General features: G+C 41.6%; 2 protein-coding genes across 4 annotated transcripts; one reads left to right on the forward strand and one right to left on the reverse strand.

Annotated features, from left to right (window-relative positions):
- Window positions 1-303: 303 nt before the first annotated feature.
- On the forward strand, window positions 304-61,601 carry JHY (junctional cadherin complex regulator). Of its 3 annotated transcripts, XM_007196703.2 has the most exons (8): window positions 304-617; window positions 15,214-15,733; window positions 32,689-32,802; window positions 47,982-48,643; window positions 52,785-53,079; window positions 58,426-58,506; window positions 59,288-59,416; window positions 61,404-61,601. In XM_007196703.2, exons 1-8 carry the CDS (start codon window positions 304-306, stop codon window positions 61,599-61,601), a joined length of 2,313 nt encoding a protein of 770 aa, XP_007196765.2. The 3 variants fall into 3 exon arrangements, with proteins under 3 accessions (XP_007196765.2, XP_028018287.2, XP_028018288.2); XM_028162486.2 differs by lacking the exon at window positions 58,426-58,506; XM_028162487.2 differs by lacking the exon at window positions 32,689-32,802.
- Window positions 61,602-78,490: 16,889 nt separating this feature from the next.
- BSX (brain specific homeobox) lies at window positions 78,491-82,263 on the reverse strand. The gene is made up of 3 exons (XM_007196704.2): window positions 82,002-82,263; window positions 79,792-79,988; window positions 78,491-78,730 (listed from the first exon to the last, which is right to left on the reverse strand). Exons 1-3 carry the CDS (start codon window positions 82,261-82,263, stop codon window positions 78,491-78,493), a joined length of 699 nt encoding a protein of 232 aa, XP_007196766.2.
- Window positions 82,264-144,179: the final 61,916 nt, after the last annotated feature.

Genomic DNA, 144,179 nt, shown 5'->3' on the forward strand with positions numbered 1-144,179 from the left:
GATTACTCAGACTGTTTATGAGCTCTACATCAGATGTGTTTCTGTAGAGAGAAAAACATAATAGTTTTTCCAATAGACCTTTCTCATACACACAGAAGGGGGCATACAAAAGCCTGCAGGTAATAACAAGTCTCTCTTATTTAATTTTTTGATTAACATTGGAATTAAAGAGATTTCAGTAGTCACAGAGTAACATAAATATAATTTTTTTAGGCAAATTCTTTTGCGAGCCACGACTTTAAATATTCAGCCAGCTGCTGCCATCCACAAGAGTATCCCTGTTCATTTTTGTATTTTCTCAAGATGATTCATAGTAAATTAATTCCCAAGCTCTCTATTCAGTCTCCTGTTCATCACACCAACTTCAAGGTCCAGTCCACAGAGCCACCTTTTAAGAAAGAAGACTTACATTTGATTTCAAAAGACTCCTTGGAATCTGATTCAGAAAGCCTTACTCAAGAGACCAAGTCCCAGTCTAAACCTGAAGACCGAATTCAGGACAACGACATGGACCCTGACAGCTTAGAGGAGGAGGACTTGAGTGAGACGGAAGAGGAAGCAAGCAGAAAAGCAGCTCAGACAAACCTCCATACCCAAGATGCTGGTGCGAATAACAGGTAAGGAATTGGCTTGTGTAAGAAAACAGTGGGTTCCGAAATGCATTGTTACATAATTACTGGTACTGTCCCAAGTGAAAGTAAGGACAGGCTCTTGGTTTTCGTTTTTTTGGTTTTTGTTTTTAATTTTTATTTTATATTGAAGTATAGTTGATTTACAATGTTGTGTTAGTTTCAGGTGTACAACAAAGTGATTCAGTTATACATATACATATATCTGTTCTTTTTCAGATTCTTTTCTCATATAGGTTATTACAGAATATTGAGTAGCGTTCCCTGTACAGTAGGTCCTTGTTGATTATCTGTTTTATACATAGTACTGTGTACATGTTAATCCCAAACTCCTAATTTATCCCTCTCCCCAACCTTTCCCCTTTGATAACCATAAGTTTATTTTCTAAGTCTGTGAGTCTGTTTCTGGACAGGCTGTTGTAATGAGCACCTTTGTAGTGTGTGTGAGACAGGTCTCCAAGCAGCTAAGGACAGCTTGGAGCCAAGATTTTTGTCACATTCATTTCTATTTTTTAAAAACAAGCATGGACTTCCCTGGTGGTGCAGTGGTTAAGAATCCGCCTGCCAATGCAGGAGACACGGGTTCAAGCCCTGGTCTGGGAAGATCCCACATGCCACGGAGCAACTAAGCCCGTGCACCACAACCACTGAAGCCCACGTGCCTAGAGCCCATGCTCCGCAACAAGAGAAGCCACCACAATGAGAAGCCTGCCACTACAACGAAGAGTAGCCAGGCTCGCCGCAACTAGAGAAAACCCGCGTGCAGCAACAAAGATCCAACACAGCCAAAAATAAATCAATAAATAAATTTTTTAAAAAAAAGCATAAGAAGAGAATAGTTATTAATAATAAGGGCATTTGCATTTCTTATGCTCCTTATTTCCTGTCCATATTCCAAGTGTCTCCACTGCTATGACCTCACCTTGGAGAAATCCCAGAAAGCCTGGTCTAGCAGAATGCCATGACTTGGAGTCAGGTGGTCTTGAGTTGGTCCAGGCACTGCCGTTTGGTGTATAATTTGAAATAAGTCCCTTCAGTCTTTTGAGGCTCACTCTTTCTCATCTGTCAAATGAGCCAGCCTGCTTCTCTCACAGGATTGCCGTCACTGCCTGTAAAGGACATTCTGGGGGTAGAAGCCTACCTGAGCTAGGAGAGGTCTACCTTCCTGGGCATATATAATCACATAAAGATTTAATTTCTAATAATCAGTACTTATGGGGTATTAAGTTTAGGCTACAAGTCACCAAAACATCTAAGAGGGTTTAAATGAGTACAATAGTACTCAGTTTTAATGAAAATATAAATGATACGCTAGAGTACTGAAGTTAAAAGCTATTGATTAGACAGGGGTCTTGGGATGGTGGTAAAGTACAGAGCATCTGAAGCAGACCATGTGGGTTCAGACTGTGCCACTGACCAGCTGTGTGACCTTGGCCAAGCCCGATTGAACCCTCTCTGCCTCAGTTCCTCCTCAGTAAAAATGGGATAGTAATAATAGTTACCGTGAGGCTAAAATAAGTCTATGTATATATATTAAAAAAGTGCTTCGAACAGTGACTGTAAGTTCTGTATGTGTTAGATGTTTTTTTAATTAGGGTTAAAGTAAATTGAGGAAAGTTTATTGGAAGGCCTAGAACTTGGGCAGGCAGGGTTTTGGAGACTAGGTAAGATTTGGGGAAAAAAGAATAGAATTAGAATGAATGTGTGTGGCGCGAGCCCACGTGATGGCAGAGGATTTGTTCTGAGTGTAGGGAAAGTAGACAGAGGAGGGGCCTGCTGACAGGGACTGTCGTGGAGTGCCCCCAGCCCACGCCGCGGGTAGGACGTGGGACACAGAACTCAAATGACGTGTCCCAAGAATGCAGTCACAGCGAAGACTCGTGCGGGAGCCAGAATGAGAGACCAGCCCTGAGTCTTTTTCTTCCTTTCGTCTTTCCCTCTTTCTCTCTTTCACTGGAAATGTCAAGTTGAATCGAGCTCATTTGCTTCTTAGGGGATCTCACAGTACAGTACAGTAAGTCCCCGACCTACGAACCTTCAAGTTGCAAACTTTCAAGGATGCGAATGTATTATAACCCTATTACAGTACAGTACTCTACAGCCGATTGTGTTAGTTGGGCACCTAGGCTAACTTTGTTGGACTTACGAACAAATTGGACTTAACGAACTCGCTCTTTGTATGTCCACTGTACAAGTGATAAATGCTATAACTGAGGTGCAGCCATAGAGCTGGGGGGCGAAAGAGGGGCTTAGGATGGCTTTAACCAGCCAGTCGCCCCTGACTGGACTGGGTTGGGCACACCCGGAGGAGAAAATGCAGGTTCTTGGGGGAGGGCAGTGAGATGAAGCAGTGTTCAAGGAAGATTATTCTGCAAGCTGGTGCATTATGAATTAGAGGGTAAAAACACAATGGACAAAGAGACTACCAGATGGTAATAATTACAATGACAACAATAACAGTAATGACATCTCTTTTGAGAGACCATCTCTTTTGAAGAATTTCACTCAATTCTTCATTGTAATCCTGCAAGAAAGTGCTGCTATTCCCATTTTACAGATTAGGAAGATGAAGCTGGCAGAGATGAAGTCACCCAACATCAGAGTGCTTTGTTATTGATGTTGAGGTGTTTTTTTAAATGCTTTATTTATTTTAGTTATGTATTTCAGCTGCGCTGTGCGGCTTGCAGGATCTTAGTTCCCCAACCAGGGATTGAACCCGAGCCACAGCAGTGAAAGCATGAAAGCGCCAAGTCCTAAGCACTGGACCGCCAGGAAATTCCCTGAGTTTTATAATCAAGAAAAAATTCTAACCTACAGAAAAGTACAGAGAAAAATACCATCTCACCCTTATTGCCATGTTTGTTTCAGATATATTTTTTTTAAAAAAATGCTACAGATAGTTTCCTGGTTCCCCTTCTCAAATCCGTCCCCGTCTTCCTCTGAGAGGTAACCAATGCATCAATACATACATCAATACATACATCAATACATACATCAATACATACATCAATACATACATCAATACATACATCAATACATACATCAATACATACATCAATACATACTCTTTTCTTTTTTTTTTTTGGCTGCGCCATACGTTATGGGGGATCTTAGTTCCCTGACCAGGGATCAAACCCTCGCCCCCTGCAGTGGAAGCACAGAGTCTTAACCACTGGACCACCAGGGAAGTCCCAACCTACACATACTCTTATATGAGTGTATATCCTTCGTAGCAATCTTTTATTCATTTCCTTCATAGGTAATTTATCATTAGTGGAGACATATGTGTATAAAGAAATGATAGGACTTGGTGACAGTTTAGAACTGGGGTTGGAAGGAACAAGAAAAGGCACAGATTACTTTAAGGTTCTAACAACAATAGCATTTATGGAATGCTTGTCCCGAGCCCATCCCTGTGCCAAACGCTTTACATGTATCATCTCATTTAATCCTTATGGCAGCCTCAACAGGTGGACACTATAATGATCCCATCTTGAAGATTGCAAATGAGGCTTAAAGAAACTGGTTATGTTATACCCATTTATTTCACTGGGTGAGTGGTGGAACAGAAAACTCCTGCAGTCTGACTCTCTGCTTTAAACCACGGGTCCCCAAGCCCCGGGCCGCACAGCAGGAGGTGAGCGGCGGGCCAGCGAATGAAGCTTCATCTGCTGCCCCCCATCGCTCCCCATCACTCGCGTTACCACCTGAACCATCCCCCCCTCCCCAACCCCTACCCCCGTCCATGGAAAAATTGTCTTCCATAAAACCGGTCCCTGGTGCCAAAAAGGCTGGGGACCTTTAAACCATGTTTGTATTGTAGCTCTAATCTAAGAGAGTCATAGTCTCCTAGGTAATAAATGGTACTTTTATTTACTACGGGGGTGGGAGGGGCATCGGAAAAGAAATATCTTTTGTGGTGCATAGGTATTCTTGTCTGTACTTTTACGATGAAGAAACCAAGGCAGGGATCCATTACGTGACCTCATTTCCCCAATGTTGAGTTTTTCCTCTTTGAATGGGGCTCAGAGACCTGACTTTAACCTTGCTTTTTACCCAAGGACAATGTAAATACCACTCAATATATTTCAAAATAAAAAACCATACTTACAAAGTCAAAAGCATCGTTAGGGCCTTGGTGTTCTGATTCAGAGATCCTTAAATAATGGTATTTTCCTTGGACGGATTTGCCTTGGAAATCCTTAATGATAGACTATAATCCCCAGGGTTAGAATGGGTTACAGCCCTAGTAACTGTTTGGCTGTACAGTGCTTCATACATTGGACGTTTACAGGACCAGTTCTGTACTACAAAGGAAAGCTGAACTGAAGCATTTAGCCAAGTAATGCCTCAAAAATATCCTTCAGGTGAGTGTTTTGTTACTGGCCCCTTTCTCTGCCTCACTTTAGTCTTGGAAACCTTTCTTAGGTGTATTGTTACTTGCATCTGAGTAGTTTACTAGCCATGAAATAGACAAATTGATCTCAGGCTCTCAGTATGAAATTCAAGAAGACTTTCATTTCTGTCAGGTAGATGGCATTCTGGGAATTGTAGTTCAAAATAATCAGTCAATGCCTTGCCTTAAGACGGAAGAAAATCTCTTTCTTCATGCTTTTATGGGCAACCGTTTTAAAAGCTGCCTGACAAAATCACTTGAGCCCTACTCTCGTGTTTTGATGTTACTAGAACCCCCTCAAAGCAATTACTCCCTTGCTCCTCAGCAAAGTCAAGCCACAGTTCGATGGATATGGATTAGAGAAAACCTTTTACTTAATGGAAATTGGAGCAGCATTGACTGCAGTGAATGAATCAAGAGTGGAAAGAGGATCTTCATATGATAATCCTTAAACCCCACTCCAGAACTAGCCCCATGACACTCGGCACTCAGAAGAAAGAGATCAATGTAATTCCTAGAGCATTAGAAATAACCTCTTCAGCTCTGGGGCCTTCTGAAACCTCATATGTTAAAAAAAAAAAAAATCAGAAAGCAGCAGTACAGTAACTAGTATATGTGTTTGATAAGGTCTTATTTACAAAAATACTTCAATATAATTAGCTACCATTTGTAGGACTATTTGCTTGATATATATACTATCTCATTTATCCTTACAAGAGACTCTTAGATATCGGCATTATTATCCCCATTTTGCAGATAAGGAACCAAGGCTCTGAAAGTTGTGTAGGTGTACGTAGCTACTAAGTGGCAGAGCCAGAAATTTAACTGAATGAACTCTCTTTTAACATCAAAGTCTGAGCCTCTAATTATAAGTATCTAGATAGGTGATCAAGGGCTGATCTGGTAAAGGATTCAGTTTTGCTCTCTAGCAAAAAATTAAAGGTATAACAACTTCAATATGGACTAAACTGAGGCCAGATTAAATATGCATGTAAAATTATAAATTTTAGTAAAGTAATACAAATTTATAAAGGATCCTGTGCCCTCAGAATACTATAAATATTAATGGCATTTTACCTTGGGCAGTAAGGTCATAGAGCCTATATTCCTCAGCAGCTCTCCTGGGAAACGGAATGTTTTCATTCATTGAAATCTCTCTCATCACCTGGGAAGTGTAGCCTTCACAAAAGATCCCACGTTCTGTCTCATAAACCACCGTGTGCCGGAAATTACTGGGTGGGAGATAGGCACAGTAAAGTATTCTTAGTTGAAGTGAATTTCAGAATTGTCTGAAGGTAAGAAAAGGACTCAGGAATAATAATCTGCATTTTTATGGTGGTATATAATTTTTCCTCTCAAACACTTTCATATATAGTTGACTCTTGAACAAAATGGATTTGAACTGAGCGGGTTCATTCATATAAGGATTTTTTTCAATAAATAGTACTGCAGTCGTACAAAATCCACAATTGGTTGAATTAGCAGATGTGGAACCGTGGATACAGAGGGCCGGCTCTGGGACTTGAGCATCTGTGGAATTTGGTATCCCCTGTGTGTCCAGGACCCAATCGCTCGCAGATACCAAGGGACCACTGTATGTTGTTTCCAATTAATAATACAAGAATCAGGTGAAATATTGAATGATGATTTCTAGGACTTCAGTAGCAGTATGGGATAAGCAAAACAGAAAGTAGGTAAAGGGAGACTTAGTAAAAACTAAAACTCAGTATTTTAATTTCCCCCTCCAATTTCCCAGACTGTTTTGTAGGACACATTGGATATATTTAAGCTGAGGGGAGATTACTTCCTCTTATAAGTGTTGTAGAGTTTTGTTTTTTTGGTTTTTTTTTTTTGCTCTGGTTGGGAGAGTAAATGTGACACTTGAGGCTAGATCTAATATTCTAGTATAACCAAGAACATTCTGAGAGCTTCCAGGAGTCGACTCTCATTCCTGTTAGTTTCTAGCAGCATTCATCCATGTTGATTTATATTGTCTTGATTAGGTAGATTTTCAATTTAAGGCCATTGGCTGGCCAACCTCTTTCAAATACATTCTACTATATACTGAATTCTAGGGGTTTCACACAGTATTTGGGGATAGCTACTAGCGTTTTGGTTATTTATTTCTGATCACATGGGTATAGTCATAGCAGAGAAGTGACTTGTCGTAGGCATTATCATTGCTGTTTTTTTAATATAAATTTATTTATTTATTTATTTTTGGCTGCATTGGGTCTTCATTGCTGCACGCGGGCTTTCTCTAGTTGCGGCGAGCGGGGGCTACTCTTCGTTGCGGTGCTCAGGCTTCTCACTGCGGTGGCTTCAGTAGTTGTGGCACACGGGCTCAGTAGTTGTGGCACGCAGGCTCGGTAGCTGTGGCATGGGCTCTAGGTGCGCAGGCTCAGTAGTTGTGGCACACAGGCTTCAGTAGTTGTGGCTCACGGGCTCTAGAGCGCAGGCTCAGTAGTTGTGGCGCACGGGCTTAGTTGCTCCGCAGCATGTGGGATCTTCCCAGACCAGGGCTCGAGCCCTTGTCCCCTGCATTGGCAGGCGGATTCTTAACCACTGCGCCACCAGGGAAGTCCCATCATTGCTGTTTTATGCTCACTTGCTCACAAACTGTGCAGCAGTCAAACCCTGATGCGCTCCTCAGAGCAGGCACCGTGCCATCGTGACAGACAAGCAGAGGAGGGAGTAAGGCGTGTGCCTGGGCATGAATTGGGTCTATCAGAGGCACAGTCCCCGCCAGAAACGCTAAAGCCACTGTGACTCCTGGGATTTTATTGCCCTTGGAGACGACCACGAGTTCCTTTCTAGCTTATTTCCAAATGGGGATGCATTACTGTGTTAAAATAAGTAAATAAATAGTGAGTTTGAAACCTCCCAAAGTGTAATTTAAATTTACATCACCTGCAATCTTGCAAGTTTATCAAGAGGATTAGGAAGGTTGTAACCAATGGATTGAATTTAAAATAAATGTTTTTTTTCCCAATGCTTATATACATCGCTGAGTTTCTCATGATAGGCCCAATTCAATTTAAAAATTAGTGAATTCTGAGAGCTGTTAGGACTCTTAAAGGTCAGTCTATTCCTTACTGTAAAAGGAGAAACCTGAGGCCTGGAGTGCATAACAAATTCACCCAAGTTCACACAGCTGCTCAGTGGCAAAATCTGGACCAGGACCCAGGTGTCAAGACCTGTCTAGTGCTTTTTCCCATGAAGTCACAGCTACCTGGCAATTCTGTTGCTGTAAATATCTGGCATTTAAAATACAAGAGACTCTATCTAAAGAAAGTGTATGCACCTGGAAATGTTGTAAATCTGGGTCCCTGGCTTTTAGCCATTGTTTCTGGAGAATGAAAAGAATATCCAAGCCTTCCACAGAAAATGTCTGGCTTGAGCACTGTAAACTCTCACTGAACGAGAGGAATTATATTTCTAAATATGTTCTGTGTCATACAGCATTTCCCTTGTGAAGATGCAGCCTTTGTTTCACATAAGATAATCTTAATTAGAAATGAGGTACGAGAATTTTACATTGCAATTACTAACACGCCCTCTTAAGATAATTTATTTTCATTTAACACTCAGATTGTCCTTGAATCAAGACTGGTACTAATAAGAACTTGGGGCAAATATCTGGTTATTTTGCAGCCATAAACCTGTTGTCAAAAAGAAAAAGAAAAGGACTTCAGCTGGAATTATCTAAACTATAATTGCAGTAAATAAAATTCACTAGATAACAATCCAGTCCCTTCACTTGAGTGTGTTTCTAAAGACAGTCTTTGGCCTTCGGTTCATTAAACTACCTTTCTTCTATTAAGATGTTTAATATTTTTAGCAGAATAAATGCCTGCATTAAATGAAATTTTCTGGGTTGTAAATAGCCTCCCCAAAGCATTTCAGTATACTTGTGGAACCATTTTATTTCATACTTGCAAAAGTGATTTTTTAATCCTTTGGATTTATTTCATTTTATTTACTTAAAAGCTGTTGATAAAAAGATTAAGATGAGCACAGAACTCAGAAATCCTTGGAAGCAATTGTCAGTTTTATAGCTCCTTAAAGAAGCATTAAAAACTTTACACTTAAACAGAAATTGAATTTGCTGTTCATATGCATAAAAGATTTAATGGCATATAAATTGGGAATAATTGTTCTGTTTAAAAGGATTAAATTAAACCTAAATCAATAATAACATGTGCAGTTTCAATTTAACTGCCTACTTAAAATAAAGTGGCAAATAAATAACTGCTAAATGATTAACAGCAATGCTTTTATTCACCTCCTCGACAGGCAAAATGACCAGTTATTGAATATTTTACTATGAGTGCAAAGGATGTTCATTGTACTAGAAACATGCTCTAATTTTAGTAATTTTTTGATTGAATACTAAACTGAATATGAGGCTCTTCGTCAAATGGAGATTTGATTTTATTTGGACTGAAGTTGTCACAGTCATGTTCAAATATGGTCCATTAGAGCCAGCAGATAGGATGGCATATGCACATGAGACCACCCTCCCCTTCCTCTCTGCATCCGTTTCTAACCTGGGCATCTGAAGGCCAGACCTGGCATCTGTTGTCTGAACAGCAACAAAAGCATTGTGTACTCATCGTCTGTGTAACCTTCCTATCAAATGGGGAGGGAATGAGGTGTTTTGTGTGCACACGATTACTGATGAAGGAGCACTTCACACTCATTTTGTTCCAGTGTGTTGACCTGGACCACACAACACAATTGAGCTTCTCCGCACACAAGCTCAGAACAATGGGGTTCTTTAGTATCATGTTCTATTTCAACCATTAGATTTGTTTCTGTGAAGTATTACAGCTTTCCATGCTCGATAGTTTGCAAAACATAAACTCCCATTTGTCTCAACATATGGTTTCCATCAAAAGGGGAAGAAAGGGGCATGTTTTAAGATAATCATTGCAGGTGTACACGGTACAGTGTAATTAAAGCTCTTAGAAGAGCCACATTTTCCGATTCTCATCTTGTAAATACACATTATTAGAGTGTCTCTTCAAACGATTGGTTCAAAAACATCTTTCACAGCCAGAGCAACTCATTATGTCTGATTTGTTTCAAACCCTTCTGTATTTTCTAGGTTTCACTTAAAATATCAGTCTTTTTCAGGGCATGTGAGATTGCTTCCGTGGGCATCTAAGAATGGCAATTTGTTGAGGCTAGAAATTACAGCTCTTTCTGAAGGTCTAAAGTAATTGAATTCTCCCAGTTTTATCTTCCTCATCATCTTTCAGCAGTTCTTAAAATATCTCATCATGTGGAAACACTGACATTTCTTAATCCCATTTCCTAAATTACAGTTCAAACAGATTCTCCGTGCTGCCTAGGTTGTGGTAAAAAAAAAATTGGATTTTTAAAGATAAGTGTTCATTCTTTCAGGCCACTAAGGTGCCACTTAGTGCATCATGAGCCAACTTCGTGTCCTGGAAATAACTTAAGCCCTAGGGAGAGAAGAATCCCATGAGATCCATCAGGAGGAAGCCATAGTACACACCAATGTTGTGTCATGGTGACAGAACACAACACACAGCAAGCAAAGACCAGTGATGGAGCTTGTTGGCATGTGCTTTTATAACCGGCCCTTCCTGGGACCTTCCTTACTCCATGCCAAGAACATAGTTCTAAGCATATATACGTATATAAATGTGCTTAATACTCTCAACGACTATGAGGTAGGTACTATTATTTATTTTTTTTAGGTAGGTACTATTATTATCCTCATTTTATTGATGAGGAAGCTGAAGCACAGAGAAGTACAATAACTTGCCCACACTCCCACGGTAACTGGTGGCATCAGGGATTGAGCGCAGGCAGTCCAATTCTAGGACCCTTGTCCTTTGACTTTCTATGGTACCATTTCTCAGAACCAAAATACTCCATACCATTTATTCCATGAGACTGAGGGGTGTCTATAGCCCTGACCATGGACATCATGCCATCATCAGCTAATGCTAGTTAAGTCTGGTGACCAGTCTGAGTGCCAGTTTTCTTAGTATAACTGCAGAGATGGAAGTCAGGGACTCCATTTCCTTCAATCATCAAAGACTACCTATTTGTTAAAAAGATTGGGCATTCCTCGCTTATTGACTCTTGTGAGTTCATCATAGGATCACAGAACAAGAGAGTTGGAATGGACTTTGAGATATCATCTAGCAATTGGATCTGGAAATAAGAGGTCAACATATTTTCATTGATAAACAAGGTCTGTCCTCCTAGTTTAAATGCCCATATCATTCTGTACTTCTTTCTGCATCTAGTTTATTACTTGATTATTACTGTTGGTGCATGAGATCCGTCTGCCTGTCTTCCTCACTCAGCAGCCAGTTCCATCCGCCTGCTTCTGTTTCGCTCACCGCTCACCTCCAGTGCCTAGTACGTGGGGAGCCACTCAGCACATATTTGTTGACTGGCCAACTGACTGACCGACCGATTCACTAACTCCCCTAAGGCAGGCCCTGCAACAACACCTGCTTCACCACCACCTCTGGGATTGGCTGTGTGATACAGGGTGAGTTACTGGACAGGAGCCAGATCCCAGGGCCAACTGCCAGGGTCTATATCCCAGCTCCACCACGTATGAGCTCTGAGACCTTGGAAAAGTGACACTCCAAGCCTGTTTCTTCATCTATTAAATGGGCATAATAATAGCACCTCCCCATAGGGTTGCCATAAGGAGAAAACTAGAGATTCACTGTAAGCTTTCCCTAGATCAGCACGTAGTAGTGTGTGCTATCTTCCCAAAGCCAGCACTCTACAACTCACCCAGAAAAGCAGCAAGACAGTGGGCTCCAATAACGTGTGTTACTTTTAAAGGTTGCCAACCCCTACTCTAAAGAGTGCAGAGGACAGGGCTACCTGTTCTAAAACTTTGCCCCAAGAAACCATATGGCCTCTGTACATAATCCTTTCCAAAAACTCATCACTTTGCCTATCCAGAAGTATTTGTCTTACTATAACATCTTTGCTCTCTAATTAAATGATTTTTGCTTAATTAAATAAATCCAAACTCTCAAGTTAATGTAGTTAAGCCAAACCCTTCAGACTTTGTAAACAGAGTTTACAAAGCCCTTCAAGATTTCACCTCTGCTTAAGCCTGAGTTCTAATCCTCCCACCCTCCATTTTATCCACGTAGAATTTGTTCTTTGAAAGCCCCATGTTCTCTCTCCCCTCCATTCCTTTTTACGTGTTGTTTCCTCAGCCTGGCTTACACTTCCTGCGCTTCTTAGCCTTCGGTCTCAGCTAAGCCATCACTTCCTTCAGAAAGCTTCCCTTTCTCCCAAGATGGGATTGGATGTCCCTCCTGAGCCCTGATGGCCCCATGCTCCTCATCAGGGCACTCATCACTCTAATCACAAATAGCTCATTTCCTGATCTGTATCCCCCACTAGGCTGTGGGCTCAACACTGTATCCCCCTAACTTAGTATGTGCTCAATAAATATAGAATCAGTGAATGAGCAAATGCATGAGGAAAGTTAAATTCTGTCGAATCAAGTGAATGAATGAACGAGGAGAGTTAGACTCACTTTTTCCTTTCAATATATCATAGATACGGGAAATGGCATGTTTCTTCATTTCAAAAAATCTTTATATCTTTATTTACTTGAAGATGTACTTTCATCTTTTCTTCCCCATCTAAACAACCACTGCTGAACCTTATACTTAATGCAGCACAAGATAAGCCCTAAAATCATTCACTGATTTGGTCCAATGCAGGAAGTTTTTCTGCATGTTTAGATTCTAATTTACTGCTGTTGGGTTTTTTAAAAATAAATATCTAATGCTCAGTTACTGATTGAAGCATCACTTGTTGCTTCTTCTGCCCATAGCACAGGGTAGAGGTTAGGGAAGGAAGGATAACCCTCTGTCCCTGCTGCCCAGGACCTTAACCAGGTGAGGAGATACGGTTGCCATAGTGAAAAGTGAAATAAGCACAAATACAGAACATGAAGTAAGCTATACTGTCTCATTTTGATTTTATGCAACCTTGAGAAATAAACAGAATAAATATAATTGATCCCCTACTTACAGATGAGAGAAACCAGCTCGGAGGTGACATGATTTGCCAGCTGATGCACAGATAGGTAGTGGCAAACCCAGAATTTAAGCCCAGGTCTGTCCAGTCCCAAATCTAGATTATGCCCTGCTGGCCCCCTCCCTGCCCCTGGGACACTACATGCCCAGTGACCCTTGGAGCCAAGTGAAAGGCAGGGCCAAAAACTCCTGTAAGTTCACGTGAGGGGACATCACATGGAGAAACCTTCTCAAAGCCTCAGAGGCAGGTAGCCCTGTGGAGTTTCGGCAGTGGCAAGTTGCACAGTTTGATGTCGATTTCCTGAGAAATGTGGACCATCTCCATTCAGGCACTTTGCTGGAGGAGAATATCATTTTTCTTCCCTTGGTGGAAAAGGAAGAGCAGCCTATCCCAAGAAGTTTTCCATCTTAATATGTGAACTAAAAGTTCAAAGTGACAAGGGGAATTCCCTGGCAGTCCAGCGGTTAGGACTCAGCACTTTCACTGCCATGGCCCGGGTTCAATCCCCGGTCGGGGAAATAAGATCCCATCCCGCAAGCCTCGCACCACAGCCAAAAAAAAAAAAAAAAAAAAAAAGACACTAAAAATTCAAAGTGACAATTAAGCAAGACATAGGAGTTGGGGCTTTCTGCTCTAGTTTTTGCTTTACATCAAATCAAAGAACTCTAGGTCCACATTAAGAAGACTAAATTAACATTAGGGGCACCATTAGTTTGTTTACCCAGCATAAAATTATGTCCTCTATAAACGGGAATATCAAATAGCATAAAAAGCCCAGATGATTTACATTTTCTTTTTGATTAGAGGATTGCATCTACTGTACCAAGGAAGGAAAATCTCTCCCATTTAGCTTTTGAAGATCAAAGCAGCCATTAAATATGGCATATTACCAGCATTTTTTTTTCTTTTTTGGTTAAGACTAGGAGGTACTTTACAAATTGAGATCGTCCTGGAGAAAAGGGAGGACTTTATTTGGGGTCATGTGTACTGATTACAGACCAGTTCACTCCCCTCGGGCTGGACCCTGTGCTTAACCTTTTATTCAGATAGGGCTGTCTACAGCTTAAAGCTCACACTGACCTGTCTACTGATTTTGTGTACATAGACTTGACCAAGAGAGTACAAACTGAGAGCTTTCAGAGGTACCATCTGATTCCAAAAGTTAGGGATCTTTCTGTAGCACATTTGATAAAATCTACAAAGACGAAATGAAGTCACAAGTAAAAATCACTGATACAGGAGGATGAACCTATGTAGGTATTCAGTTGGGATAAGTCTTGCTTTCCTCCCACGAAAGGCTCAGACTGAGTCGTTGTTCAGGCAACAGTCGAATTTCCCTTGCCAGATAAACAGCTAAATGTGTAGCTCACTAGCTAAGTGTGAAATCCATTTTATCTTCAGCAGCTTGTTACTTATTCAACTTATGGTGTGTCTTAAGTAATAGCATTCCTTGCATCAAGGCCATTTACTGGTTTAACATTATAGACATTTGTTTTCCAGCATATAGAAATTAACCATCCCCCATTTTTTTTTAAATCACTGAATTGTACACTTTATTTTTAAAAATTTTTTTAAATATATTTATTTATTTTTGGCTGTGTTGGATCCTCGTTGCTGTGCACAGGCTTTGTCTAGTTGCAGCCAGTGGGGGTTACTCTTCATTGGGGTGCGCGGGCTTCTCATTGCGGTGGCTTCTCTTGTTGCGGAGCACGGGCTTTAGGCGTGCGGGCTCAGTAGTCATGGCTCGCGGGCTCTAGAGCGCAGGCTCAGTAGTTGTGGCGCACGGGCTTAGTTGCTCCGCAGCATGTGGGATCTTCCCGGACCAGAACTCGAACCCGTGTTCCCTGCATTGGCAGGCAGATTCATAACCACTGCGCCACCAGGGAAGTCCCCATCCCCCATTTTTATTTCATATTTCAATGAACTTAGATAATTACGACTTTTTGCCCTTATGTGTAGTGTGTAGGTCTAATCTGAGCCCGGGATGTGTCTTTCCCATGTAGACAGTAAAAGGAAAATTGTAGGAGAAAGATGGAGATTGATTTCGAATAAGATGATCAGCTAAAGAGAACGAGTAAATCTGTTTGGATAAAGGACTTGACATTTCTTTTCTGCTTTGGGCAGTCAACAACCCATAGAAGACAAATACTCAGACCTGCGATATGACCCAAATTGGAAGAGGAAAAAAGAGGAGGGGAAGTTGTTGGCCGTGGAAGCATTGCCAGAGTCTGTGAACGGCTCTGCAGAAAATCTGACTTTGAATCCACTTTACCCTTCCAAGGAGACTTCGATGGAACTCTCAGGGGGGAAAGGTGAACAGAAGAAGAGCCCACAGAGCACAGCCGCCTTACTTGGGAGTGAATTTTTAAGTCCAAACTACGAGCATGGTGCCCATTGCAGCGGGCCGTTTTCAGCGCTGAGCAGCAGTGACCTGGAGGAGAAATCCAGCAACCTCTCTCAGTACTTGAAGAGTTCAAGTTCACATAGTGAGGTATTCCTGCCAGGATCACGCGGCCCTCGGCGAAGGAAGTCCAAACAATATTTTGTGGAAAAAAACAAGCTGACTTTGGGATTACCCACTCCGAAAACGAACTCTTATCTTCAACTTCACAATAAAAAAAGGCGGGAAACTCACCCAGAACAGGTATGTAGCAGCTACTTAAAAATCCCTTCTGAGCACTAGACTGGAATTTGCCTTTGTTTGAAATGGCTAGGTATCACTTCCTTTGGGATGGTGACATCATTGTAACCACCTGGCTGAGTAAAATGAACTCCATGTACCTTGCCCCTCTTTGAAGAATCAGGGGAATTATTCCACAAATTCTTGAGAGCAAAATAAAAGCCATCAGTGGCTTACAGTGCTGTAATTCAATTATTATATTCAAAATGTTTCTATTCAAGGAACCGTAGATTTTTTTTTTTAACTGTATGCTCCATTAGATAAAATACAGGGCCGAGAGTTTGATTCCCTATGTTGGTTGCCTTTGTTCCCACTAAGGCACTGGTTTTCAACCCTATTAAATTCGTCCAGTACATTGGAGGTGCAATGACACACTCATATCAATAACAGCAGCTCACAGAAGTGATTCTCAACTTAGATTCTGTATACATATTGGGTGGTAGTGCAAGGAGGACAGGATACAACATGAGTATTTTTTTAAATTATCTAGTTGATGCTATTATCTTTCTATTATCTTTCCAACTTCCACTGATAATCACTGTACTGTCTTTTATCCTGTGCAAATGATGTGATACCATTATGAACTTTAGTCTCCCCATCTATAAAACTGGAATAATAATAAGTGCCGTCCCTTTCTCATCTGATCGTTTTTGAGGGTAAATTCTATCCCAGGTGATGGATTCAAAACCTGTTGGAGGACTTCCCTGGCGGTCCAGTGGTTAAGACACCACGCTTCCACTGCAGGGGGCACAGGTTCGATCCCTGGTCGGGGAACCAAGATCCCGCATGCTGTGCGGCACGGCCAAAAAATAGAAAAAAAAAAAGCCTGTTGGAGCCAGTAAACTTAGTCCTATTTCATGGGTGCACATAAAGATCCCATCAGCCCACTTCCTAGTTGATACGTTCGTGAACATGGAAAACAGTGGCTGGGTCAATGCATCCACCACCCTTAATGAGGAGACAACTCGAAATTCATCACCCACTAATGTGGGATCATTTTCAAATATGAAGGAGAGGTTATTACATTAAATAGGCATGCCCTTAGACCTCTCCCAAATTCAAACTGGTATTGTGTAGAGTACTCTCACCTGTTCTAACCTGTAAGTATTTCCTGATGGAACAAGAGGGATGAGGTGGGTGAATATTTGTGATTTTTTCTTCTTAATTGAGAAACTCCTTATATGGTCTTAAATGATTATGTCACACCCTTGCCTTTGTAACTAATAATAAAACAAAGGAACGGGTGTGTATATTTAGTTGATTATCAAAATGAATACTTAGCTGACTTCAAACAGAATTTTTAACATTTTTGACTCAGTTTTAGTTGTTAATGTACTTTTCCATAAAACTTATGTGAAATTTTGAATTTTGCTTGGTTGCTCATTTTAAAATATAAATTCTGTGAAAAATGTTTATAGCCAATAATTTCTCCTAGACTAGGACAATATTTTTCCTTTATTTTTAAATGTATTCTCAAAAGAGAAGAGGCAAATAGGGAGGCCAAAAAAATTACTTATATTTCTAATAATAAAAGTGAAAAAAGATTTATTATAAACTGTTTAATTGATTTTGTAATTGCTAATTTTTCTTAATAGTTATAACTTAAGTTTGCAAACAATATCATGGTGTGTTCCCAGTGATTCCATAGCATAATTTTCTTCTCATCATGCCAAGGAGGAAACTTTAAAGCATTTTAGGCTTGCCCAGTCTGTAAGCTTGTGAATTATTCTTTGAAGTGGCCATTGACTTTGTCCCCCACTTTCTCCAGGTTCAAATGTTTAAGGGCTGATTGCTAATTATATTCAAAATTGTTGCCTCACCATTTTCCAACCTATATTTCCTTCATTTTACTCCTATTCTTTTAAAAAAGGATACAAATTAGTTCGACCTAACAATGATAGAATGATAGGTGTAACTTGTTTATTGAATTATACTCAGTAGCACGGAATGTGTTCCTTTCAAATCATTATTTATAGATGCAGTATGTGCAGGTTTTTCTACCAGTGCAGATTATATGTCCCCTAATGGGCAGGAACTATGCTTTGCATTTATTTTTAACCTTCATGGTAATTAGCCTAACACACTGTAAGGGCTCAGTAAGTATATGGGAAATGAAACGTGTCTGTCTTCCATCACCTCCAAACTATTCGCCACCTCCTTCTCTTTACTGTGATTTGAAGTTTATGTGGGAGAAACGGTATTTCTAGAGCAGTGGTTTGAAATTCTGGCTGGATATTAGATTCGTCTGAGAAAAAAACCCAACGTGATTCTCAGCTCTACCCAGACCAGTTTACATATCTGGGTGAGACCCCGAGCATCAGTATTTTTTTTTTAAAGATCCTCACGTGGTTCTAATATGAAGCCAGGTTTGAGAAGCACTGTTCCAGACTAGAGCAGTGGCTTTTGTCCTTGGCTTCACATTGGAATCACCTGGAAAATGAAGAGAACACTGGTTACTTGGCCTGCAGCCCTGAAACTCTAATTTAAGTCATCTGGGGTACACTGTAAGCATGGGGAGCTTTCAGAGCTCCCCAGGTGTTCCTAGTGTTTCATTAAGACTGATCTAGAGGGCTTCCCTAGTGGCACAGTGGTTGAGAATCTGCCTGCCGATGCAGGGGACATGGGTTTGAGCCCTGGTCTGGGAAGATCCCACATGCCGCGGAGCAACTAGGCCCATGAGCCACAATTACTGAGCCTGAGCGTCTGGAGCCTGTGCTCCGCAACAGGAGAGGCCGCGACAGTGAGAGGCCCACGCACCGCGATGAAGAGTGGCCCCCGCTTGCCGCAACTGGAGAAAGCCTTCGCACAGTAAACGAAGACCCAACACAGCCAAAAATAAATAAATAAATAAATTTTTTTAAAAAAGCAAGGAACATGACTTTAAAAAAAAAAAGACTGATCTAGAGCAGTGATTCTCAAACATTAGATGCATCAGAATCATCTGGAGAGCTTGTTTCTGGACCTAACCCAAGGATTTCTGATTCAGTAGGGGTAGGGTAGGGCCCAGGGATTTGAATTTTCTACATGGTTCCAGGGGAACGCCACTTCTGCTACCAGGCCAACACTTTAAGAACCACTGATCCTTTTTTCCCTCAAACTTTAAGATACTTATGAACGCCCTGAGGATCTCATTAAAATACAGATTTTGATCCAGTAAATCTGGGGTGAGACTCAAGAGTCTGCATTTCTATCAAGCTCCCAGGTGATGGCAAGGCTGTTGGTGCTTGGACCACACAGAAAGAACATAAAAGGTTTTTCAGAAACCTACAGTAACAGTTGTGCAATCAGTACCCACTGACCCTTGATGTTTGCAATGGCTGATCGGGTTATTTTGTTGATTTGGGGGTGGGAGGTAAGAAGCTGGGGTGGCAGGTTTGGAGGCTGTTTCATATTCAGCAGCATCCATCTGGAAGGTTTCATATTTGAAAGTCTGTTTTCCCCTACTCATTTCTTTGAAAGAGATGACAAATATCTTAAAACTAGAAATATTGAAAGGATAAATGACCTCTGTTGTTCAATGAATGAGTAAATGTCAATGACCATTACACGGCCAAGAAAACCCAGCTTTTAATACATCATTTTGTTGCAAGCCTCCATGCCCAGTTGAATCAGACAGGGTCTTAAGCAGTGTATTGTATTTGGGAAGATTTGGAAGTAAGTCTAAGAAGTTCACAACATCCCAGTAAAAAATGTGAACCTTTTTTTTAAAAAAATAAAACTTGAAAAGTTCACACTAAAAAAAAAACAGGCAATAATAGTAAAGCAGGGATTTCCCTGGTGGCGCAGTGGTTAAGAATCTGCCTGCCAATGCAGGGAACACGGGTTCGAGCCCTGGTCCGGGAAGATCCCACATGCTGCGGAGCAACTAAGCCCGTGCGCCACAACTACTGAGCCTGTGCTCTAGAGCCTGCAAGCCACAACTACTAAGCCTGCAGGCTACAACTACTGAGCCCACATGCCACAACTACTGAAGCCTGCTTGCCTAGGGCCCGTGCTCCACAACAAGAGAAACCACTGCAATGAGAAACCCGCACACCACAAGGAAGAGTAACCCCCGCTCGCCGCAACTAGAGAAAGCCCGCGTGCAGCAATGAAGACCCAATGCAGCCAAAAATAAATAAAATAAAATAAACTGTAAAAAAAAAAAAAGATAAAGCAAGCTCTGCAAATTAAGAGTCATAAGAGAATCTAGCCCCACTAGATAACAGAGTATATTTTAAGCCTCAATAATGAAATAGTAGGGTAATATTTAATGCATATACAGACAGAAAAATAAAAGAACAGAATAGAAAGTCTAGAAATAGAACCAAATTAGTGTGAGAATATATGATCTGATATTATGATTTGATAAAGGCAGGACCCAATTTGAGGTCCAAAATCTACAAAAGACTGATAGATTTGACTACAGTTGACCCTTGGACAACATGGGTTTGATCTGTACAGGTCCACTTATTTGTGGATTATTTAAAAAATACATACTACAGTACTACACGATCTTTAGCTGGTTGAATTCACAGATACAGAACTACAGATATGGAGGGCTGACTGTAAAGTTATACATAGATTTTCAACTGTGTGGAGGGTCAGTGCCTTTAACCCCCACTTTGTTTGAGGGTCAACTGTACATAAATATCAAAAGCTTCTGGGGCTTCCCTGGTGGCGCAGTGGTTGAGAATCTGCCTGCTAGTGCAGGGGACACGGGTTCGAGCCCTGGTCTGGGAAGATCCCACATGCCGCGGAGCAACTGGGCCCGTGAGCCACAAATACTGAGCCTGCGCATCTGGAGCCTGTGCTCCACAACAAGAGAGGCCGCGACAGTGAGAGGCCCGCACACCACGATGAAGAGTGGCCCCCGCTTGCCACAACTGGGGAAAGCCCTCACACAGAAATGTAGACCCAACACAGCCAAAAATAAATAAATAAATTTAAAAACAAAAAAGCTTCTGCAAGAAAAAAGGCATAAGAAAGCCAAAATATAAAGAACTAGAAAAAATATTTCTAATTCATATCACAGCCAAAACACTAATAGCTCTAATATATAAAGAGCTCCTAGAAATCAATAAGAAAAAGACTAATATCCCAATATAAAAATTCACAAAAGATATGAATAGATAATTCACAGAAAAGTTAATACATAAGGCTATTAAACATACAAAAAGATATCCAACTTTGGTCATTATAAGAGAAATCCAAATTAATACTACATTGGGATTCCATTTTTCATCTATAATTAAACCAACAAAATTCCCAGTTTTTGCCCAGTTTACCTCTGGGCAAAAAAGTATAGTCAAGCTGGTGAGAGAATAAATTGGATTAACTAGTATGGGGGACAATTTGTTAATATCTACTTAAAATACAAATACTACATACACTCCTTGAGAAAGCAAAGCATAATGGCCAAGAGTATAGGCTTTCGAGCCAGGTTGGTTGACACTGACACCTGCTGGCCATCTGACCTTGGGCAGGTTGCTTAACCTCTCTGTGCCTCAGTAACCTCATCTTTAAAATGGAGATGATACTAGTACCTTCCTCAAAGGGTTATTAAGAAGATTAAATGAGTTAATATATGGAGAGTGCTTAAATCAATGCCTGGCTTATAGCGACCGCTGTATACATGTTAGTAATTATTATTTTATAAATTGACCCAACATCTTCCACTCCCAGGAATGTATCCTAGTTATATGTGTGCAGTTTTGAAATAACCCTTGAACAAAATCATTCATTTCATCCTCATTTCTAATAGCAAAAGATTAGAAAGTACCCAGATGTCTATCATTTGGGGAATGTGTAATAAATTATAGTACATTCATATAACAGAGTACACTGTAGCTATTAAAAAAAAAATGAGATGTTCCTAATGAACCATTATGGATGGACAACCTATCAGGATTTATTATTACTAAGAGAGAAGCTAAAGTTGTATAGAAGTATATACAGTACAAAAAAGTGGGGAGGAATAAAAATATACATATCATATTTTCTTGGTATGCTTTAAAAAAGTGAGAAAAGATACATAGGTGGTTAATTGTAGAGGGTGGAGGGGGAGTAGGGTGGGAGCAAAACTTTTCACTTTATACCTTTCCATATCTCTTATTTTTGAACCATGCCTATGTGTTTACAATATACAGTGTTTTGTAGGAACCCTGGTAACTTTACACCCCCCTGATTGCTCAGGGTCACCTAAATTGCACTTTTGCTTGAAAATAATGGCTCAGAGTAGAACCACTAATTTTTAAATTCAATTTCTCCACAATCATTTCACCATTTTTCATAGATCTGTTAATCTCACATTAAAATGCACTGGAAAAATCACCTTTGAATACATTGCAAGATCTTAGTCACATGATGTGTGAGGCAAGGAACTGATGTAAAAACCAACACACGCTAGAAGGCACCTAAGTATCACAGTCAGCCAATAACTTTGCTGGTGAATATTCAGTACTTACTTTTATTTATGATTTGTTTCATAACCATAAGTGTTTGTCTGAAACTCACTAGAATTTGAGTCAATTTATGATCTACCATTAAAGGAAATTGTCTCTTGAACAACGAGCTACCTTTTTTTTTTTTTTTTTGGCTGCGTTTGGGTCTTCGTTGCTGCGTGCGGGCTTTCTCTAGTTGTGGTGAGCGGGGGCTACTCTTCGTTGTGGTGCGCGGGCTTCTCATTGAGGTGGCTTCTTTCGTAGCGGAGCACGGGCTCTAGGCGTGTGGGCTTCAGTAGTTGCGGCACGTGGTCTCAGTAGTTGTGGCTCACGGACTCTAGAGCACAGGCTCAGTAGCTGTGGCACACGGGCTTAGTTGCTCCGCTGCATGTGGGATCTTCCCGGACCAGGGCTCGAACCTGTGTCCCCTGCATTGGCAGGCAGATTCTTATCCACTGCGCCACCAGGGAAGTCCTGAGCTACCTTTCTATCTTGATTCTAATGTGACTTTGAAGGCTGATGAAGGCGAAATTTAGTAGGGGCTCAGGAAGGAGCAGTAAGTGCTTTATACATGTTATTCTGTTTTTTCCTTGAAATGTCTTAAAGAAATTACAGATACTTTGCAATGTGCATTATAGAAAGGTTATTCAATTACCTCTGGCCTTCAAAACAATATAAAGTCCTATATAGACTCCACTACCCATTCTGAGCATCAACACGTCTTTGAGACTGTTGCTGAGGCAGCAGGTAACTCAGCCAACAAGGATTTACTGAGCAACAGTGTGTGCTAGGTACTCTTCTTAGTGCTAGGGATGTAACAGAAAATAAGACATGCAGAGCCCGGCCTTCAAGGGACTTACATCCAGTCAGGTGACAGGAAACATGTAACAAAATAATTTCACATAGGGATAAACATCTCAAAGGACACTGCATCAACTTTCTTTAATAAAGTAATGAGCAGGGTGTAACTGGGATATTTAGCGAGGTACTTGGGGAAGGGCCCTCTGAGGAGATACCATTCGAGTTGAGACGTGAATGGATGAGAAAGAAAAGACTATGTAAGCTCTGGGGCCCCAGCCTTGGAAGCAGCATTCTCTCCTAGGGGGCAACACAATATAGTGGGAGAAGAGATGAAACTGAAACAGAACACTGGTTTGGGAGTCTGACTATCATGGGTTAAATGCTGGCTTTTCCGTGTACTGGGTGGTACCACTAACTAGATATTTGAGCAAGTGACTCTTCAAACCTTATCTTCTTCATCTATTGTATGGGGTCCAATTCTGCCTTGGAGGGCTATTGGAAGAGTTTATACAAAGCTCCTGACACGTGGCAGACACTCAGTGAAGGGAAGCTGTTATTACCACTGGTCATTCCTTAAGCCACGAGAAAGGAATCCACCCTGGGAATAGGTTCTCCTAAACAGCTTTTTTTTTTTTTTCAGGCTACAGTGTCTCAAAATGAAAGGGACGTGAATACAGGTAGAATAAGAACAAAGTGTTGTCAATAGAATAACATCTGTAGGCTCTAGCAGCCCATTCTATGATGTGACTCCCAAAAGACTGCACACAACGGGGGTGGACACACCTCACACTCTCCATGCCGTCTCCTGAGGGTCCCCAGTCAATCAAACACTGCCCCATGGATTACAGGACCCTACAGTCTTGTACCCAACTTGTTGGCAATATCTCTCTAATAGTTGCCTTTGGTCTCAGTTATATTTCAAATATTTACACTTGGTGATAAGGAACATACGATTATTTGACACTTCGGTTTTGAAGTACAATTTCATATCACAACTCTTTCAAATCTATCTTCTCCACTGCCTTCACAAGTGTTCTTCTTAGATACAAATCTGATCATATCAATCTCCTGCTTAATGAGAGTCCCTGTTGATTTCAAGATAAAATTCTTAACTCTCAGAGTGGTACTCGAGGCCCTTTGTGACCTGGCTCCTTCCTGCCATTTCAGCCTCATCCTTTGTCACTCCTCCCTTGCATCCTATGCTCCAGTCATACTCTGGGAACTCACAGCTCCCAGAACCCAGCGTTTCCCCTGGGCCTCTGTCCAGGCTGATGGATTCCTTTTCCCTGTCTTGTTTGCTTGGGAAAATCTCAGCCTGCTTTTGAGATTCAGCTCAAAGTCCCCTACCTTTATGAAGACTCTCTGAGTTCCTCCCTCATCCTTGAACATCCACCTTAGAATCCATAACACCACACTGCACTATTTAGTGTATGTGTCTGTATGTCTTTACGTGACTCTGAGCTCCTAAAGGCCTAGGCTGGCTCATCTCTGAACTCCAAGAGCCTGGCATACAGTAAGCACTTTCTACATCTTTTATGAAGGAATGTGATCTTTAAATAGGTTTGGGGGGGTGTTCATTATTTTACCATTTTCAAAATGAAAAAATAAAAACGACTAAGGAGCTTGTGCTCTTGACTTAAATAATGGATTTGGCCTTGAAAGACCAGATTTGAGCCCCATTATTATTAGAGCCAATTATTCCCTTTGGTAAATAAAAAAAAAATCTTGCTGAGCTTTGTTTTTCCCCATCAGAGTGAGGTTACAAATGTTCGCCTTCTTCTACAGACCCAGGATTATTTAGATGACCAAATAAGATGCTGTATGTGAACACTTTGCATAATCATATAGCCCTGTATAAATATGTTATATTTATTATTGAACATTTGATTTGAATTTAGCCTGCTATTGGATAAGATTAATATCTAAGTGATATAACACTCTCCTTTTCCATGGTTTTAAATTTCATGGTTTGTGAAACTTTTGGGTGCCTATAAAATTAAACTTTAGCTTTATTTAAATTATGATCATCTTTTTCTAATTATGTTTGGTTAGAAAGACAGAATTATTTTTTATAGAATTCTTCCAGTTTGGTGGTGTTTTTGAGTCCCATGTCTCATATTATACTCATTAAAAATATTCTTCTACAGAGTAGGTACTCTGTGTATGTTCATTGATTGATCTTTTTTTTTTTTTATTTTGCCCTGTGCAACCACAACAAGAGCACTTACTTATGACAGCATAATTTAAATTGAACTTTATGGTTTTTCAATACAAGAAGTTTCTTAAGGCATCTTTCTTGTATGCACTATTCAGCACTTATTTATCCGATCTGTAGAGTGACACTTCATTAATTCAACATTACTGAGGAGGGATCCATGGAAAGAAAACTTTCCCCATAACTGAAGCACGCCCTTTCGAAAACCAGAACTTTAAGAGAATCAATCATGTCTAAGGATAGTTGTCAAAAATGTGCCTGGAGAACCTGATAACTCTGTGCTCTCCTACCCAGGCTATAGTGCACTGTTGTGCAGTAAAGTCGAGAGCTATGGTGATGGGAACCATCCTTTGCCTCTTTACCGAATGCCCCCAAATGCTACGATTCTGTGGTCATTTTATACACTGCTGTCAGTGTATATGCTCTTCAGGTGCTTCCGGCCAAGTGGGAAGCAGACATGTAAACAGTCGGGACCAAGTGACAACTGCTGTCCTGGAGACATGTCTGGTCCCAAAGGAACCCAGAAGAAGAAGTACCCAAGTCTGTCGGGGGAAGTCAGAGAGGGCTTCACGGAAGAGGCAGTCATTGAACTGATTCTTTAGGGAGAAGTAGAAAGTAACAGGTGGAGGTGGACAGCAAAGTCACCACAGGCAGAGAGAGCATATGGGGTGGCATGAGGGCGAGAAAGGACACTGTTTAAGTAGAGACCTGTGGGTACAGGAGGAACCACTTTGGTGCTGGTCACGAACTGGCAGTTGGTCAGTTAATCAAGTAAAGTGGTTAAAGCAGATATGACAAACGATGACCTTAAGTACTTTACTTTCACTTGAAGTATATAAATACACATTAATTCACCAACCTTCTACTGAGGGGCCGGGCCTTCCTGTCAGTGTATATTCTATGGACAACAGTTTTTTATTGTCTTTCTCACGTCAGTTTGAAAGATCTATGGTGTCCACTTCCGATTTCTTGAAAGCAACGTAAAAACTTAAAAAGTGTTTAGAAACGACCCAAGATCATAATCTTTCTAGATTTTTGTGACTGTTCCCCTAGTCTTTTACAGACCCCCCCCTCCCCAGTTGTTATTTTTCCATTTGATTTATTGGGTCATTCTAAATTATTTAACTTATTTTTCATGGAAACAACAACTCTCTATTCACACTCAGATTTCTCCAGATGATCTAACCTTTAAAAAGAAAGTTCATAATTTTAACAACACGTACAATAATAGGAATAGACAGGTTTGGGAACACTCGTAAAAGACTCTTGGTAAATATATAACTCAACTAGTGGAAATAGACGTACCAAGGCATACCACAGAGTAGCCAACCAGCCATGAGCATTCGGCCCACTGTCTTAAGAAAGGACTGGAGAGTGTTACTTAACCTAGCGAGTTAGTTAAGGAGAATTTCGTGCTGTGCATGACTAGATCATGAGGATGGGAGTGTGCGTATTTAGGCTAGAGAAATGGGCATGGGCCTTTCATGTAGGCCCCTGTGTGTCATTCTAAAGCGGGGGCTCTCAGGATGTGGTCCCCGGCCCAGCAGCATCAGAATTGCCTGGCAACTCATTAGAAATGCAAATTCTCGGGCCCCAGCCCAGATCTCCTGAGTCAGAAACTCTGGGGTGAGGCCTTCACCTCTGTGTTTCAACAAGCCCTCTAACTGATTCTTATACACGCTCAAGTCTTAGAACTACTGTGCTGGAGAGTTAGGCCTTTCCTCTACATGACATGGAATGATTGAAGGATTTTAGTAATGGAGCAGTTTGAATCCTGTGACCATCCAGAGGTCACACTTACAATATTCTGAGTTGTGTTATGGGGAGTTCAGGTCGCTAGCTAATCAACCTTCACAGACGTTTCACGACACATTCCTAAAAATCTCTTTTGCGTTCTTGAAAATGGTTGATTGCTTCGTTCATTTGCATATAATTATTAAGAGCTTATTATACAAGCCCTGGTCTGGGATGATCCCACATGCCGCGGAGCAACTAGGCCCGTGAGCCACAACTACTGAGCCTGCGCATCTGGAGCCTGTGCTCCGCAACAAGAGAGGCCACGATAGTGAGAGGCCCGCGCACCGCGATGAAGAGTGGCCCCCGCTCGCCACAACTAGAGAAAGCCCTCGCACAGAAACGAAGACCCAACACAGCCATAAATAAATAAATAATTTTTTTTAAAAAAGAGCTTATTATGTGTCAGGCATTGTCCTAAGTACTTGGAATACATCCATGAACAAAGCAGGCAAAAATCCCAGGCTTCGTGGGGCTAACCTTCTATTAGGAGGAGACAGACAACAGACAAAACAGATAATCAGTGTATTAGTAGGTGATGTAATGGTGAGGAGAGAAATGAAGCAGAGCAGAGGGAGAGGGGATGCTGGGAGTGGGGTTACAACTGTAAACAGATCACAGAGGAGGTGGGAGAGAGCACCATGCAAATATTTGAGGAAAGGGCTTCCTTGGAAAAGGGAACAGCAAATGCCAAGGGCTGAAGTGCTGAAGGGCCATTGGGCCTGGGGCCGAACCAAAGAGGGAAAGAACAGAGATGGGATCCTAGCTTCCACCTTGTTTTGCTGACAGCCTCCAGGCTTTACTATAAACCACAGATCTAGCCAGATAAATGATACATTAGATGTGTTCTGATGTAAACGGAGCGTCCAGTGAGCAATGTAGATTGATCTTCTCACTCAGTAATATTTATTGAGCACATGTGCGCCAGGTACATCCAGAACCACCACGTAGCTCATGGGAATAGCGCCTCTGGAGCTGAACAGTCCGGCACGGAGTCCCTACTTTTCCTGCCCTCATGGGACTTAACATCTAGAGGCGAGACAAACATAATGACCAGCGTGAAACTCGTCACACAAGGGAAAGGACAGGGCACTAAGGCCGTGAGCTCAGGTGCATCTGGTATAACCTCCTCCAGGGCATCAGGGAAGGCTAACTATATTTCAGCCAAGGCTAGAACAGTGAATGGGATTGGTCAGAATAAGTGAGGTAAAGGGGAGTTTCCAGGCAAAGAATGGCCCCGTGCGTGGACCCAGAGCATGTGGCCCAAGAGCAGACCTGAAAAAGTACAGTCTAAAGAGAGCAGGGAGGGGAGGCTGAAGAGTAGAGGAGGGAGGGCCTTATAAACCTTTAAAGGTAAGGGCGATGGAACAGCATCAAAGGATTTTAAAGTAGGTGACTGGCATAATTAGTTTGGGGTTGTTAAAAGCTCAAGTATCTTATCTGGAAAATGAATGTAAAAGTAATATACCCAGAGGTGTCAGTGTCATCAATTTCTTCCTGAGCACGTATGTGCTAAATACTGATACATTACGAAGTGTTCTACAGGATGGAGGAAGTGGCCAGGCAGAGCCAAAACATTTCAGGTTTCAGGTGTTTTGTCTCTAAATAGCTGAATAATTAATACAAATCCCCAGATAATTCAAACAGCTGTACTAAATCCCCGTGTTGGAGCCTGACCGCGGCGGGCTCTCTGTGTTGCCATGCCTCCACCTCTTCTGCTGGCCGTGTGTCAATACAGGGGGCAGTAGCATTGATCTTAGCAGGTGCAAACCGACACAGAGCAAAGTGTATTAGAAATAGGACAGAGTTAAAACTGCAGATCGCTCTTTAGCCAAGTTAACAAAGAAACATCAACTGAGTCCGCTGATTATGCCCCAAAGAGAGGGATTCAATAACAGCTGTGTTGGAATGATGGCAAGCAAATACCACATTTAGAAAAATAGGATTCTCTGGCCTATTTTAACTGGGATATATGCTCGTTGTTAACACCATCAAGGAATGAGAATAACAAGGAACCTAATAAATTAATGCGAGAGTCCCCACGACATCTAAACACAAGGTTATTAACAGAAAGCAATAGAAAGAGGAAAAAAGGACCCGAACCTCCTGCGACTGCAGGACCACACGGTGATATTCTATTTAAACATGTTTCAGTGTGTGTCTCTGCGGATACACAGTGATTCACATACAGCTCTTGGAAAAGCATCAACTTTTTTTGTGGCGCTGATTCTCTAAGAACCTGATGAGTTTCTTTGAGAGAGAAGTAGCAGCCCAATCTAGCTCAGCTGTACTCAATCTGAGTTGCTCTCCTACATATAAACCCTCACTTCAAAGCCAGGAACATAATGTACAATTTTTTAATGGCTCTAGACCCAGGCACTCAGGCGCTCTGCTCTGCGCCTTACCTCAGTGTAAACACCTAATCAAGATTGCCTGCGCTCCAACAATAGCAGCCAAATGCAATTCGAGAACCACAAGCCTTTGAAGTCCTCCCAGCAAAGGCCGGTTTTCTAGTCTGGGATAATGACATGCCATGATTGCTGTCTTTGTTGTATCTTTTCAGTGGAGAAGCAATTATGGCCCCAATTTAACAGAATAGACATTACACAGCTTATGATGCTCAAAATGCAATTTCATTTGATCATTTTCTCGATTTGATTGGTATTAATAGAATGGTTCACCAAGGAAAAAAAAGAAATAGCTAGCAGAGGTTGTGTCCCATTCCACTTTCAAAGAGATAATGTAGAAGTATGTTTTACTCACCCAGAGACTCAGTGGAGTGATTCAGACACCAAGTTCTACCAAAACAGCCTGTGGATGGAAATATTATACATCCTATGTTCTCTGGGGAAGGAAGCGTAGGACAATGTATTTTTCATTTGTAAACTTTTTATCAGAGCTCCATAAGGGATCCCATCGTTGTTAATCAAACAATTAATATCACCAGTGAAAAACCAAATTAACTAAGTCCCCTTTACAAAAGCCAGGAATCAAACCCCCTAGTGGCAGATCTAGGAATAAACCCAACTTCTCCAAGGCTCCAGCTTGTCCAAGACATTGCGTGTTTGAGGTTTAAAAAAGGATTATTTCCTTGCCTGCTTAGGCAGCCTATTTAGATTTTTATTTTTCCTGCCACGACCTTCATTTCTCCTCCAGGATGGAGTTGATTTTTCTTTTAAATGAGTTGTGTATCTGTTTAATGTCATGGCAGTAAGGGACTGAAGCCTTTGAGAAAATGATGACAGAAGCTGTAAAATCTAATACTTTTATTGTCATCCCATGTTTCTGGAACCAGTGAGGGACTGAGAGATGGAAACGTGAGAAGTGGTTCCTGACCTTGAGCATTTATAGCATTTATAACTCCAAACTTTCCATCTCAGCACAAGTTAAACCGTTCCATGGTATCGTGAAGTTTTCCATTTGCAGAGTAGGTAATCACTCAAAACCTGTTGATTACTTCCATTTGTAATTTAAAAATTGCCATGATCCAATAGTACATTTTGTTCCTTGTATTAGCGGTGAGAATTCAAACATGGAAAAAGTTATATTTTCATTTTTTCCCATTTTCAGATCAACCCTTAAGTACTGAAACTTTCACACTATTTCCCTTATTTGTATATATTAGTAGGGCAATTGTGATAGGGAGGCATTCAGGTAGAGAGGGGGTTACACCCAAAACAAGAGGAACAAATTGTCTTTCTTGTGCCAGAGAAGCCACCTTGAGTGGTAAGGAATGAGGTTATCTTCACTGTCAAATGCCTGCTTACTAGTTAATATTTAACAAGTATTTTTGCCTCTTTCTGCATTAAATACTAGTCTGCATAAGTATGAAGTAAAAGTCAGCAGCAGAGGGAGAATTTAAACGCAGCCATGACAGATTCTAAACCCCACGCTCTTTCCAGCGTTCCACCTTGCTGCTTCTCACACCGCACAGCCCACCAGGGGAAATTTAACAAAACAAGTATCAAATCCTGAATCTAAATTTCTAAATTAAGGACGTCAGTTTAGAAATGGGGAGACCAGCATCTTGCAGGTGACAAAGCAGGGTGGCCACAGGACCTCATATGAATAATCTTTCCCAGGAGGAATGACAAAGACGTCTTGAGAAGTCCTCTATATAAGAGAAGGCTTGGGGAAGGCATCTTAGGTTCTACCAGTTTAGGGCTGTTTTCCAAAAGAGGGATTGACTTATTCTACGTTATTTCAAAGGGCAGAGGGATAGAAATTACAGACAGACCTATCACTGCTCTTATAAGGAAGAACTTTATAGCATTTAGGATGGAAAATGATGTTCATTACTGATAAAACAGAGATTCGAAGGTCTAACATTTTCCTCCAGGGAGTGTTTGAAAGGACCAGGTCTCCCACAGAAAGGAACTGTTCACAAGCCACCTTGTTCCTTCTTTCTCCGTCAAGATCTTTAAACCTATACGAATAGTGACAAGCAGGTAACTCCTGCCTGGAGAAGGGGCAAGTGATTAGGCAGTGAGGGGAGGAACGTCTACCAGGGATGGTACAGAAGCACTAGAGAGTGTACTGGATAATTACCGCCAGAATCTTTGCCAACGTTACTATCGCAGAACTTTAAGTTTGCTTTCTGAAATGCTACCTGGTGGCTAGAATTCCATATAGCACAGAAGACAATCTAATTCCTTGACTTAAAACAGGTAGCTAATGAGAGCCTCCATAATTTGGGAACCTAAATCCATCAATAATTTGGGGACCTAAATCCCACGTCACTGCCTTCATCACTGGCTCCCAAACCTGTCTTCAGGTTAGACCCACCTGGGGAGCTTTTAAAGTACGAGACTCATATCTGGGGCCACCCCCAGAGCTTCTGATTTAATTGATCTGGGATGGGACCAGAACATTAATTTTTAAAAGCTTCCTAGGTTATCCTAATATCTATCTAAAGTTGAGCACCACTAACCTACATCATTCCAATTTATGGGGTGTCAAAACTACAAAGTCTGCAAGTCAAAGATGATATTTCTAATAAGTGAGTTAATTTAGCAAAATCGCTAAATGTACAGTCTCTGGAGTTAGACTGCCTGGCTCCTCTGCTTACTAGCTGTTGATTCTGGGCAAGTTACTTAACCTCTCTGTTCCTCAGTTATCTCATTTGCAAAAAGGGGATAATAAAAGGTACATACCTGGTAAGATTGTTGTGAGAATTAACTAACGTATACGAAGTGCTTAGGACAGCTATCATGAGCATTCAATGTATATTAGTTATTTTTATTGTTCTTATCATGGTCTTGGAGTATAGTGTTATTTCATTATTTGTTTGGCATACTTAAACATTAGTTGCAGCGTCCGGCTCAGATAACTGTTCTAAAATCAGGTCCCCTGAGTATGTATTGAGCATTTAAAGTATTGGGTTGGCCAAAAAATTCATTCAGGTTTTTTTCCATAATCTTACGGAACGAATTTTTTGGCCAACCCAATAATTAGTAGTTTGACCTCAAAACACCAATTCTCACGTCATCCCTGCAAGAGAAAACATTGTTTATTCCCATTTTCCTTGGGAATAATCCAGATGCCTAAGGACTGAGATGAATCCTTGAAATGAACTATAAATAAAATGTAACGCTGCAGGACCTCTTTCTAGAGTACAGACTCGAGCCCCATGGCCATAAGACTAAAATGAATCCAGTTAACGTGCTGTATATGTTTTACCCCCTTAGATCTCCTACCCCGTCAGAGTAACTGACAAGCCGTCTATTCAGAACACCAGAGAGGTTGGAAATGTCACTATCGACCCTGAAGACAAATGGCATCAAAGAGCCCAACAGCTAAAGGTCACCTGCTAGATTGAATTTTAAGTGTGTTTCAAGGGTTACTGCTGGATCTAAGTGATGTTTGTGACTGACATCTTATCACTTAAGGGTTTATTCTTATGCCACCTTCTGATGGGTAAGACTGCCTTCTGCCCGGATGGGTCATTACTTGCTCAGCTAGCCAACCCTACCCACTTTCCCAACGTTCTATTTCCTAGAGAAAAATCATCATATCACTCTTCAAACATTCAGAGGAATGGCATGGAGAAAGTACAGGCAGGAAAAAAAATCACAGTTCCAAAATATTGTCCAATACTCTTCTGCTCCCAAGTCTGTTTCCTTTTGGAGTTATCAGTCATATAGTATCCCTAGGTGATGGGGGATATGCTCCCTAAAAATGGGTGGGAATCCTCAGAGCCTCACTGAGCCCTCGTTTGCAGAACATAAACACCTACTACCTAGTAATTTAGCGTGATGACATCCCTTTTTTGGCCATGGGTTTACTACTTTGAAATCACAATGCGGTTTCAGGGAAGATTTTTATGAAACCGTCCCCACTGATTGTTTTTCTAGAAGAATCAAGAAAAGCTCTAGCAGCTGATGTCTTCTTAATCCAGTGTATAGTATTACGTGGGGCAGTTGCTCTTGGACTGCGTTTTATACCTGCTTCAGAAGGGATAAAGCCCTTTGAAATCACCCAGCCTATAGGGCCTGTTGACATCATTAGTTAAAACTATGTACAGTGGAAAAGTAAGAAGAAGAAGAATAAAATTCATTCCAGTTTCAGAAAAGTTAGAAAAGGGGGACGGCTCAAATCATCTTTTGGCCTCTGCAGTAGCCTCCAGGCTACTCTTAGAGTTGCCAAAAAAAAAAAAAAGAAAGAAAGAAAGAAAAGAAAACAGCCATTCACCTGAAGCTTCCTGAAAGCTGATGCCAGGGAGGCCACACCCAGAAGTTGGGAGGATGGGGACAAATGTCTCCTAGAAGTGGACCTAGAGGACAGGGTCTCCTACCAGACCTGATGGAGAGCCTAGGCAGCTCGGCCAACAGGATCGAGGGGACAAAGGAAACACCTTAAGGCTTGTTATGTGTTGTGGGTAAAGGACTGGGTCAGAAGACAGGGAGTTCTGGGCCCTGACCTGCCATTTACTTGATGCATGACTTGGGCAAATCTCAGCTTCCCCCGAGCCTTAAGTTTCTTTTTTCTTAAACGAAACATTGGCCGAAATGAACTGCAAGGTCCATCCCAGCTGCAAAATGCTATAAATCTATGATCCTTTATCTCTAGTTACTTAAATTACTATAGGAAACACAGTTGAAGCATGTAAGATTCTTGCAAACTCTAGCTTTCACACTTGTCACTATGGAAAATCGTAGGAGTCTCGGCCAGTGATAAAATAATCAAGGTAAAATCACAGTGCTTAATGCATGGCATGGCCCTAGGCAGAGACGGTAAAAAACTTCGTACAGAGGAAAATCAGAAGAAAGCAAAAAGGATACTGTTTCATCTCTGAGGGTACAAGGCTCATTTGTTTCTAACCCACTCCTGAGTAAAGACAATACGGAGCAAAACATCTTAAGATTGTTGCATCTAAAATGACAGCAAGACAGAGCGGCCCAAGGAATGTTTCCCTTTCTTTATTCAGAAAGGATTTGTTAGGTGTTCGCTGCATCCTGCATGCTGGCGGGGCACTCAGCATACAAACCTCCAGGCTGACTTTTTTTCTCCTCTTCAACTACCCACCTCCGATGGCTTCTCTGTGGTCACCCTCCTGCCTCTCCCACCCCTGTCCTGTTGTGCCTGTGGCTGGGACCACTCCTCCAGGGTTTAATCCTATTCGGCCACTGTCTCATTAGCTGTTGCCTGTGTTTCTTTTGTACCAACTACACGATAAGCTCCTTGAACCTTAGCATTGTATTCCTCTCTACCTCCTAGCACATTGCTTTACCCAAAGCTGATCTCAATATTTAATGGTTGACTAAAAAACCATTTAAAGGTCATTTAGTGAATCTCAAGTGAAAATGGGCCTCATTTGAAATCTTTTTCTTGAAAGATGATTTTCAAAGAATCTGCATATCCCTCAGTAAACTTACTCTAACAATGAGTAACTCACTACTAAGAGATACCTTTATGTGAAATCAAAATAATTCAGACAACAAATATTTATTGAGTACCTACTATATTCCAACCAATAGCTTTTAGGTGACTAGCCCAAAAGACATGGTTTTTTTTAAAAAAAACTCCTCAGAAAAGTAAATAAAACTTGACAAAAGATCCTTTTAAAAAAAAAAAAATGATTCCTACCCTCAAGGAGCTTAAAACTTTTGGTAGTGGGAAGACAGTTATGTAATCATTATAATGCAGTGATATAAAAGTAGGTATAATTTAATTCTTTCTTTTAGTGTAACTAAAAGAGCACCTAATTCTGCCCTAAAAAGACAGGAAAAGCTTCCCGAAAAGAGATAGCACCTGAGCTGACCCTAGAAGGATGAGTCAAAATATGCCAAACAGACAAATGGAAGCAGAGGTGTAAAAATGCAGGGCAATCTAGTCTGTCCTGAGTATTACCTGGAGTTCAGTAGCTAAAGGGCAAAGTATGAGGGACACAGGGCTGGGCAGGTCAGCTAGGGGCCATGAAAGGCTTTTTATGCCGATCAAAAGATTTTCAGTTTTATCCTACGGAGAGCAGGAAGCCATTGGCAATTTGTAAGCAGGTTAATGACATCATCGGGCTTGCATGTTAACAAACTGGGAAGGTCTGAAGAATAGATTGGAAGAGAATAATAAGATTGCAGAGACAGCGAAACCAGTCAGGCAACTTCTGCTGTAATTTCTGCAAGAGATGATGAGAGAACTGGAAAAGTGGCAGCATTTGCTCTGTTTGCTCCACACTCCACATGTCATCAGTTCACTTTGCAGGACGGTGGGTATATCCTCTTCCACCAGCTGGATTGAACTCCTGGCAGGTTAGGACAGCATCTGATCCCCCTCAGCCCCTGCCTTGAGGTGGTCAGGAAGTGGAATGAACAAACTTAGCAATTGCTTAAATACAAGGTGAACGTGGGAGAGAGAAAGAGAATAGTTTCTGAGTGTCTGATTAGTGGCACCAACACCACTGAGGAAGAAAAGGAGGGCTTTGGTGCTGGGAATGAAAGGGGGGTGTGTGAGGCCAGCAGTGGGCCTGACGTTGAGTTTGGAGGTGCCTGTAGGGAGGAGGACCTAGAACTCAGAAGAGACATCTGAGTTAGCCTATGTGCATTTGCATCATAAGAATTCCCTGGTGGGTTGCAGCCATGGGAATTGCTGAGCTGCCCCAAGAATTGGAGGTAGTGGGAGAAGAAAGGAAGGTCAAGAACAGGGCCCTGGAGAAATTGGTAAGAATATTTTAAGGGAGAGCAGAGGTAGAGAAGGTAAAAGATTACAAAGGGATTGCCAGAGAGGCAGAAAGCTGACCAGGATAAAACAGTGTCACGGAACCTGAGACACGAAGACTTCAAGGAAGGGAAATCAGTGAACAGGGTTCAACTCTGCAGAGAAGACAAGTGAAAAGGTGCCATGAAAAGGGAGTGATGTACGCAACTCATATATGCAAGTTTCAAATGATTCAGACAAACTAAGTAATGATGATACAAACAATAATACTATAAATGATAGAATGTAGATTTGTTTGTCTACAAATGGAGAGTGGGAGATCTACAGAAAGAGAGAGAATGAAGAAATGTGGCTAAATGTTAAAAAGTGGTGAATCAGTGAGGATATTTGGGGGTTCTCTGTGCTATTCTTGCCATTTTTCTGTAAGTTTGAAATAATTGTGTAAGTTTGAAAAAATAGAAAGTTAAAGAAAATGGTACCATAGGATTTAGCACTAAAAGGTCATTGGTGGCCTGAGCAAAGCAGTTTCAGTGAGAATAAGGGCTCTCCTGCAGGGTACAGAGGTCAGGATGAGAGCTGGGGGAATGAAGACCAGCCTACATTTTAAGATGCCTGGCTGTGGATTAAGAGATGAGGTTTAACCAGAGAATGAGATCAAGTAAGGGATTGTTTCATTTTTTTTTTTTTAATAGAAGAGGTTTAAACACATTTATATGCTGAAAGGATCAGAAACTGGAGATAGAGGACAAGAGAAGAGAGGGTGATATGCTGGAAACAAGGTCCCTGGACCATTTAAGCCTGTGTGTTTTCACTTTAAAAATACTGAGAATTCAGAGCTCCCACTGCAGGAGCTTCGGCCCGACCCTGGGTTCATGGACCAAGATCCCATGAGCCGCCTGGGGCAGCCAAAAAAAATAAAATAAAATAAATAACAAAGTAAAAAATAAAATTAGACTAGGAAACTAACCTATGTCAGGAAGAATATAAAAATAAAAATAAAGATGAATCAACAACCGGAAGGTACAACAATACCACAATAGTAAAAAAGAAGAAGAGGAAAAAAGAAAAGGGTGGGGGGGAAGGCCTTGGCTGTGGAGGGCAGGGCCTAAGAAAGGGTGAGTTTTGGGCAGTGGGCGGGGCCAATGCTCAGGACCCACAGGGCTGAAAAAGGCCCTGCGGGCTGTGGGGGGTGGGGCTTAGGCTCAAGGAACAGAAGGGGCGCAGGTTGCTCCTCATCCCTGGTCTCAGAGGGCGGGGGGCCTCACCTGGGAGCCCAGAAGGCTTCCTGGGCTTGAGTGGGCAGGGCAAACGCCCTCCTCTCCTCTCCTGCTCCTCCGTCTGGGAGGGCCCCTCCTGCCTGCCTCTCCTGATCTCCCTGTCCTCCCTCCTATGCCCCCAAGGAGCTATGCAGCCTGGAGAGGGCTTTGGAGGGCAGGAGATCGGCCTGGGAGCTCAGCAGGCTCCCTGGGCCCGAGTGGGCGAGGCAATTGCCCTCTGCTTCTCTCCAGCTCAGCTCCTCCTGGAGGGCCCCTCCCGCCTGCCTCTTCTGATCTTCCCGGCCTCCCTCTTATGAACCACTGAACTAACAGAGAACCTGAGACCCCAGGGAATATTCATCGGAGTGAGGTCTCAGGGAGTTCCTCATCTCAGCACCAAGACTCAGCTCTACCCAATAGCCTACAAACCCCAGTGTTGGAAGCCTCAAGCCAAACAACCAGTAAGACAGGAACACAATCACACTCATAAAATAAAAAAAAAATGAGATGGCAAAAAAATATGTCACCGATGAAGGAGCAAGATAATCTACAAAACCAAATAAATGAAGAGGAAATAGGCAATCTACCTGAAAAAGAATTCAGAGTAATGATAGTAAAGATGATCCAGAATCTCGGAAATAGAATGGAGGCACGGATTGAGAAAATACAAGAAATGTTTAACAAAGATCTAGAAGAATTAAAGAACAAACAAACAGAGATGAACAACATAATAACTGAAATGAAAAATACACTAGAAGGAATCAATAACAGAATAACTGAGGCAGAAGAACGAATAAGTGAGCTGGAAGACAAAATGGTGGAAATAACTGCCGAGGAGCAAAATAAAGAAAAAAGAATGAAAAGAACTGAAGACAATCTCAGAGACCTCTGGGACAACACTAAATGCACCAACATTCAAAGTATAGGGGTCCCAGAAGAAGAAGAGAAAAAGAAAGGGTCTGAGAAAATATTTGAAAAGATTATAGTTGAATACTTCCCTAACATGGGAAAGGAAATATTCACCCAAGTCTAGGAAGCATAGAGAGTCCCATATAGGATAAACCCTAGGAAAAACACACCAAGACACATATTAATCAAACTAACAAAAATTAAATTCAAAGAAAAAATATTAAAAGCAGCAAGGGAAAAACAAAAAATAACATACAAAGGAATCCCCATAAGGTTATCGGCTGATTTTTCAGTGGAAACTCTGCAGGCCAGAAGGGAGTGGCAGGATATACTTAAAGCGATGAAAGAAAAAAACCTACAACCAAAATTACTCTACCAAGCAAGGATCTCATTCAGATTCAATGGAGAAGTCAAAACCTTTTCAGACAAAGCAAAAGCTAAGAGAATTCAGCACCACAAAACCAGCTTTACAACAAATGCTAAAGAAACTTCTCTAAGCGGGAAACACAAGAGAAGAAAAAGACCCACAAAAACAAACCCAAAACAATTAAGAAAATGGTAATAGGAACATACATATCGATAATAACCTTGAATGTAAATGGATTAAATGCCCCAACCAAAAGACACAGACTGGCTGAATGGATACAAAAACAAGACCCATATTATGCTGCTTCAAGAGACCCACTTCAGACCTAGGGACACATACAGACTGAAAGTGAAGGGATGGAAAAAGATATTCCATGCAAATGGAAATCAAAAGAAAGCTGGAGAAGCAATACTCATGGCAGATAAAATAGACTTTAAAATAAAGACTGTTACAAGAGATAAGGAGGGACACTACATAGTGATCAAAGGGTCAATCCAAGAAGATATAACAATTATAAATGTTTATGCACCCAACATAGGAGCACCTCAATACATAAGGCAAATGCTAACAACCATGAAAGGAAAAATCAACAATAACACAATAATAGTAGGGGACTTTAACACCCCACTTACACCAATGGACAGACCATCCAAACAGAAAATATATAAGGAAGCACAAGCTTTAAATGACACAATAGACCAGATAGATCTAATTGATATTTATAGAACATTCCACCCAAAAGTGGCAGAATACACTTTCTTCTCAAGTGCACATGGAACATTCTCCAGGACAGATCACATCTTGGGTCACAAATCAAGCCTCAGAAAATTTAAGAAAATTGAAATTGTATCAAGCATCTTTTCTGACCACAACGCTATGAGACTGGAAATCAATTACCAGAAAAAAAACTGTAAAAAACACAAATACATGGAGGCTAAACAGTGTGCTACTAAATAACCAAGAGATCACTGAAGAAATCAAAGAAGAAATTAAAAAATACATAGAAACAAATGACAATGAAAACACGACGACCCAAAACATATGGGATGCAGCAAAAGCAGTTCTAAGAGGGACGTTTATAGCAATACAATCTCACCTCAAGAAACAAGAAAAATCTCAAATAAACAATCTAACCCTACACTTAAAACAACTAGAGAAAGAAGAACAAAGAAAACCCAAAGTCAGTAGAAGGAAAGAAATCATAAAGATCAGAGCAGAAGTAAATGAAATAGAAACAAAGAAAACAATAGCAAAGATCAATAAAACTAAAAACTGGTTCCTTGGGCTTCCCTGGTGGCACAGTGGTTGAGAATCTGCCTGCCAATGCAGGGGACACGGGTTCGAGCCCTGGTCTGGGAAGATCCCACATGCCGTGGAGCAGCTAGGCCCGTGAGCCACAATTACTGAGCCTGCGCGTCTGGAGCCTGTGCTCCGCAACAAGAGAGGCCGCGATAATGAGAGGCCCGCGCACTGCGATGAAGAGTGGCCCCCACTTGCCACAACTAGAGAAAGCCCTCGCACAGAAATGAAGACCCAACACAGCCATAAATAAATAAATAAATAAAAATTAAACTTTAAAAAAAAAAAAAAAAAAAGAATATCACCAAACATTCCGAGAAGCAACTGGCCCTGAATCTGATCAGGGACCACTTCTAATCTCTTTAAAAAAACAAAAAACAAAAAACTGGTTCTTTGAGAAGATAAACAAAATTGATAAACCCTTAGCCAGACTCATCACGAAAAAAAGGGAGAGGACACAAATCAATAAAATTAGAAATGAAAAAGGAGAAATCACAACTGACACTGCAGAAATACAAAGGATTATAAGAGACTACTGCAAACAACTATATGCCAATAAAATGGAGAACCACGAAGAAATGGAAAAATTCTTGGAAGAGTACAATTTTCCAAGACTGAACTAGGAAGAATTAGAAAATATAAACCGACCTATCACAAGTGATGAAATTGAAACTGTTATTAAAAGTCTTCCAACAGGGCTTCCCTGGTGGCGCAGTGGTTGAGAATCTGCCTGCTAATGCAGGGGACACGGGTTCGAGCCCTGGTCTGGGAAGATCCCACATGCCACGGAGCAGCTGGGCCCGTGAGCCACAATTGCTGAGCCTGCGCGTCTGGAGCCTGTGCCCCGTGACGGGAGGGGCCGCGATAGAGAAAGGCCCGCGCACCGTGATGAAGAGCGGTCCCCGCACCGCGATGAAGAGCGGTCCCCGCACCGCGATGAAGAGTGGCCCCCGCTTGCCGCAACTGGAGAAAGCCCTCGCACGAACCGAAGACCCAACACAGCCAAAAATAAATAAATAAATAAATAAATAAATAAGAAAATCCTTTAAAAAAAAAAAAAAAAGTCTTCCAACAAACAGAAGTCCAGGACCAGATGGCTTCACAGGTGAATTCTATCAAACATTTAGAGAAGAGTTAAGATCGATCCTTCTCAAACTCTTCCAAAAAATTGCAGAGGGAGAAACACTCCCGAATTCATTCTACACAGCCACCATCACCCTGATACCAAAACCAGAAAAAGATATCACAAAAAAAGGAAATTACAGACCAATATCACTGATGAACATAGATGCAAAAATCCTGAACAAAATACTAGCAAACAGAATCCAACAGCACATTAAAAGGATCATACACCATGATCAAGTGGGATTTATCCAGGGATGCAAGGCTTCTTCAATATATGCAAATCAATCAATGTGATACACCACATTAACAAATTAAGGAACAAAAACCATCTGATCATCTCAATAGATGCAGAAAAAGCTTTCAACAAAATTCAATACCCATTTATGATAAAAAAAAAAAACCTACAGAAAATGGGCATAGAGGGAAACTACCTCAACATAATAAAGGCCATATATGACAAACCCACAGCAAGCATCATACTCAATGGTGAAAAACTGAAAGCATTTCCACTAAGATCAGGAACAAGACAAGGATGTCCACTCTCACCACTCTTATTCAACATAACATAGTTTTGGAAGTCCTAGCCACGGCAATCAGAGAAGAAAAATAAATAAAAGGAATACCAATTGGAAAAGAAGAAGTAAAACTGTCACTGTTTACCGATGACATGATACTATACATAGAAAATCTTAAAGATGCCACCAGAAAACTACTAGAACTAATCAATGAATTTGGTAAGGTTGCAGGATACATAATTAATGCACAGAAATCTCTGGCATTCCTATACACCAACAACAAAAAATCAGAAAGAGAAATTAAGGAAACACTCCCATTTACCATTGCAACAAAAAGAATAAAATACCTAGGAATAAACCTGCCTAAGGAGGTGAAAGACTTGTTGTACTCAGAAAACTATAAAACACTGATGAAGGAAATCAAAGACGACATAAACAGGTGGAGAAATATACCATGTTCTTGGATTGCAAGAATCAATATCGTGAAGATGACTGTACTACCCAAAGCAATCTATAGATTCAATGCAATCCCTAACAAACTACCAGTGGCATTCTTCACAGAATTAGAACAAAAAATTTTACAATTCGTATGGAAACACAAAGGACCCCGAATAGCCAAAGCAATGTTTTTTTTTGTTTTTTTTTTTTTTAACACATGGGTGTTTCTTTTTTCCCCCTGAATATCAGTACCCAAGGGCTGCCAGAGCAATCTTGAGAAAGAAAAACGGAGCTGGAGGAGTCAGGCTCCCTGACTTCAAACTATACCACAAAGCTGCAGTAATCAAGACAGTATGGTACTGGCACAAAAACAGAAATATAGATCAATGGAACAGGGTAGAAAGCCCAGAGATAAACCGACACACATATGGTCAGCTAATTTACGACAAAGGAGGCAAGAACATACCATGGAGAAAAGACAGACTCTTCAATTACTGGTGCTGGGAAAACTGGACAGCTACATGTAAAAGAATGTAATTAGAACACTACCTAACACCATACACAAAAATAAACTACAAATGGAGGAAAACATAGGAAAAACACTCTTACATAAACCACAGCAAGATATTTTTTGACCCACCTCGTAGGGTAACGGAAATAAAAACAAAAATAAACAAATGGGACTTAATTAAACTTAAAAGCTTTTGCACAGCAAAGGAAACCATAAACGAGACAAAAAGACAACCCTCAGAATGGGAGAAAATATTTGCAAATGAAACAACAGACAAAGGATTAATCTCCAAAAAATACAAACAGCTCATGGAGCTCAATATTAAAAAAACAAACAATCCAGTTAAAAATTGGGCGGAAGACCTAAACAGACATTTCACCAAGGAAGACATACAGATGGCCAAGAGGCACATGAAAAGATGCTCAACATCACTAATTATTAGAGAAATGCAAATCAAAACTACAATGAGATATCATCTCACACTGGTCAGAATGGCCATCATCAAAAAATCTAGAAACAATAAATGCTGGAAAGGGTGTGGTGAAAAGGGAACCCTCCTGCAGTGTTGGTGGGAATGTAAATTGATACAACCACTATGGAAAACAGAATGGAGGTTCCTTAAAAAACTAAAAATAGAACTACCAGATGACCCAGCAATCCCACTACTGGGCATATACCCTGAGAAAACCATAATTCAAAAAGAAACATGCAGGGCTTCCCTGGTGGCGCAGTGGTTGAGAATCTGCCTGCCGATGCAGGGGACACGGGTTCGAGCCCTGGTCTGGGAGGATCCCGCATGCCGCGGAGCTACTGGGCCCGTGAGCCACAACTACTGAGCCTGCGCGTCTGGAGCCTGTGCTCCGCAACGGGAGAGGCCGCGAGAGTGAGAGGCCCGCGCACCGCGATGAAGAGTGGCCCCCGCTTGCCGCAACTAGAGAAAGCCCTCGCACAGAAACGAAGACCCAGCACAGCCATAAATAAATAAATAAATAGAACTCAATTATTAAAATAAAAAAAAAAAAAAAAAAAAAGAAACATGCACCACAGTGTTCATTGCAGCACTATTTACAATAGCCAGGACATGGAAGCAACCTAAATGCCCATCGACAGATGAATGGATAAAGATGTGGCACATATATACAATGGAATATTACTCAGCCATAAAAAGAAACAAAATTGAGTTATTTGTAGTGAGGTAGATGGACCTAGAGTCTGTCATACAGAGTGAAGTCAGTCAGAAAGAGAAAAACAAATACCGTATGCTAACACATATATATGGAATCTGAAAAAAAAAATGGTACTGATGAACCTAGTTGCAGGGCAGGAATAAAGAGACAGACATAGAAAATGGACTTGATGATGTGGGATGGGCGGGCAAAGCTGGGGCGAAGTGAGAGTAGCATCGACATACATACACTACCAAATGTAAAATAGTTGGCTGGTGGGAAGCAGCAGCATAGCACAGGGAGATTGGCTCAGTGCTCTGCGATGACCTAGAGGGGTGGGATTGGGAGGATGGGGGGGAGACTCAAGAGGGAGGGGATATGGGGACATGTGCATGCATATGGCTGATTCGCTTTGTTGTACAACAGAAACTAACACAGTATTGTGAAGTAATTACACTCCAATAAAGATCTATTTTTAAAAAATACTGAGAATTGATGGTCATCCTCATCATTTTCTATGTAAGTGCCTTACACATGCCTAAGATCCTTACTTCAAGCCAAGCAATCCATCGTCACTTTACCTGTCCACGTAGGTCTTGCTGCCCTGAATCGTTTTGTGCTCTCCTGTGAATCTTCACAGATTTTCCAAATCCCATTTCCACTGTGTGCTCAGAACCAGACACAGTACTGAGCTAAGGGTCAGACCCTTGCTGGCCAGTGCAAGAGGGTACACTCCCACCAGCAGAAGATCCTTCCCAGGAAAGGAGCATGCTGTCAGTGGGAAAGAAGAAAGTTCCCCAAATACATGAGTCTTCAAAAGGATGAAACAGGATGTTTCCTTTCTTGCCTCTAAATAAAATAACTCTTGCCTCTCTAGACAAGGAAAATAAATGATAGCGCGAAAGATATGTAGCATCTTTGACTTATTTATGTCAACATCCTTGTGACCACATCCTAAGTGATCTTCCCACCTTTCCAAAGAGCTATTCATTTGGTTTTCCTCCAGCACTATCAACAGAGCTATGCTGCTTTTATTCACCTGAGCATAGAGTCCTTCTATACTAGCACTGAAAATTAGAGCTACTGTGTTCTCTAAATTTTATTAATATTATTGAATGGAATGTATAACCCAGACTCAGAGAATGTGTGTTTTGTTGTTAGTAAACACAAAAGAAACTTCAGAGCTAATCTTGGAGCCCAGGCACAACCCTCAGGACTCCAGGGTCGATCAGGGTGACTAAGAACAAGAACGGCTTTTGTTTTAAAGCAGATTAACATTTTGGCTGACATCAAAGCATGCATTCTCCCCTCTGCTTATGTCATGTAAACGGGAAAAGTCATGAAAGAGAAATAGCCAGATGCTGCCTTTCTCAGGGTTGGGGGCAGACTTCCCTTGGATGGCGCAGTAGGAAGGAGCATTAATAACTGAGCACAGATCTTACTGAGAAATTATCATCCCAGCATTAGGCATCGGGAGACCCCGGTGCTAACGCTCCAGCCAAAGGACTGTGCTTTGTGTGTGCTGGGAAAACCTACTGCCATTAAGCAGTTATTCTGAGTGCATGTAGTCCGGACTGATGGTGAGTGTTGGTAACAAAAGAACCCCAGTGAGAGGGGGATGAAATAGAGGATTTCGGTGCTGATGGAGATTAAATAGCCTGAGAATGGCTTTGTATATTAACTTCAGGGAACTAGGGTCTTGCCACCTAAAGAGTGACACCTGATGCCTCAATTGTAGGTAATAAATCTTTAGTAAACCTCAGATCTCAAGTAGGCTGCTCGGAAGGTGAGAGAAATCACACCGAGCCCATAAACGTCTTTCTTTCTGGAGACTGAAATGCCGTCTCTGGGCACTTACATTTACATGAACGGTGGATTTAACACTCGAGGCAATTGAAGTTTCTCCTGAAATGATGAGTCCTTGGCCTTGTTGACAAAGCACCCTGTGAAGAGCACTACTGTCATCTGAATTGTCAGCTGCAAAAGGTATAACATGATTAAGACCAAGTGGTAACCCAAGATTTGGGGTCTGGTACCCCAGGAAAAAAAATTCTTGATAGGTTTTTTTGGTGGAAATGAGAGAGAGAGAGCTAGACAAGTACAGTCAGACGCCAGCAGAAAAAGAGTTCCTGGTCACTTATTTTTCTAGCAATTTAAAGGCTGAACAAGCATGGTTGGACTTAGAGATTATCATACTAAGTGAAATAAGTCAGAAAGAGAAAGACAGACACCATATGATATCACTTACATGTGGAATCTAAAATATAACGCAAGTGAACTTATGCACGAAAGAGAAACAGACCCAAAGACATAGAGAACAGACTTGTGGTTGCCAACGGGAAGGAGAAGTGGGGGAGAGATGAACTGGGAGTTTGGGATTAGCAGATGCAAACCATTATAGATAGAATGGATAAATAACAAGGTCCTACTGTATAGCACAGGGAGCTATATTCAAGATCCTGTGATAAACCATAACGGAAAAGAATATAAAAAAAGAATGTATATATGTGTAAAACTGAGTCACTTGGCTGTACAACAGAAATTAACACAACGTTGTAAATCAACTATCCTTCAATTTAAAAGAAGGCTGAGCAAATATTGAAAAGAATGACATTATCAGCATTAATAAGTATCTCTAGGTCATAGCAAAGAGGGATCTTTTTTGAGCTTCAAGAACAGTGATGACAGCCATGAAAAGAGCCGCTGTGTTTCATGAACACACCTACAAGAGTGTAAATAACAATGTTCTTCTGGATGCACTACAAGGAAGGATGCTCTTGGGCTGTCTGTTGGCAGAGCCTCCTTGCCCACATTTCCCCCATGCAGCTCAATATATTGCATGAAAGGAAGGACCCTTCTTAATTGAAATACAGATAGAAAAGGAAGTTTTTTCTTTTTTGGAGCACCGCAGGTAAAAATTTAAAGTTTAGAGGAGCTACTAAGAACCTGGCCAATCCTCCAGAAAGTTCAAATTCTAAAAACTTACTCTAAATTTTGAATTATAAGTCATTCTTACTTGAAAACTGATATAAGAAGTCATATTGTGTATTACTGTTTTAAATTGAATAATCTCAACCTTATCATTATAATGAGATTTCATGAGAAACAGAATACCATTAAATGATATTATACAGGAGTAGGATGAGCCTTAGCAATTATATCAGAAAAGTGAAATAAAAGTTGAACTTATCCTTAAAACAATTTGAGCAAAAACATGATTTATTCAAGTTTTTTTCTCAAATGATCTGGGTAACTTGCATTTTTCGATTAACGTTGCATAGATACAGGCCACAGAGGCTTTTTATATGTGTGTTCAGCAAGGAAGAATTATGTTGCAGTTATATAACACACTGAGGCATATGGTCCTCTGACTGTTTTCAGTAAGCATTTAATCATTCTTTCCAAAGGCCTCTTAACTCAGCTAGTTTTTCACAAAGTAATGAGCGCTTTATTCCTCGGGAAATATGTCTAAATGGCTTAGCACAATATAGTTACATAGTGTATCTATTATACCAGGAGTACATTTTGTTGTTACAAGACTTTGGAAAGCATAAAGACTGCTCTGAAATTGAAATATTTCCCCCAGATGTTTGATTGCCTAAGTACAGGCTATATTAAGGAACAGAAGCAAAACAACCCTTGTGGTTTCACAGATGTCCTATCACCGCGCAGACTCTTTTATAATCCGCTGAATAAAATCTAATTTGTTTCATCTGGTGAAGAGATCATTTCTAGCTTCTGACCTATATGAGTAAGAAGATCTGATAATCTGAATTGTATTTCATATTAAACTTGTACTTGGTGGGTAAAGCAAATTGTTGATGTTCTTTCTGGATAATATTTTTTTAAATATTCATCTTAGTTAAGATAAACTTGCATATTTTGATGTTGATTTGCACTTCCGTTGTATGCAGCTCTTTAGAGGTAAAGCTGCTTTTTTCCCCCATTTGGTAATACTTCATTTTACAACATTTTAAGTCAAAGACTTGCCCTTAATATAATGCCCATTCTAAGCTATTTCTTTCTAGAAAATTCATAATCTGAAACTGCCAGGAGGAACCACTCAGCTAATCACCCTCTCATTGCCCGAAATGAGGAAAGGACCCTCTGTTCTCCTTCTTTATCTCTTTTCAATTCTGTGGTCACCTTCCTAGAAGTCTTAACTACCAGTTTGAGAAACACTAAAATTTGTGAAGAGTGCCAATCTTTTAACTTTATATTAACTAAAAATATCTTTTTAGGATTACCAGGAACACTGGTCTCAATTTGAAAATGCAAAATCAAGCAGTGGACCCAGAGGTCAATCTTCAGAAACAACCTATGGCCAGCAACCTTCCAGAAGACCAGCCAAGCACAAGATTCGAAAACAGCATAAACACCGGCATGGCCCAAAGTCTTTGGTGACTGAAGAGCTGGTTGTCAGTCAAGGAAACCAGAATAACTCTTCCAGACAGCAGCAAACCCCAAATAAGCCTATAGATACTGCAGTGAAACAGGAAACAGTCGTGATGATGGATGCCCCGAACAATGATTTACAATACTCAGGTATACCGAGAAGCCAGGAACCCAAAGTAACCTCCAATAAATTTGCTCCACCACACCAGGCTTCTGACAAGGTATTATATAAAAATTCTACCAGGTATCACTCAATGATGAATGTTAATACAGAAAGAGGACACAAAGACCAAGAAGAGAAAAGATTTTCATATCAGCAGCTACACATTGACACTCTTTCCAATATGGACTTGAACTATCTTCATGAACTTACTAAGAAGCATGCATCCCTTAGCCAGAAAGGCTCTCAGTCTGTTTCTAACATAAATGATAATGGATCAACTGAAAATAAGAAGCAACCCAAAGGGACTTATACAGAAACAAAGTATAAGAACTTAGAAATATTATGGTAAGAATTCCTTGTTCTCAAGTGGTTTTCTAGAGTAATGAGAGGCTGCTAGAGAAAGATAGGAGGGGGAGGATGGGGTGGAGGGGCGGGGGGTGTTCATGGCGATGGTCAGGCAAGAGGAAAAATTCTCCTAACGACGTCCTTGCCTCTGATTTCTGCAGAAAATAGTCCACTTTTGATGTATTTCTTTTCTTCTTCCCTGTCTCCTTTACTTTTTCTACTGTCGTTAAACCAGAGGTTGGAGGGAGAAGGGCAGAGGGACCCAGTCAAAAAAGATCAGTATATTTTAAGGGTCGCAAGTAATGTTCAGAGGGAACAAATTCTCTCCAACTCTGTAATGGTCTATCCTAATAAAATAATCTAAAATACAGAAAAAAAAACACGTGGGTGTAAAAATATCATTTACAACCATATGATATCACTTGTATGTGGAATCTAAAATATGGTACAAATGACCCTCTCTACAAAACAGAAACAGACTCACGGACATAGAGAACAGACTTGTGGTTACCAAGGGAGAGGAGGGGAGGGAGAGGGATGGACTGGGAATTCGGGGTTAGTAGATGCAAACTATTACATTTAGGATGGATAAACAACAGGTCCTACTGTATAGCACAGGGAACTGTATTCAGCATCCTGTGATAAACCACAGCGGAAAAGAATACAAAAAAAGAATGTCTACATGTGTATAACTGAGTCACTTTGCTGTACAGCAGAGATTGTCACAGCATTGTACATCAGCTACACTTCAATAAAATATATATATATATCATTTACAGAAATGACAACAATAATTGAATAAGGAAATGTTTAGATTAATTATAATATTTAATATGTAACCATTAAAAACCATGTTTATGAAGAAATGCTTCTATAAAGAGAAAATAGTACAGTACAAAAATTACACTTAAGGAGTATGAGCTCTATCTACTATGTCAAAATGTGAAGAGAAGATGAAAAACGCACAAAAATGTCAATAGTGGTTATTTCTGGCAAGAGAGATTGGGATTATTTTTAATTTCTTCTTTATATTTTCTGAGTTGTCCAAGTTCCCTACAATGTAGATGCATTACTTCTACAATTAGAAGAAAGAAAAGTTATTTTTAAAATCGGGGTATTTCTTGATATCATTCAGTCAAATGTGTTTATTACATACCTGATATGGCTGAATATAGGACTAAAATGCTATAAAAGATACAAAAGTAGTATGATGCATGGGAACCTTCAAGGAGCTTATTTTCAAAGTAGGGAGACAATTTGACACACATGAATTAATCAGAAGACATTTAAGTGTTCCACTAGGAGGTATGGAATGTACAATTAATAAGATTCGGAATTCGCTTCCTAGAAGAGATAGTGATAGATAGATAGCAGGCATTCTCACCTTTTTTTCCTGACTTTAGAGGGAGTGAGTCTAACATTTTTGCCATTAAAAATATTTAACTTTTAGTCGTTAGGGAGATAAATAGGAAATGACCTCCTATTCCTATTTGTTTCCTGCAAAGAACTTCTATCATAAATAGATGTTTAATGTTATCAAATTCTCTGCATCAATTGAAAAATTTTCTCCTTGAATCCTTTATGTGGCTAAATGTGTTAACAGATTTTCTAACATTCCATCACCCTTTTTTTCCTAGGACTAACCCAACTTGTCATACTATTTTAATATATTGCTTGATTTGATTTGTTAACACTGTTTAGGATTTAACATTCACATGCAGGAAGTGAGACTGGCTTAAAATTCTCCAATCTGTCACTGGCCCCCGTCTGGATGTGTTATCAAGATTATACCAGCCTTAAAATAATTCCCCCGTTTTACATCCTCCGGGAGACTTCATGTACAATTGGAACTGCTTCTTGAAGATTTCATAGAATTTTCCAGTAAAACTATTTAGTTCTCATGTGTTTTTTTGTTTGGCTTTTCTTTTGTTGTTATTTGTGGGCAGATATTAAACTTTAAACTACTTACATTTTTTTGCGATACTCATATATTTCGATTAATTTCTACTATCTTAATTTGTCCTAGCCACCCTACTTTTTCCAATACGTATTGTCTTTATTTTTTTAATATTGTCTGTTGAACTGATAGAACTTTCTGCTACTTTTTCCCTCTACTGATTTGGAAATGCATATTCTCTTTCTATTCTCTTTTTTTTTTTAACTTACATTATTAACTAGTCTAGTGTTAAAATTTCTATTCTTCTGCAGACATATTCAAAATCATCGGATTGTTCTACTCCAGTCACCCTTTGTGTCATACATATTATTTTTATACAGAATCTTATATCTCTAAAACTAATCGTTGTTTTATTATTGTTGTATAGAGTCAGTGCTGTTTTAGATTTAACCAGTTGTTTATTATTGTCTTTGCCTCCCATTCTTTTTTCCATTTTACTCTTTCTTCCTGAAGTAGATCCTTTAGAAGTTCTTTCAGCAAGTACATTTCACTGGTAAATTTACCGGAAATTCCTTTACTTTCCTCTCTATCTTAAATTATGTTTAACTTGATAAAGAATTAACCTCTTTGAAAACACTGTTTTTCTATTTCTTGGCTTCTCTATTTCTTTGAAAAGTCTTTTATCAATGTAATTATCATTCTTTTTGTCTTTGTCTTTTTTTCTCTTCTTGGTTTTGAGGTCTCTGTTTTTGGTGTTCTGAAGCTTCGCTGTGATGTATCTAGGTTTGAAATTTGTAATCCTGATTGTGATTTTTCTGGGATTCCTAAATCTGAGGGTTCATTTCCTTCATAAATTCTGGAAAATTATCACCCATTTTTCCTTTGAATATTATGTCTCCCAAATTTGCTCTAATTTTCCTTCAGGAACACCAAGTAGATGTATATTTGATTCTCTTATTCTAGACTCTGTGTCTTTTTAACTGTTTCTTATTTCCATCTCTTATCCCTCTATGCTTCTTTCTGAGAAATTTCCTCTAAGTTTCTAAGTCTCTTCAGCTCCAATATGCTCTTTAGTGTATCCACTGAGTTGTAAATTTCAGTAATGGTGTTTTTCATGTCTAGGAGTTCTATATGGTTCTGATTAAAACCTTCCTGTTATTTTTTCAGAATATATTTCTCGGGGTTTTGATTTCTTCTTTCATGTCTTTAATCATTATAAACATGCTTCTTTATGAATGCTATCTAATATTCAATTACCTTAAGTTCTTAGAAATCTACTACTGCTTTGTGTGTGTGTGTGTGTGCATGTGTATCTGCTGATTCTCATACTTGGTAGGTTATTTACTCACATGTTCTAGGATTTTGGATTGTGAACTTATGTTTATCCATCTTATCTGTAGACACCTAGGCAGGCTTGGGTGGGAATGTATCCTTCCAGAGAACTTGCTTCTGCCAGATACTACAGAGGTATCCTTCCTCTAGGATCACTTTATGTTAATTTCTTGGTGTTGGATTTCCATGATTATGTGGGGAAGGTAAATTTGAACCCCAAATATTGTCCCATAGCTATTCACAGGGAATTTTTTTCCTACCTCAGAGTCTACACTAAGACAGATAAGCTTGCTTTGTTGTTTCCCAAGGCTGGTGAATGAGTTTTTCACTAATCTGCCTTTTTATTGAGGGTGTAGCTCTTCAAGGGTTACAGCCTTCACGCAGGCATCTTAGTTCTGATTCTCTGCCCGACACAGAGCCAAGATCTCACATATCCCATACCAGTGTTGAATGGTGAAACTCAAGCACTTAGGTCCAAACTCCCTCAAAGAAAGCCATAGCTTCATCTTATCTAAATCTGCTTTAGTTTTAGTTTCTGTTTAGTTTGTGGTCTCTGAAGATTCCCTGTCTCTCTTACAAATCCAACTATCTAATTAAAAGGGCATTTGTTTAATTTAATCCAACCTGTCCAGGTGTTTTGTGGTGGGAATGCCTTTGATTTTTCAGAATGATGTTTTTTCTATTCTGAATGCACTAAATGAAAGTTCTAAGCAAGAGCTAGAATATCCTAAAGAAAAAATAGAGGATATTAAGAAATTAATGTATTTATAAACAGATTAAGCTAAAGACCATTAATTTGACTGGGGGAGTGATAAAGACATCAAATTAATGGTTCATAAAGACTTTTATGCTAAAAGTCTTATGTATCTAGGTTTCATTAACAGATTGGTGCTTTTTTTTTTTTCCTTTAAGGAAGTTCCATTCTTCCTCTGAGAGCCAACCTGGTAGTGCTTCTCCAGACTCACGGCTCACCCGGACGATGGAGCAGCACCAGCAAGCCCTAATGCATCTGACTGAGGTGCATCCCCACGAAGGGGCCTTACCCGGCGTCACGCTTCCACCCATACCGTCAAGGGTGGAAAGTGAATCCCAACTCAGTTCAGAGAGAAGCCAAAGAAACCAAGTGAAACTTAGCCGTAGCAATTCTGAAGGCTATCTGTTTCAACTGGAAAAGGGGAAGAAGCATATGAAAAGAAGCAGCATTAAGGTAATAAAAGCATCTTACTTACTTAACCTTTTATTTTGCTAATACGCAGGGACCTTGATTTTCATTCTCCTTATCACGGGCCTGGAATAGGGATGCTGCTGGTGCTCCTCCCTCCTCCCCCGCCTTCCTCCTCTCTAGTCCCCACCCCTTCTCAGCCTTCATCCCACCTCGGCTCCTGCAGTAAAACACCCAGGACAGCCAGCCAATGACTGAGCTTTCTTCTGAAATGTTTGCTTTACTGAGTTCTGTGTTTACCTAAGATTCACCATGACTAGCACCCTTGTGCACTTAGGTCTCTCCCATCAGGTCTGCTTTGTTAAATAAGGGAAATGGGGGTGGGAGGCAAAGAGGAAGGTTTCCAGGAAGAAATGAAGGAGCGTTGAAGGAGGCTTTTTATGTCCTTTGTGTTTCTCTACTGTTACAAACAATAAAAACCCCTCAGGAAAGACCACTTGTTTCTAGTGTCAAATAGTAAGGAAAAGGCTGGAAAATGCATTCTGCTTTACTGGGCAACAGGGAAATAGTTGCCCAGTTTACTGGCTGGAAGCAATAGTCCTGTGGTGGATTGGCCCTGCCAGGAACAGACTCTGAAATGGAGATTTGTGAGCAAGAGAGTTACCAGGGAACCACCCCTGTCGGGGAGGGAGGGGGCAGGGCCGGGTGAGGGAGAAGGGGCGGCTTTGAGGCTGGTGCAAAGGACGCCTCAGCCAAGCCCATGAGGGTTCTGAAGTTGGGATGGCCCTTCAGAGGCAAGGAACCCAGATGTTCCCCCACATGGATCAGCCATTGGCTATTGACTGTCTCTGGGGGAGGGTTGTAACTTGGGCACAGCCGCTCCATCTGGCTGAGGGCAGTTCTTAGGGAGGGACTCGACTGTGAGCCATAGCAGACAACACTCCCAGCAGCCGGGGGACCAGTGGACGCCAGTGGGGCATCCACTATAAGGCAGATTTAGGGAGCCATCCTTAGTTCAACTCAACATATATGTGTTGAATTCCTACCAGGAACTGTGTCAGGTGCTGGGATGTATAGCAAACGAGCCACGCCCTTTCCCCAGCAGTATCATGTTGAAAGAAAAGAGAGAGAGATGCACAGTGAACACAGAGGAGGACACATCCCCACCTGCGGGTCAAGCAGAGCTTCAGGAGGTGATCGTGAGGCACCTTAGAGGATGATTGAGAGTTAGCAAAAGAAGGAAGACTGAAAGCATTTCAGGCAGAGGGACCAGTGGGAGCGAATGTTCTGAAGCTTGAGAGAACACAAAGCATGCTGGGAACTGATGCATTTCAGGGCTGCTGTCACTCAAAGTGGGAGGCGCTGAGTGTTGAGAGGTGACAGTGGAGAAGGAGGTCGGGGACCGGGTCTTCGAGGATCTTGCTCGTCATTGGAAGAAGGAGGGCTCTAATCCCTCAGCTGGTGGGAGGGGGCGGGTTGGCAGGGGCCATGGAATAATTTTAACCACAGTTAGATTAATGTTTTAGAAAGACTGCTCTGGCTGTGGTGTGCAGGGCAGATGCAGGGCACTCCAGGAATAGGGGATCGTGAAGTCAGTGGACACCCACATGGGAGCCTCAGAAAAAAAGGAAAGGGTGGCCTTGAAGAGAAGAAGGGAAAGCTGGACTAGAATGACAGTGGGTCATATTGCAGAGAAGAAAAGGAGGACCAGCTTGGTGTGTCCTCCTGAGATAGAACCTCAGAGGTTGATGCACATGAAACGCCCCAGCCCACTGCCGCCACCTGAGAGCCTAGGCCTCCAGCTCGCTCACAACCCCCGGGGTCCTTCCCTCCTCCCCTTCGCACACACTGACCTGAGGGCTCCTTGAGCTCCTCATCTGACCCTCCCTCACATCCTCCGTCCTGCCGGGGTACCTAATTCTTGCCTGGGCTGTGGAAACCACTACTGGTTGTTTAGAGCTGGGACGATCCCCAGTTTCACTGTAAATAAGAAGAAATGTGTTCCTGGGTTCATAAGTAACTTATTTTTCCACCAAAACATCATTACTTGACAGTTAATCGTACCTAATCTGAGGTACGATTAGTACTGTTTTCAAGTACTTCATAAATAGAATAGGGTTTGTAGACTGGACTAGGAAGCCAGACACTGTGTGTATTATTATTTCTATAGGGAAATGTATTCAGAGCTTAGGAACCAACACAGTCTCAAGGTGAGGGCGTCCTGTCACTCTGGAATTTACGAGTTACCAGAGCCTAAAAAAGAGCTCAAACTCACTACCTCGGAAGAGAACCTTCTGGGTTAGGGTTCTTGCCAACTGTGGATTATTGTTGAAAACGCAAGCTTTTAACAATTCCTAATGAGCAGGGTTTAGTGGAAGTCACGCACTCAGCCATTTCTAATTTCTCATCACCTAATCTCTCTGTGACTCAGACAAGTTATTAATTCACCTGAGCCCCTATTTCCTCATACACACAATCAGAATTGTTCTTTTTATAGATTTGGTTTGACAGTTAAGTGAAATAATGTATTAAAACCTTAGCTTAGTGCCTAGCAAAGAATAGACATCAACTAAATGTTAGTTTCCTTTCCCTTCCTTCTACTCTTGGTAGCTTGAATCTGTGTTTTACCGAGGGAAGGCAGAGGACAGTACCCAGCGATGGTGTGTATCATGAGACATCTAAGATCAGGGAGGGGAGGGAAGAGGAAGAAAGAGAACTTCCACTTACCACTTCCCAAGCCCTCTTTCCAACTTGGGAAACCCCTGCCTTCCTGCTTTCTCTCAGAGATGTTGCAATCCACACGTATCCATTTTCTCCATCCAAGACTTTCAGCCTACATCCGACAAAGACACAGAAGCACTCTTTGTCCGGGAAGCCATTCCAGAAGCTAAAATGATTTAGAACCGAGCTATTTGTATAGGACAGCAGGTAGCCAGGGCCCCAGGCAGAGGGACTCATTACCCAGGTCATGCCCATTTCCTAGTCAAAGCAAATCTCGTGGTTTCCAAGGGAATCGACTTGAATCACATTAAAAATTGGAGGATTTGTCAAGATAATAGGCCCAAGCACCGTTCCTCTTCTCCTGGCAGTTCTGTTGTGACCAATTTATGAACACCCAGCATTGTCCATGCCACTGAATCCAGACATCAGGCAGCGCGAGATTAACACAGCACAAGTGATGACAAACAGTAATAAAAATATCTACCGCAACCTGCCACAAAATAACCGCTTAAGGAGTTCTCTGACAGCTGTGTTGAGCTGAGCTGCAGTAATTAACTCGTGTGTTTGTTGTCACAGACAAATCCGGGTGTTGCTGCTTGACTGCTTCTAAGACGAGGTTTATTTGGATTAAGTTTAGCAACCGCAGAGCAAACTTCCTTCACTTGCTGTTCCCCAGTATTTGAGGCATTGTTTTCCGTCCCATCTCTGAGTAACTTTCTCACCCTTACACATCTGAGGAATGTTCTGGAGGAAAGCCCCACAGTGTCCCCCACAGCGGGGCACGACCTCTCAGAGTTGAAACAAGTCCTCCCGGGACAGTCAATGTCATTTTCAAGTCAGGCACCTTTTGCCCCACGTTTACAATAAAAGTCACTCTTCTGGCTTGACAAGATGTGTGATTGATGGCCGGCAGAAACCTTCCACCAGGAGATCCTATGCCAGACTCTGCCAAAGCCACGACCAGTGGACACCAGTTCCAAGGGGTAGATCTGGTCTGGTCAGCCATCAGCTAGAGCCAGGGTTGGCTGATGTCACCCTGTGTGCACCTCATGCAAAGACTAGCAGCAAACCCCACCAGGGATTTTTTGAAAACATGCTTTTATTTTCCCCCTGTTTGGAGACCTAATGAGACTATTATTGTTGATTTAATTTTAAAAAATTGGGGGGGGCATAGTGCCATTGTGACCTTTTGGTCTTGTAACAGCCAAAGAGAGGTAAATCAAAGTAAATTCTAGGGATTCTTTGACTATGAAAGCCTTTTGAAGAGACAGAAAGTAGCTTAGTGGTTGCCTAGGGCTGGAGGTGGGGGGAGGGAAGGGACTGCTAATGGGTATGGGGTTTCTTTTTAGGACAATGAAAATGTTCTAAAATTGGATTGTGGTGACTTTCGCACAACTGGATGACTATACTAAAAACCACTGAACTGTACAACTTCAAATGGGTGAATCTGGTAGTGTGTGAATTTTATCTCAATAAAGCTGTTAAAAAGATTTTTGATGGAAAGAGATCAAACAAAATTACAGCACTGAGACCCAATCAAGATTACTTGAAGCTAACAAGTAAATCCAGGAGTTTTCATTGCCAGTCACCCAGAACAAACTCTGTTAGGAGCCATCGCTCTCCCTTGAGAAACATCTCTTCACTGGAAGCTGCTCAGCCTGTCAAGGAGTCAGTGGCGTTTGGAGATGACCCCTTCGGGCCACACTCTTTCCTTTGTGTGAGTCTGCAGTGCTAGACCCTCGGTTCTGTTTTTCTGTGACAGCCACGATGTTTATTCGAGGTGATAGTAAGAACTTCAACGGGGATGCAATAAGCAATTATTCATGCTTTACATTACATCTTTTGTGAGTTGGTGGAATGATTAAAGCTAAGCTGCTTCAGACTGGGTATCTGCTGCAAGTAGCAAGTCAGACTTCATGTCAAAAGTGGGAGTTTGGGGAATATCTTAACCTGTCCTACAGTCAGGAGCGCGTTAGTATTTTTCCTGCCTGTTACTGTGCTCAACTGACATAATTTAATAATTAAATAGCCACAGTCTGTTACTCTGTCCCTTTAAATATGCAAGAGTAATAAGCATTATCATATAAAATTATTTGTACCTTTCAAAATATCCAAAATCACACTGAATAAAATGAGTTTCTCAATGGGTCTTGCTTAGAATCTTAACCCTTAAATGTTTCCTTTCTTTTGAATATTATGACATTAGACAGGGTGCCCTCTCTTCGAAGCAGTGTGCTTACCTGATTCGTTTAGATCGTCTCTTCCAGGGAAATCAGTTGGTTCAGTGAACAGTACAAAACTAGACATACTACTCATAGCAGCAGCAGCAAATTAGTAATGTATCCGTTATGTTAAAAATGTTAATAACAAAGCAGCATTTTACTCACTTGAAATTTTTTATTTATAATTTTCAGGATTTCAATGTTTTTTATTGCAGAAGTGGAAAAGTCCAAACATGTTAGCTCACCAGCTACAAATTACCAAGGAAACGATTATCAATGACGACCATTAAAATGGAAGAATTGTTGGGAAACACACCCACTGTCCCACGGCCCACACAGGCTGCCATTCTTCATTTTGCTTCTTCCCTTTCTTATGTGGTTATGACAACTTGAGGGTGGGGGACATACAAGTCTTTAAAAGAAACTGTCTCTTTGATTGTATTTTTAGAGTTCCAAGCTGAAAGGTTATCAGAACAGAGACGTGAAGCTTGGAGGCCTCGGACCTGACCTTGAGTCCATCAGAGACAAAGTGAGTGTGATGTACATATAGCATTTCCAGGATTGGATTTGCCCTTTGTCTTCCAGCAAAACTGGATAAAGATATCCCCAGAACCAAGTCCTAATTCAAGTGTCTCCCTCTGAATAGAGACCCTTCTGAAATAGCATTGGTAATAAGCCCCGGGCACTCCTTCTACCATAAAATAAAATTACTCAGCCAATGTTGTTTTATGTATCCACCTTTTAGTTAGTTTTGAAGGCCCAAACAGAAAAGTGGGGCACGTGCACATGAAAAGAGATGTGTGTTATATGGTCGTTGGTCTTTCCCAGTAGAGTTATCTTGATAATACTGAAGAGTGGCTGCAGAGAAGACACTCAGGGTAAGAGTTTCCCAAGCCATGAAAAGTGCATCCACTTTATTCTCTTTCCTCTAGTGAAAGGAGATCTTCATTTAATGTGTTTTAACTGCAGTTGCACTCAAGGCATAAAAAGAGAGTAGAGTTCAAAGTTGGAAGCAAAAATGAAAATAAATTGGGTAAACGCAACAAAGAAGAGGCTGAATGTGATTTAGCCACTGTTAAGTGAACACTGGGTGTGCTACTGCAGTGACATTCCCCCCCTCAAGAGAAACTATTTGTAGGAGAAACATTAACTTAACCATTTCACTGCTGTCACCTTACACGCGGTGATCCCATTTCCCCCGTGCGGCTGATACTGTATGCCCAGCTCACTAAAATTAGTGTCAATTTAAATAGAGAACAGAGCGATCTAGCAGGACCTGTGAGTCACCCTCACTTTGTTTCTCTGAACAGATGCAGAAATTAATACAGCAAAAGGAATATGCAAAACAAGTAAAGGAATACAACTTGAAGGCACTATCCATCCCGTCAAAGCCACAAATAGCAAAGACTGAAAATAAATGTGCTGTCCCTCGGCAGAAGGTAAGAAGTTCTCACCAAGGCAATTGTCTTTTTAATTAGAATTAAAGGGAAACCTCTGTGACCTCATGACAATAAATTCCCCACGTTTTTTGAACACAGAGGATGATTTAGCTACTACTGTTCCTGCGGCTCCCCATCATCCACAGATATTGATGTAAAAATGATATACACACATATGATGCTGGAAGGTTAGCCTCTTTTTCTCCCTGAAGTTCACTGTTATCTTTAGTCTTCCACATGTTTTCCTCCAAGTATAGTATTTTGAGTTTCTCACACAAAAATTCAATGGTTAGGTGATTTCGTAGAAAAAAACTAATAATCCTGATTAACCATCAATTTCCTTCTCTACCATTAAATAAGTTTTAAGAAATTAGCATCTTGCCATCTCTGGGCGCTTATTTCAGAGGAAAGTCCTTCACTGGTTTCTCTCAAGTTCATTCTCTATATTTTTCCTAAGGGATGGTACTATATAGGTTTCTCTACTCAATAAAAATGATAAATACAGGATGTTCTCCCTCTCAGAAGTCATCCAACTCTAAGTTGTGATGTGAATGAAATACGTTCTATGGAGAGACCGAGGTTTGCAGTACAAGTCTCTGCCTCAGTCCCAGTAAGGACATGGGACCCTTTGCATGAGGGACAAGTGACCCTTTGGTGCTTTTAGGAATTTGTACTTCGTGTTCTCTTTCACAGACTCTCATATTTTCTATCTATTGCCTTTCTTCCTCAGACCTTGAAGACCTCAATCCACTTGATTGAGTTTCCATGATGCCACTTTTTCTTTTTTTCTCCAGTCCATTATTTGTTCATGAAGAGATTCAAGGCAACAAGTCTATAATTAGAAATTCCAATAGAAGTCACCTACACACACTGAAAAGTCTGGAGTTTTTCTGTTTTGGAGATTTTTCCCCTTCTAGGACCTACATAGACTATCCATTCCCATTTTAGCTCTCAAGAAACTCTTATTAAACTGTAAAACTGGGGGTGGGGAGAGATAAATTAGGAGTTTGGGATTAACATATAACACAACTATATATGAAAGATAAACAACAAGGACCTACTGTATAGCACAGGAAACTATATCCAATATCTTGTAATAACCTATAATGGAAAAGAATCTGAAAAAGTATGTATATATATATATATATATATATATATATATACACATACACACATATATATATGTATATATATACATGTATATATATATATATAACTGAATCACTTTGCTGTACACCTGAAACTAACACAACATTGTAAATTAACTATACTTCAATTTTAAAAAATGGTTAATTTTAAAAAAGTAAAACATATAAAGGCAGATTTAGAAATCATATTCAGTAATCTCATTTTTATTATAATGCCTGTCAGAACTGACATCACTGAAAAAAAGACTGCCTTTTTTTAGTATCCAGGTATCTATAGATACGCTAAGGAAAAGGAAAAAAAATTTTTCAACCTCTAATAAATAATTGCCAGAGTTGTAAGAACCCAGAAACAAGAATAGTTGGTGTAATAATGGAGACTCAGTTTTATCTCAACTACAGTGATGTCTTTGGTCTCAAGCTGTAACAAGTCCTCTTTGGATGGAAAGGTCAGTTAATATCTCCTTAATAGAGGTTTGGTTTTAATAAGACTGCCAGAAGCTAAATAGATCAAACACATAAGAAATCTATTTTCAAGCACTTGAATAAAACTCAGTTTTATAAAGAAAACATCCAGAGTCACAACTGTACATATCATTCTTCAACTCTCTTTTTTTCCACAGCATTTTGTTACGTGGCTAATTTATTTTGTTTAAACTGTGCGTTATATTGCATTATTTGTATTTTCCATTTGGTCTCCATTTCCATCCATCCCTTAGTACATTATTGTAGCAATAGTCTCCAATTATATTATCAATAAACCTTTCCTAAGACTAGATTTAATTTAAGGAATCCAGGGTTCACTTCCCATCTCAAATAAAATTTTATCTTTATGCTTTTAGGCTTTGGAATACGCTAAGACCATCCCCAAACCCAAACCTTCAAATCTGAGTGATCAAGCCTCAAAGGAAAAGAAAAATCCAACCCATGCTGGAAAAGAAGACATTTTACCTGAAATCTCACTGCTGGAAGTACTGCAGAACAGACATGAAAGGGAAAAACAGGCTGTGGCTGCTTTTAAAGCCCTTCACATTGTATAGACAAGATATGACCAGAGATGCCCAGGGAATGGACTTGGAGAAGAGAAGCTCCAACCCACTGCTCTGCACTGAGAGTGATGACCTAGCATCATCTAACCGCAGTCCATGTTTGCTTCGCACAGGATTTAAAATATGGGGCCCTATTACATTACGGCGCCATATTTTACTTTCCAGGAAGAAAAACTATTTTAATTATTTATTTTCAAATCAGTTAATATTAGGGCTGAATAAGAACTAGGGAATAAAGCCTTTTGGTTTTATACTGGATCCTTTGATTTCTTTTTGGTTTTATATTGGCTCTTCTAATTTCTTAAATGATCGCTACCCTTTCTTAGCATAATGAAACTCTTAAAGTTACCCAGAAATAAATGTATCTCCTTGTGTTTCTTTCTCATTTTTCTGATTAAAAACAAACTAGAAACACTTCAGTTTCTATTGAAAAGAACTCAACTTGGACTAAACACCAGTAAATTTTGCGATATCATTTCCAAAATATTTCCAAAATCTCTAAATTTAGCCAAGGGTTTATATGTAAAATTTTTAAAATGAAAGTGCTTCTAGATGTGCTACTCCAGTAAAACAAATCTCAACGTTGTTCTAACAGAGCGTCAAGATATTAATTAGAAATCCACCAAGTCCAAAAGCACTCAACTCGGGCACCTCTGAGAGAGACAGTTTCTCAAAGCTGCTGACTCCAAGTGTATAAATATGCTGAACATCTTGCCATTAAAAATATCTTAAAATATCATCAAATGTGTGCTTCCACACAAAAACATTAGGTAAGACAAAAACATCCCTTAGTTTACTACTGAATGTCAATATTAATAAATATTTTTTCCCTTTTAAAGAATCTTTTGAAACTGCATAAACATTGTGAAATTCCCAGGTCTTAAAATAGTCCCTGGGACTATTTTAAATCCTATTAAATTAGGATTTAAATTTTACTTATTTGCTTGTACGAGATGGGCATTGCATTCTTAGATGGCTACATCCAGAAATAGACACATTTAACAATAATTTAGGGAAAATCTGTTTCTCTATACAGGTGGCATAAGGACTGGCTTTGGAGATTTACTCCTATATTGTACACATTTTACATATACCACAATGTGGTAGAAAAGCTGCCTGTACAAAACTTTTTCTTAATACTGGAAACAGCATTGAAAGTCTGAAAAGATAACAAGTATCTGAAGATAAACAATAAACTGGAGAATCATGTTTCAGTAGTATTTGGAAAATCATAGTACATATGAGGAGTTAGTTCAGGAAAATCACAGCCCAAGCTGCTCCTAAAATGTATCTGTAAAAGAAGAGGACCCTTCAAGGTACATGTTTAAAGACTTTTCTAGAAACATGAGATAGAATGATTTCTTTTCCCTATATTTTTAAACTTCCCTATATTTTAAAACTTGCTCTGGAAGCTAAAAATAATGCATAAGAGACATTTCCATATTTTCATTTTTAAAGGGACAGGGTAAATTTTTTAAACATTCCATTTCTACTAAATTATCTTAAAGGAATTTAGAGCTTGGAAGGGGTTTATCTTGTTCAAGTGCCAATTTTTCAGAAGAGGAAATGGAGATCAAGAAAGGATAAGTGACTCTGAAGTCCTTCAGTCCTACAATGGGAGACTAGCCAGGTCTAAACTCCAATCTTTCAACAGCAAGGACAGCACTATTTGATTATTTGTTTGTGGGAAGAGAGTTCTTGTTTTTCTGTGTGGGCAAGGAGGATGTAATTATATATTTCAATTTGGGACATGAACTTCCATCATTTAAGTTCCATTTTTAGAAATATGCATTACTATCTACCTTGCATTTTTAACACGTACAGTCTGGCAACTTCATTACTACATTGATGAAGTTGTAAGAGACATCTACAATGCAACTCAAATGTTGACCAATAAAAGAGACACTATTTCAATTTTTTTTTCAGAACATTTAAATACCTCTCCCTAACTGTTTCTCTCAGCCTAAGCATTAAATCCTTCAGGCACTTTCACACCTACTATTAAGAACCCACACCCAGCTGAAGCAGGTTCAGTGATCCAGTTGATATCAAACAACATTTCACAGGAACTTTACACTCAAGGCAAAGCTTTACCATCCAGTATATATGGCCCTAGAGCAATCAAAATTCTTTGTACACAAACACTGAAAGTAACAGGTAGCATCTAAAATGAGTTTGACTAAAGAAATAGAACATACTTGCTGAAAGCTTGGGGTTGAAATCAAAGAATAGATCAAAATAGGCTTCATCTGGCCCCAAGTCATCCCACAATGGTAAGATCCAGCAGAATGTCACTAAGGTACCATAATAATAAGACACGGTAGAGATTCTGCAAAAGCAGTAAATGACAAACACTTGTTTGGCTCCTCCTTTAAAGGCAATTGTACTATTAACAATAATATTGATCTTTTATAGACCTGAGTGGATCAGTGATCAATTTTTATCATATTTCTGTCTCAGATATTTAGGAAATAAAAATAATCTGCCTATTAGAAGACAAGGAACCATAAACTTGAGTGACGTAACGATGGAGGGCCTGGATTTGACCAGATGTTATACAAGCCATTGAAAGACATAGTGCCTAACTCCCTAATCTCTATGAACTGGTATAAAGGACCTTTAAATCATGTATTCTCTCTTATCATAGACTCCTTTTATGATGTTTTTCCATCTTGAGTTTCCAACAAGAGCATGCTCCTAGAGGGAGCTTTTGTACAAGTAGCTGAATTTAATGACAGCTGTCTTCATGATATTGCTTTGTAGAGTAAGGAGTCTCTTGGGAGTTATCTAGAAACCAACTCAAGAAAAGACAATATTGAGGAACAAAATAAAAGGTCAGCCTAGCAAAGGCATCGATGTCTAATTGTTCCAATGGGGGCCTTATTATTGGTTAATGAATCATTGTCAAAACATCACAGTAAGCATGAGCATGCACAGTCTAGTCTATAGCGAGAAAATGACTCTTCATCCCAACAGTTATTAGCTGGGAGTTGCTTGAAAACACATCCAGTAATTAGAACAACACTGGAGCTAATTGAGAACTTTGAATTGATAGCAAATGGTCTACAATATCAGACTGGATAAACTCAGGAGGGATTCTTTTTTAATTACTTATTGAAAAATTGCATAAAATGAATTGAATTTGGGTGATAGTCTGCACATACCAGGACAAGTTTAACTAACTCTAACATGTGCTTCAAAACATATATTACCATTATATTAGAAGTTGCACTTGAAAATATAAAGTTCTTAAGGAAAAATTAAGGTTGCTTCCCTAAATATGCCTTTTTAAAGATCATCTTTTTCTATCAGAGTAAGAATAAATCTTGAATAATACACATTTCCTCTAACACTCAAGTATTTTACAGGATGACTATAGGACTTCTCCCTAATGCTAAGTGAGTTTTCATAACTTTTATTCCTAATGGGTAAAAACAGAAAGACAAAAGGACACATGAATGCTGCATTGCCTCTTTAGTTGTTTTCCCAGTGAGACAGGATTTAAACAGCAGCACAAAGTCAGTTTTTCATTATTGTGGATTTTGTTTATCCAGTATCTCATTCCCTCTGTATCCCTCATTATAAGAAATGGTCTATATTGTCAGACAAAATTTCTATATTAGAAAGGCAAAAAAGGAGAATTATGTATTCTAATAAAATTTTATTTAGATATTTATTCCACTTTTTAAAATATACTGAAGTAGGATCTCAGAATAGCTAAAAATCTGATATTCAGAATTGTCCCCGCAACTCACTGCCTCCAGACTAAGTACAGTATTTGTTTCTACTCCCCCTCTCAACTTCATTAAGCAAAGCCACACATCTTTCTCACAGGAGTACTGGGAAAATACAAAATACCTCAATTTCCTAAGCAAACATCCATTCAATGGAAAGCAAAAGGTTTTGGATGGCAGGTTTTTCTTTCATTCATTCACTCGTTCATTCATTCGTTCATTCATTTTATTCTCTCGTCTTAAAGATTCCCATTCTTCATGTTTGGTTACTTAATTTTGGTTCAGTGGAATAACTGAAAAGTTGGGGCTTTCCCAAAAGGTTATGAAAACATCACAGTGCGAGATGCAATAAGATGCAAAATGAACAGATTTTTCAGCTCTCTCTACCACTCAATATAGGGCCTCTTTGGGTAAAATGAAGAGAAGAAAAAAGAATTTGGCGGGCAAGGTTTATCTCCCTTGCTGCCTCTCCACTGCCTTTTCATTGTCCCCTTGCAAACCTGGGCAATATAAGTAATTAATTTTCAATAAGCTGAATAAATGGTCTTCCGCTATTAAACAGCTCTAACAGGTCGAGAGGATTACAATGATATGAGCATTTCAGGCAAATAAATTTAGTGAAACCCTGGAAATATCTGATAAGATTTCACAAATTTTCTTTACTGAGTTGGCAGCTCATAGAGACCAGACCTGATACCGGGGCTGCTAGACTGGCTTTTCAGAGTACCTCTTATTGCTAGAGTCCCAAGCTTTTGCAAGAGATGCTTAAATAGTAGATATCCTTATGGTGCAAATTTGACACTGGGAGAAATAACCTTCAGAAATTTAAAACCCACGAAGTATAATCAGTTATCCTTTGGGAAGCTGTCTATACAGGAGAAGGAAGTAGAGAACAGAATGAATGTCCAGTGCAAAAAACCACTGTAGACCTCTACACCAAACAATTTGGGCCCCAAGTGGAATTTTTCCTCTGTGGCAAATTTGTCTCCTAAATTAATCCTTATGCTTTCTTTTTTGTCATCCGGAGAGTGATCAAAATCACTATCATGAATCCTGGTTGGCCTTACCTTGTATCTGTAACCTGTCACCTGGCAGTGATGTCTTTTCCCATTTCTCCTGCTTCCACACAATGGTGACACTTTGAATCAGTACCAAGGATGCTGTCTCTACTTAAAATTGATAATCTATCATACAAACCTCAAGTATCCATTTTTAATGAAACCTTTAGATGAATATCAAAGAACTATTTGCCGTGTCTAATGTTTTAATTAGATTATATTCTCAATTTAACCCATTAAACCTCCTTTGATGATCCCCATATTTAGTGTTTAGCCTCAGATGCACGAGGTAATGAATACTGGACCTTTTGATTTAATGAGAATTTCGGCTCTTCCAGCCTGCGCCTCTTTGTATACCTTTATTTTGCCAGCTATAGAATTCAGTTAATTGAAGGAGTCTCTTACCCTCACACATTAAGGAGTATAAATTAGCATCCCCATTCTGACTGCAAAATGCAAGCAGACAGTTTTGCTTTGATCTGCAGATTGAGCTGAAGAAGGCAGCAGCCCTCTGAAAACGAGCTGATGGCCTGTTATCAGGGTAAAATGCAGACGCGTCCGTGCGTCACAAAACACTTAATGTCTTAACTGATCACCTTCCAATTCTCCTTGTCCTGTCTGCATCATTCTCTTTATAAGCGCGTGCGTGCATGTGTGTGTGTATGTGTGTATTTCTGTGTGGCTCTGTTTTGCTTTCTCTGTGTATCTTTTCTGATTCTCTACTCAGAGAATTAAGGACCCAGGTTTTAAATCAATCTGAGACCAAGGAAAATGAAATAAGATAAATTCCCTCACCTTGAAATTTCTACGAATATCCTGCAAAACTATTCAGGACCTTTCACAGACAAAGATTCTTAAGGACTAACTAACCTCCAATGCTTTCAGATGGATAGATCCCAAGCCATTGGTAGTACATCACTGAATATGAGGTAAGAAGGGCTATCCTGTGCTTTGGCAATGAAGTCAGCCTTTTAATATGTTCTAATGATAATGCAACTCTCTTGAACTTAACAAATTCAGTTACATAAAAGAAACATCAAGGTAAAAGATCAATACCTCCATCACTCATTGTAAAAGCCAGAATAAAATAATCTTAGATTCAAATTATGAGACATCTGGATAAATATGGTAGATTGAGCACCCACACATACATGCACACGCACGCACACATCTGTTTCACTCCCTTGGCAAGCCCCCACTAAAATCACAGTAACGGGTTATTTTAAAGGCATAAACATATAAGAACAGGGAGGGGACTTCCCTGGTGGCGCAGTGGTTAAGAATTCGCCTGCCAGTGCAGGGGACACGGGTTCAAGCCCTGGTCCGGGAAGATCCCACATGCCGCAGAGCAACTAAGCCCGTGCGCCACAACTACTGAGCCTGCACTCTAGAGCCCGTGAGCCACAACTACTGAGCCCGAGTGCCACAACTACGGAAGCCTGCACGCCTAGAGCCCGTGCTCCGCAACAAGAGAAGCCACCCAATGAGAAGCCCACTAACTGTAACAAAGAGTAGCCTCCGCTCGCCACAACTAGAGAAGAGCCCACGCGCAGCAACAAAGACCCAAGGCAGCCAAAAATAAAAATTAAAAAAAAAAAAAGAACAGGGAGAACAGGAAGAGGGATACCAGTAGCAACTTTTTAAAAACTGGAAAGCAGATGAATAAATTGCAAAATAATAATAATAATAATAATAATTGGAAGCCTCCAAAAATACTAAATTGTAACCAGGCAATGGGGAAATCCAAGAATCAATCTGATATACACTACAGAATGCCCAAAATGCTCAGGAACTGATGGTGTCAATTACTGCTGGAAGTAGTGGGGGGAAGGGGGTGAGGGGGTTAAATGAAGGATGACTCCCCTCCACCACCCTGGTAAAAGGCTGCTCGACCCTCTACAGAGTCTCAGGAGTGAGAAACAACTGGCTGTTAGGAGGCACCATCCTGAGAACAGAGACAACAGTGAGCACAGGGGTTCTAAATACAGAGACCTCTGGTCCTCCTCTGACACGTGGTTCCCAGAATGTTGGGCCTTCATCCTATACGCAGGAATTTGGAAAATTCTTCTCTGGGGAATCTGACCAGCCTAAAAGAAAAGAGCTAAAAATTCTGATTTCAGAGGTTCTCCAACTGAAGAACTCAACCATGTTATCCTATAGGAAAGTTCACAGTCAGCAGGTCGCACTGGGTATTCAGAGCTTCCTATTAGCTTTTTATTTCTCCTACTTAAATATGAGCAGACAATCAAGGATTTCCAAACATCTGAGGATATTATATGGGATACCATTAAAAAGGAGGAGGAGGAAATTAAAGAGATCTTTGGAATTAGAAACATGATAGCTGAAATAAAAAATTCAAAGGTTATAAAATAACATTCAGAATTTTTTCAGAAAGCAGAGCAAAAAGGCAAAAATATAGACAATAGGAGAGAAAGGAATAAATTTAGAGGATAAATCCAGGAGGCTGAAAAAAATCAAAATAATAGGAGTTCCATAAAGAACATAGAAAAAAAGGAACAGAAATCATCAAAGAATTAATTCAAGAAATTTTCCCATAACTGAAAAAAATGAGTTTTCAGACTGAAAGGGCCTATTGAGTATCCAAAAGTGTGGGTGAAAACAGACCTCCAACTCAGGCATATCACTGCAAAATTTCAGTACACTGGCTCCAAAGAGAGTACCCCACAAGCTTCCAAAAAGGAAAACAAATGAATAAGTAAAACAGGATATATAAAGAATCAAGAATCAAAATGGCGTTAGACTTCACAGCAGCAATTGGAAGCTAAAAAGCAATTGAATGATGCCTTCAAAATTATTCAAAAGTATTCAAAATGATTTCCAATTGAGAATTCTATACTTAGCCAAAATACTAATAAAGCATGAAACTAGAATAAAGATGTTTCTATACAAGAATGATCTCAAAACATTGACTTTTCATACACCAATCAGGAAACTACAGGACCGTGTGCTCCACCAATATGAGAGAGTAAACCAAGAAAAAGGAAGATAGAGGAAACAAGAGTAAAATGAAAGGAATGCCCGAGATGAAGAGGAAGGAAGATGCATTGACCCAGAATCCATAGGGGAGCAGACCAGGGGGCTCTGGGAGAAATTTGTTCAGGAAATCAAAATGTTAAGAATACATGCACAGCAAAGGAAACCATAAACAAGACGAAAAGACAACCCTCAGAATGGGAGAAATATTTACAAATGAAGCAACTGACAAAGGATTAACAAAATATACAAGCAGCTCATGCAGCTCAATATCAAAAAAACAAACAACCCAATCCAAAAATGGGCGGGAGACCTAAATAGACATTTCACCAAAGAAGACATGCAGATGGTCAACAAACACATGAAAAAATGCTCAACATCACTAATTATTAGAGAAATGCAAATCAAAACTACAATGAGGTATCACCTCACACCGGTCAGAATGGGCATCATCAAAAAATCTACAAACAACAAATGCTGGAGAGGGTGTGGAGAAAAGGGAACCCTCTTGCACTGTTGGTGGGAATGTAAATTGGTACAGCCACTATGGAGAATAGAATGGAGATTCCTTAAAAAACTAAAAATAGAACTACCATATGACCCAGCAATCCCACTCCTGGGCATATACCCAGAGAAAACCATAATTCAAAAAGACACATGCACCCCAATGTTCACTGCAGCACTATTTACAATAGCCAGGACAAGGAAGCCACCTAAATGTCCATCAACAGAGGAATGGATAAAGATGTGGTACATATATACAATGGAATATTACTCAGCCATAAAAAGGGACAAAATTGGGTCATTTGTAGAGACATGGATGGACCTAGAGACTGTCATACAGAGGGAAGTAAGTCAGAAAGAGAAAAACAAATATCATATATTAATGCATATATGTGGAATCTGAAAAAAAATGGTATAGACGATCTTATTTACAAAGCAGACATAGAGACACAGACGTAGAGAACAAATGTATGGATACCAAGGGAGAAGGGGGCGGTGGGATGAATTAGGATATTGGGATTGACATATATACACTATTGATACCATGCATAAAATAGATAACTAATGAGAATCAACTGTATAGGACAGGGAACTCTACTCAATGCTCTGTGGTGACCTAAATGAGAAGGAAATCCAAAAAAAGAGGGGATGTGTGTATATGTATAGCTGATTCACTTTGCTGTACAGTATAAACTAACACAATATTGTAAAGCAACTCTACTCCAGTAAAAATTTTTTAAAAATACATGAACATTTGGGAGGGAGGTAGAGACAAATGGTGAAGAATTGGAGTTAAATTAGTCACAAGTACACTAAAAATTAAGAATAATAAAATGAGCCTTAATTCCAAGAAAAACAAAAAGCCTTGCAGAAAAAGTAAAGTAATCGCAGCTGATTACCTGGCTTAGCTGAGAATTACACATGCACATCATAATAATGCTCTAAGCAAAATTACAGTTTTGAGAGGAGAGATAGAGAGGGTGCACATATGTGGTGGGAACAAGGGAGAAAGAGAACTACATCTTCATCTTTTATAGCATGAAGTACTAGATAATTCCTGAAATAGAAACACCAAAAAGCAGCAATTCAGTGAAGTCATTTAGAAACATGAAGGTAGATAAGATACCAAAACAATCAGCCCAAAACAGAAACTGGTTGCCTCTGTAGTGAAGAAAATAGGGAAGGGGACAGGGGACTGCTTCCTTTTTAAATAATCCTTGTAGAACTATTTGACTTTTTAAACACTGTGCACAGGTAAATGATAAAGCTCAAATCTTTAAAATTAAAATTAGAGAACTTAGGAACTGGAGAAAAAAACAGATGGGAAAAGAGCAGAGCAAGCATAAAGTATTCATTTTTTTGTTTTTAGCTTGTAAATTATTCCCAACTTAAACTCGGGATAAAGAGCCATCTCCTATCTTTATTCCCATTGCTTTCTATAGTTTGTTTCCCTTCCCAAGTGAAGCACTGAGGAGGAATAAAGATTATTTGGTATATGTATGTATGTATGTACGTAGGTATTGATTGCTGCCCTGCGGCTTGAGGGATCTTAGTTTCCCCAACCAGAGATGGAACGCACGCCCTTGGCGGGTGAAAGCGCGGAGTCCCAACTACTGGATGGCCAGGGAATTCCCTATTTGGCCATTCTTTAACTTCTGGCTAGAATATTGGCAAGCACACATGATTACTCCATTATCTGTAGCCCTGGAGGCTAGGGAGAGCACGGATGTTAGAAATGTTCAGATAATTCCCAGGGATTATATTAGTTAATATTTCGAAACAACTCTTTTATGTATTCTTGTTACAGAGATATATGCAAAAGGTGTGCCTTTTTTAAACTAAAAAAAATTTCTTAAAGGCTTCAGAAGGAAGCTTAAATCCTGGATTTCCCTCGTACATTCTGTATTGGAATCATAGGCAATTCTTTCTAAATTGACTCCTTATATAACATCATGTCCGTGACCAAATGGGATAAGAGAAACCTGGGGCAGAATGGGACTGGGACAAGTAAGGGGGAGGAAAAGGAGCTTTCCAGATAAAGCATCCTCAATGACACTTTCTAACTCCTATTTCATCCAGGGCTGTCTTGTCCTCTCAGGCCACACGGGAGGTCAGTGACAAAGAGAAATTAAGATGAAGTTATAAAAAAAATAAAATTGCGGCTTCCCTGGTGGCGCAGTGGTTGGGAATCCGCCTGCCAATGCAGGGGACACGGGTTCGTGCCCCGGTCTGGGAAGATCCCACATGCCGCGGAGCGACTGGGCCCGTGAGCCACAACTACTGAGCCTGCGCGTCTGGAGCCTGTGCGTCTGGAGCCTGTGCTCCGCAACGGGAGAGGCCACGACAGTGAGAGGCCCGCGCACCGCGATGAAGAGTGGCCCCCGCTCGCCACAACTGGAGAAAGCCCTTGCACAGAAACTAAGACCCAACACAGCCATAAATAAATTAATTAATTAATTTAAAAAATAATAATAATAATAAAATAAAATAAAATTCCTTGGAAAGAGATATAATATCCCCTTTGTAATGATAGTGAAGGCACACAAGACTAATACTCATCTTTTAGGTAACCATATTGCTACAGTTGATGTCCTCTGAAGTTTGGTATCAATGAACAAACTGATATGTTCAGATGTATATTGTAATTCGTCATCTTTCTCTAGCACTTTTCATCCAAGATATCACAGTATATACTTTTATAACTGTTATCTCACATCCCCTCCCCATTCTTAACTGATTTATAGGGTACTCTCCTCATATTTTGCAGGCCAAGTAAGAGAAATCATGTAATCATTAGCTAAAGTAAGATTGGAATTGAAGTCTCTAAGCCGTCTAGCCAGTGGCAATGAGGCCAAAGCAGATGTGTTTCCACAATATTCTAAAGAGAGTAATAAGAGAGAGCTCACAGGATTGTTATAAATGAAATCATGGAGGGACGGTGATCTAGTGTACACGCCAGGAATTCCGAGAGGGAAGGAGAAACGTGTCTTTAGGAGGTGGGATTAAAATCAGAAAATACAACAGAGAGATTCTGACTGAAGAGAAAACATGAGGGTCATTTCAAATTCTCATCTCACTTCTGAATATTTATCGGAATTATCTCTGACCTCTGCATGTATTAATTCTGTAACACCAAATTAATAGCCTGTATGACATTGGGCAAGTCAGTCTCTGACTCTCAGTTGCTTTGTCTGTAATTAAAGGAGGTTAGGCCAAAAATTTTAGAATAGAAAAGTGGGGGGATTGGAAGTAGCTTAGGCATCATCTAGCTCATCCTACAAGAAGATACATGGACCTCTTCTAAAACATCCCAGCGCTATATGTTAAATGTATCCTATGATCATTCACAACATATATTAACATAGTAAAAGTTTGTAGTTAAGAAAAAAAACGTAAGCATAATATAGGGATTGGCATAAATTATAATAGTATAAATTTATTGTATGCCTTATTCAAATAAAACATTATTTTCAATTAAAAAAAAGAAAACATCCCAGCAAGTGGTTATTCAACTGTGGCTTGGATGAAAACAGGGCTAAGGGATTCAGTGCCTTCTAGGAATGTCAATTTAAGTTTCAGATTGCTCTTAATTAGAAGGTTTTCCATAAATTGATTTAAGAATTTGCTAGATAATTTCCAGCTAATTTTTAAAAATTTTACATCCAAAATTGCTATGCAAAATCCTCTCCTCCACATAATACAATGACAATAGCCCCACTGCCACCTTTATCACAATATGAATTAGTGGTAAGCTACGATAATTAAAATTGGCTTCTCGTCTTAATTCTGCCACTGTCTATTTGACATTGGCCAGACATTCATTATATCTAGATCTTAATGTCTTCGTTTATAAAATGAAGGGCTTAGATTTTTGTCAAATGTCTCTTCTAACACTGACAATTCCTTCCTGACTATAACTTTGTCCTTAACTCAGTGGGATATCACCTTGTTTTCATTTACTTTCTAGAATGAGGTTTTGGGACTTCTTTAATGAATAAAGTAATATCCTTTTCTTCTTTTTCTTGTTTCTGTTAACTCTTCTCATTGTGATAGGTCTATTTATTTATTTATTTAAATTTATTTTTGTTGATTTCTAGGTATCTTTTTTTTTTTTGGCCGGGCCACGCGGCATGTGGGATCTTATTTATTTATTTTTGGCTGCGTTGGGTCTTCATTGCTGCACGCAGGCTTTCTCCAGTTGCAGTGAGCAGGGGCTACTCTTCGTTGTGGTGCACAGGCTTCTCACTTCAGTGGCTACTCCTGTGTGGAGCACAGGCTCTAGGCACGCGGGCTTCAGTAGTTGTGGCACGTGGGCTTCAGTAGTTGTGGCTCGCGGGCTTCAGTAGTTGTGGCTCACGGGCTCTAGAGCACAGGCTCAGTAGTTGTGGCGCACAGGCTTAGTTGCTCCACGGCATGTGGGTTCTTCCCAGACCAGGGATCAAACCCATTTTTCCTGCATTGGCAGGCAGATCCTTAACCAGTGCACCACCAGGGAAGTCCTGGTCTATTTATTTAAATTCAAGTGTATGAAGTAAAATCTTATTCTTAGTAAGATGACAAATAATTTTAAATGTTTTGCCTTCCAGCTTCTGATCAAACTTTGCTAGTGAAAAGTGCTTAGTGTTTTGTGGACTTAGCCTGTCCTATTGATGGACAACACAGTACCTGGCCTATAGAAATTGCTCAAATATTGTTCCAAAATCTGCTTGCCTGGAACCATCCACTGGTTCTGGTTCTGCCCTCTCTAGCAGGACAGACTAGACATACCCTCCCAATACGTAATTGCTCTGTAGCCACTGAAATACAAGAAACACAGCCAATCTCCTCTCCCAACCCTCTCTAAAGCCTTGCTTCTCCAAGCTAAAAAGCTCACACTCCTCTGTTTCCTATACCTTTTACTATCTAGGTTCCTGTATTCATTCCTGGATGAATTTTAGTTTGTCAATATCCTCTTTAAAATGATCTGCCAAGAATATAACATAAATATAAAATATTTCACTATTTTTGCACACACACTGAGCCCAATTCAAGAAGACCAGGGAGTCACTGCTTCAACTAAGTATGTTTATTGCATGATTCTCTTAGCAGAAGAAAGCATTCTGCTTGCTCTGTGCCTTCACACCTCTTTATCTCTAGTTATCAAATCCATCGAAAAAAGCCAGTCCTCTGTCTTTTGAAGTGGTGTCATGGATTCCAATTAATCATTTCTTAGTGCCACTATCAGCTAATACTGGGCTGAATGACGTGTTGTCGATTTCTTGTGTTCTTATGTCACGTGAGTAGAAATATTATCGAGTCCCTCTCTGAGAAGCTATGAAATGAAGTCCATCAGAAACAGCATTGAGAACAAATACTGAACAAGTTATTTACTACATTTGGGATTACATGTAGGATGACTTGTCCACCTTGGCTATTTTAAGATGGTTTTGCCCCTTCAGAATCAGACCTATGTATGTCTTTCTTTACTTTAATACATCATAATGAACGTGGTTTTGTCAGATCTTCACCACCAATTGAAACTGAGTTGAGGCAAAAGCCTGGGTAATTCAGACGAAATATCTTTTCAGCCTATGGAGGCTTTGATCAGTACTGAAGGCCAAAACCAAAAAGTGCTATCATGTTACATTAAATTGAGACTAAATTGTGTCTATCCTCTACTATCATCACTAACTCCCTGTGTGTTAAAAAAGAAAGAAAGAAAAAGAAAGAAAGGAAGGAAGGAAGGAAGGAAGAAAGGGAAAAGAAAAGAAAAACTAGGAGAACTTTGCTATTGAATTGTTTGCCGCCAATTTCAGGGGATACTGTCTGATGAGAAAATGGTGCCACCGTCAGTGTGGCTGGTGCTGAACGGCTGAGCTCTTCCCTTCCTAACTAATCTATTCAGGAATAGCCCCAGAGGGAGACAAGGATGAGGCAGAATGAGCATCTTTTTGTGTTTGATGCTCATGAATGAAAGACACAGCCATTCCCTGAGCCCCAGGATTCCTCCTGCCTCTGATCAAGCAGAGCTGTGCCTATGCTAACAGTGTTCCCTCTTTACCTGACTTTTCAAGACAGAGAGTCTTAAAATGTAGCTAATCCGCTACTCTGAGACCCAGAATAAGCCCTGACATCTTCTTGTGAAGACAAGAGAAGAAAGAAAGAAATGCCTGGTGCTTTGGGGTTTGTGTTAACCATCTAATTTAATTGTTTTTATTTCTCCCCAAACATAGTATTTCTACTCACTTCAAAGATTCTCCCCCAAAATCCCTTTTAGTAGTTGTTCTTCCTGGGATTAGAAGTATTTGAGATGTTCCCCTTGCGTAACAGTATCCACTTTCTCTCCCAGGTTACTAGGAACATTCTTATTCACAAATTGCTTTCTTTCTATAACCAAGCCTTTCACAAAGCATTTGCCAAAAACTCCTGCTTTAAAACAGTACTGTCATTATCTGAACAGGGAGAGAGAGGAGAAATCTGAACCTAGACTTGCTTTTGTAGCACATCTACACAATCTAAATAAATACGAGAGGTGTCCTTACAAAGTGTTAGAAGCAAAATGCCAACCATGTTACCAGAAGAAAGCAAAGTGTTTCGGGCAAAGAAGTGATCAAGGAGTCAGAAGAAATATCTTCTGTCCTGCTTTGGCTCTTAGCTAGTCCTGATTTCATGGGTAAATCCTTCCATCTCGCCAAGCCTCTATTTTCTTATCTATGAAGAGAAAAATACTCCTTGCCATGACTCACAGATTGTTGATTGACAGCACTTGGGAAAACCCAAATAGTATATACAATGCTTGTGTTTTTAAAGCAATAGCTTTGCCTCCTAAATGGTGCAGATTGGATAAAGGTCTCACTCTGATGCTTATCTTTGCTTAAGTTAATGTTTCCCCAAACAAGCCTACTGGAAAAAAAAAAAAAAATCTGCTGCTACATTCATAGAATCATAGAACTTAGACCCAGAAGGATCTTTAGGATTCATCCTCTTATTAGAGAAATAAGGAACCGAAAAGTGTAATTAAATGTAACCCAAGCTCACACCTCTGTAATTTTCATAATTGCTATTAGTCATTAGAACCCAAGAGTCAGTACTCTACCTAGCCACACACACTTTTCCAGCCTTCCTGGGCTCTTTTACCTAAATACACAACCAGAGCGAAAGGAAGATGGGAAACTGAGGTCGCCTCTGGCACGGCTGCTATATTTGATAAGTGTACTGGGTATGTAGTGTCGTCACACAATTCATTACCATAATTTCACACTCCTAATATCAAGAGATCTCCGTCCTTTCAGCACTTCAGAGTCAAAAAATACTATTTGCAGAGACCTTTTTCACGTAGGTGGAACTCTAGACTATTAAACGATTAAAAACAGAAAAATCGGCGACGGGGAGACGGGAATCTGTTAAGGAAAAGTTATTAGCCCTGCTCATTCCTGCGGGGGACAGGAAACTGCCCAGGGCGGAGGGGAGGGAGCGTGCGCGTAGGAGGTCGCGGTAACAAACGATTCCCGGAAACTCGTGTCTGTTCCCAGTTTTGCCCGGCGAGCCCTTTATTATCTAAAGAGAGTGCAAACCCGGGAAAAGAATAGGAGACCTCCCAGGGGAAAGGGAGGGGGCAACGCGCAGGGCCAATAGGACTCCTGCCCCACCTCAAGGGTCCCCACACAGGTGCACGCCTGTAAGGGGATGCGTATTCTCCTTTAGGTTTCATTTTGCTAAAACTCCGAGTTCCCTAAAATGCAATGAGAATGAGCATTTCCACACACAACCCGAGGAACATTCGCTTTTAAAATACCAGTAACCGGTGGGACATGGAAGAGTTGCTGGACAGGCGCGCAACAAGGTCGGGAAGCAAAATTGCTCGGTGGGTTTGCTCTACCCAAGTGTCTCGACTCGCGTGAGCGCCGCTCAGAACGGGGGCGGGGGGAGAGGGAACCAGAGTAAAGAGCGCGGGTGCCTGGGGGACCACAAGCTCAAAAAGGGTTCCTGGGTGCAGAACCGCGAGCTCTTGAGGGGAACTGTGACGCTAGAGGATGGAAGCGCCGCCCTGAGAAGGAGGGAGTCGCCTTAGTATTAGTTAGAGATTGGGGCGGGGGGCGAGGCGGGGCGAGTGGGAGGTTAGTGGCGAGCAGCGCGCGAGTCTGTCCGGGAGTGAATGTGTTAAGGATCAGGTCCGGATCCGGATCCCCGCAGAGCGGAGGGCCCAGACACCCGGTCCCTTACCTGCAGCCCATCGGTCTGCCCAAGGAAGGGCAAGGGGTCCGGTGGAGAGCCTGGCCAACGGAGCGGGGACAGGTGGCTGAGGGGCGAGGGCCGAGGGGTCTGCAGTCGCGGCGGGGAAGAGGTCCCCCACCGAATTAGGGAGCCAGGAGCCCGTGCTCTCCTTTGCGCTGCCGAAGACGCGGGGCGAGCGGACGAGCCAAGCAGGCGCACACTCGCCCCCGCACTGGCGCTGCGAGCTGGCGGTCGGGCGGGGGAGGGGGTCGGGAGGCCGCGCCGCGCAGGCCCCGCAGGGGCTGGAGGGTTAACAGGTGTGTCGTGTTTGTCTTCCCGGAGCCGATGTGCCTGGCCCGCCCCGCTGCGTCCTCCCCGCCTTCCCCAGCCCGGCGGCTCAGAGCACGTGCGGCCCTGAGCCCAGCTCCCCCTCGTCCCCAATGTCCACCTCGTCCTCCGGCTCGGTCAGCACGAAGGGACCCGTGGGCAGGCCCAGCCGAGCCTCGGCGGGTGCGGCCTTGGGGCCATGGGGGCTGCCCTCAGGGCTCTCAGGCCCATCAGGTGCTTTGGGCTCGTCTTGACTTTTCCTCAGCTGCTTTTTATGCTTCATCCGCCGGTTCTGAAACCACGTTTTCACCTGATTGCGGGGAGAAACAAAGAAAATCACGTCATTCCTTCAGACCCATGGTTACTGAGCTAAGACAAAAGCGATTGCTGGAGTTTAAGAAAATAGACCGCAATCCACTGACGAATTATCCAGAAGTTGTGACAGTCCCAACCTTGGGTTATGTCACACCTGAACGTCTCACAAGTTACTGTCTTAGCTTGAATGAGAATCAAGCATCCTAGCTCTCAGAAGTACTTGTCCTGCAATAACGATGAGGCTCAAAATGGTGTGTTTAGTAAATACTAATCCTGCTATCAATTAGAATATCTAATAGTAAGTGTTGCGTGGATAAGTTTCCTTTCCGTTCAGAATACGTTCCTCTGACTGTGACATCTAAACACCTGGTCCAGCAAGACTGCTGGACAGCAAGATGAGAAGCAGACTTGCTGCTTCTCATCAGAGAGAAAATCACTGGGGCCTGGCAGGGCTATGATTTCACAGCAAGTTGGGTTTCCAGGTACAGAGAATAGGAAAGGGAGTGGAGCGAGGTATTTTGAGGTTGCAGGTGAATAGCATTTGGAAGAAGATGAAAACAGTTCTTCCACTCAGGACAGGGCAATAGAAAGGAGGCTTATATTAGTGTGTGTGTGTGCGTGCGTGTGCTGGGGAGGGGTGGCTATGAAGACTCGCGGCTGTGAGAGAGGTTAAAGAAGAAAAAAGAAACCTTGTGTGGACTTCTCTCGGGTCAAGAACCCTCTTATCTCTTACCGATTTACGTCTGACCCGGGTTACTGCCCTGCTCAGAAATGGGTGGGGAGGCACAGAAATGATAGTTCTCGAGCGGGCAGTGATCATCAGAATCACTCGAGGGGTTTTTCCTCCGTGTCCAGAACCCGCTCGAGAGATTTTGCTTCGGTGAGTCGACAAGAGATGGGAGGTGTCGGTACTTTTACTACGGGTCTTCGGAGCAGCCTAGAATAAAGGGGAGCGGGGTCGTTGCACTCAAGAACTCCGCGGCCGGTCCAGAGGCGTTAGGAGTCGTGGGGAGAGAGGAGCGAGCGGAGATGGGGCCTCCCCCTCCTCCGGCCCACCTGCGTCTCAGACAGGCTGAGGGCCGTGGCCAGCTCCACCCGCTCGGGCGTAGACAGGTAGCGCTGGATCTCGAATCTCTTCTCCAGGCCGGAGAGCTGCGAGTCCGAGAAAACCGTGCGAGCTTTGCGGCGGCGGCAGTGCTTCCCCGGCAGCTCTGGGTGCTGCGGGTGCGGGAACAGCGCCGGGACAGGCACCCCTGCGGAGGGAAGAGCGGTCAAGTGGGCAGAGCCCGACCTCCCCGGGCGACCCCCGCTCCACTCCCCACCCTCGTCCCCGGCACCCGCTCCACCTCGTGCCCCCGCCGGCCCCCGCCTCGCCCCACAGCTTCTCCAGGGCTTCTCCCAGGAATCGCAGGGCAGCGGGAATAAATCACAAGAATAGCGCTTGGAGATCTTTATCAGAAAGGCCATCTACACACACACAAACAATAAACAGTAAATAAAACGGAAAAGAAAATTATAAAATAGATCCGGAGGCCTTAAATACTGTCTTCTTGGAGAAACTTATGGAGAATCCTCGGCCGCACCTCCCGAAGTTTTCTTGCAAACGTCGGAGGGTCCAGCAGCTATCCCCCTCCCCACCATCCCCCCTCCCCCCAATCTTCCAGACCCCTGACGACCATCAGCGATGTCCTGGGGCTGACAGAAGTGTGAATGTGATCCTGCTTCCCAACCTCACTAAAAAACACCATTCTCTTCCCTGAGCCGCCTCCGTTCTCCCGCCTGCGGCCAAAGGGAACAGGCCAACACTCCCACGTGCGGCGAAGCTCCTGAGCGAGAACGGAAGGGTAATTGCCGCCTCGCACGTTTCCTATCAGTCTCGGGGTCGCGCTGGGGACCCCGCTCTCTAATCTAGCTCTCATTCTTTCCCTCCAACCCCACGCAGAAGGATTGGAGCGCTTTTCCCGGGCCGCGGGAGACTTCTCGTGTCTTTCCTGACCTTCGCAAGCTTTACCATGTCTGAGACGCACCAAGCGGACCAACCGCCGCATACATCAATATCCGCTGATCCCAGGGGGGGAACAGCAAAAACAGAAAACTAGTAGTTCCGGTATCTCTGGCTTTGGCCATTACTATTTGCCGGGGACATGGGTGCAGCGCAGAAGAGATTGTCTCTGGCCGGCGGTGAAGCCAAAGCAGAGAGGCGGACTTGGACGCAGGCTTTACAATTGCCCCTCCAACCCAGTGCCCCGAAGTCTGGGTTTTACCGCTTCACAAACGCTTTAGCTTTTGTCGTGGATTCCAGCGCCCACATTTCACAAACTGGCTCACGTCTGTCCAGCCCCCACCCCGACTAGGGTTGTTTTTCCGACTGCGCTCTGCATCTGGGCTCAACGAATTATTCTATTCTGTCTGGAATGAAGATGCCGGAAAAGAAAGCGTGAATGTGGCCTTTCAGAGAGAGGCACAAGAAAAACCTGGGTATTTCCCCGCATCTCCCTGTCCCAACCAGACTTTGCTGGTCCCCGCTCTTTGCCATGCCTGGGAAATCAAAATACTTTGGCTCTGGGCTCCAGAGATATCAGCAACAGGGGCAAAGGAGGGCAGCCCAGCCCAAGATTGGGAATTAAATGCTAGATGCTGGGAGTAAAGAGGGGTAATGAGCAGTCGCGTCTTCTCCCTCTTTTTTTCTTACCTTTTCTCCCTTATTCGGGCCAGCCCAAACCTTCAGTCCTCAGAATATCCCAAAACCCTCCTTCACTTCCAAAGCCCTGCAGTGTCTATCTGCAAATGCTCAGCACCTGGGAGGAGAGAGCTGGCCCCACTGGAGCCTTTTGAGCTTCTGGGCTGGAAAGTTGAGTTCCTTTCCGTGGGGTGGGATAGTCAGGGGTCTCCCTCAGAGTGGGAGAGGTAGGGATGGGGACTGAGAGATGGACCAAAGTGGCCAGGAAGACCAAGAGAAAGGAAACTGAACACTGCCCATCAAGAATATCGCCAAAATCTACAGCTACTTCTTGGCTCGGCACGTTTCCTCCATTATAAAAAGTGAGGAGTGACCACGAGTTACTACCCTGGATTGGCATGCCTCAAGGGAGCTCCCTGTGTTCTCAGCCATATCCCCAACCTTCCACTGTCACTTAGGGAAGGAGGCCCAGCCAAGCCAGGCCCAGCCAGCTCTGGCCTTTCCTCTCCTCCGTCACAGGCTTAGGGTCTATGCTGGAAGACGTGCTCTCTCTCTTTCCCCATACCTTGAGACCCCTGCTACTTACCCGAGGTGGTGAGGAAATAAGGGTGGTGGTGGTCTCCCTTATGTAGAGGGTGATGGGGGTGAGGAGCCAGGAGGGTGGGTGTGGGCATGAGGGGGTAGCCATAGTCTAGCAGAGGCACCCGGGAGGCCAGAGAGCTGGTGAAGTGGTCAGAGGCCACCTCCCTTAGCGGCTTGGGCTTGTGTAGCAGGATGTCCTCGATGAAGAAGGACGTGGGCCTCTGAGATGACGCCGGGTGTAGAGGGGAGGTGAAGTTGAGATTCATCTTGAACCGAGCGCCTGCCACAGGGCGAGGGCCAGGGACGACGAGTAGGAAGCAGGCAGCGTCTCAGCACGCCTGGTCGAGAGCCAGCCACCCTCGAGGCTCGGATCCCTGATGCTCTCTCCTCGGCCTGGGCTACCCCCGGCGCTGGAGAGGCGAGAAGATAAGCTCTTGGGTAGGTTGGGTCTATGTGTAGGAGAATTGGCAGCTTGGAGAGGGGAGCCGGGAGAGCCAATGGCAAGGCTGCCAGAGGCAGAGGGGAGGGTGCGGTGGGCGCGGGGCGGGGCGGGGAGCTGTCCGCGGTGCTGAATACGACCGGCCAGGCCCGGGGAGAGTGGAGCCGAGCGGGCCGGGTTCTTGCTCCTACCAGGTTTCTCGACCTCAGTTTCTGCCCGCCACGGCAGGAGCTGCTCAGCTCCCGGCCGTTTTTAAAGAAAACGAAAGAGATAAAGTCTCTACCCTCGGACAAACTCCTCTTTAGAGAGCAGGAGGCATTTAAAGGGCCCCGAAGCAACAGGAATAAAGCACTTATTTCAGCACTGGGGCCTGGGCTTTAAAACTTTAGAGAAATGACAGCAGAGGGGGAAGAGGAGAAGTGAGGAGAGAGTCCATATCTGCTAGAACCAACTGAAGTTGATGACTGAGGGATGACTGGATTGTCGAGGTAGATAAATAAAATGTTGATGATGATCGTAACATTCTTTACCTCAGTTTTAGAGGGTGGTGTGAGGAAAGTTATACCTACATTAGTCAAGTAATTCGATCTGTGTAAATATGTCCAGAACTACCTCTTAAATGCCAGCCTCCACCTCCTGTCAAATTTCCATTACTTTCTCCTCATTCCGCTCACATGGGCTGCTATTTCTGCTATACTATCCCTTTCAGCCCTAGCGCCGCCCCCCCAAAATAATTGTACTGTGTTTCTGTTTCCCATTCCCTTTTGCAGCCTTTCTTTTCATTTTCCTCCCTCCCAATCTTTTGTTTTTTAATGTTTGTCTTTTTTTAAATCTGTCACATTTATTTCCCTGGAGTCAATTTGCTAAAATTAAGGTGATCATCTACAGCACAGCACGGGTAATTTCAGCTCGCATCTCTGAAAATTGCTCTAATTATTGATGTTAAACTCAGGGAAATTAAAAGAAGCCACTTCTCTTCCATCTCCCCATTTTTAAGCTCTAATTTGTTGAAATCTAGTCATCATCACAATTCCAATCACCACTGCTAATAGTAAAAGTGTTGTAATAGAGACTGAGTCCTCACAACCCATGCTATTAGATAATTAGAGGAGGTGTTAGGAAGCCAAGTGCTAATCCTTGGGCGCACGGGTAGGATTTCCATCTGATCTAGCAGGTAGAACAAATTAATTACCAGAATCAATTAGGCCCCAAACTACAGAGCTCCAAGAAGTGGGAGCGTCGTATTCCATACGGATGAACTGGTAAACGGTAAACAGACGAGGGGAGTGAGAAGAAGGAGGAAGAAGGGGGAAATAACTTTAAAATAAGCTCTTGGCAAGTAAGCCTCTAAACGAAGTCAGAACTCTTTGTCCTGGAGTGTGAAATGTGATCTTTTTAAAGTTTATAATTGTAAGAACTGAAGACCGGAAAGCAGGTGGCCACGGAGAGGGAACATAGAAGACTTCCAGGAGTCGCTGCTTGGTCCTTAGCCCTGGTCCAGTCATCTCCCGCAGGACCAAAGGAAGACCAAGGAGACTCGTGCAGAGGGGACTGTCCACACTTTACCCACATCCACCCTGCTGCCAGAGAGCGCTGACTCTTTCCTGTGAGTGGAAACCGAGGCATCCCGTCTCCCTAGACCCTAAAGGATTAGAGGCTATTGAGGGCGTGGCGGGTTTACAACCAGAAGTAACCTCTGTAAAGAGCCTTTCCGAGCCGGCGCGCGCTTACACTCCATCCCTACGCAGACTGAGCACAGATTTGCACCCAGCCTTGGAGGTGGGATTTTAGCTTCACTCTGGGGGCAGGGACTAACTTCTGCCTCAGAAACAGAAATGACAAGATTACTGAATGTCCCTTGGGACCAGGGGCAGTAAAAAACGCCTTTGGGTAGCAGTTACCTTGGAGCCAAGGCACTGCAAACCCTTTCTCAGAATTCATTCTTACACGTCTCCCGGAGTGTTCGAGGGATCCGAGGAGGGAAGGGAAGGGGCGGGGTAGACAGCCTGCTCAGTCCTCACCCTCCCCCTTATTTCATATACTTTTATTTCACATTCACTGCTGTCCCCCAAAGCTAAGGCTATCTCCCCAGGCCCTGCTCGCTGGCCAAGACGCGTGGGAGGAGGGGCCGACTGCCCACGCTCCCCTTTCTCTACTTCTGCTCGTGCCGGGACCCGCCTGCCCAAGAGCCCAGCGCTGCCGAGGGAGACTTTCCCTCGGGAGTCCGGCTCTCCAGCCTCCGCCTCCGCCCCAGTGGGAACCTAGGAAGTGAGCGACGGAGGGAGAAACTGGACAGCTCTGGGAAGTGGAAGGACTTCCAGGACTGCGGGAGTTTTCCTTCCCTCTCCGCTTTCAGCGATGCTGGGAAACCAAGCTCCGTGGCTGAGAGAGTACGACCCGCCGTCCGCACCAATGCAGGCCCCTGGGGGCGCGGAGGCAGGAACAGGGGAATCGGAAGTGGCGCAGGGACAGGGATTCCTCGGTCGCCACCCTTGTCCATTAAGGAGACCCCCTTATCCCAGCGCACTCAGATAATCCCAGCTGGGCTCGCCAAGGGGGCTATGGGGCCTGAGCACAGCGCAAGGGGCAGGCTGTGCACGCGGGGCTTGTCCTGGAGAAGTTCCTTTCGGGTCCCGGCCTCACATTCCTCTAAGACTTACGGCCCAGACCCTCGGGGAAATCGCGAGGTGAAGAAAGCTGGCAAGTTTCTCTATGATGCTGGAGCTCTGGCCTGGCCCATCCTTCTTCCCCGGTGGGGTGAAGGAGGCCCCCAAGGTGCCCAGCCCCGTCTTGAGATTCAATTCGGGTAAGTCTTAGGGTAAAAGGAAGAGGCATTCCAGAGCCAACAGGCCTCCCTCTTCCCTCCACTCCTGCCAGCCCAGGTAAGGAGTAAATGTCATATTTTTATATAGCTTGCAAACAGTTTGCCCCTTAAAAGCAGAAATATTTCATTGCCTAGATTATCTCTAGTCTAGACCAACGATGTCTAATAAAAATATAAAGCGAGCCACATAAGTTATTTAAATTTTTCTACTAGTCACATTTAAAAAGTAGGAAGAAACAGGTGAAATAGTAATGTATTTCACTTAACCCCAATATATCAAAAATATTATTATTCAACATATAATCAATATAAGTATCATTGAGATTTTTTTTTGCATTCTTTTTTTATACTAAATCTTCAAAATCCACTGTGTATTTTACACTTACTGCACATCTCAGTTCAGGAGTTCTGACTAGCCACATATCAAGCGCTCAATAACCACATATGGCAAATGGTTACCTATTGGACAGCACATGTCTAGTAAATTGCCATAATTCCTTTACCCTTTTCCAATGTAGGTAGACACACATAGAAAATGGAAAGCAGGGACTTTCCTGGTGGCACAGTGGTTAGGAATCCAACTGCCAATGCAGGGGACACGGGTTTGAGCCCTGGTCCGGGAAGATCCCACATGCCACGGAGCAACTAAGCCCGTGTGCCACAACTGCTCAGCCTGCACTCTAGAGCCCTTGAGCCACAACTACTGAGCCCCCACGCCTAGAGCCCGTGCTCCGCAACAAGAGAAGCTACCGCAATGAGAAGCACGCACACTGCAATGAAGAGTAGCCCCCACTCGCCGCAACTAGAGAAAGCCCACGTGCAGCAAGAAGACCCAACGCAGCCAAAAATAAATAAGTAAATTTTTTAAAAATGGAAAGCAGTTGCTGAAGCCAGCCTAGCACATTCTCAATACTTGCCCTTCATCTATCCACTATATTCTATTATTGTGAACATTCACTGAGCATCTACTGTCTTCCAGGGTACTCACTACCCGTCTTCGCAAGCTTTCCCCAAGCCTTAGGAGATTAAATAAATGTACTCACATTACATTTATTTTTCATTCTCATTTGACTGAAATTGATCACCCGGAGCCAGCAGGCTATAACCGTATGCCAGGCAGACGCGTAAAATCAGATCCTGTTCACTGCTCTGAGCAAAAGTTAAGGATCAAATAAATTTTCCACCACCCAACCCACAAGACCTGATCGAGCTCCTGTTTATGGTTTCAGATGAAGAATTATTAATTTAAAAAGAGAAAATACATGTTTTTCAGGGAGCTGATAATTAAACAGTCCTTCTTTCTTTCATGTCAGCCTCATCTAAAACTGTCATCTGAGCTGGGACTTAGTTTCCCGAAAAGATAACCCTATTGATGATCAAAGGAAGAGACTGATTCCATTAGCCAAGGTGCCTATACCCTGGCCTTCAAAATAAAGGGAGAAATGTATTTTAGAAGGATCTGAGTAACACACTTTACTCATAACATTTTGTATTATATTGCTTGTTGTCTGTTTCAACTTACCTTCTATCTGAGTACTTTATTTTAAGCACTACCAAAGTGGATGACATGCCTAGAAAAAGAACAGGAGTCACTGAATGCTTCCCGCAAATGCATCTTCAAATAATGCTTTTACACTGAAAATTAGGATGTGAATTCTATGAGAACACATTCAAGGACAGGGTATTCAAATCACAGTATTCCTAACATAAGGAAGACTAACTCTATCCAGTTTGCTCATTCAGGACGAGGTCAGTCTGAAGAGTTAAAAACTTTCATTTTATTTCTTTCTTGAAGTTTTCTATGCTGCCTTTGGCATCTCAATTCAAAACATGCTTCAAAAAGTGACAGAAAAAAACCCCCTGAAGTTAAAGGTTTGAAATACGAGAGATTACCTATCATTTCTTAATACTCTAAGAGGCATATAGTAGAATAAGAATGAGGTTTGAATAGGTTTCTTATTAGTATTCCACCATTTCCTCACTGAGTCCCCAGAAGAGTAGCCAAGTGTATTACCAGAGGAAAAAACCCAATAAGCTAACAAAATGCCTTTTAAGTATTCTTTTCTCCCATTCCAAACCATTCAAATTCTATGTCAGATTTTAAATTTAGCACCTACTAGCACAATGTACTTTAAACAATACAAAATTAGTAATGCATAGTTTTAAAAATAAAGGTTCATGAGTTGCTACCATAATACAATGTGAATTTCTAATGTTAGAGATTGTAAGACCCTTTCAAACTCTATTATTGGGTATAGAAATTTGTAAACATTTCCCAAAAGGACTATGTACATGGAACTAAATATTTGGTATGTTTTGTTAAAATGCTGGACCGGGGCTTCCCTGGTGGCGCAGTGGTTGAGAATCTGCCTGCTAATGCAGGGGACACGGGTTCGAGCCCTGGTCTGGGAAGATCCCACATGCCACGGAGCAACTGGGCCCGTGAGCCACAACTACTGAGCCTGCGCGTCTGGAGCCTGTGCCCCGCAACGGGAGGGGCCGCGATAGTGAAAGGCCCGCGCACCGCGATGAAGAGCGGTCCCCGCACCGCGATGAAGAGCGGTCCCCGCACCGCGATGAAGAGCGGTCCCCGCACCGCGATGAAGAGTGGCCCCCGCTTGCCGCAACTAGAGAAAGCCCTCGCACGAACCGAAGACCCAACACAGCCAAAAATAAAATAAATAAATAAATAAATAAAGTAGCTATAAAATGCTGGACCGTTTATATTTTGTTTGAGAATACTGTTCATGAAACAGATTGATATTTATTTGTAAACTCTCATTGGTAATGCAATCAAGTTAGTGGACCAAAAAAATGGAGGTACAAATGTTGTCACTATAAGAGAATAATATTGAATTTGTCTTACAATGACCAAGATGGTAGATAATCTGTGTATAACATAAAAACCTGGAAGTCAGAGAAGAAAACATTGATTAAAAAATTAACTAATTTTTAAAAATTCTGCATGGCAAAAGTTATCATAAGCAAAGGAAAAAGACAAAAAATAAACTGGGAGAAAGTATTTGCAACTCATATCCCAGACACAAGGATAATTACTTATATATAAAAAGTTCCTACAAATCAATAAAAAAAAAAATCAAGAGTACAATTTAAAAATGGGCAGGGGCTTCCCTGGTGGCGCAGTGGTTGAGAGCCTGCCTGCCAATGCAGGGGACACGGGTTCGAGCCCTGGTCTGGGAAGATCCCACATGCCGCGGAGCAACTAGGCCCGTGAGCCACAACTACTGAGCCTGCGCGTCTGGAGCCTGTGCTCCGCAACAAGAGAGGCCGCGACAGTGAGAGGCACGCGCACCGCGATGAAGAGTGGCCCCCACTTGCCGCAGCTGCGGAAAGCCCTCGCACAGAAACGAAGACCCAACACAGCCAAAAATAAATAAATAAGTGAATAAATAAATTTAAAAAAAAAGAAAAAGATCCTTCACTTTCATTCTCAGTCTTCCCTCTATAGTTACCATTTCTCTCCTTCCTTTAAAAAATAAATAAATAAATAAATAAATAAATAAAAATGGGCAAAGGATTGAAAGAGTTCACCAAAAAGAAAATATAAATAAATGTCTGTTAACCATTTTAAAAGATGCTAACAATAATACTAAAAATAAGACTAATAAAAGATTACACTGAGACATCATTAACCTGTCGAATAAAACATTTTTTAAATCTAATTGCCCACTCTGTTGGCAAAGCTGTGGGGGAAAGAATCACTCATATATTGATGCAAAGAATGCAAATTTGTACAATCTCTATTGAGAACAATTTGGTAATATATCAAAATTACAAATGCACATCATAATTTATCCAACAGATATGATTTGCACATCATGGCTAAATTACACAAACCCAGAACAAAAGGAACTCTAGGATGTATTTTTAAGTGAAAAGAGCAAAGTATGCTAACATTTGTTTTAAAGGGGGAAGGATGGGGGAAACTACACAAATTTGATTGCATATTCTATATATACCTCTGGAAAGATACAAAAGAAACTCATAGCATTAGTTGCCTTTAGGGACTGAAGTCCTGGGGACTTGATGGGAAGCAGGTTTTTCCCTAAATGCCCTTTTGTATCTTTTGAGTAAGAATCATATGAATATAATATTTATTCAAAAGTCATTTTAAAATTAAAATATAAAAGAAAAAAATTATTTTACTTCAACCCCAAAATGTTCAAATCAAAATTCACTACATTATTTTTATTATGATTTTAGCTTTTCTCCATAAGTTACTGGACCCAAACTAGTACATAGTTGTTTTTAATTGATATTTGCCTATAACGGACATGAAACTTTTATTCCTTAGTAAAAGTTCTGCAAGTCTTTATTTTCATATAAACTATACGTGATTTCAAAGTTGATCACACACCTTACTCTCATCCATAAATTAAAATTAATATCGATTTAATCACTTAAGGAATGTCTTTGAAGAATGTTTTTTAGCAATTTCAATGATGGCACTATGGATAATGAGGTGAATTTCTTGCATTTATATTATATATCATATATTTTGCTCTGCCTTCTCACTTGAGTATCACAACTCATCCTTATTACATACAAAGAAACAGAAGATCACTTAGGTAGAGTCAGGAGCTCAAGATCATTCAGCTTTGTATGCTAGGATTTGAACTCAGGTTTATCTGACCCCAGTGTCCATACTCTGTTCATTCCAACCACATTATCTTTGAAAAATAGACAAGTAAAGCAATAGATGCTGCTTATTTCTCATCTGGAATGGAACTTGAAACTATCGCCCTTGATTTAAGAGAACAATCTCCCCAATTCTTCTCATTGGAGGATTTATAAATTCATACCATTACCTGTAATAACTAGAACCAGAAAGGATGTTTTAAAGTTTTAACTTTGGAATATGAACACACACACACACACACACACACACACACACACACACACACACACATATATATACACTTCAAGATGATGAGGGCAGTATACATAACCAGTTGAAAACAGAACAGGGTTTAGAGTCAAACAGACTGAGATTAGAGATCTGGCTCCATCACTGCTGCATACTAGCTGTATGACCGTGGAAATTTTGTTTAATCCCTCTAAGCTCTATTGTTCTCAACTGTAAAATGGGGACAATATTTGCATCTCATAGGGTAGTTTTGCAGAGAATTTAAGGTAATGGATATATGTCAATTATGTCTCAATTTTATTTATTTATTTATTTAGGCTGCGCTGCTGCGTGTGGCTTGTGGGATTTTAGTTCACCGACCAGGGATGGAACTGGGGCCCTAGCAGTGAAAACGCCAAGTCCTAACCACAGGACTGCCAGGGAATTCCTGTACCTCAATTTTTAAAAGGTAATATATGTAATGCATTTTGCTCAGTGCCTGGCACACAGCTAATGCTTAATAAGTGGCCCTGCTACTGGTGATGATGGTGGTGATAGTGGAAGTGGTGGTGGTTATGGTGACGGTAGTGCTGATGGAGGTGGTGATGGAGACGGTGGTAGTGGTGATGCTGGTGGTGATAAAAGCAAGGCCAAATGATCAATACTGGAACCCTAGGGCTACCACGGACATGTGAATAATGAATCCAACACCGTGTCGCTACACAAAAGCAGGCTTATATAATCCTAGAAAGAGTTTCTTGTCAAAAAAAAAAAAAAGAATGTATTGGGAAGGTGGTGATGACTACGAGCTATGAGGGAGTGGTCTCCTGGATACAAATGGGGAATAGCTATTTAGCTCTAGAAGATACCTTGAAGATGATTTTAAGAAAGATGACACCTTCTTATTGGATGGCTGCGCTATTCATGTTCCTACTTTCCCCCAGACAGGGTTCGAAACATTAAATTAGAAAATGATATCCACGTCAGGTCTATTTTCTTCTGGTGGAGGGTGGGGAGAACCAATCATACAAAGACTACTTACTGAGTGTCTACCAGGTACCTTGCCTTGGCTAGGCTCCCTGTGAGGTGGTTTGGAGAGATAGGGTAGAGAAGTGCAGGGAACAAAGAAATTTCAGAGAAGTGTAAGCCTTATTTCCTCTTGAAATACACACACACCTCAACACATGAAACTAAAAACATGCAAAACAAACAACCAACCAAGAGATTCTCTGTGCATTTTACTTAATTAGCAAAATATTTTCATCACTGAGACGATGCAGGCTCAATTGTAACTAGGGGAGAAAATTATATTGGGAGACAGTGAAGCCAAGAGCTCTGTGATTTATTCAGTTTACATCTGCAAACATTTATTGAACATGTACCTTATAAAAATGTGAGTGTGCATTTGAAGGCTTTTTCTCATACGTATATATCTTGCCTCCACTTTTAGGCCACGGATTTAATTTTATCTTCTGTGTCTTTAATATTTTCCAGTATTGGAATCCCCCCAAATTGACACGAAAATATTTCTATAATTGACTGCAGTATTATTTGACAGTTACCAGGTAAGAGAACAATTTAGTGCAGGTTACCAGAGCCCTCCTTATTGGCTGGAAGGTGGGCAGCCCCTCAAGATGGTGTGGTAATACCATGTGCTTTTTTAAAAAATACCATGTGATTTTTGGGGGGGGAAGAAATATGGACTGGCAAATGTAGGGAAATCTCTTCAAAACTAAACTAAAACAGAGCCTCCACTTTGCACTCTGAGGTCTTAGCCTCACAAAACTTGATTATTAAAAATTGCTTTCATCTATCTTCTTTAGGGAAGGATCATCCTTATCACCTCCCATCTACGTAGATAATTTCTTTCCAAATCTAGATCCAGTTCATACCCTTTTCCCTCAGAAAACCACTCCTGTCCACAGTATTTAATCATCATGGAATTAGCAGATATTCTACTCACTGAGCTTTTGGAATAGGCTAAATACTACATTGATATGTTTTATCTCTTTTTATGGTCAGGTTCTGTTTTTCCAAGTAGATTACGTATCATTTTTTTCTATAGGAAATATATTCAAATAATGCAAAGTGAAAAATCATAAAAGTTACAAAGTGAAAAATTTTCCCATCCCACTCTTCCAGCCACCCAATACATAATATATATTGTGAATAAATAAATAAATGTATAAGTGAAATATAAATATTATGTAATATATATATTTCTTTCCTCTCACATACACACATCCTTTCTCTTTTTATACAAATTCTTTTGCATTTTGGTTTTTCTACTTAACTTTTTTTTTGGTTGCACATTATAACATTTATGGATGACCATGATTTTATTTAACTAGTCCCCTTCGATGATAATAAGATATTTAGGATGTTTCCAATCTTTTGCTATTACAAACAATGCTGCAATAAATAACCATACACATATATTATTTTGCACATAGGCAAGTATGTCTATAGGAATTCTTAGATGATAAATTGCTGGATCAAGTTTGTAATTCTCACTGGCTTTGCCAAATTGTACCCCATAAAGATAGTATCAGTCTATACTTTTTTCTGTAGCACATCAGAGAGCCCCAGGTGATTCTCATGCAACTGATCTAAGGATAATACTCTTGTGTTTACTAGGTCACTTAACCCTTGAAAGCCTTAGTTACTCTATCTGCAAAGTGGAGATAATGTTACCTACCTCAGAGGACTATTGTAGGACTATTTTATGAGGAAAATATGCAAAAGATCTTTCAAAACTGTCAAGCAGGATGAAAATGTTTATTATTATTAAGGGTAATAGCTTCTAGCATTTACTCTGTGATTGGCATTGTATTACATGCTTTAATATATTCTCTCCAATTTATACAGCAAAGTAAAGATAATTAACTTAGTTTTATATTTCAAGAAACTGAAGCTCAGAGAGAGGACTTACAAGACCAGGCGTCTGGTAAATGGCAGAAGAGGTATTCAAACCCAGGCTTGCACGGGTTCAAAGACTGGGCTGTTTCCACTAAACCTCATTTTGACTTATAATGTAAATAAATCAACCACTATTATTACTGTAATTTCTATAAAATGTTATTTAAATCATCTATCAAATATAATGCATGAGTGAAGGCTTCATGCAAGACACAGGACTGGAGCTGGACCATCCAGGATTGGTCAGGTGGCGTGGAGATGATGAAACTGTTGCAGCAAAGGAGAAGGGCACGTACAAGCATTCACAGGTGGGATAGCACAGAGCGTATTTGCAGGATACTGTGATTAGCATAACTAGAGTAGAGACTCTGAGTAGTATTTGGAAATGTGGTTAGGGGCTTATTAATGAGTGCTTTGCAAGATAGAAGACTTTGTTCTCAATTTGGAGCCCAGTGGGGTGAGGGTAGGGGCCAAAGAAGGTTTTCTGAGCAGAGCTCTAACTGTGGATGATAACATTTTAGGAAATTTTTATCTCAAATCCCTATGCGTGAAGAATTAGAAGAAAGATACTAGAAAGTCCAGAAGGTAAGTTATCCGTGTTTCCAGATGTAAGTCCATTCAGCCATTCAGTTAACATTCATTCAACAAATATTTATTAGTCACTTTCTATGGATGTCAGGCATGATAGTAGTAGCTTAGAAGTTACAAATATAAATACAACATGATCTGCTTTTAAGACTTTCAAACCTCATGGTAAAGGCATGATCTTAAATGCTAATGGTCTCTGTGTCCCTCTTTTGTCACTCCCTCCAATCTTTTCTTCACTAGCCAATGTGATGATTCAAAAGTACAAATCTGATTGTTATTCCATGCTTAAAATCCTTTGGCAGTATGTTATGCTACCCTCTCTGCCAGGAACATTTACTGCTCTTGCCATCTCTCACTCCAGCGCTGGCTTTTACTCCTATACAGTTTTCAGCTAAAACAAATCACTTCCTGCCGGAAGCCTTCCCTAATGCCCCCAGGGGTATTAAGTGCCCTGCGCTTGTGCTACCACACACTTCTGACATCATCATAGTTTTCTCACTACATTGCAACTTCCTCTTTAATCATTTGTATCCCTCTCTCAACTGTAAACTCTACAGTAAGGAGGACCAATTATACCCTAGGCATCTATCTAGTTCAATGTCTGGCACATGGTAAGGCCTCAAATATTGACTGACTGAACAAGTGAATAAATAAATAAGTGCATAGGTGAAATAGCCACTCAGACGATCAAGCCTGGAAGATTTTACTTTGCTCAGGAAAGAAGCAAGTGTTTTCCATTGGTTACAAAATGGCATGAAAGCCAGTCAATCCCTGGTCACTTTTCCAATTCAATATCAAATGGGGCAGAGATCCTATGTGGCAGTGGAATTGGAATGGCTGGTTATGAGATAACAAGCTATGGGGAAGGTGGTTGCTTATTAAATACCACAAACCTATAGCACAGGAAGCGGATGGGGGTTTGCAGATTCAAGTGGGTTCAGATCTGCAACCTCCAACCACCTGGTCCAAATAGTTCTTTGTCTTTTTGAGAGTCCTAGAATTCTAAGGCTGGTAGAACCTTAGAGATTTTTCCTTTTTGTATTCCTTGTTGTACAAATAAATTCCAGAGAAGGTAAGTGATTTGCCCAAAGTCACACAGCAAATTGTTGGCAGAGCTGAGGCTAGAAAACCTGAGGCTCTCCACATCCAGTGAAGTGTTAGTGTTTCGTGACCCCCAAAGGTGTTGAACCCTTTAACTAGCGTATCAGTCACAGGTGGGTTTGCAGAATTTCTCGTTATGTTAAGTTTTTCACTTTATTCACTCAGAACCTCATGTGTCCATCCATTCGTTCATTCATACCTTCAGCCAGTATTTTTTAATATTACTACATCTCTTCCTATGAGGTGCTGCAGAAAACAGGAAACTCTAATGCACATCCCTGGCGCTCACTTGCTGTGAAATAGGGAAACTGGGTTTTGTTAATGGCACCAAAGTAATACCCTTCAGATTACTTGCTGTTTACAAACAAGGAAATGTAACTTTATATAGTGCCATCAGGCGTCAACATTTCAACCCAGTGATCGATCTTAGCACCCCTAATGGTGGGACAACCAGACATTACACGTGCCCTTGTTGTGAGGCTACATGAAGCACATGTCATCACCTGTAAAGTGTTCCTGCCAAATGTTTAACCTGGATCCAATCAGGCTTGGATCCAACTTTAAGTTACAGAAAATACGAAGGATACAAAAGCAAGCTAAACTATACTGCATAGAAGCAGTGAGAGAAATCCAGAAGATCCAGCATTCCATGGGACAATTGCCCATTTCATTCAAAAAGGCAATGCCACAAGGAAAATAAAAATAAAGTGAGGACTGGAGACTTAAGACACAAAATCAAACATTATGTGTGGTCCTTGATTAGATCCTGCTTTGAACGCACCAATCATAAAAAATACTTTTAGAATAATGGGGAAATGTAAGTAAATCGCAGGGGCTGGGTCAGGGGGGATGAAGTAAATATGACAAGAGGTTAATAATTGTTAAAATTTAGTGATCAGTACATGGAAGTTACTTATACTATTTTCTTTGTTTTTCTACTTGTTGAAAATTTCCATAATAAAAAGAAAGAGCAAAAATACCATTCAACCATAAAAAGAAAGTTGGGCAACGGTAAGTTAGTGTATGCTCAGTATCAAGTGTCCAGCAAGCATCACAGAAACATAGACCAAAAGCTTTCTAGGAGTCTAGAGAAAAAAAAGATCTCTTGGCCTGAGGTAGGCAAGGAATACTGCATGGAGGAGGTGGGACTTTGGATGAATGAAACTGAAACATACACGAGGGTCAGTAATCCTAGCAGAGCCAAGACAGTGCCAGTTAAAGACACATTCACCTTCATACTCCTCTCACTGTGGGCTGCAGGAGGGACGCTGGCAAGTCTAACCCTCAGAGATGCCAAGCCCTAGTGCCTAATTTGATATTAAAAGTCCACTCACTGTTGTTCTCTGGAGTGAACCCAGAGCCTGATCTCCCGCACCGCGGAAAGCCCCCAGCCAAATAATCAAAGCTAATTACAAACACAAAGGGATGCTCATTTACAAAGAAATGACCTCCAGCTACTTGTTGCATCAGCCAGAGGTCAACTCAGTCCAACCCAATTAGTACTTTCCCCGAGAGATTCCTGTGACATCCTCTCCCATCCCAACAGCAGGCTCTCGTTTGAGCCCCAGCAAAACCACCCAGAAGCCTTTGAAAGCCAGAGGGGCATGTTTTCTCTGAAGTTCAATGCCGACCAGTTTTATCAACCCTTATCCCTTAAGAACAAACTCAGCGAGCCCGCATCAAACAAAACAACAGGCGAATGGATAATGTTGCCATTTAAATGCTCTGACTAATGCAGTTCCTGATTTCCCTTCCAAATTAAATGCATTTCGCTTAGTACATTTTCAACAGACGTTACTCATCTGCTCGATTAATGAGTTTGCTGTGAAAGCTACTTCGGTAGCAATTTGAAACAAAAGCATCTCAGCGTGACTGAGGCCCCCTTCCCCTTCCCTCTCCATCTTAGCCTCCCTTCCCCCCTCTCCCGCTCCAGCGTAAATGCATCACCAAACGAGGACGGCGAAGCTGGAGTCGGCGAGGGTTCTCTTCTGTGTCACTACACTACATTAGGAATAAAACCTTCCACTTAAACACTTAAATGAAAACATCGAGAAACTAATTTACTATTTGCAATCACATGATTTAAGCCGAAGCTGCCTTAATTTCCTTCCCATTTTGCTTCATATTCAATGTGAGCACACACTAGATTGGTCTATGAAAAGGCTGTCTTCAAATCACAACACTTAAGACCTCTTTCATTTTCTTTTTGATTAAATAATTGAAATTCCTGTCAGGGCCTGCATTTTACTGACGCACAGATTGGTGTGTGAGGATAAAGACCACTTTTTGTTTGCTGCCTGGGTCTTAAAAGCCAGCGGGCTTTACTTCATTAAGGGGCTGATAAAATGGACCTATGCTATTCACCCATTTCGCAGAAATTTCCTGCGCCCATTAAGTGATTGTTTGAGACAAATTATGAAAAGCATCTCCTTTCATTTAACCATCCTCATTCATTGGGAGGCTTCTGCCTGCTGCAGAGAGCTCAGCTTCTCCCATGCCAACTTCGTCCATTAGGAAAATAAAAACAAGAACCCACGTGTATATGCACATATGCACACAAAACGCACAAAAACCAAAATGAAATAAGGCACAGAAAGCTTCATTTGCTTCAACTAAAGAAACCTGAGGTTATTTCTATTCTGTGATGGGCCAGGGCAGGGAAACCCCAGACCATCATCACGGCCCAGCCTGGCCAGCCCGGCCATGGGCCTTTGGGCTCCTTGAAGTTGAGGTAAGCAGATCCTGAAGGAGGCGGGGAGAGCCCATCACTCAGAAGAGAAGCTACACCACCCACTCTGCAGTCCCACTGTCCCATGAGCCAATGACTAAATCGGACAACAGCAGGTATGTATGTGGTCTCTGTAATAAATGCACAGTCTCAGAATGTGTGTCTGTGTTTAAATACAGATCACAGATCCTCTTTTACAAGGCTGATCATCAGACACTCCTGGATGTTCAACCCAGGTCTACCTGGCTGTGTGTCCTTGGGTATGTTATCTGGGACCTCTCAGAGTCTTCGTCCCATCTGTAAAATGGGGACATAAATAAATGGTCCCACCTCCTCACAGGATGGTTGGGAGCTTTAAATGAGACAGTGCGTGGAAAGTGGTTAGTGAGTCCAGCACGTGGTGTTTAATAAAAATTAGGAAACACTGTTATGTGCTTCTGAGTCTTTACATGCATATCTACGTATGACCATATTCACATTCCTTTAAATAGTGTACTTTCAGAGAATAAATGGTCTTACCTACATTTACCCGTTCATAAAAATAAACAAACAAAAACCTATGTCTGGGTACAGGAGGAGACCCATATGCTACACACACATATATACATATATGTAGTATAATTTTATAACAGGAAAGGGCATTACCAGATATTTTGTCCAACCTCCACCCAAAGTAGGCCTCCCACCTAGAAGATCCAAGACAGTTCGATGACTCCCTCTTATGAAGACTCAATTTACTTCCATGTCACCTGTACTACTGGTCCCTGTTCTGACCACCAGAATCACATAGAAGAAAACTCACTGCTACAGAGAAGCCTTTCCAATATTAAACAAACAAACAAAAATTCCAAAGCTCTACTGTTTTCTCTGAGTATTCTCTTTCCCGGAATAAATATCCCAGAACCTGCACTGCTCCTTGTAACACATCATTTTTTAGCCCTCTCACCACTATGGACCTCTGAACTTTAAAACAGAGCCTGCCTTGAATTGAACATAATATTACACATGTGGTCTGAATAATGCTGGATAGAAATACATATTGTATTCACTCACTGATTAACTAATTGATCCAACACTTACTGACAGCAGAAACTAAGTTCATCACATGTTTGGACGTATATATTAAATAGCATAATAAATGCTATATATAAAAGGTGACCTCTTCGGCATGGTGTCTATAGTTAATAACATTGTTTTGTATATTTGAAAGTTGCTAAGAGAGTAGATCTTGAAAGTTCTCATCAGGGCTTCCCTGGTGGTGCAGTGGTTGAGAATCTGCCTGCCAATGCAGGGAACACGGGTTCGAGCCCTGGTCTGGGAGGATCCCACATGCCACGGAGCAACTAGGCCCGTGAGCCACAGTTACTGAGCCTGCGCGTCTGGAGCCTGTGCTCCGCAACGAAAGAGGCCACGACAGTGAGAGGGCCGTGCACCGCAATGAAGAGTGGCCCCCGCTCGCTGCAACTGGAGAAAGCCCTCGCACAGAAACGAAGACCCAACACAGCCTTAAATAAATAAATAAATAAATAAAGTTCTCATCACAAGAAAAACAATTTGTTACTATGTGTGGTAATGGATGTTAACTAGACCTCTTGCGATGATCGTTTTGCAAATATATACAAATATGGAATCATTATGTTGTACACCTGAACTAATATAATGTTACATGTCAGTTATATTTCAATTAAAAATAATAAAATATTCTACAAAAAAAAAATCACCTCTTGGTCGTGCATGTTGACGATCATCCATGGCCAAGCATTCATTCCAAGGAGGTTGCTCCCATCCCAACCAGGCTTCCTGGTATTCTTCATTTTGTTTGCAGTTGTTACGGGCTCAGGAACCACGAATTCATTTTTAGCCTTTGCCTAAAGAACAAAATAAAAAGAGATGCATCTCCCTCAGAAAATTCCTTCACACTTCTCAGCACCAAACAGAAAGATCTTGGTATCAGGCACTGTTTTGTACGGTCACCCAGTCACCCTTCTCCATGGCAATAGCACCAGTGACTGAGAATGAATTCCATAGTTAAAGAAGAAAGTAGAATGAGCATTAACAAGGTTAGACCTGTGAAGGCCCACACTCTCATCAGCCAAGGAAGCTTCCATGGAAAATGGCTGGGAAGAGCAGGAGTTTGGATGGAGGGCTGAGGGCTTGCACAGCCCTGGCTGGAGGGAGGGGAGTGCAGTCCAGTGGCACTCACCAGGACTGGTGCAAACGCAGGCCTGCCTGGAGGCCAGAGGAGAGACAGGATGCTGCTTAAAGATCCCAGCCAGACTTTCCTTTCTCTAAAGCAAACCTAACCAAGCTCACACAGAGTAGGGGAAGCTCCGTGTTTATTTTCCAACTGTCAAGCTTGGCAAGGATCCCGGCCTTCTCATTTCCACCTTGAGGATTTTGGTGGCCTGGGGAGCTCCTTGAACAGGCTTCCAGCCTCAGACTTTCAGGCCTGCTTCTCCCCATTTGCTCCTACCTCTTCACTGTGCCCTCTCTCAGGGACACTTTTTCAGTGTTTGAGTCTTTTTTTTTTTTTTTAATATTTATTTACTGGGACTTCCCTGGTGGTCCAGTGATTAAGAATCTGCCTTCCAATGCAGGGGACATGGGTTCAATCCCTGGTTGGGGAACTGAGATCCCACTTGCCATGTGGGGTAACTAAGCCCGTGCACTCTAGAGCCTGCATGCCACAACTAGAGAGCCCACATGTTCTGGAGCCCGCGCACTGCAACTACTGAGCCTGTGCGCCACAACTAGAGAGCCCGCGCTGCAATGAAAGAGCCCACATACCATAACTAAGACCTGATGCAGCCAAATAAATAAATAAATATTTTTTTAAAAAACACAAAAAGCAAACAAAAAAATTTATTTGGTTGCACTGAGTCTTAGTTGCGGCAGGAGGGCTCCTTAGTTGCGGCTCGCCAGCTCCTTAGTTGTGGCATGCATGTGGGATCTAGTTCCCTGACCAGGGATTGAACCCAGGCCCCCTGCATTAGGAGCATGGAGTTTTATCCTCTGCGCCACCAGGATTGTCCCAGTATGTGAGTAATTTTATCGCCATTTCCAAGCCTGCTGGATAGCTCAGCAAGTAAGAAATACTAGCCATGCAAACCCGTTACCCTGAACTCCTAGGTCACTGCTTCAGGCAGAGTGGGAAGGGTGATTTGGAAGAGGTAGAACCCAAACAATCGAGGGAAAGAAACAAACAAGGCTGTTGGTACAGAGGCCTGGAGATGCTTCTGGCCTTTTCTATTCTGAACAGAGATAACTCTGACTTGTCCCATGAGTAGATCCATGGATGAAAAGCGGAAGAGCCGGGATTGGTCCTAAAGCCATCTCTGCCTTGCCAGGTGACCTCTTCTTGGGGCTCAATTTCCCTGTTTGGGAAATGAACTTAGCCTCCCAGGGCTGTTAATGAGCTTCAATGAACTGGGAGATGGAAAGGTGCTTGGAATGCTTTGGAGGGTTTCCAGAGTTATCCGTGAAGGTGTAGAAAAAGCAGGCAAAGTGAGGTGGACATCGCCACTTTACCGATAAAACCAAAGCGTCAGAAGTTGCACTCACGGAAACCTGGCTCATGCCACCCAGTGGTGTACAAGGCCATGCCCCATTTCCCATTTGAGCCCTGTGAGAATCCAGACAGCATCTAAATTTTGATCTGATTTTCTTCCATATGAGGTAACTTCAGGGCTCTATCCCTGGAAACAGACAAATGCATTAGATGCAGAATTCCCAAATGCTGGTTTGTGGACCAGTGCTGCCACACAAGGATTTTACTAATTGAGATGAAAAGAGAACAATAAGAACACTGGAATCTTTCATAGAGTTAAATTTATTTCACTTAAAGAACGGAGATTGTTATTGCAACGTCAGATCCAAGAGGACAAGGACTTTGATATTCTCATTTCTCTGTTTTTTCACCAACACCCAGAATACCTGTATGTAATGGGCACTTGATAAATATTTGTTGAATGAATGAAGGAATGAATTATTTCCTTTCTATTCTCCTAGCATTAAAATATCCTTTCTTTGCTGAAATGGTATTAGTAGTGTCAGGTTTTGGGGTTTTTAAAAAAAATATTTTTCCTTGGAAAAAATCAAAGTATATAGTTATCTTTAAAAGGTTCACGGATCTATCATGTTTAAGATTGGGAATCTCTGGACCAGGTGATCCACCAGAGAACATTGAATCCTATGATCCATCAGACGCTGAGAGGAAACACACTCACAGTCCTTAGGCCACATCCCGGCAGAGATGTTTCCTCTCTGAGATCTTAGAGGCAGGGAGATCTGGGCTCAGATACTGGAGAACATATTAGCCATATGACTTCGGACAAGTCGCTGAAGCGTGTTTTCTCCTCTGTAGAATGGGAGTCATGCTACTTGGGTTTTGTTTTGTTTTGTTTGGGGGAGGGGTGTACCATTTGTGGATTTTCAGCCCTGTGAAGGAAGGATGTCCCAGTGGCCTGGCTGCCTGAAGATTTTCTCCATCTTCTCTGGGAAAGATGTTCCCTTTTCTAGGCTTGTCCTTGGATCCAAGATACCCTTTAAAGAGAAAAGATCAACATTTGCTTCTAAGTTGGGCACATTCTTGCCAGTATGAGGGGAAACTGGAGCAAATCCTAATGGAATGAGTTGAGGGAAAAAAATGAGTTTTTTAAAAAGCTGAACATATTTTACTTAAAGGATCATTCTTATTAAATGTCTTTGGTATTAAAGGGTGTTCCCTGGTGGTACAGTGGTTAAGAATCCACCTGCCAATGCAGGGGACACGAGTTTAATCCCTGGTCCGGGAAGATCCCACATGCTGTGGAGCAACTAAGCCCGTGCGCCACAACTACTGAGCCTGTGCTCTAGAGCCTGCATGCCACAACGACTGAAGCCCACATGCCCTAGAGCATGCACACCGCAACTACTGAGCCCGCGTGCTGCAACTACTGAAGCCCACGCGCCTAGAGCCCATGCTCGGCAATAAGAGAAGCCACCGCAATGAGAAGCCCGCGCACTGCAACGAAGAGTAGCCCCCGCTCACCGCAACTAGAGAAAGCCTGAGCACAGCAACGAAGACCCAATGCAGCCAAAAAAAAAAAAAAGGTTGGGGGGGGGGAAGAAATGTCTTTGGTATTAAAGATTTTTATTCAGTTACTATGTGATGGTGATAGTGGATGGTAGTTGTTTCTTTTTAAAGGCAGGAATTAACAAAATTTAAAGTTTCCAAAGTAAAAAAAAACCCCCGAGACTCTGCATTGTTGTGTCAAACTGACCTAAGACAGCTTGGTCTTGCACAATTTTTAGGTTCTTTTTTTTTTTCATAAATTTATTTATTTATTTTTGGCTGTGTTGGGTCTTCGTTGCTGTGCGCAGGCTTCTCTAGTTGCGGTGAGCAGGGGCTACTCTTCGTTGCAGTGCGCGGACTCCTCATTGCGGTGGCTTCTCTTGTTGCAGAGCATGGGCTCTAGGAGCTCAGGCTTCAGTAGTTGTGGTACGCGTGCTCGGTAGTTGTGGCTCGCGGGCTCTAGAGCGCAGGCTCAGTATTTGTGACGCACGGGCTCAGTTGCTCCACGGCACGTGGGATCTTCCTGGACCAGGGCTTGAACCCGTGTCCCCTGCACTGGCAGGCGGATTCCCAGCCACTGCGCCACCAGGGAAGTCCCTATTAGGTTCTTTTTGACAGACATTGGTAACTTCCCTCCAACTTCACCAGCAGGTCCTAAATTACAGTGAAAGAGAGGCACAGACTAAATTCTGCCACACATGCAAACATTAGCAATTAGCTACAAAAACAGTCCTACAGCCAGCTCCGTGGGCTCAATGAAGTTGAAGCTCTATCCTTTTCCAGGGTTTCTGGGCACTGTTGCCGTTTGGGGGCGGGTCATTCCCTGTTGGGGACGGGGACTGTCCTGTGCACTGCAGGATGTTTAGCAGCACCTCTGGCCTCTGCCCACAAGATGCCAACGGCTCCCCACAAAACACACACACAACTGTGACAAGCAAAAGTATCTCCAGACGTTGTAAAGGCCCTGGTCGGGGGCAGGAGGTGCAAAATTGTCCCCAGCTGAGAATCAGTCACTCCATCAAGTATCTTGCAAGCAAGGTTCACTCACAGTAGACTCAAATCACTTTTTTTTTTAAAACATCTTTATTGGAGTACAATTGCTTTACATTGTTGTGTTAGTTGCTGCTGTATAACAAAGTGAATCAGCTATACATATACATATATCCCCATATCCCCTCCCTCTTGCATCTCCCACCCACCCTCCCTATCCCACCCCTCTAGGTGGTCACAAAGCACCAAGCTGATCTCCCTGTGCTGTGCGGCAGCTTCCCACTAGCTATCTATTTTACATTTGGTAGTGTATATATGTCCATGCCACTCTCACTTCGTCCCAGCTTACCCTTCCCCCTTCCCGTGTCCTCAAGTCCATTCTCTACGTCTACGTCTTTATTCCTGTCCTGCCCCTAGGTTCTTCAGAACCATTTTTTTTTTCCAGATCACTTTTTAATCAATGCCAGGCAGCCAGATCCTGTATAAGTTTCTCAAAATAAGACCAGGCAAAATACTGGGCCTAGGCACTGTTCTGAAGGGCGTAGGCTACCGTGCTACACAGTTCATTCATGAAAAGTGCCTCGTCAATATTTCTAACCAATCCACATGTCTTGAACATCATTCATTTCACCAGTAAAAATAAAAAATTTCTGACACCAATTGTGCGCATTAACAAAGCTCTGATGTTAATAGGAGATAGAGATCATTAAAGCGCTTGTAGCGGCCACTTCAAGGGTATGGACTTTTGATTAGAGATTTTCAAATGCTAACTAACCAACTAAAGTGTGAGAGATACACCACATTCTTCATCCCGAAGTAATTTTCAATAAAGGCAATATAATAGCTCGATATGACAGCTATTTAGATATCCCAAATCCTTCATTATTATTATTATTGCTTTAAAGATATTACTGATCCATGAAGTCCAAAAGGCTGAAAACCGCTGCCTCACATCAAACCTCTTCTTTGTGAAAGGCTATTCAGGTGGACACAAGTCCCCCCAAAGGGAAATGGGACTCTGGCACTCAGACTGTTCCTGCATGAAATCTGTAGCCAAATTTTAATGAAAACCAATGTCCCCAGCCACTTTTCCCAACTGACAGAGACGATGGTTTAGAACAGAAGTCAGCCTAGGGTCCATCCTGCGGGTGAACTGCATGATTGCCAACCGGAGTTTGTTGCTCCGCGAGTTTGTGTGTATAAGAATGCACAAGTTGCAATTAATTCCCAGCGAAGTCACTCCTCAAGTTAATTAGAAATGCAAAGTGTGAGTCTAAATGTTATGAGATTATAAAATGGCTTTAATAATGGGAACAATGAGATTGAAGCATATGCATTCTGGCCATGTGAATATTTCACGGCAGCGTCAATCTGATTTCATTTGCCTAATCATGCCATTGATATGCAGCCACCAGCCTGCACACAGAACGGCTGAATTGCAGCCGATCACCCTTCTAATGTCATAATTATTAATACTGGAGGGAAATGGAGCTGCTACACTCCAATGGAAGCTGCTGGGCCTTTGGAATTGAGATGGGGATGGCCCAGCTGGGGGAGGAGGAGGAGGGGAGAGGCACACCAGCCTCAACGTCCCCATCCTGCTTCTCGGCCAGAAGTATTTAGGTAATTAGGCGGCTCAACCAATTAAAGTGACGAGAATGCTGGGGAGAAGGGCTGCAGGGCGTGAATTCTCCAGTCCTCGATCAAAACCACGATGAAACACGCTCGCAACTCGAAAGGAAAAGGAAGAGCCATTTTGTGGCCATAAAGGATTCTGCGCGTGAGGGTTCAGCTGGGTGCTGGATGACAGGGTTGAGGGCTGACCAGGGCCTCAGGCTCTCTCCCTTTTGGCTTCCTCTAGTCGGTCAGCATGTTCCATATACTTTGTGCACAAATCTCTTTTATAGGCACAGAATCTGACTTCCTCCTTGACATCTGAGAACTGCTTTCCCTTTATTTCCGATTACACTGCTTTGGGACATTTCTTCTACCACTAACTCAGTTCCCCGTGTGTCTTGCCTCTGCATTTGAAGCATAAGGAGTGGCTAGTCCAGATGCTCTCTGATTCCTCCATGGCACTTAGTACAGTGTCATGAATATGGTGGCTTGATTGCACCAGCAGTGTTGCGAACTCTTAGGCAGCACAGTGTAAGGAAAGGCTGCTAGATGGAAATCTGTAAGACATAGGTTTGAATCCTGGCTCTGCACCGAACTTAGGCAAGTCACCTAACCCCTCCTAGTCTCAGTTTCCCCATTTATAAAATAAGGATCTCACAGTTGTTACAGGGGACTCTTCAAGAAAAAGAATGTGACATCACTATTTATTTAGCTACACCATGCCTTGTTTCAAAAAGGATCCGGTGCAACCAGAAAGCACTTAATAAAATGCCAAGTGCTATGCACATTTTCCCACTTTCACATTTGCACAGTTTAAGATGGACATCTTCAGTCTTGAGTTTCTCTGCTTCCTTTTACTCCCTGCAGTCTCCTCCCAGCCTAACAGGTCATTACCTGGAAATCCTGGAACTAAGCACTAGAAGGGTTCCCTTTTAAGGAATAGTTCTGGGAATTCCCTGGCAGTCCAGTGGTTAGGCCTGGGTTCAATCCCTGGTTGGGGAGCTAAGATCCTGCAAGTGGCGCAGTGAGGCCAAATAAAAAAAAGAATAGTTCTTATCCCCAGAATTTCTTGTCCATAATATTCACAGATATTGACATAGGATTATATTAAATCTAGGCAGCACATTTTTTATGCTTTTTAAAAGTGAATAAATTAGTTAACTTCTCTAAACCTCAGGGACCTTATCTGTAAAATGGAGATAATAATAGTCCTTGTCACAGAGAATTAATGTGAAGACTGAGATGACATATAGAACACATATAGGATGGTGCCCAACTTACAGAAAGCTCTGTCTATATGTAATCTGTTACTATTATTCCTTTTAATTACTTTTATTATTATTAAACATTGTATTGTATAATAAATAATACTATTACTAATTATTTATTATTAATAATCATAAAATAATAAGTAGTGAGATAATGGTGAACTCCAGGGAACCTGCGAAGTTAGAGATATCATGACAAATGTAACTCTTGATTACCTTCTTGCTGTCAGGCTGCATACAGAACTGTAGGTTGTCATTACATGTCCACAGCATCCAGAACTTGTGAAATGTGCACTATAGAAATAATAATTGTTAACACTTACATGGCTCTAAATGCGTGTGGGACACTGTTCTAAGCACTTTACATGTAACTCATTTAACTCCTACAACGGCTCTCATGAAGTGGGTGAGTCCTACCATTCTCCCCATCTTACAGATGAAGACACTGAGGCAGAGGGAGGCATATAACTTGTCCAAGGTCACAGAGGCACTAAATAGCAGAGCTGGGATCAAAATCACGTAACCTGCCTGCGGAGTCCATCCATGCCTTTACAGTGTGTTGCTTCCTTACTATTAGGAATTCACAGGAAAGGAGAAATTCTAGGTCTACTTGCATCACTCCTCTTCCTGGGGAGCTAAGAGCCTTGCACTACTCAGCAGTGTTTTTTAAATGTTTTTATCCTGAAAGCCATTAGGCAAAATGCATGCTCTTCAGGTTAAGGCGGGCAGCACCACTCACTCACTATTGGATTATACCTCCCTTATTTCCCGAGGACATTTGAACATGCAGCCCTGTGCTCTAAGAAATAGGATTGGAGCCTGGCATCTGGATTTGAACCCAAGCAATTCTATTGCAGTCAGGGGGATGCTGGGCTTTGCCAGTAGGGTGGAAATGAGAAGAAGCTGTGACAGGAGAGAGGGGTTTCCTCTCCTCAGTCTTCATCCAAGGCAAACATCTGAGGCTGGGAGGTTGACAGAGGCCACAGGGCGAGGGACCGCTCATGCTTTACTAGGGAGTTTGGGCTTTCGGTTTCAGGCCGTGGCCCAAATGGCAGGTATTCACTTGCCTTTGCTTATCTCAATCCGTTGCATATCCTGTTTCCCCAATAGACCGGGAGTCCCCACACACTGCGTCTCTTTCTTCTGTACCTCCCCTCTGCAGCCAGGTCAGAGCTCTACATCCAGGGGCCACCCGCTGCCTGACGCTCATCCAGGCTCTCTCAGCAGATAACTGGGAGACCTCGGAGACCCAGGCTTGGTGATTCTCAGCGGCAGCACCTGCACTTGAGTCTTTGCCCCGATGTTGCCGCTGACTCAGCTCTCCAAGTGCAGCCAAGGGGCAGCGGAGGGGAGAAGCAGTGCAGCACAGTGGGTACAAGCACAGAGGCAGCGGCAGGAATGTCAAGGCCCAAATCTTGGCTTCCCTTCATTTCAGTGGCGTGGCCTTGGGAAAATACTTAACTTTTTAGTGCCCCCATTTTCCTCATTTTTTTAAACGAGAACTAATAACAATACCTAACTTGGAGACTTGTTGTGGTAATCTGTTAATCTGTTAATCCATATATAGCATTTAGAATAGGGTTTGGTGGGAATTCCCTGGCAGTCCAGTGGTTAGGATTCAGTGCTTTCACTGCTGGGGCCCAGGTTCGATCCCTGGTCAGGGAACTAAGATCCCGCAAGCCAAATAATAATAATAATAATGCCTGGTGCATAATAAGTGTTCAAAAAAGAATTGTTTTTATTCTTTTTCATCACATGTAAATCAGCCACTCAGGCATCTAGGTAGTTCCTCCATCTCTGACCTCTGCCCCTCTGGCCAACCACCCTCTTTCTTGATTGCCTTCTTCTAGTCTGGAGACAAAGGAAGGAGAGAGCCCCTTCCCTTCCACCCTCCCTCCCTCCCTCTTCTCTCTTGGGGCTACAATTAACACATGATAACGGCACAGGTTGGACTCAATTAGGACCAGATCCCAAAGCAGATGCTGCTTATGTGCAGAGAATGGAGTAAAAGAATTGGCTCCAGAAGGCTTGGGACTTGCTCACAGAAGATACTAATTGGTTTTTTGCTGGTAATTTTTCACCCCTAAGTGAACAAGAAAAAGGGCATCTCAGAGGCTCATCTGCTTTGCAGGTAATCGGGCAAATGAATATCTGTGTCCAGGGAGAGGTGAAGATTGTCTTTTTTTCTCTCCAAAGGGAACATAATCTCATTTGTCCCGGGACTTAATATCTGCAGATCTGCTGAGCTGGAGGGGGATAAAGATCAACTCCAAAACTGTATGGGGCGCTCTGACTCCTGAACATTTGTGAGAAGTCCTAGGGTCATGGAAGCTTGGAAAAAGTTATAGTCATTTTATTGCTGAGGAGTTTGGGGAGATATAAAGAGAGCTTGGCTTTCAGTGGTTGGGATGAGGTTGAACAACAGACAGGCATCCATGAGAATCACTCTACGAACAGGGCTTCCCTGGTCAGGAGACATGGTTTAGAGCCCTGGTCCGGGAAGATACCACATGCTGCGGAGCAACTAGGCCCGTGCACCACAACTACTGAGCCTGCGCTCTAGAGCCCGCGTACCACAACTACTGAAGCCCACGCGCCTAGAGCCCATGCTCCGCAACAAGAGAAGCCACCGCAAGGAGAAGCCCGCGCACCGCAACGAAGAGTAGCCCCCGCTGAATGCAACTGAAGAAAGACTGCGCGCAGCAACGAAGACCCAACACAGCCAAAAATAAATTAATTAATTAAGAAAAAAAAGATCCTGCATGTTGCAACTAACAGCCAAAATAAACAAATAAATAAATATTTTTAAAAATATACAAACAGCTCATGCAGTTCAATATCAAAAAAAAAACCAAACAACGCAATTCAAAAATGGGCAGAAGATTTAAATAGACATTTCTCCAAAGAAGACATACAGATGGTCAAAAAGCACATGAAAAGATGCTCAACATTGCTAATTATTAGAGAAATGCAAATCAAAACTGGAATGAGGTTATCACCTCATCAGTCAGAATGGTCATCATCAAAAAGTCTACAAATAATAAATGCTGGAGGGGGTGTGGAGAAAGGGGAACCCTCCTACACTGTTGGTGGGAATGTAAATTGATACAGCCACTATGGAGAACAGTATGGAGAGTCCTTAAAAAACTAAAAATAGAGTTACCATTTGATCCTGCAATGCCACTCCTGGGCATATATCCAGAGAAAACCATAATTCAGGGCTTCCCTGGTGGCGCAGTGGTTGAGAATCTGCCTGCCAATGCAGGGGACACGGGTTCGAGCCCTGGTCTGGGAAGATCCCACATGCTGCGGAGCAACTAGGCCCGTGAGCCACAATTGCTGAGCCTGCGCATCTGGAGCCTGTGCTCTGCAACAAGAGAGGCCGCGATGGTGAGAGGCCCGCGTACTGCGATGAAGAGTGGCCCCCACTTGCCACAACTAGAGAAAGCCCTCGCACAGAAACGAAGACCCAACACAGCCATAAATAAATAAATAAATAAATAAAATTAAAAAATAATAATAATAATAATTTTAAAAAAAAGAAAACCATAATTCGAAAAGATACATGCACTCCAATATTCATTGCAGCACTATTTACAATAGCCAAGACATGGAAGGAACCTAAATGTCCATCGACAGATGACTAGATAAAGAAGATGTGGGGGACTTCCCTAGCAGTCCAGTGGTTAAAACTCCTCACTTCCACTGTAGGGGGCACGGGTTCAATCCCTGGTCAGGGAATTAAGATCTCGCATGCCCCGCGGCACAGCCAAAAAGAAAAAGGGTATGCGAATTATATCTTAATAAAGCTGTAGTTTCCTTCCCTTCTTTAAAATAAAAAAAGAAAAAATGTGGTATACACACACACACACACACACACACACACAGGAATACTATTCAACCATAAAAAAGGATGAAATAATTCCATTTGCAGCAAAATGGATGAACCTAGAGATTATCATACTAAGTGAAATAAGCCAGATAAAGACAAATATCATATGATATCACTTATATGTGGAATCTTAAAAAAAAAGATACAAATAAACTTATGTACAAAACAGAAATAGACCCACAGACATAGAAAACCAAAGGGGAAAGCGGGGGAGAGATAAATTAGAAGTTTGGGGTTAACATATATACACTACTATATATAAAATAGATAATCAACAAGGACCTACTATACAGCACAGGGAACTATACTCAATATTTTGTAATAAGCTATAAGGGAAAAGAATCTGAAAAAAATAGATATGTAGGTATAACTGAATCACTGAACACCTGAAACTAACACAACATTGTAAATCAACTATACTTAAATAAAAATTTTTTTTAAAAATCACTCCCCTTGGGCTTCCCTGGTGGCGCAGTGGTTAAGAATCTGCCTGCTAATGCAGGGGACACGGGTTCGAGCCCTGGTCTGGGAAGATCCCACATGCCGCGGAGCAACTGGGCCCGTGGGCCACAACTACTGAGCCTGCGCGTCTGGAGCCTCTGCTCCGCAACAAGAGAGGCCACGATAGTGAGAGGCCCGCGCACCGCGATGAAGAGCGGCCCCCGCTTGCCGCAACTAGAGAAAGCCCTAGCACAGAAACGAAGACCCAACATAGCAATCAATCAATCAATAAATAAATCTTTAAAAAAAAAAAAAAAAAAAAAAATCACTCCCCTTTAGAACTCTTTCTGTCCCTTGTATATATATCTGTTATTGCAACGTCTTGCTGGACTGGATGAATACAGTTACACGATGATGGCCTTGAGGGGAGGGACTTTGTCTTACACATCATATTAGCAAATACTAATCACTTACTACTGTACATGACAGGCACCGTTCTATTTGCTTAACCTGTGTTAGCTCATTGAATCCTCACAGCACTCCTGTAAGATGGGTGCAATTATTATCCCTATTTTACAGTTGAAGAAAGTGAAAGGAGGTGTTATGTACAGATTGAACTAGGAAGCCTGATAGAGTCCCACATGTCTGCTCTCATTGTATCTCCAAACTCTACCGTAGTACAGCCTTAATGCATGTTATTGACCTAAGCCCAAAGTGCAAAAAAGTGCTGATGCTGAGGCTGTGAATAGATCATGCTAAGAGCTCCATAAATACTTGCAAAGGAAATGGCTAGCCATAGGCTCTGCCAAGATGACTGTTTAAAGCTGTGGCCCTAAAACAGAGGCTGCTGCCCACCTGGAGGTTACTCTAGGAAGAGGGAGAAGACCATTCATACCAGCTGCCTCGCCCACTTGTCACTGCAAATCCATCTCTGAGCTTTATCTTGGACCCCTCATTGGGGCATTTGAGTCTGCCCTGACATCATCCTTCCTTCCCATTCCTATTGTCACCACCTCCATTCAATTTCTGATTACCTCTCCCTCAATGGGTGAATTAATGACCCTGTTCATCTCCCATCTCTCTAAAAGCCAAACCACCCCATGCATTGCCGCTAATCTTTCTAAAACATAATTCCAGGGCTTCCCTGGTGGCGCAGTGGTTGAGAATCTGCCTGCCAATGCAGGGGACACGGGTTCAAGCCCTGGTCTGGGAAGATCCCACATGCCGCGGAGCAACTGGGCCCGTGAGCCACAACTACTGAGCCTGCACTCTAGAGCCTGTGCTCCGCAACAAGAGAGGCCGCGATAGTGAGAGGCCCACGCACCGCGATTAAGAATGGCCCCCACTTGCCGCAACTAGAGAAAGCCCTCACACAGAAAGGAAGACCCAACACAGCCATAAAAATAAATAAATAAATAAACCCAAAGTTAAAAAAAAAATTTAAAACATAATTCCAATCAAGCGGAAATTTGCGTTAGACGGTGCCTTCCCAATCCAGGCAAAGTCCTCTGCCCAGCGCACTGGCCTTCCACCCCAACACGTGAGGCAGCCTCATGCCACTCCTCTTCTGACCCTGCGCCCAGGCCACGCCCCCTGCTCCAACCCTCTTTTGCATATTTGTTTCTCATCTCAGGGTTTTCCAACCTAGTGTCCCTGTCTTTAGGCCTCTCTGGCAGAAGAACAGAATGAGAGGAGCACCTTTAAAGTCAGACAGATCTAAGATTTAACCCCCCGCCCTGTCACTGAGAGTTGCGTGAACTTGAGCAACTTATTCAGTCTCTCTGAGTCCTAGATTCCTCAGCAGTGAAAGAAAACAAATCACCACTACCTTGCAGGATTGTTGAGAGATTCGAGTTAATTCGTGTGGTCGCTTTGACTAGTGTTTGTTGAGCACTTAGTATGTGGCAGGCATCACGGTCAGACTGGAGACACAGCAATGAACAAAACGTGAAGCTTGCATTTGAGTGTAGGTGGAGGGGAGACACGAATGAATAAAAACACATATAAAGTGCCCAATGCGTGTCTGGCAGATCGCTGTCTCTCAGTAAATGGTAATCATTTTTCTTTTCAAATATTTCAAAAGGCCTAATAACAGATGTACCCAAGATAGTATGGGACAGAGATGTCTAGTTTCTTTGGTTTCAACTAGAAATCTCAGAAAGTCCCTTGAAGGAGGGCAGTCTCTTATCTATCAATGTATTTCAAGTACCAGGCACAGCACTATACACATAGAAGGTGCTAAATACCTGTTTTGTTGAATAAATGTTGGCTAATAAGTGATGATCAGGAGCTTTAATCGACAGTTTTATTGCTTTAATTATAAATAGGAAAACGTGTTACTTAATAAATCTATTGTACTTTGACAGCACAATCTTTCAAATGTGGGACCATTGCAAAAAGGAAAGTTTAGGCATCACAACTGTAGTTCCTGGAAAGGCCCTCTCAGCTCTCTTCATTCACTGATATCCTCTCCTCCCTTCAAGACCCAGGTCAAGGGGACTTCCCTGGCGGTCCAGTGGTTAAGACTGCGCTTCCACTGCAGGGGGCGTGGGTTCAATCTCTGGTTGGGGAACTAAGATCCCACATGCCACGCAACCAAAAAAAAAGACCCAGGTCAAATACCTCCTTATCCTTTCTGATTCCTTCCACCATAGGCATATCTCTTCATGATGAACCTCCAAAGCACCTCTCTTCAACATGTAAGCTTTGTAGCCTAATCATCTGAGAGTCAGTTTTGTGCCACCTCCAGGCCACAAATACTCTGGAGGCCTATATCATCTTTTCACCCCAAAGAGACTAACAAGATATCGTGCTTTTAGAAGACACACAGTCACTGTCACCAACTTGCTTTCTTTTTCCCTCTCCCTCCTTCTGCCCTCATGCACCATGACCTGCTCAGTCTCTTCTCTACATCCATAATGGTCCTCCCCCACCAGACGTCTCTCCTCTTAGAACAAGACCACATAGAATCACTCTTACAGCTTCAGCAAAGGAGGTGGCTGCTTTTGCAAAGTAACTGCAAAATATCATGGGGTTCAGGATGTAGGCTCTGAGTCTGACTAACAAAGTTCCAACTTTAACTCTACAGGCACACCTCAGATATTGCAAGTTTGGTTCCAGACCACTGCAATAAAGAGAATATTGCAATAAAGTGAGTCACATGAATTTTTTGTTTCCTGGTACATATAAAACTTATGTTTATTAACCAAAGAGGTGAAAGACCTATATGATGAAAACTGTAAAACACTGATAAAGGAAATTGAAGATGATTCCAAGAAATGGAAAGATATCCTATGCTCTTGGATTGGAAGAATTAATATTGTTAAAATGGCCATACTACCCAAAGCAATCTATAGATTTAATGCAATCCCTATCAAAATACCCATGACCCTTTTCACAGAACTAGAAGAAAGAATCCTAAAGTTTATACGGGATTTAAAAAATCACAAAAGACCCAGAATTGTCAAAGCAATCCTGAGGAAAAAAGAACAAAGCTGGAGGTATAACCCTTCCAGACTTCATACTATACTACAAAGCTACAGTAATCAAAACAGCATGGTACCTGCACAAAAACAGACATATTGATCAATGGAACAGAATAGAGAGCCCAGAAACAAACCCATGCACCTATCATCAAACAGTTTATGATAAAGGAGGCAAGAATATACAATGGAGAAAAGACACTCTCTCTAAGTGGTGTTGGGAAAGCTGGAGAGCTACATGTAAATCAATGAAATTAGAACATTCCCTCACACCATCTACAAAAATAAACTCAAAATGTTTCAAAGATCTAAATATAAGACATGAGGGCTTCCCTGGTGGTGCAGTGGTTAAGAATCCGCCTGTCAATGCAGGGGACATGGGTTTGAGCCCTGGTCCGGGAAGATCCCACATGCTGTGGAGCAACTGAGTCCATGTGCCACAACTACTGAGCCTGCGCTCTAGAGCCCACGTGCCACAACTACTGAAGCCCGTGAGCCTAGAGCCCATGCTCCACAACAAGAGAAGCCACCGCAATGAGAAGCCCGCTCACCACAACAGAGTAGACCCCACTCACTGCAACTAGAGAAAACCTGCATGCAGCAACGAAGGCCCAACGCAGCCAAAAATAAATAATAAAATAAAATAAATAAATTTATTTTTAAAATAAATAAATAAAGACGTGAGACCATGAAACTCCTAGAAGAGAACACAGGCAAAACATTCTCAGACATAAATCATAACAATATTTTCTTAATCAGTCTCTCAAGGCAAAAGAAATAAAAGCAAAAATAAACAAATGGGACCTAATCAAAAGCTTTTGCACAGGAAAGGAAACTATAAACAAAACAAAAAGACAACCTACAGAATGGGAGAAAATATTTGCAAATGATGTGACCAACAAGGGGTTAATAACCAAAAAGCTAATAAAACAATATCCAGAAAAAACACAACTCAATCAAAAAAATTGGCAGATGACCTAAACAGACATTTCTCCAAAGACATACAGATTGCCAACAGGAGCATGAAAAGATGCTCAACACTGCTAATTATTAGAGAAATGCAAATCAAAACTACAATGAGGTATCACCTCACACTGGTCAGAATAGCCATCACCAAAAAGTCTACAAATAATAAATGCTGGAGAGGATGTGGAGAAAAGGGAACCCTCCTACACTGTTGGTGGGAATGTAAGTTGGTGCAGCCATTATGACAAACCGTATGGCGGTTCCCGAAAAAACTAAAAATAGAGCTACCATATGACCCAGCAACACCATATGTATACCCCACTCCTTGGCATACATCCAGAAAAAACAAAAATTCTAATTCAAAAACATACATGCACCCCAATGTTCATAGTAGCACTATTTACAACAGCCATGACATGGAAGCAATCTAAATGTCCATCAACAGATGAATGGATAAAAAAGATGTGGCATAGTTATACAATGGAATATTACTCAGCCATAAAGAAGAATGAAATAATGCCATTTGCAGCAGCATGGATATACCTACAGAATATTATATTTCGTGAAGTAAGTCAGACAAATACTATATTATATCACTTATATGTGGAATCTAAAAAATAATACAAATGAATCTATGTACAAAACAAAAACAGACTCACAGACATAGAAAACAAAGGTTACCAAAGGGGATGGGGGAGGGACAAATTAGGAGTATGGGATTAACAGATACAAGCCACTATACATAAAGTGGATAAGCAACATGGATTTACTGTATAACACAGGGAATAATATTCAATATCTTGTGATACCATATAATGGAATATAATGAGAAAAAAAATAACTGAATCACTATGCTGTACCCCTGGAACTAATACAATATTGTAAATCAACTATATTTCAATTTTTTAAAAAGTTATGTTTACACCATACTGTAGTCTATTAAGTGTGCAATAGCATTATATCTAAAAAAACACTGTATGTACCTCAATTTAAAAATGTGTTATTGCTATTAAATGCTAACCATCATCTGAGTCTTCAGTGAGTCGTAATCTTTTTGCAATAGTAACATCAAAGATTACTCATCATGGATCACCATAATAAATATAATAATAATGAAAAAGTTTCAGGACTTCCCTGACAGTCCACGGGTTCGATCCCTGGTTGGGGAACTAAGATCGCACAAGCTGTGTGGTGCAGCCAAATAAATAAACAAATAATGGAAAAGTCTGAAATATTGCAAGAATTACCAAAATGTGACACAGAGACACAAAGTGAGCAAACGCTGTTGGAAAAATGGCGCCGTTAAACTTGCTTGACACAGGGTTGCCACAAACCTTCAGTTTGTAAAAAAAAAAAAAAGAAGAAAAACACTGGCTGCAATTGCAATAAAATGAGGTACACCTGTACCTTCATCGCTTACTGTGATCTTGGGCAATTCGTTTCACCTCTCTGGGCCTCAGTTTCTTCACCTGTAAAATCGAGAAAATAAACAGCAGCACTTATAGGGTTGTTGGAAGGATTAAAGGAGATAAGATATAAAAGTCTTAACATGGTACCTGGTGTATTATAATTACTCAGAAAATGTTACCTATAATCCAAGGGCATCAAAAAGGTCACAAAGCCCAAATGTAATTCCCATGCTAGCTGGTACCTAAACTCTACATTGTTCAGGAGCGTGGGCTGAGGAGCCAGACTGCCTTGGTTCAAGACCTGCTCCCCTAATTACCAGCTGCGTAGCGTTGGGTAAGTTCCCAAATCTGAGAGTCCATTTCTTCATCTTTAAAATGGGGATGATGCTGATAAGGTGCTTCCTCTTAAGGACGTTGCGAGGATCAAATAAATAAATACATGTAAACTTCTTAAGATGATGCCTGCTACACAATAAATATTGGAATTCAAGTGCAGTCACCACAGCTCCATCCCACTGCCAGTGGTTCTGTCCATTTGTCCACACCAGGGCAGAGAGGACGTATTTGTTCTGGTCTGCTAATGAACCCACAGTGATAATGACTCCTCAATTCCATTCAGTCAGATACCCATAGCTGGAGTCTGAACGCAAAGATGACTCAGACAGGACTCTTGTCCTTCAGGAATGTCCAATCTGGTCCAGTCGATATGGTCCATAATAGCTAATAATTATGTAGCAACTTGCAGTTTACATAGCACTTTCTCATTTACAATTCTGTGCTTGTTCACAACTCTGGAAGATAGATGTTATCAGTCCATTTTGCAATGGAGGAAACAGGTTCATTTAGTGTAAGTGGCTCACAAAGGTCACACAGCTAGGGAGTGGCTGAGTCAGGATTAGAATGTGAGCCATCTTCACGAGGCACGCTTGCAGCCCGCAGAATGGATTTAGACGGGTGGGAGGGGACCAAGGACCCGGGATTCCTGAGGGAGCCCGGAGGCAGCTCAGACAGCAGGAAGGAGAGAGCGGATGCAAGTCACAAGTTCCTCTTACTTCAGGCACCAGCACTGGAAGGCAAGTGGAATGGCCTCCGGGCAGGTGCTGGAGGAACAAGCAGGGGAAGACTTGTCTGCAGGATTCCCCTCCTCTGATTATGGGCCTTGCTCTCCTTCTTGTCTACCCCATCCTGGTTTTCTCAAAGGGTATTTAAGCCCCTCTCTCCTGTCAGGGAGGCTGCATTTTTCATTCAGGTCTTTTCAGGTCTGCGTTCTCCTCCCTTGTTTGGCAGCTAATGAGTCCTCATCTAACTAGATTTTTACAGTCACCTATAATTAGGCCCCTTCAGTGCTTCTGAATAGGATACCTTTAACCTATTTTGCCTTGTAATTGGAGGCCTCTGTCCAGGTGTACACACATGGGAGCAGGTGCAGGTGAGGGCAGCGAGTAAGGGGGCTGCGTCAGAGGCACACATGCATATACATACATATGCATATACACACACATACATATATACATATATGCACATACAGAAATGTACATTAAAGCACACATACTCACACACGGGACTCTTGTTGGGTACATGCATGAGGACTCCTGTGCGTACCACAGATACATGGCTGCCTTCGTGTGCCTAGCTGGGCCTGTGGTACGAGAGAGAGCATTTGCTCTACGTTAACTGTTCAAATGCACGTGTGGAAGGAAGGGGTGTGTGTCCAGAGAATTCTAGTTGTGAGTGTGTTAAGGGAGGGGAGTAGGGAATAGTATATTGTTGGTGAGCTCCTACTATCTCTTTCCAAGAAAGGAATTTCTTTTTAATAGATAATATATGGACATGGACTTAAAAAGTACAAAAGGTACACAGTAAAAGGAGAGCTCCCTCCCACCCCTGCCCCCAGCCATCCAGTTCTCTTCCCCAAAGGCAGTCTTTGTTACCAGAGATATTCTCTGCCTGCACAGTATATATTTACAACAGTGATAGCTAAGTGGACACATTGTTCTGAACCTTGCTCTTTTCCTTTAAAAATAGATCTGTTGCCTGTTACTATTGGTCAGTGTTCCACATCTATATAGAGAGATTTTTTTCCTATCTTTTTGATGACTATATATAGTGTTTTGTTTTCATACTATTATCACTTAATTAACAATATGTTTGTGTAAGGATACAAATGAACTTACTTACAAAACAGAAATAGACTCACAGACATAGAAAACAAATTTGTAGTTACCAAAGGGGAAGGGGGGAGAGGAGTAATTTAGGAGTTTGGGATTAACAGATACACACTACTATATGTAAAATAGATAACTGACAAGGACCTACTGTATAGCACAGGGAACTATACTCAATATCTTGTAATAACCTATGTAATACCAATATAATGGAAGAGAATGTAAAAAAGAATATATATATTTATATATATATAACTGAATCACTTTACTGTTCACCTGAAACTAACACAAGACAATAACTCAACTACATTTCAATAAAAATAAAATAAAATAACCTAAACTGGGCAAAAAGCATGGCCCATATCTAAAACAAACAAACAAACAAAAAAACCAATACGCTTGTGAAGTAAATGTTTCTTCCCACTTTAAAAAAAAACAGATTTTTCTCTCATCTTCCTCCTAAGGAAGCTTAGTTTGCTCTTTTTTTAAATTAATTTCTATTGGAGTACAGTTGCTTTACAATGTTGTGTTAGTTTCTACTGTACAGCAAAGTGAATCAGCTATACGTTTACATATATCCCCTCTCTTTTGGATTTCCTTCCCACTCAGGTCACCACAGAACACTGAGTAGAGTTCCCTCCACTATAGAGTAGGTTCTCATTAGTTATCTGTTTTATATAAAGTATCAATAGTGCATACGTGTCAATCTCAATCTCCCTAATCCTCCCACCCCTCCCAATCTTAATCTCCTGATTCATCCCTCGTCTCTACAAATAACCCAGTTTCATCCCTTTTTATCACTGAGTAATATTCCATTGTACATATGTACCAAATCGTCTTTATCCATTCCTCTGTTGATGGGCATTTAGGTTGCTTCCGTGTCCCAGCTATTGTAAATAGTGCTGCAATGAACATTGGGCAGCATGTGTCTTTTTTTTTTTTTTTTAATTTATTTTTGGCTGCATTGGTTCTTCGTTGTTGCGTGCGGGTTTTCTCTAGCTGCAGCGAGCGGGGGCTACTCTTCGTCACGGTGCGTGGGCTTCTCATTGCAGTGGCTTGTCTTTGTTGTGGAGCACGGGCTCTAGGCACGCAGGCTTCAGTAGTTGTGGCACGTGGGTTCAGTAGTTGTGGCTTGAGGGCACAGGCTCAGTAGTTGTGGTGCAAGGGCTTAGTTGCTCCACAGCATGTGGGATCTTCCGGGACCAGGGCTCGAACCCATGTGCCCTGCATTGGCAGGCAGATTCTTAACCACTGTGCCACCAGGGAAGTCCAGCATGTGTCTTTCTGAATTAAGGTTTTCTCCAGGTATATGCCCAGAAGTGGGATTGCTGGGTCATATGGTAGTTCTAATTTTAGCTTTTTAAGGAACCTCCATACTGTTCTCCATAGTGGGTGCATCAATTTACATTCCCACCCACAGTGCAGGAGGGTCCCCTTTTCTCCACACCCTCTCCAGCATTTACTGTTTGTAGATTTTTTTTTTTTTAATTTATTTATTTATTTATTTATTTATTTATGGCTGTGTTGGGTCTTCGTTTCTGTGCGAAGGCTTTCTCCAGTTGCGGAGAGCAGGGGCCACTCTTCATCGCGGTGCGCAGGCCTCTCCCGTTGCAGAGCACAGGCTCCAGACGCGCAGGCTCAGTAGTTGTGGCTCACGGGCTTAGTTGCTCCACGGCATGTGGGATCTTCCCAGACCAGGGCTCGAACCCGTGTCCCCTGCATTGGCAGGCAGATTCTCAACCACTGCGCCACCAGGGAAGCCCTGTAGATTTTTTGATGATGGCCATTCTGACTGGTATGAGGTGATACCACATTGTAGTATTGATTTGCATTTCTCTAATAATTAGTGAGTTGAGCATCTTTTCATGTGTTTGTTGGCCATCTGTCTTCTTTGGAGAAGTTCAATATCAAAAAAACAAACAACCCGGGCTTCCCTGGTGGCACAGTGGTTAAGAATTCGCCTGCCAATGCAGGGGACATGGGTTCGAGCCCTGGTCTGGGAAGATCCCACATGCCGCGGAGCAACTAAGCCCATGCGCCACAACTACCGAGCCTGCGCTCTAGAGCCCGCGAGCCACAACTACTGAGCCTGCGTGCCACAACTACGGAAGCCCGCATGCCTGCCTAGAGCCCATGCTTAGCAACAAGAGAAGCCACTGCTATGAGAAGCCCACGCACCACAACGAAGAGTAGCCCCCGCTCAGCGCAACTAGAGAAAGCCTGCATGCAGCAACAAAGACCCAACGCAGCCAAAAATAAAAAATAAATAAATTTATTTTTTTTAAAAAAACAACCCAATCAAAAAATTGGCTTAGTTTACTCTTAAGCTTGCTCACCAGAGCGGCTCAGGCAACTCTAGATCCTGAGAATCCAAGGCAGGAATTCCAAGGAGGGGATGCAGAAGGGCAGGGAATTGGGCAAAAGACCCAGAGGATCTGTCTTTAGGGAGAGTGAGGCTGCCTGCTCGTCTGAACTCTGGGATGCCAGAGAATAAAGGGGCGGAGGTGGCCCGCGTGGTGGTCATGCTCTAGGAGGCCAGGCAGTCCCTAGACATTTGCTGCGCACTTACTCCATTAGTGATATTTTGCTGTGTAACAAACTACCCCTAAACTCAGTAGCTTACAGCAATGATAATAATGTCTTATTTCATGATTTCTCTAAGTCCGGAATTCGGGAGCCACTGGTTGGGAGCTTCTGCTCAGGATCTCCTGTGAGGCTGCAGTCAGGATGTTGGCTGGGGCTGCACCTGAAGGCTCGTCCCCAGGTGGCAAGTTGGCGCTGACGCTGATTGTTACCTGGAGGCCTTAGCTCCGCCCCACGAGGGTCTCTCCACAGTGCTGGCTGAGCGTCTGTATTAGGTTTTTATTGCTGCATAGCAAATTACCACACACTTAGTGGATTAAAACAGCACCCGCTTATTATCTCACAGTTCTGTAGTCAAAAATCCAGGCAAGCTCGGCTGGGTTCTCTGCTTAAGGCCTTACAAGGCTGAAATCAAGGTGTCTGCCGGTCTGGGCTCCTATCTGGAGGCTCTGGGGAAGAATCTGCTTCTGATCTCATTCAGGTTGTTGGCAGAATTGTTCCTTGCAGGTGTATAGGACTGAGCTCCCCATTTTCTTGCTGGCTCTCAGCTGACGGCTGCTCCCAGCTTCCAGAGGCCAAATTCCAGACCCAGTTAAGTTGGCGACAATGCATCAAGTCCTTCTCATGCTCTGCATCTCTCTGACACCCTCTTCTGCTACCAGCTGAAGAAAACTCTCTGCTTTTAAAGGACTCATGATTAAATTGAACCCACTCAGATAATCTTTCTGTCATAAGGTCAGCTGATTAGTAATCTTAAATTACACCTGCGAAATCCCTCTTGCCCTGCAATGTTAAGATAATGAAGCGAAATGCTAGAGGGCAAAGTTATGGGGCCAGCAGAGCACTGGAGTTGCTGTGCTTTCCCACACATTTGATATTGACTGTCTTTCTTATTTTCATTATTCTGGTTCCTGCTTAATAGCAGTCACTCAGCAAACATTTATCGAGTCCCCACTACTACATGCTGAGTGTAGTGCCTAAAAGCATGTCTAGCACAGAGTAGGAACTCAGTAAACCCTTGTTAACTGATTTTCTAGATGGTGAAGATACAAAACCCAATTAGACAGGGATTCTGCCCTCAAGGAGCTTAAAAATATATATGTAGGGAAAGATTGGTGACCAGCACATAAATAAACACAACGCAGTAAAAAAGCAATAAGAGCCATGAAGGGGGTATGTCAGAAAGCCAGAAGAATTCAGAGGAGAGAGAAAATGTTTTCCAATTTACAGAGGACAAACCAAGGAAAACTTCCGGGAGTAGGTGGTATTTGACTGGGTTTTGTAAGAAGGAATTAGGGTTTAGACACGCAGAGGTGATGGAAAAGGATGGCTGTGGCTACCAAGCAGATAGAAGAGTATGAATAAATTATAGAGTAGTCACAGAACCTCAGACCTAAAAGAAACCTTAATGAAAGATTCTCTAGCTCACAAACTGCAAACTGGTGGCTTTCTGGACACATTCAATGTCCAAATGTAATTTTGTTTGGTCTACTCAATGTTTTTTAAAAGTTTAAGTATGAATGCATTTTAATAGGGCATGCACTTTCCAATTCAGCTTTACGCAGATTTATGTTATCCCTACCCCCACCCCTGGCTCCTGAGGGATTTGTGTTTAAGACCATGGAGTTCAGTAATCCCTCAATTTTACACATAAGAAAACTGAAGTCCAGGACAGCCCAGTGACCCCTTGAGGAAGCGCTGATAGTGGCGGAGTTCCTGCATGAATTCCAGCCTCTTGATGTCCTGGCTACGATTTTTTTGCAGAGAGGCTGACAGACCAAGGTCCTCAGTCCCACTTACTGGGAAGACCCCTGGCAGGTAAACCCATTACAGCTGTTAACTAGCAATAAAAGTTTGTTTTTCCTTGGAGGAAGTTTTAATGAAAGGAAAAGGGAAGGAACCCACGGTTTCTAGGCAGAGACAGGACAGAGACTGAATTGTGGTTCTTGTGTTGTTTTGCCAAGAGCTGAGCTGAAGACCTAAACGGAAAGAAATTTTTTAACTAAATTAAAAATACAATGAGAATGTCCCTCCCCCTTCTCAGGAATGCAATCACTTCCCACAGCCAAACTCACCACTCCAGAAGCTGACTCTTAAAATGGGACTGCAGTGGACTCTGAGGCGCCACCTGGTGGCCTCCTTCAACTCAAGAGAAAGGAAAGGGGGGTTGAATTAAGAGGTTGATCCAGGTAGGACTGATCCTGGGTATGGAGAACTCCCCATGGACGAAGGTGTTGTGACAGGTATCAAAAGGTTTTACTTAGGCTGAGGCCAAAGCACTGCAGAGTTCAGTGAAGGTGGGCTGGACTGAAATTCAGGACTTTTAAAGCACTTCTCAGAGCATTAAAGAAACAGGAAATAGGGAATTCCCTGGCGGTCCAGTGGTTAGGGCTCCGCACTCTCACTGCCGAGGGCCCGGGTTTGATCCCTAGTCGGGGAACTAAGACCCCACAAGCCGCGTAGCATGGTCAAAAAATAAATTTTAAAAAAAGGCGATACAGGAGCAGAGAAGGGCATTGGTGAAAGGAGTAGGGCAGGAAGTGATCAGGGTTTGACTCTCCCTGCAGAATAACCTGCAGGGATCTCCCTAGGAGTACCTAGCCTCGGAATATTTCTCCAGGCCTTCCGGGTTATGAGAGAGAAACAGTCCATATACACTGTGTTTTTCAAAATATTTTTACAAATACTATTCATTTTTAAAAACATGTACTGACTTTATTACAAGTTAATAACAAAACCACAATAAAGGGTGTGAAGAAAAAAAGAATTAACCTAAGTAACTTTAGACAGTAATTTACAATATATACTCTAAGGCTAAAGAGTACGCAGTATTTTACTCTAATTAGTAAGTTTGTTTTTCAAATAGGTTATAGGTTAGCAATTCTGAAACTGCTTTATGTATAATCTAGGGTTGAGCAAATAAGTAAATATATTGTTAGCAATAAGCACCAGGTTTTTGTACTGTGAGAGAAAGTAATCACAAATAAAGGGAAAGGGTAGAATGAAGCCTGAGTGTTGGAATGAAATGGGAGGTATCATTATAAAGTCATGTTTTTAATAGGTAGACAGACAGATACGAAAATAAATAGAGGTGTGTATATGTCACACATACGTATATTTCCTAGCTCTGCCCACTAAGTGAAGAAAAAATGACACCCCAGGAGCAATAAGTACCTCGTGTCCAGATCTTTGTTTCTAAATATTATTCTCCAATAAAAAGGGATCAGGCCTACTTAAAGAGATGGCTGATTACATGACTGGGGCAGGGAAAGTACAGAGTGAACATGGAACATCTTGTGGGACCAGCAAGTAAGGAAGAACTCAAAAAATCATGGGGACGTATTGAAATGACACAAGCTAACTTGATGGAGCTTTGAAATCTGGGATAATTTGGGCAATAAAGTAAGAAATGATAATAAGGCACTATAATCTACAGAATAAAACAATATTCAAGAGTCCATATTGATATAAATAGATTATTGAATAAATAAATCAATAGACAAATGGAGGAAAAGGGAAAGTTCTTTCTTACTGTAGCACTCTAATTAATAAACGTAGAAGGGATGATGGAAATGGAGAATCATCAGCTGGAAGCACCACAGTAGTAATTGTTTCAAGGAAGTATCATCACTAGATGCTAAAATTTGTGGGTGAAAATACGGCTGGAAACAGGATATTTACATAGTCTCAAAGTCTCTCTCCACAAGATGCTTATTAATTACAGTGAGAAACATAATACCTTCACAGTGAAGAAACCCGGCAGATATCTCCTTAAGCAAGTGGTCAAGGTAACGAAACATGCAGACACTCTGTTCCTCCTGATGTGACGTGTTAAGAAGGACACACCATCACGTGGGTGGAATACTTACCAAAATGCACAACCTGAATTTAATCTCGAGGAAACTCAGACAAACCCAAATTGAGGAACAGTGTACAATTTAACTGACCAGTGCTCTTCAGAAGTGTCAAGGTGATGAAAGATGAAGAAAAACTGAGACACCTTCCCTTCAAGAAACTAAAGAGATGTGACAAAGAAATGAAATGTATGATCCTGGATTGGATCCTAGACCATAAACAGGACAGTAGTGGAACAGTTAATGAAAATCAAATAAGGTGTATAATTAGTTAATATAGTTGAAATGTTAATTTCCTGGTTTTATCATCGTACTGTGGTTATGTAATATGTTAACATTTGGGGACGTTAGGTAAAGAGTCTATAGGAATTCTTTTTACTAGTTTTGTAAGTCTTACATTAATTTGACATGAAAAAAAAAAAACTTCTAACTAAACAAAGATTATTGATCGTCTGATATGTATAAAGCACTTTACCAGAACATAAGTTCTTGAGACATGTAACCAGCAAATTAAAGATCTTTTAACATAATATCAAACAATTATCAGAGCACCATTGTTCCACCAGCTAGAAACCCCATGACTCTCTTCTTGTACATCTCACATGTAAGTATCAAAATTAATTAATTGCTTTGTTCATTCATTGATTTTTAAAATTAAAGGACTAGGGACTAAGCCTCATGCTGGGAATACAACCATGAGTAAGCCTGACATAAATCCTTACTTTCAGTGAACTAAAAGTCACATGGAGATAAACAGTCAATTACAAATTGTATAATAGGTGCTGTGATGTATTAAGCAATTGTGGCAGTGTAACATCATCACACACAAACTCTAGGGCTATATTTTCTGGATTGAAATCCTGGTTCTACCACTAGCTGTGTGACTTTGAGAAAGATACTGAGCCTCTCTGTGCCTCTATTTTCTCATCTGTACAATGAAGGTGATGATACTATATCTGTATCCTATGGTTGTTGTGAAAATTAAATGAGTTAATTTTATAAAGCACTTAGAACCATGCCTGGCACATAGTAAGCTATATAAAATAAATGGGAACAATGGGTAGGGGGCATTTAACCCAAATACATAAAGAAGGGGAGTATTTAAGAAAAAAATGTTCCAGAGCGAGTGACATGTAAGCTGAGACCCCAAAAGCAAAATGACTACTAGCCTTTGCAAAGGTAGAGAAATGAGATAGGGCAAAGAAATTCACAAACCTGAAAGAAGATGTAAATGTCTGGAGTTATGAGTGGTGAGTGGTGAGAAATGAGGATAGGGAGATAAATAAGCAAGGACTAGATCATGCAGGGCCTTTTATGCTGGGTTAAAGAGTTTGGACTTGATACCTTTAAAACTATGGGAAAGAAAAAAAACGAAAATAAATAAATAAATAAAACGATGGGAAGCCAGCACAAGATTGAGGCAAGAAGCAATGTGACCAGTTTGCCCTTTAGAAAGATTTCCAAGGCAGCAGAGTGGAGATTTACAGAGGATCACACTGGAGCCAGGATAGTCAGTAGGCTTTTGTGGTGATCCAAATAGGAGAGGGTGGCAGGCTGGACAGAGAGAAATGGACAGATTTGAAAGATACTTAATAGGCTGAATTAATTTACTTTTCACTAAGATATGAACACTATGAGAGGAGAACTTTTTTTTTTAATACTTATTTATTTTTGGCTGCATCAGGTCTTAGTTGTGGCACGCAGGATCTTCATTGTGGCACGTGGGCTTCTCTCTAGTTGTGGCGTGCAGGTTTTCTCTCTAGTTGCGTGGGAGCCCATGGGCTCTAGTTGTGGCACGTGGGATCCAAAGCATAGAGCCAATATTTTGGATATTTCAAAATGTTCAAAATATCCAATATTTTGGTTATTTCATATTAATAGAATTATAAAATATGTGGTCTTTTGTGACTGGCTTCTTTCACCTAGCACAATGTGTTCAAGGTTCATCGATGTTTTAGCATGTATCAGTACTTCATTCCTTTTTATGGCTGAATAATATTCCATTTATGGATATATCACATTTTATTTATCCATTCATCAGTTGATAGATGTTCGAGTTGTTGACACTTCCTGGCTATTATCGATAATACTGTTATGAACATTTGTGTACAGATTTTTGTGTAGACATACGTTTTCACTTCTCTTGAGTATATAAGTAGGAGTGGAATTCCTGAGTCATATGGTAACTCTGTGTTTACCTTTTTGAGGAACTGCTAAACTGTTTTCAAAAGTGGCCATACCATTTTATGGGACTTCCCTGGCGGTCTAGTGGCTAGGATTTGGCACTTTCACTGCTGTGGCCCGGGTTCGATCCCTGGTCAGGGAACTGAGATCTCGGAAGCTTCATGGTGTGGCCCAAAACAAACAAACATACATACCAAAAATGGCTGCACCATTTTACATTCACACCAGTAGTGCATAAGAGTTCCAATTTTTCAACATCCTAGTCAATATTAAATGGTATCTTGTGGATTGGAGTTGCATTTTTCTGATGGCTAATGGTGTTGAACATCTTTCCATGTGCTTCTTGGCCATCTGTATATCTTCTCTGAAGAAATGTCTATTCAGATCTATTCCTCATATTTAAATTGGGCTATTTTTCTTTTAATCACTGAGCTGTAAGAGCTCTTTATGAATTCTTGATACAAATCTCTTATCATATGTATGATTTGTAAAATCTCTCTCCCATTCTCTTGGTTGTCTTTCACTTTCTTGATATATTTTAACATGCAAAAGCTTTTAATTTTGATGATGTCCTGTTTGTCTATATTTCTCTTGCTGCTTTTGTTTTTGGTGTTATATCTAAGAAACCATTGACCAAATCCAAGTTCACAAAGATTTACACCTATGTTTTCTTCTAAGAGTTTTATAGTTTTAGCAGTTGGATTTAGAACTTTGATCAATTTTGAGTTAATTTTTATATATGGTGTGAAGTAGGGGTCTAAATTCTTTATTTTGTATGGGTATCCAGTTGTCCACCTTGATGAGATTTTGATAGGAATTGTTTTGAAATCACTTCCAAGAAGAGTGGGGAGGGAATTCCCTAGCGGTCCAGTGGTCAGGTCTCTGCGCTTTCACTGCTGAGGGCCCAGGTTCGATCCCTGGTCGGGGAACAAAGATCCCACAAGCTGTGCAGTGCGGCCAAATAAAAAAAAGAAGAGTGGGGAATGGAATCTAGGAACGTTCCTCGAGTAACACTATTGGTTAAGGAACAGCAGAGAAATGCTGGCATTTCTGTTATTCTATAGATAGAATAGAGAAAACCCAGGAGAGTGTGATGTCAGAGAATCCAAGGGCAGAAAAAAGTTCGTAGAGAAGAGAGACATTAGCAATGTCAAAATTCTCAAAGAGTTCAAGCAAGATAAGAACTGAGAATATCCATTGACTTTAGTGACCAGGGTCACTGGAAATAAGGAGAGGGCAGTGTTAGTGGAGGGTGGGGTTCAGCAGAGTCGAGAATGAAGGCGAGGAGGAAGGAGAGATGGCAGAAGGAGACAAGTCTCTGAAGTCGTTTGACAAGGATGCCTAAATTAGAAAGCCTCAATTTGAGGCTTTCAAATTTCAAATTTCTAATTTGAAAGCCTAAATTAGAACGACTAGTATTTATCATGCATCTACTATGTGCCAAGAACTTTCATAAATTTCTGTTATTTATTCTCTTCAACCACCCTATTACATCAAGACTTCCTGTGTCTAGAGCATGGCCCTGTTAGATAACAGTCAGAATGGAAATTATACCTCATTCTTAGTGACCCACTATCTTCTTTCAAAGGTATGTCTCCTTTCAAAAATGTCAGAAAACATGTTTTTTTCATGATTTATTCTATAACTTTGCCATGATCAATTTCATTATTGGTCTCTAGTTGGCAGAATATATCTTTCCTCTGCCATATTTACCTATTTTTTGCTTTCTGACGTCAATTTTTTTTCATAATTCTGTAGCCAGGACTGATACTGTTTCTGTGATTAAGTGGATTCAAGAATATAGCTTCAGAAATACACAAGACCTAGAATAAATAGCCTTATGTCCTGCTTTCTTTGCTTCCCATCCTCTATAACTTCTAACCTGTCCCCCGTCAGCTCAAAGCACACAAATGTCACTTCACAGACGACTCCTACAAAAGCTCCCCAGCTTCCTCCTAACATTAAAATACAGCTTGGGGGCTTCCCTGGTGGCGCAGTGGTTAGGAATCCGCCTGCCAATGCAGGGGACATGGGTTCGAGCCCTGGTCCGGGAAGATCCCACATGCCGCGGAGCGGCTGGGCCCGTGCGCCACAACTACTGAGCCTGCGCTCCAGAGCCCGTGAGCCACAACTACTGAAGCCCGTGTGCCACAACCACTGAAGCCCGTGCACCTGGAGCCTGTGCTCTGCAACGGGAGAGGCCACTGCAATGGGAGGCCTGCGCCCCGCAACAAAGAGTAGCCCCCGCTCACTGCAACTAGAGAAAGCCCGCGTGCAGCAGCGAAGACCCAATGCAGCCAAAAATTAAATAAATGAATAAAAAAAAAAATACAGCTTGACATTAAACCCAGACCAAGAGAAACTGGGCGAATTTTGTTACTCAGTTTTATCCACTGTCTGCCTTCCCATTTCCTTGAGCCCCACTGCCTGGTTTTTAAATGGGGCCCACTCTGATTAGTTTTAGGCAGATGGGACCAGGACTGATTCTCTGAACTTGTTTTCAGCACAATAGGGCATTCTCACTTCAAACAAACAAAAAAAAACCATCATGCTTTCTTCACCTGCTCAAAGATGCAGCCCCACCATCCCCATCTCCTTAAAAGCTTTCTGCAGCCCACTAAAAATATCCAATGTTGACAGATGCAAACTATCAATACAGAGACTCAAGATCCCAGGGTGAGAAGTGGCCAGAGGTGAAGTCTTGATAAACAGCTCAAATTGGCTCTTACTCCACAGGTGATGCCTAGTTTATCTGGGTAATTGTAAAGGGCATTTTACAGCAAATCAATTAAATGAAAATCTTTTAAACCCTTTTTAAATGGGGGAGGAGGGGGAGGGTGGAAAGGGCCAACCTTTGTAAGCTAACAGGTGATTTTAATTGGAACCAGCAGTGTTATACCATGGATTTGACCCATTCGGTAAAGGCAGAAAAAGAAATCAATAAATTTCCATCAGCATTTGCCCTCCTGGAGTCTTATAAGTAGAATGGAGACACGAACCCCAGTTAATGGCTTCATCAAGCACCTCACTGATTCTCTAACAGAATTAAATAGGTTGCAGGTCTCTCACCACTGTCCTCCACCAATGAGACTCAAAAGGCCCCAGTGTGCTGGGTGCTGCTAGGTGACACATCGGGTACCATCCTCCTGTTTGTAAGCACAGGTTCCCCTGCCCTCCACTAGGCCCAGTCATGGCAGAATCTCCTAAAGCAGCCCTGTGTCAGGGATGTGACATCCACATGCTGATCCTCTATTAAAAGCAAAACACTGAAGCTCCAAGTTTCACTCCTGGAAATAGATCCACAGAGAATCCACAGGGCCTGACTGTCAGGAGCGTGACTTCAGCCACACATTAGCTGTGTAACCTTGGGTAAGTGACTTAACCTCTCTAACCTCTCTCTAGGCCATTTTCTCATCTTTATAAAGGGAAGTAATGATAACAGCTCCCTACCTCATTGGTTGTTCTGACATTAGCACTGTATGTCAGTACAATACTTAAAAGTCCATGCGAAGATCTGAACAGGCAGAAAAATGAACACAGTCATCCAATACATGGGAAGACTCACTACCTCACTCATAATAAGGGCAATGCAAAATAAAACTATACTGAGATACTGCTTTACATCTATCAGATTGGCAAAAATCCCAAAGTTCAAGAGTATATGCTATTGATGAAGTGGTGGGGAAACAGGCACTCATTCGATGTTGGGGACTCAAAAAGGCATCACTCTATTAGAAGGGGATTTGTAAATATCTAGAAAAACATGTGCATTAACCCTTTAATCCAGAAATCTCACTACTAGGAATCTACCCCAAAGATACACTAGCAAACATTCAAAACAACTTATATAAAGTTAATCTTTGCAGCATTATGTACAATTGCAAATGATCGGAAACAATTCACAATTCAAATGTCCATGGATGTCTAGTTGAATAAGTATGGTACATGTATGCAATGGATACAGTGAAGCTGTAAAGAGTAATGAGATAGATCCGTATATGCTGATGTAGAGTGATCTCTAGGATACACTAAGTGAAAAAAGCAAGATGTGGAACATATATGTATATAGAATGTCACCTTTTGTGTAAAAAGGGGGAGGAGGAACCAAGTGCAAATATGCATGTGTATTTGCTTATATTTGCAAAAAGAAACACTGAAAAATAGATCAAAAGCTAATAAAAGTGAGGGAGGATTGGCAGGATGATAGTTGGAAGCAAGATTTCTTTAAATATAACATATCAATTTGACTTTGGAAACATATAAATGCTTTATATATTAAAAAATGACAGTATGTATGTTAAAAAGTAATTGCTAAAAGTTAAAATGAGCAAAATTAACTATAAATCAATTTGATGAATAAACACTCAGAGAAAAGAATTAGTCCAAGTGACTTTAGACCACAGTAATAGAGAAATGTATTCTAAAGGCAAATAAAGATGGAGAGAAACTTTAAACTTCATTTGGTAGTTCAATTATTAGTAATAATATTAATGCAATTACTTTAAAACTTTTATGTATTGTAGAACAATGCTAATAAGTAATTATACTAATGTTGTCAGAAACCAAGATTTTTAATGTAAGAAAAAAGATGTAAAGGGTAAATTTTTAAAAGCTAGTAAAGATCTTGGCAAATACAGATTATGCAATAAATCCTAATTTCTTCTTTTTTTTTTTTTTTATTTTGGAAAGAGACCCTCCACCTGGATTGGGTATGGACCAAGGGGTCCAGAATACACTGAGTTTCTTCCCTTTGCCTGAGGTTCTCTTATACTGAGTATTCATTACAAGCAACAGACATAGCCTCTGACTGCCTTGAGGGGAAAAAAACCTATTAGCAGGAGAGTCACAGGATCAAAGGAAGTGCTGACCAGTCACTCTTTGGGGACAGCCCTTCGAGCAGGGTAGGCTGGGAGCTGTTTTATTTTTCTACTGCAGCAGAGCAAACCAGCACAAAACTTAGTGACTTAAAATAATAGCGTACTACTTTTCATTCCCCTTACGTGTTGGCTGGAAATAACTTCGGTTGGTTTCTCCTGGACTCACTCATGTGACAACATTTAGCTGGTGGACAGACTGGGGCTGGGCTCAGCTGGGAAGGCTGTGAAGACTGGCCCTCTCTTTCCACGTGATTTTTTATCTTCAAGGAGGCTAAAGCGGCCTCTTCACATGGCGATGGGAAATGCTTCAAGGGGGTGAGAGCGGAGCTGTAAGGCCTGTAACTTGTTATGTTCTGTTGGTCGAAGAACCTCACCAGAATAGCCCAGATTCCAGGGTTGAGGAAACAGACTCCACCCCTTAATGGGAAAGACCACAAAATAATTTGTGTCCATTTTTAATCTGCCACAGTCCATCCTTGGGCTACAATTGTTTGCAGCTCCTCCCATCAAGAAATGGAGTTCAGGGACTTCCCTGGTGGTCCAGTGGGTAAGACTCCACACTCCCAATGCAGGGGCCTGGGTTTGATCCCTGGTCAGGGAACTAGATCCCGCATGCATGCCACAACTAAGATCCCGCGTGCCGTGACTAAGACCCGGCACAGCCAAAATAAATAAATATTTTAAAAAAAGAAAAAAAGAAATGGAGTCCATGTTGCCACCCCTTCACTCCAGACTGGCTTGCAGCAGGTTTTGAATGGTAAAACATCGGGGAAGACTTGGGCTCCAGTGTCTTGCCTTTTCCCTCTTGGAACACTGTCTCAGCATGTGAAGAAGCCTGGTCTAGACTTCATGAGGATACAAGACCACATGAAAAGAAAGCCACCCCAGGCTCAGTTCCCAGTCAATCTGCCGCCTGAATGCAGCTGCATGAGTGGGCCCAGAAGAAGAGCTGCCCACCCAGCCAATTCACAGAGTTATGGGAAATCATAAATGTCTATTTTAAGCCACTACACTTTGGAGTATTTGTTACGCAGCAATAGATAACTGCTACAGGGGCTCTCCACAGCAGGAGTTGTGCAAAGTCTGAGTTGTCATTATGTGACTGCTCCAAAACCTGGTGTCCAGGTCTCTTGGCTCCAAGTTTGAGTCAGGAGTCTACCTCTGAAGCAACCAGCTGGGAGGTGAGGGGCCAAGTCTCCTGGCACAGATGGGTGCCCAGGAGTCACCCAAGTTGAAAATCTCCCATCACCTCCATGCTGTATCCCAAGGAGGTTGCTATCTCTGCTTTTAACCTTCACACCCAAGCCCAGGTAGGACGAGTGTCCTTCCTTGCTTCCCTTTAGCACAACTGAAAAATGCTGAAACTTAAAAAAAAAAAAATTGCCAAAACCTCAAGAGGAACCAAAGAGACCAAAATAAAGGGAAATGAGAAGTATCTAATAATGTAAATAACAAGGTGTCTGATGTGCACAGACTAGACATGGCTGTCATGATGAATTCTATCAGTCCTTACATCTCACATGCTGAGAACTGTTCTGTCCCTGTTGCAGATCGGACAGCATATCAATATCTTGACCATGCAATACATGTCTGTAGAACGTGGGTCTATTCCAGAAACTTTTCATTCACAAATTCCACTAGGGGAAGTTTTTTTGGGGGAGATGGTATTGCACAGTGTTTAATATTATGGATTTTAAAGAATTAGACTAGTCTTCTCATTTGTAAACTGGGAATAAAATATATTACCCAAGATTATGGGGCAGACTAAAAGAAAAAAGCATGTACTGGCATCCCTCGGCATCTGCGGGGGATTTGTTCCAAGACCTCCACAGATACCAAGATTCACAGATGCTCAAGTCCCTTATATAAAATGGCCTAGGATAGCTGGCCCTCCACACCCACGGATGCAGAACGCCTGGCAAGGGAGGGTTGACTCTTACAGTATTTAGCATAGCTGGCAAACAGAAAGTGCTCAATAAATGCTTACTGTTAATAATAAACTGGAAACAGCTGTGAGCACTGGGACTTGCCCTTCGTCTTTGTACCCTCAGATGCCCTCAGCATATCCTAGGGGTACCATAAATGTTCACTGAATGAGTCACTGTATCTAGGGGTTGGGGGGCACAAGGACACCGAGCAATAAAGACATTTGCCACTCTGCCACTTCAAAGCACAGTTTATAAATCTCTCCAGTGTGGGTTTCCCTTTAAGTCTCTTGCTTCCTGCGTGTTTAGATCCTACCTGACTGAGCATAAGTCTTGGGGAGAAAGATTCAATCAAGGTTCCAAGTCTGATTCTATTCCAGCCAGAGCTGAGTGTCTGTCTCTCCTTTTCCCTGGGCCTGCGACAATCTTGACAAATAGGCTTTTAAATTAAGTAGTGATTTGGAATGTAAGTGAGTGCATTTAAGATGATAAGAGACAGAGAGATCCTAATGGCTGAAATATTTGTCCTATCACAAGTAAACGGAGTGTTTCGGGGAGTCACTAATGTAACTAATTTTTTCCAAACCCTCCTATGCTCTGTGTGAGAAGATGAGGTCAGCGCGGGTTGAGCCAGCCCGCAGTGAGCAGCTGTCGGGGGACTGAAGAGAATACTGATGGATGGCCGAGGCACCCGGACCGTTTTCCTTGGGAAACCAGGGCCCAATTGCGCAAATTAAGCTGCGGCTGCCCAACAACCAGCGGCAGGTTGCTGCAAATGAAAAGGTGGGGAAATGAGCGTGCAGCCCAGACGGCCTCCCCCCAGAGAGCAGACATGCTGATGGTTTGGGCTTAGCTGAGAGCACCATGCTGATGGTTTGGGCTTAGCTCCATGCTGGGGGTTCTGAAGGGAAAGTAGAAATAATCTCACGCAACTCCCTCCTCCTCACTCCCACCCCATACTCTTGATTCTCCTCTGCAGCAAACCCAAATCATGTTCAGCAAACCTCTTCTTGACTGCTCCCAGAGCCTGGGGTCTCACTACCTCCGAGGCAGCCCACTTCAATCAGCATGTTCAGCAGAACCCAGCAGTGTCCTTCACAGCGGCCTTACTAACATTCTGCTTGTGTTGGCAGTGAACCCAAAGGTGGACAGCCCGGTCAGTAGGGCTTGGTGCTTGGAGTGTTTACACTTCCAGCCAAAAACCTGAGTTCAGGTCTTGACACCACCACCAAATTTGCTGTCCTATCTTCAGCTAGGAACAATGCTTGCTGAGACCCTTCTGGTTTGTAAAAATGGGGGTGGCATCTACCCCATGGACTTTCCCAATGGGAAGTGTTGATGGAGAGAAAGAGTCATTTCACCTGAGTCTCACATTAATGAAGATCCCTAAATTTACATTTTGACATTATCTCAAGATGAATATACATTCAACTGCAGAGAAATACTGACGAGAGTGAAAGATGTTCATCCTCCACTTTCAAGCTGATGTGTCACACAGCGTCACCACACCTTCTGGGGCACATTCTAAAGGATTTTTTAAAACAAATTTTGTCTGGGACAAGCATATGGCATTGCATTTTAAAAAGTATTCATTTATTCCATGTAATAAAAATGTTAATATACCACAATTTTTAAAATCTCAGTTACAGGTTTCTTAATATCTTCAGAGCCTAAAAAAAAAAAAAATGGAAATGGTCCAGGACTCTCTCTAAAAGGCTCTGCCCTACCTGCTTATAAGATTATTGTTGTAGGACTTCCCTGGTGGCGCAGCGGTTAAGAATCTGCCTGCCAATGTAGGGGACAGGGGTTCAATCCCTGGTCCGGGAAGATCCCACATGCCACGGAGCAACTAAGCCCGTGCGCCACACTACTGAGCCTGCGTTCTAGAGCCCGTGAACCACAACTACTGAGCCCGCGCACCTAGAGCCCGAACTCTGAAACAAGAGAAGCCACCACAATGAGAAGCCTGCACACCTCAAGGAAGAGTAGCCCCTGCTCGCAGAAACTAGAGAAAGCCTGCGCGCAGCAACAAAGATGCAATGCAGCCAAAAATAAATAAATAAATAAATAAATTTTTAAAAAAGATTGTTGTAATCAAATAAGATTAAGAATGTAAAAATTAGTTGGCTATAAAAAGGTCTTACATATTATATGAGGTTTCTAGAATAGTCACTGTTAGAAAATATAATGGTACTTCTACTTTCCCAGGGGCTGGGGGGAGTGGGAAACGGGGACTTGTTGCTTCATGGGTGCAGAGATTCAGTTTTATAAGATGGAAAAGTTCTGGAGATTGGGTGTACAACACTGAATATACTCAACACTACTGCACTGTACACTTAAAAATGGTTAAGATGGTAACATTTGTTATATGTATTTTACCCCAATTAAAAATATTTTAAATCTTAAAAAAAACCTTTTTAACGTTTAATATAAATATTAGGTGTTGCTGATAATATGAATACTATCAGTAATTATATACCCAGCCTCTCTTTAAATACATCTTTGAGTATCTACTCTGCACAGTGCCAGACACCATGCAAGGCCCTAGGGAACTTTTAACTATAGATGGTGAATCAATACAACATAGAACTTCTTGAGGTAGGTGACAGGAAGTTTACAAAAAGGTAATATAAATTAGTATCCAAGTGTTGGAAGGCTCACCAAACGCAATTCCAGCCTAGAGTGGCAACCTGCCCTACCATCAGCATGGCAGCAGGAGAATGCTAGAATGAAGTCAGTTGTCCTAGACTCTAATCTGGGCACTACTGCTAGTTAACAGCAACAGAGAGAAAATGGGTAAAAGTAGGAACTCAAGTCAGAAATCTTTGGTCCAAACCTCAGATTTGCAATTTATTATCTGTATGATCTTGGGCAAGTTACTTACCCAGTCTGTACTTCGGTTTCCCACCCTGGGAAAGGGGGATTTATGATAGTACCTACAGGAGAATGTGATTATGGTTTAAATGAGCTATTTATCAAAGTGTTTAGAACAGTGTCTTCTATATAGTAAGTGCTATATATAAGTATTAAATGAAACTTTCTTGATAGTAATTAAGTCAGGGTCCAGTGAAGAAACCAGAAACCATACTAGTGATTTCAATGGAGAGAATTTCCTGTAAGAAACTAGGTATTGGATAACTGACAAAGCTAAAAGGGGACACTGAGGTAATACAGAGATAATAACTTCAGTCACCTCATCCAAGGCTGGGGCACAAAGGGACGAGGAGAGGCTATTGGAGCCTAGAAGCTTAGATGAGTCCCCAGTAAAGCTGGACCCAGACCTCTGAGGAAGGGCGCTGCCTCGTTATTGCTGGGACCTCAGGAGCTTGGAGGAGAGCCCAGTAAAGCTGTGATTCAGACCTCTGAGGGGGCAGTTTTACCCAATGCTGATAACCTCTGAAGGGCCACAATGATATTTGCTCTGGGTATGTTGAAAAACAGCTGGACACTGGAACAAATTGCCACTGTCATGGTGGAGGGCCACTGCTGGGTGATGCTATCAGTAACAGCAAACCAGAATATGGATGTCCCTTATCCTTCCTCCTGCTCTCCAGGCTCCCTTTAATGCCCCCTAACTGGCGAACTAAACGGGGATCCAGCTGGAAAGGAGAAATATGGTTTTCAGAGTCCCAGGCCCTACATCAAAAAGCAGAGTCTAAAAGAATTGGTTTGGCACTAGAGAAAATAACTTCATAACTGACAGCCCCCAAATTGCTTCCTGTTACGTCAACTCAGCCACAGATGCCGGTTCTGACCTCCAGAGTAACCCTGATATATTCACACTCTTCAACTATCAAGAGTAGGTAGTCCACAGATTCAATGCAATCCCTATCAAATTACCAATGGCATTTTTCACAGAACTAGAACAAACAATTTTTTAATTTGTATGGAAACACAAAAGACCCCAAATAGACAAAGCAATCTTGAGAAAGAAAAATGGAGCTGGAGGAATCAGGCTCCCTGATTTCAGACTATACTACAAAGCTACAGTCATCACAACAGTATGGTATTGGCACAAAAACAGAAATATAGATCAATGGAACAGGATAGAATGCCCAGAAATAAACCCACGCACCTTTGGTCAATTAATCTATGACAAAGGAGGCAAGAATATACAATAGAGAAAAGACAGTCTCTTCAATAAGTGGTGCTGGGAAAACTGGACAGCTACATGTAAAAGAATGAAACTAGAAGGCTCCCTAACACCATACACAAAAATAAATTCAAAATGGATTAAAGACCTTAATGTAAGACCAAATATTATAAAACTCTTAGAGGAAAACATAGGCAGAACACTCTTAGACATAAATCGCAGCAATATCTTTTTCAATCCGTCTCCTAGAGTAATGGAAATAAAAACAAAAATAAACAAATGGGACCTAATTAAACTCAAAAGCTTTTGCACAGCAAAAGAAACCATAACAAAACAAAAAGGCAACCCACAGAATGGGAGAAAATATTTGCAAACCATGTGACCAACAAGGGATTAATCTCCAAAATTTACAAACAGCTCATACAGCTCAATATCAAAAAAACAAACAACCCAGTCAAAAAATGGGCAGAATGGATGGGAGAGGAGTCTGGGGGAGAACGGATACGTGTATATACATGGTTGAGTCACTTTGTTGTGCACCTGAAACTATCACAACATTGTTAATCAGCTATACTCCAATATAAAATAAAAAGTTTTAAAAAAATGTACAAAAACAAAAAAATGTACAGAAGACCTAGATATTTCTCCAAAGAAGACATATAGATAGCCAAGAGGCACATAAAAAGGTGCTTGACATGGCTAATTATTAGAGAAATGCAAATCAAAAGTACAATGAGGCATCACCTCACACCAGTCAGAATGGCCATCATCAAAAAGTCTACAAATAATAAATGCTGGAGAGGGTGTGGAGAAAAGGGAACCCTCCTACACTGTTGGTGAGAATGTAAACTGGTATAGCCATTATGGAGAACAGTATGGAGGTTCCTTAAAAAACTAAAAATAGAGCTACCATATGATCCAGCAATCCCACTCCTGGGCATATATCCGGTGAATAACATGGTTCGAAAGGATACATGCACTCCAACGTCCATTGCAGCGTTGTTTCCTGAAGCCAAGACATGGAAGCAACCTAAATGTCCATTGACAGATGAATGAATAAAGAAGATGTGGTACATATATACAATGGACTATTACTCAGCCATTAAAAGGAATGAAATAATGCCATTTGCAGCAACATGATTGGACCTGGAGATTATCATACTAAGTGAAGTAAGTCAGAAAGAAAAAGACAAATATCATATGACATCACTTATATGTGGAATCTAAAAAAAGTGATACAAATGAACTTATTTACAAAACAGAAATAGACTCAGAGACTTAGAAAACAAGCTTATGGTTACCTAAGGGGGAAAGGGTGGAGATGGATAAATTAGGAGTTTGGGATTGACATATACACACTACTATATTTAAAACAGATAAACAAAAAGGACCTACTGTATAGCACAGGGAACTCTGCTCAATATTCTGTAATAATATTCTGTAATTATTTTCCCTAAATGGGAAAAGAATCTGAAAAGGAATATATATATATATATATATATATATATATATGTATAACTGATTCACTTTGCTGTACACCTGAAACTAACACAGCACTATAAATCAACTATAGTCCAATATAAAATAAAAATTAAAAAAAAATAAAAATGTTGGGAATTCCCTGGTGGTCCAGTGGTTAGGACTCCACGCTTCCACTGCAGGAGGCACAGGTTCGATCCCTGGTTGGGGAACTAAGATCCCGCATGCCACATGGCATGGCCAAAAAATAAAAAAATAAAAAAATAATAAATAATAAATTAAATAAAAATTTTTTAAAAATTTAATTAAAAAAAAAATGAGTAGGTAGCTCAGCTGCCCCAGGCTTTCCTTTTCCAGCCTAACAGAGACTTATGCTGATTTCTCCACTGTGGGCTCCTAAGACAGAGTCTCTGGGACTCATTTCTGTGCCTCTCTGGAGTCAGCATAACACTACGAACACACCAGGTGCTTTCTCAGCGTTGATGTGAATTGTCAGATGGCTCTAAATGTTGGGAAATTAGTCTCTATACTCAGCCCAAATCAGCTTGTCCTCAAAGCAAGTGGCCTATGCAATTCAGGACACCACCTCACCCACTTAAGACCCTGGCATGATTACAGTTCAGGACTCCCCAGATGAGAACTCTCTGCATGCCCTTTGCACCTTCCCCTGTCACTTGGCCTAGCTGCCCTCTCCTCCTCAGATCATGCAAGCGCTCTAGAGCATGAGCCAGTGGAGATCCTTTGTAAGAGTGGTGGGCTTTCAAGGGGGGATCAATTTGGGCCAATTTCAGGGATAGTCTTGCCTGGCACTGCTCATGGTAGGCTCAGTACAGCGTGGAGGGGAACCAAACAGGCTTGGGAGTCACCTGTGTTCACATTTCTGCTGTGTCCCTTCTTATGTGACCTTGGGCAAGTAACTTGGGCCTCACTTACTCGACTGAAAATTAGAGTCAATAATGGCACTGAACTCAGAGCATTGTTACTATTCATGACATATAATAAATGTTCAATATATAGTAGCTATTTCTGAGCACTGGGTACTTGATACTGTACAGAGTGTCATTTGCTACCCTGTCATTTAAACCTTTGCATGCCTTGTGACAGGGTATATCACCCACCTTTTACAGACGAAGACACTGAATGTGAAGAGGCCACACAGACACAAAGAGGCAGCGCCAGGGTTTTTGAACCCAGGGTGATTTCTGAATGCCTTCCAGATATCCATGTAGATGAAGAAGCTCTCTATAATGTTGTACAAAAATAACATGAAGTCTTTTTTGCACAACTGAAAAATACACTGACTTTTCCCAGAAGGTAAATACCATGTAAAATAAGAAATGGATGTCCTTGCTTCATTTGGGACAATACAAAGATTTGGTCAGCATTTCCGAAGAGTCTATCTTGACAGCAGTGCCACTGATGTCTGAGCCACCAAAACAGTGGCCTGAATTCTGCTTTCACGAGGATTCTGCAGAAGGGTTGAGCAGCCCACTAGTTATGTCTTCCAGTTTCACTGAACTTGAGCATCTACTGAAACACACGTCATTTTATTGCAAACTTTTCCTTTCACTCTTTTTCAGATTTATAATTAGAACATTAAATGGAATATTTTGATTATCTATGAATTTCATTCCAGAATAGTAAAGACATATTATAAAATATTTGTTATAAAAAAGAAATTCAAGTTCTAATTGGATTGGGAACTCCACTGCATTACAGTATACACTTTCTAAAGCCTGGTAGGATTTAACCAAGTTTCCACTCACCCTGTGTCTGGGATCATGCAAGATTGTCCATTTGTTCATCTCTAAGCCACACCTCTGTTCCAGTAAAAGAAACTGTGTCCCTTGATTCAACACATATGCACTAAGTGCCTACCCCCAAAAAAGAGCAGGTAGCAACTACCTCTAAGATAGGTATTATTATTCCTTTCTTTATAAATGAGAAAACGGAATCTCCCACGAGTAAGAAACAACTTAGGTACAACTTCTTAGAAGGAAATTATATTTTAAAGAAAAGCATTTTCAGAGGGAAAACTTGTTGAGGTTTGCACAGCTGGAGGAACATGCTACGCAGACCCCAGAGCTCTGACTCTGCTCCGTGACTCCCAGGGAGGCAAGGCCTCAAAGGGGTGGGGGGAATATGAAAATGAGGAAGCCTCAGTCCCTACCTCAGAGGATCTCACTGTCCAGGGGGAGAAAGCCAGCCACACAGACAGCTCCAAAATGTGTGAAAAGTGCTCTACTAAAGGTATCAAACGTATAGGGAGCACTGAATGGGGGCGTCACCCACTTTGCCCAGGAGAATCCCGAGAGGGACTATTTCAGCTTTTGAAAAATGAATAGATTGGGACTTCCCTGGTGGCGCAGTGGTTAAGAATCCGCCTGCCAATGCAGGGGACACAGGTTCGAGCCCTGGTCCAGGAAGATCCCATATGCCGCGGAGCAATTAAGCCCGTGCGCCACAACTATTGAGCCTGCGCTCTAGAGCCTGCGAGCCACAACTACTGAGCCTGTGTGCCACAACTACTGAAGCCCGTGCGCCTAGAGCCCGTGCTCCGCAACAGGAGAAGCCACCGCAGTGAGAAGCCCGCCCATGGCAACGAAGAGTAGCCCCCCACTTGCCACAACTAGAGAAAGCCTGCGTGCAGCAATGAAGACCCAACGCAGCCAAAAATAAATAAAATAAAATAAATTTATTTTTCAAATAAATGAATAGATCAGCAGGTGGAGAGGAAGAAGGAAGCCATTCTAAGCCCACAAGTCCCATCTTGAGGATTTTATTCTCTCTTGGCCCTACCTATGTCCATTCTTCCCAGGCTGTCTCTGAAAACCACATTTTGCAACACTTCCTGTTTTCAGTTTCAGTCATTTCCTTTAAATTGTGAGCACCTACATTTCTTGCATTAGTCTCCTTCCTCCATCCTGGTCTTTGCTGGCAGTTTTATCACAGATAGGCTGCCATGCTCAAATTTACCCTTAATACAAGCATGATAGCAAAACCCAATTTGTTAAAGAATATCTATGAAAAACCCAAAGTTAATATCATACTTAATGGTGAAATATTAAATGCTTTCCTCCTAAGATCAGAAACCAGGCAAAGGATGTCCACTCTCACCATTCTATTCAACATTTTACTGATGGTCTTAGACAAAGCAATAAGGAAAGAAAAAGAAGTAAAATACGTACATATTGGAAAGGAAAAAATAAATCATCTTTCCTTGCAGATAACATGATTGCTTATGGAAAAAATCTTAAGAAACTCTTCAAAACCAGTACTGGAATTAACAAGTGAATTTAGCAAGATGGCACAATACATGGTCAGCATTTAAGTTCCACTGTATTCTTACAAAGTAGGAGCAAATAATTGGAAAATGAAATTTTGAAAACAGTTCTATTTACAATAGCATTAAAAAATGTAAATGAAAATCGATTTAACAAAAGGCAGAAGCTTTCTTCATTCTAAACTACAAAACATTGCTGACAGAAATTAAAGAAGACCTAAATAAATGGCAAGCTATGCCATGTTCATGGATTGGTATTCAATATTGTTAAGATATCAGCTTTACCCAATTTAATCTATAGTCATTAAAATCCCAATTATAATTCAAGAAGGCAATTTTTTTTAAAAGAAATGAGTTGATTTTTTAAATTTACATGGAAAAGAAAAAGATCTAAGAGTCAAAACGAATTTGAAAAACAAAATTGGGGGACTATGCCTGCCTGATTTGAAGACTTACTATCAAGCAATAGTAATCAAACTTAATCAAACACAAACTTTACCAAATTTAACTGTTCCAATTATCTGTCACCGTGTAACAGATCACCCTAAAACAGTAGCTTAAAACAATAACAATCATTTATTTTGCCCATGAATCTGAAGGTTGACTGGGCTCAGCTGACCAATTCTCAATCAGGGGCTCTCTGAATGAAGATGTAGTCGGTTGATGGCTGGGGCTGGAGTCAACTCCAAGGTTGCTTCACTCATATGTCTGGTACCCAGACTAGGACCACTCAACAATGAGGCTCCTCAAGCATCTCTATGTGGTCTTTCCACATGGGGGACTCAGGGGACCAGACTTCCTATAGGGCAGCTGAAGACTCTACGGTGAATGTCCAGAAAACCAGGTGGTGGAAGCAGCAGGAATTTAATAATCTAGACTTGGAAGTTACCCAGAGTTGCTTGCTCCACCTTCTATCCATTAGAGGTCAGTCCCTGAGGCCAGCCCATATTCATGGGGAGAGGAATTAGACTCCATTCCTTGATGACAGGAGTGCTCAAAAAAATTGCAGACATGTTTTAAAACCACCACATGAACTAAACAAGTGAAGGGCCTGAAATAAAAATCACTCTTGGCCTAGAAGAAAGTATGGTAGAAACAAGAAAGCATCTGACAAAATGATGGGAAATACCATCCGGGACTTTTTGAGCTTCCTAA

The sequence above is a fragment of the Balaenoptera acutorostrata genome, chromosome 9 (genome assembly GCF_949987535.1).
Source record: "Balaenoptera acutorostrata chromosome 9, mBalAcu1.1, whole genome shotgun sequence".
Classification (NCBI taxonomy): domain Eukaryota; kingdom Metazoa; phylum Chordata; class Mammalia; order Artiodactyla; family Balaenopteridae; genus Balaenoptera; species Balaenoptera acutorostrata.

What these genes read in the sequence shown, in the direction of transcription:
- BSX (XM_007196704.2), bottom strand. Translation starts at nt 82,263, where the DNA reads ATGAATCTCAACTTCACCTCCCCTCTACACCCGGCGTCATCTCAGAGG. An exon ending in TTATTTCCTCACCACCTCGG is followed by an intron (nt 79,989 to 82,001) that starts GTAAGTAGCAGG and finishes TTCCCTCCGCAG; the next exon opens with GGGTGCCTGTCCCGGCGCTG. An exon ending in TCAGCCTGTCTGAGACGCAG is followed by an intron (nt 78,731 to 79,791) that starts GTGGGCCGGAGG and finishes CCCCGCAATCAG; the next exon opens with GTGAAAACGTGGTTTCAGAA.
- JHY (XM_007196703.2), top strand. Translation starts at nt 304, where the DNA reads ATGATTCATAGTAAATTAATTCCCAAGCTCTCTATTCAGTCTCCTGTT. An exon ending in AAGAACTTAGAAATATTATG is followed by an intron (nt 48,644 to 52,784) that starts GTAAGAATTCCT and finishes TTTTCCTTTAAG; the next exon opens with GAAGTTCCATTCTTCCTCTG. An exon ending in TGAAAAGAAGCAGCATTAAG is followed by an intron (nt 53,080 to 58,425) that starts GTAATAAAAGCA and finishes TTGTATTTTTAG; the next exon opens with AGTTCCAAGCTGAAAGGTTA.